Raw genomic sequence first — 144179 nt, 5'->3', positions numbered from 1 at the left:
TGTTGTCTCTGTGGAATGTTAAAGATAAAAGGCCATAAAATAAAGGCAAAACATGTGTAATAGTAGATGTCTCATATGCTTATTATGGTCTGCCTAATCGAAAGCATGGAGCCAAACAACATGGCTGACATTTCACATTCTCCCAACCAGTTGTGCAATTCAAATAAAAAAATAATGTTTGCGTTGTGTAACTTATCGTGTACATAATGTTTCTGCTACCGTCTCTTATGACCAAAAATAACTTCTGGACATCAGAAAAGCTATTTGCTCACCGCGGACTGGAGAAAACTTTTTCCTTTAACGAGTCCGACGAGAAGGATATCCTGCTTTCACTGGGACAGGCCCAGATCCACGCCTTTTGAGTGAAGAAAAGACGGTGGAAAATGGCATGCAGAGCGGGGATCCTTCTGAGAAGCCGGTGGCGAGCCGGTGGCGAGCGAGTAAACTCCCAATGCCTTCCATTCTCCTTGCTAAACGTGCAATCATTGGAAAATAAAATTGATGACCTATTAAGATGATCCCACCAACTGGATATCAAAAACTAACATCTTATGTTTCACCGAGATGTGGCTGAACAAAGAAACAGACAATATAGAGCTGGGGGGATTTTCCATGATCCGGCAGAACAGAACATCTACCTCTGGTCATACGAGGGGTGGGGGTGTGTGTCTTTTTGTCAATAACAGCTGGTGCGCGATGTCCAATATTAAAGAAGTCTCAGGGTATTGCTTGCCTGAGGTAGAGTACCTCATGATAAGCAGTCGACCACACTATCTACCAAGAGAGTTCTCATCTGTATTATTCGTAGCAGTCTATTTACCACCACAGAACGAAGCTGGCACTCAGACCACTCTCAACCAACTCTATAAGGCCAGAAGCAAAGAAGAAAATGCTCACCCAGAAGCGGCGCTCCTAGTGGCCAGGGACTTTAATGCAGGCAAACTAAAATCAGTTTCACCAGCATGTCACATGTGCAACCGGGGGGGGGGGGGAATCCTAGACCACCTTTACCCCACACACAGATGCATACAAAGCTCCCCCACCCTCCATTTGGCAAATCTGACAATAATTCTATACTCCTGATGCCTGCTTACAAGCAAAAACTAAAGCAGGAAGTACCAGTGGCACGTTCAATACGGAACTGATCAGATGACGAGGATACTACACTACAGGACTGTTTTGCAGCACAGACTGGAATATGTTCCGGGAATCATCCAATGGCATTGAGGAACACACCACCTCATTGATGAAGCCGATGACTAAGTGCATCGATGACGTCGTCCCCACAGTGACTGTACGTACATATCCCAAACAGAAGCCCTGGATTACAGGTAACATCCGCATCGAGCTAAAGACTAGAGATGCCGCTTTCAAGGAGCAGGAGACTAATTCGGACACTTTTAATAAATCCTGCTATGCCCTCCGACGAACGATCAAACAAGCAAAGCATCAATACAGGATTAAGATTGAACAGTACTACACCGGCTCTGACAGTCGTCGGATGTGGCAGGGCTTGAAAACTATTACGGACTACAAAGGGAAACCCAGACGCAAGCTGCTCAGTGACGCGTGCCTACCAGACGAGCTAAATGCCTTTTATGCTCACTTTGAGGCAAGCAACACTGAAGCATGAATGAGTGCACCGGCTGTTCTGGATGAACATTCAAAGCCGCTGGGCCAGACAGATTACCAGGACGTGTACTCAAAGCATGCACGGACCAACTGTCAAGTGTCTTCACTAACATTTTCAACCTCTTCCTGACCGAGTCCGTAATATCTACATGTGCCCAAGGAAGCGAAGGTAACCTGCCTAAATGATTACCACCCCATGGCACTCACGTCGGTAGCCATGAAGTGCTTTGAAAGGCTGGTCACGGCTCACATCAACAGCATCCCGGACACCCTAGACCCTAGACCAATTTGCATACCGCCCCAACAAATGACAACCTCAATCTTACTGCTACCGCACTGCAAGCGGTACTCGTCAACAGCTTCTACCACCAAGCCATAAGACTGCTGAACAATTCATGAAAATCACTACCGGACAATTTACATTGACCCTCCCCCCTCATGTACACTTCTGCTACTCGCTGTATGTGTGTTACCTATGCATAGTCACTTCGCCCCCACCTACATGTACAGATTACCTCAACTAGCCTGTACCCCTGCACACTGCCTCGGTACTGGTACCCCCTGTATATAACCTCGTTATTCTTATTGTGTTACTTTTTATAACAATGGCTAACTGAATTGATCCTGCTTTGTTCTAGAACACTCTTCTTTTACATAACAATGGCTAACTGAATTGATCCTGCTTTGTTCTAGAACCCTCTTCTTTACATAACAATGGCTAACTGAATTGTTCTAAAACCATCTACTTTTACATAACAATCTGAATTGATCCTGCTTTGTTCTAGAACCCTCTTCTTTTACATAACAAGTTTCATGCTTTGTTCTAGAACCCTAACATGAATTGATCCTGCTTTGTTCTAGAACACTCTTCTTTTACATAACAATGGCTAACTGAATTGATCCTGCTTTGTTCTAGAACCCTCTTCTTTTACATAACAATGGCTAACTGAATTGATCCTGCTTTGTTCTAGAACCCTCTTCTTTTACATAACAATGGCTAACTGAATTGATCCTGCTTTGTTCTATAACCATCTGCTTTTACATAACAATGGCTAACTGAATTGATCCTGCTTTGTTCTAGAACCCTCTTCTTTTACATAACAATGGCTAACTGAATTGATCCTGCTTTGTTCTAGAACCCTCTTCTTTTACATAACAATGGCTAACTGAATTGATCCTGCTTTGTTCTAGAACCCTCCTCTTTTACATAACAATGGCTAACTGAATTGATCCTGCTTTGTTCTAGAACCCTCCTCTTTTACATAACAATGGCTAACTGAATTGATCCTGCTTTGTTCTAGAACCCTCTTCTTTTACATAACAATGGCTAACTGAATTGTAACGTCTCACAAAGTAACCGCCTTGAATGACAGCGTTGGTTCTGCTCGTCACCAGTCCACTAGTGTCCTGATGGAAAGACAATCCCGCCATAGCTGACGATAACATAAAACACTGATGACACCCTGGTCTAGAAGGAAAAGCCCCATAGGAGGAGTACTACAGTAGTGCTTGTGTTATGGCTAAAGTAGTTCCTGCCTAGACGACCATGTTCATCCGTTCAAACAGAGATATTTTGTAACATCCTGGCTAGCAGTTACCTCTATCCCGGTGTCCACCTGACTGACTGGCCGTATGTCTGTCTGTCACACAACATGACCCAAAGGAAGAATGGTATCTTGAACTGTACAACTTACAGACAGAGCCTGGACAGACAGAGCCTGGACAGACAGAGCCTGGACAGACAGAGCCTGGACAGACAGAGCCTGGACAGACAGAGCCTGGACAGACAGAGCCTGGACAGACAGAGCCTGGACAGACAGAGCCTGGACAGACAGAGCCTGGACAGACAGAGCCTGGACAGACAGAGCCTGGACAGACAGAGCGTGGACAGACAGAGCCTGGACAGACAGAGCCTGGACAGACAGAGCCTGGACAGACAGAGCCTGGACAGACAGAGCCTGGACAGACAGAGCCTGGACAGACAGAGCCTGGACAGACAGAGCCTGGACAGACAGAGCCTGGACAGACAGAGCCTGGACAGACAGAGCCTGGACAGACAGAGCCTGGACAGACAGAGCCTGGACAGACAGAGCCTGGACAGACAGAGCCTGGACAGACAGAGCCTGGACAGACCATTTTTAATATGTATTTATTTGTATTTTATCCATTACTTTACCAGGTACGTTGACTGAGAACACATTCATTTACAGCAACGACCTGGGGAATAGTTACAGGGGAGAGGAGGGGGATGAATGTGCCAATTGTAAGTTGGGGATGATTAGGTGGTCATGATGGTATGAGGGCCAGGTTGGGAACATAGCCAGGACACCAGGGTTAACACCCCTACTCTTATGATAAGTGCCATGGGATCGTTTAGTGACCAACGAGTCAGGACACCAGGGTTAACACCCCTACTCTTACGATAAGTACCATGGGATCGTTTAGTGACCAACGAGTCAGGACACCAGGGTTAACACCCCTACTCTTACGATAAGTGCCATGGGATCGTTTAGTGACCAACGAGTCAGGACACCAGGGTTAACACCCCTACTCTTACGATAAGTGCCATGGGATCGTTTAGTGACCAACGAGTCAGGACACCAGGGTTAACACCCCTACTCTTACGATAAGTGCCATGGGATCGTTTAGTGACCAACGAGTCAGGACACCAGGGTTAACACCCCTACTCTTATGATAAGTGCCATGGGATCGTTTAGTGACCAACGAGTCAGGACACCAGGGTTAACACCCCTACTCTTACGATAAGTGCCATGGGATCGTTTAGTGACCAACGAGTCAGGACACCAGGGTTAACACCCCTACTCTTACGATAAGTGCCATGGGATCGTTTAGTGACCAACGAGTCAGGACACCAGGGTTAACACCCCTACTCTTACGATAAGTGCCATGGGATCGTTTAGTGACCAATCGTTTAGTGACCAAGTCAGGACACCAGGGTTAACACCCCTACTCTTACGATAAGTGCCATGGGATCGTTTAGTGACCAACGAGTCAGGACACCAGGGTTAACACCCCTACTCTTACGATAAGTGCCATGGGATCGTTTAGTGACCAACGAGTCAGGACACCAGGGTTAACACCCCTACTCTTACGATAAGTGCCATGGGATCGTTTAGTGACCAACGAGTCAGGACACCAGGGTTAACACCCCTACTCTTACGATAAGTGCCATGGGATCGTTTAGTGACCAACGAGTCAGGACACCAGGGTTAACACCCCTACTCTTACGATAAGTGCCATGGGATCGTTTAGTGACCAACGAGTCAGGACACCAGGGTTAACACCCCTACTCTTACGATAAGTGCCATGGGATCGTTTAGTGACCAACGAGTCAGGACACCAGGGTTAACACCCCTACTCTTACGATAAGTGCCATGGGATCGTTTAGTGACCAACGAGTCAGGACACCAGGGTTAACACCCTACTCTTATGATAAGTGCCATAGGATCGTTTAGTGACCAACGAGTCAGGACACCAGGGTTAACACCCCTACTCTTATGATAAGTGCCATGGGATCGTTTAGTGACCAACGAGTCAGGACACCAGGGTTAACACCCCTACTCTTATGATAAGTGCCATGGGATCGTTTAGTGACCAACGAGTCAGGACACCAGGGTTAACACCCCTACTCTTATGATAAGTGCCATGGGATCGTTTAGTGACCAACGAGTCAGGACACCAGGGTTAACACCCCTACTCTTATGATAAGTGCCATGGGATCGTTTAGTGACCAACGAGTCAGGACACCAGGGTTAACACCCCTACTCTTACGATAAGTGCCATGGGATCGTTTAGTGACCAACGAGTCAGGACACCAGGGTTAACACCCCTACTCTTACGATAAGTGCCATGGGATCGTTTAGTGACCAACGAGTCAGGACACCAGGGTTAACACCCCTACTCTTATGATAAGTGCCATGGGATCGTTTAGTGACCAACGAGTCAGGACACCAGGGTTAACACCCCTACTCTTACGATAAGTACCATGGGATCGTTTAGTGACCAACGAGTCAGGACACCAGGGTTAACACCCCTACTCTTACGATAAGTGCCATGGGATCGTTTAGTGACCAACGAGTCAGGACACCCGTTTAACATCCAATCCGAAAGACATTTGCAACTTTCTCATTTCCAGACTAAACTATATTTTTTTATTTACTATACATGAAGGCTTTAAACAAGTAGACTGTTCGAACCACCCAGTTTATAATCCAGGATAAACATTAACAATTTAGAGTAAATAAATAATATTTCATTTCCAATCCATTCCAAAAATTAAATAAATATTTATCTTAATCCAATACTAGTTAGAAATGGAACCTACACATGCTGTATTATCAACAGTTGTGCTGCTCTAGTTATCGGACATAATAACTAGGATGTAAAATGATTGAAAATAGGCAAACTTCCTTACCAGACTCAGTCTTCTTCTTGGAGGACGTCTTCTTCTTGGAAAGGTCATGTGCCTTGGTCTCCGGAGCCTTGGCTGCAGTCCTCTGGGAGCCCACCGGGGGCACTGCCATCACAGGGACCTCCTTGGTGACAGCCTCCAGGACTGGGGCAGGCTTGGAGGGGGCCATGGGGGCTGGGGCTGCAGGGGTGGGCTTGGAGGGGGCCATGGGGGCTGCTGCGGCAGGGGCGGGCTTGGAGGGGGCCATGGGGGCTGCTGCGGCAGGGGCGGGCTTGGAGGGGGCCATGGGGGCTGCTGCGGCAGGGGCGGGCTTGGAGGGGGCCATGGGGGCTGGGGCAGGAGCAGCCAGGGCTGGCTCAACCTTAGCCATCATCTTTTTCTCTTTCTTCTTCTTCTTTGGAGCAGGGGAGGCCTCTACAGCAGGGGGAGCTGGAGCAGGGGTTGGTTCAGGAGCAGGGGTAGAGGTAGGTTCAGGGGCATGTTTGGGAGCAGGGGTTGGTTCAGGAGCAGGGGTAGGGGTATGCTTAGGGGCAGGTTTGGGGGCAGAAACTGGTTCTGGAGCTAGTTCAGGCTCGGCCACTGTGATATCCTCGAGGTCTAATTCTGGAAGCTTCCCATTGGGTTCCTTCTTACCCCGGTTCTTCTTCTCAGACGCCTTAATGATAATAAGAATAGATTTCATTTAGAACATGTTTTATACAAATCACAATGTGTGTGTACTCAAACACAGATGTTCATACCATCATACAGTTTCTGTAGCATACTGGGGTACAAGGTATTACCGAAAGTGCACACAAGAGGCGCTACTTCTTAAAAAAATTAATTAAAAAGTAGATCTTCACACAACAGGGGGTTGAATGTCTCTGCTGTAACCAAGAAGATTGATCTTGACATCTAGCCACCTTAGCTAGGCAATGTTAGCAAAACAAATACACAGCTGGAGTCCTGAGCTGAAGATCATTAATTTGACACATCATTAACTTTTAGTTTTATAAGCAGTGGTGTAGCATGAACCCCAGCAGCCACAAGGAGGTGCTATTGACACAATTGAGCAGTTGGACTTCAGATCGGTGATCAACAGTAATGAGTCATTTACATTGGAGCTGCCGAACTTGCTTCTTTCCACATTACCATGGTTGGACCTCTTTTGGAAATATGGACTGGAAGTATTCTCAGTAACATAAAAATTGGCTCTGCAATATTTTCAAAAAACAACATATTTTCATTGCTTGCAGAGACACAGTCAATTAATCTTTCCTTTGGCACTTCCTGGGTGTTAGAGCAGGCACTCCTCTCTGCATGTCTAACAGACAGATCAGTGTGGATGACGGATCACAGACCTCAGAGTAACATTTAGGCTCCTCTTCCAGGGGTAGAGGTTCATTTGATCTCATCTTACCTTCTCCTTCTTCTTGTCCTTCTTGGTCAGCTGTCCCAGCGGCGCCATGATCTGCCATCACGCTGTTGGCCAACTCCATTGTGTCCTCCTCCCAGAGCGCTAAGAAACATAACAGTTCCATTTAGACAACATCACGTTCTCAACAACATGGCGGTGTCCAGTTGGTAGGTGATGCTTACAACATCCGCAGGGTTCCATTCACACAGGCTGGGACCAGGTCCTAATCCAGGAAATGATCATGCATGTCTTGAGTTACTTTGGATAAAGCGTAGGCTAAAATGGCTACCTTGTGCCATTAAACCCCTACAACATCCAGAACGCCGCAGCCCTTCTGGTGTTCAACCTTCCCAAGTTCTCTCACGATACCGCTCCTGAGATCTCCACTGGAAGCCATCCAAAGACCATGATGCCTAGCGTCTGAGGGTCTGATCCATGATGACCACTATGACAGGTTAGCTCCAGGCCTGTTGGATGGATGGAGGAGAAAAACAATTGTATTTAACCTTTATTTAACCAGTGGCCTTGTGGTTGGTGGTCAAACCCTGAGATTGGAAGGACAGGGAGTCAATCTCCACCTTCCGGAGACACCTGAAAACCCCACTCTTCAAGAAATACCTAAAACAGAAATACCTTATGTAATTAATATTCAGACCCTTTGTTCGAGACTCAACAAATTGAGCTCAGGTGGCTGCATCCACTGTGTTGTCATGGCAGGGACTGGGAGACGAGTCAGGATGGAGGGAAAGATGAACAGAGCAAAGTATAGAGAGATCCTTAAATGTAAACCTGTCCAAATGCTCAGGATCTCAGACTGGGGTGAAGGTGAACCTTCCAGCAGGACAAGGAGGTGCTACAGCCAAGACAATGCAGGAGTGGCTTCAGATCGGTCTCTCAATGTCCTTGAGTGGCCCATTTACAGAGCCGGACGAACCTCGAGCGAACATCTCTGGATTTGAGACCTGAAAATAGCTGTGCAGCGACGTTCCCCATTAAACCTGACAAAGCTTGAGAAGATCTGTAGAGAAGAATGTTATAAATAAAAACAGACGTCTGCAATATTTTGGGAGTAAAAACAAGACTCATTTTGAATCACTAAAGGTGCTTAAACAGTCTAGTGGGAGTTTGAATACCAACAAATCAGCCAGGCTAGACATCTGGTACAGGTACAACCCCAAACACACAGATACTGGGGAACCATCACAGACCTATCAGTAACAACTTGCCCTAGAGGTTCATTTGATCTCATCTTACCAAGATCTCCTTCACTGCCTTCATTGTCAGCATCCCAGCGGGCCATCGGTCACCCTGCCACTCAAACTGTTACAGACCAACTTCTATCATACCCTGTCTCCTTCCAAGGAGACAACATAACAGTTAAACATTTAGACCATTATCACCCCAACAACGTGGCTCAGCTGTGCAATCTGAATGATGCTGGTCAATGGTGTTCCACCTCAGCACACTCAAGGTACTAAATGATATCATAATAAGCCATCGATAAAAGACAGTACTGTGCACATACATTATTACATTAAGGCTTTCGAACAGTCAATCACCTTCATGGAGAACTGGAGAACAGAACGGATACCGGATGACTGAGATGCCTGAAGCCTCCAATTACCATGAGACAGAGTTCAGTGGTCAATAGAGGGCATGCTGACCACTATGACAGGTTAGCTGTCCTGTGGGATGCCACAGGGGAAAAACATAATTGTATTTCTCTGTTATTTAATGATGTTGCTCTTGCTGGGGCGATTCCCTGTCCACCTCTGAGATTGGAACCATTCTATATACTTATACCAAAGACACTCAAAATAAAACCTGCAAATCTAGCTTCAATGCCATAAAACAGAAATACCTTATGTAATTGGCCTCCAACTTTGTTACGAGTAAAACCAAATGCAGCTTTTCAGGTGGAGCATCGCGCTGCACCCGCATGCCCGACTAGCATCACCACCCTGGATGGTTCCAAAGATGAATATGTGGACATCTATAAGTACCTAGGTGTCTGGCTAGACTGCAAACCTCCTTCCAGAGCGCATCAAAGGATCTCAGATCAAAAATCAAATGAAGGTTCACCTTCCAACAGGAAGCCTCCTTCAAGCACGCTGCCAAGACTTACCAGTAAAACTGACTATCTCTGAATGTCCTCGAGTGGCCCATGTCATCTACAAAATAGCTTCCAACACTTACTCAGCAAACTGATGCAAGTCTATGAGAGTGATCGTTTTGTCAGAGAAGAATGTTATACCACCCACCACTGCGACAGGTATGCTCTAGTCGGCTGGCCCTCAATACCCAGACTCAGGGCAGACCCACTGGCCAAAGGTCATTAAACAAAGTCCATGAGGTAAAGGTCTGAATATCTCAGTTCACTGGTCAGCCATGGCTAGACACCCATCCGTAGCACGCGCTCCAGCAGGTGTACGAGTCTGAAAATCATCTGATCAATCCCTCCAAAGCCAACACCTGCATTTTCGACCAAGATCTCAGCCAGTCACTGCTGCCTCACTGCCTGCATTGCAAACGCTGGTCTGGAGACTTTTATCTCCCTCACCAAACTGTCACAGACCAGCTATCCGATCCTACCCTGCCTTTCCAAGTCTGTACAAAGTCTATAGGTAAACAGATTACCTTTTTCACCTATTTTCATTCCCACTGTTTTTATACTTTTTTATTTATTTACTTTTCTGCTCTTTTGCACACCAATATCTCTACCTGTATGGGTGCACCATCTGACCATTTATCACTCAGGTCCTAAATGAGATCTTAACCGCCATGCGATTTGACACAGTACTGTGCAGCATTTTTTCTACTGTGTTATTGCCAAGCTAATTGTTTACTCCATGTGTAATCTGTGTTGTCTGTTCACATTGCTTTATCTTGGCCAGGTCAGACTGCAAATGAGAACTTGGTTTCTCAAACGACTGCCTTGCCTGGTTCACCAACTACTTCTCTGATAGAGTTCAGTGTGTCAAATCGGAGGGCCTGTTGTCCGGACCTCTGACAGTCTCTGGGGGTGCCACAGGGTTCAATTCTCAGGCCGACTCTTCTCTGTATACATCAATGATCCTACTGATCCTCGACTTCGGCGATGGCATTTCCAAAATAACCAACCCTTTACTCAGCAAATTGGATGCAGGCTATCACAGTGCCAACCATTTTGTCACCTTACCACCCGCCCTGGTTTCATATTCATCGCCAAACCCACTGGCAACAGGTCATCTATAAGACCCTGCTAGGTAAAGCCCCGCCTGATCTCAGCTCACTAGTCACCATAGCAGCACACGCTCCAGCAGGTATATTTCACTGGTCATCACCAAAGCCAATTCCTCTTTTGCCCTCATTTCCTTCCAGTTCTCTGCTGCCAATGACAGGAGCTGTCAGAGCAGCTCACTGCACCTGTACATAGCCCATCTGTAAATAGCGCATCCAACTACCTCATCCCCCATACCGTTACTTTTCCCCCTACTCTGCACCCCAGTATCTTGACTTGCACATTCATCTTCTGCACATCTATCACTCCAGTGTTTAATTGCTAAATTGTAATTATTTCACCATTATGGCCTATTTATTGCCTTACCTCCCTTATCTTACCTAATTTGCACTCACTGTATATACACATTACTATGTCTATTCCATGTGTAACTCTGTGTTGTTGTTTGTGTCGCACTGCTTTGCTTTATCTTGGCCAGGTCGCAGTTGTAAATGAGAACTTGTTCTCAACTGGCCTACCTGGATAAATAAAGATTAAATTATTATTATTATTTTTTTTTATGTGATCCATTCTTTACATTTTTTTTTATACATTTGCTAAAATGTCTAAAAACCTGTTTTTGCTTTGTCATTATGGGGTATTGTGTAGATTGATTAAATTTGTTTTTTACCCATCATCAATTTTAGAATAAGTCTGTAACGCAACAAATTGTGGAAAAAGTCATTGGGTCTGAATACTTTCCGAATTTAATAAGAGAGCAGCAGTTGTAGCATGAATGTATGTGTGTGTGGATGTCTCTGTGGGTGAGAGCTAAGGTGCAGAGAATCAGAGCAGGTGGTCAGTCCAGTTCAGGCGTGATAGCTTGTGAGGGGGGGGCTATTGTCAAGCCACAGTCTGTGGTCTGCCCATCAGGAAGTCCAGTGTCAGAGAGTGTTGTCCAGATGTCCAGACCTAGGGCTCTGAGCTTGGTGTCTAGCATGGAGGGAACAATAGTGTTGAATGCTGACCTGTAGTCAATGAACAGCATTCTCACATAGGTGTTCCTTGTGTGAATAGCGATTGAAATGGCATATTCAGTGGATCTGTTAGAGCGGTAGGCAACTTGAATTGGGTCCAGTGTGCCTAGGATACTGGCCTTGATGTGGGCCATGACCAACCTTTTGAGGCACTTCATGATGACGGAGCTGAGCGCGATGAGGTGATTGTCAATCCCCACCTTAAAGCAGGTAGGGGCTACAGCTTAAGACAGGGACAGGTTGAAGATATTCAATAAAACGCCCGCCAGTTGGTCAGCAAACACTGAGGACACGGCCAGGGATGCCATCTTGGCTGGCAGCTTTGTGAGTATTCACTAAAGAGTATTCCTAATGTCAACCTCGAAGAGCAAAAGCACCTGGTCGTCCAGAACAACGAGAGTCCTCCTGGATGGCTTGGTATAGTTTGCCCCCAAAGCGAGCATAGCATGTGTTCAGCTCATCTGGGAGGGAGGCGTCGGTGGGCACTGCACAGCTAGATTTGCCTTTGTAGTCTGTAGTCTTTCCTACAAGTCTGAGTAGTCAAACATCAATTCAAGTTGAGTCTGGTCTTTTTTGCATCCTTAATGGGTTTGCGGAGTTTGTACCTGCTTGCCTTGTGTGCGTCACGCACCACCAAGTCATCAGGGTTCATAGTTGTACCGATATCGCCATTGCTGCTCGTAGGCGGGGAGTATGACCAGAGGGATGTGATCTGATTGGCTGAAGTGGGAGAAGGCGTTGTATGTGTCACAGATGTTTGTGATTCCGGGTGAGAATCCTCTCATCATGAATCAGTCTTCATTGTCACGGGTGACTTTAACAAAGCCCATCTAAAACAAATTTTCCCAAAATATCACCAATGTGTATCCTGCCCCACAAGAGAATCCAGCGTGCTGTATCCTGCCCTACCTCTTGTGGGGCAGGATACAGATAGGTGATATTTTGGGAACATTTGTTTTAGATGGGCTTGGTTAAAGTCAACCGTGACAAAAAAAAAAAAAGTCTGATTCCGGGTGAGAGGATTCTTGCTGTCTAAATTGGTGTTTGCTTATGGCGGTATGTACACAGCTGTGATAACACGCATGAATTCCCTCTGCATATAGTGGGGTGGGATTCCCTCTGCATATACTGGGGTGGGTATTTTAGCATTTTAAAAAAATTGCCAGGTCGGGTGAACAGGATCTTGCAATGTTTTCATCTTCGGTACACAAGGAATTGTTAAATGTTGGAAACATTAACAACTCATACCAGAAACCGACGTTGGATCCACTTGGAATATGGAGAAGTCATCTGATTGAATAGCAGAGTCTAAATGTTATGTCCCAGTATCTGGGATTCCCTACATGCGGAGGGCTACACGTCAATGACAAGTTATTAGAGACAGCAAAATGATGAATAAACTAAACCCAGCTTGGCAAATTAAATGGATGTAGTATGCTTGAACGTTCTTTATCAACCAAGCGTAACATAGCGTTACTGCTCAATGTTTTTATAGGCTTAAGTTACGGCTTGGTGGAATTAACCAGTTGACAAACTACACAAGGGGAAGAGTGAGTCAAGTTAAGAGCCTCTCCATTTGGATAGGAAGCAAGGTTACAGACAAAGCAAACAGTGTGGGCCTCTAACTTGCACGTCATCCTTCAAAAACAGGCATGTATAAAGGAAAGGCAACAAAGCTGGTTGGTGCCACCTATATCTGAAGAAAAGTTTTCATGCAGACAGTGCTTGACTTTGAGCAGGCGCTCACCAGAGCGGATTACCAGCGTCATAAAAATGTTCTACTGCTTGAGCTTCTGTTCCTTTTATAAAATATACTGTGTGTTCAAAAGTATTGTGGAGCTCCTGCACCTAAATATAAACAGTACCGGAACCTATTTCAGTCCAGGTCAAGCACTGCATGCAGAAAAAAATGCAAACCTCACGCTTTGATCACACCGATTAGAGAATATTACGCAAAATATTACGCAGCATCATCTGGATGTGTGTGCAACAAAAGTTCAACATTCACCTTCTGCTGCCATTTCTGTCAAGCCGTATACGAATATGGTTTAACGCATAAATTCAAATCCAACGTACGCACGACACAGAACGCACTGCAACACAATGCTGTGAGGTACACACAGCATTTCATTGGACATTAATGTACTTCTGGTGTACCAAAATGCAATGACTGTCGGTGTGAACAAAGCGTCAGTCGTTACGGAAAACAAATACATAACTCCACATTCCTTTCCATCCTTCCTACTCTCTCTGCCATTAGGATACTCCATCGGAAACGCTTCCATTCCCTTACAGTCCATTGAATATCGCCTATGCAAATAACCATATTCACTAACAAGTGCTTGGCATAATGTCAACAGGCCAACGCTCCGCCCAGGTCTGTCTGGACATTCCAACGGGTTTCTGTCCCTCCCTGGACCGAGCACCGACTGAGGGGGGGCTGGTTACCCCCCACCCTCTGACTCCCAGCTCTAAAGAAAACCATGACGCGGCATTATATCGTGAGAAATACTTTTCATATATTATGCATTCAGCAAGTATTTTAAATAGTCGTCATGAAACGCTTGTGACCTAATTTCTCAATCTTTTGACATGGCGTGTGAAATGGAAAAGAAGAAGTGTCATCATTGTGGAAATCGCAAATAAAGTTTGCTATTAAAAAAGAAAAGAAACTAAGTTAACGTTAACTAGTTAACTAACGTTACATCACATCTCAGGAGTTGATAATTAACCTTAACTAGGGTTGTTACAACACGCTAGCTGGCTTGCTAGTTAGTCTCATAACTAGTTAAATTAGTTTAGCTACTACAGTATTGTTACAAAAAAATGCTAAACTGTCTGCTGCGGTCTAATAACAAATCACAAGTCAGTTAACTAACTAGGTTTTAAAAAAGCTAACTTTACAGTCATCATTAGTCAGATAAATTACCAAGTAATTCTGGCTTTCCAGAGGTCTTCAGAATTCCTACCTTTTTTATATATATATCTGCTGATGTAACTACACCACTTTTGGAGGCGGTTGAAGAAGTTCGGGTTTTTGTTGTGGAATTTCCTTCAATCTGGCGATAAATATGCTGCTATTTCCGCAAATTTTCTTTCTCAGTCTGGGATTCCTATTTATTTCAATTTGAGTCGTGGCACTTTGAGCTGGCGAGACGCCGGACAACGGGCCAGTTTTATGCGCTGGGCTCATGTCCCACATAGGTATTCCACAAGATTCCTAATTGGCTAGAATGTACTCAATCATGTAACCAAAAATGTCACCGGTATTTTGTTGTGGAATGTGCTTCTGGGAGTTGTAGTTTAAATACCAGTTAAATTGGGATGGTTTATGCTGTCAAAACTCGTTCTTAAAACTACAACAGATGTGGCGGGTGGACCTACCGGCGAGAATGTAGGAATCGTCGTCACTGATTATATTCACCGCCCCTTTGTGGACGCAACTTAAATCGAAAATGTCAAGGTTGCTGTGCACGTCTGTTTCCAGATCTCCGGAGGTGTAGAATTGCTCTGCGAAAAAATAATATGATGGAGAAATCCAAGTCAGACATTGAATTATATGGAGAATATGAATATAAAAGTCAGTTATTGAAATATATGGAGAATAGGAATATAAAACAGTCCTATGTCTCCTTGAGTAGCCTATGTCTGATCAGAGAAAGTCATTTTGAAGTGGTGAATAGAATTTAAAAAACGTTAATTTCCCATGAGGGACTGGGGTGTGTTGCCAAAGATAACCCCCATCCCTGATTGCAGCAGTGGTGTAAATTATTTAAGTAAAAACCCTTGCAAGTACTACTTAAGTAGTTATTTTGGGTATCTGGTACTTCAATATTTATATTTTAGACAACTTTGACTTTTACTTCAAATCAAATGTTATTGGTCGCATACACATGGTTAGCAGATGTTAATGTGAGTGTAGCAAAATGCTTGTGCTTCTAGTTCCGACCATTGCAGTAATATCTAACCAGTAATCTAACAATTCTCCAACAACTACCAAATACACACAAATCTAAAGGGGTGAATGATAATATGTACATATAAATATATGGATGAGCGATGGTCGAGCAGGATAGGCAAGGTGCAATAGATGGTATAAAATACATACAGTTGAAGTCGGAAGTTTACATACACTTAGGTTGGAGTCATTGAAACTCGTTTTTCAACCACTCCACAAATTTCTTATTAACAAGCTTTAGTTTTGGCAAGTCGGTTAGGACATCTACTTTGTGCATGACACAAGTCATTTTTCCAACAATTGTTTACAGACAGATTATTTCACTTATAATTTACTGTATAACAATTCTAGTGGGTCAGAAGCTTACATACACTAAGTTGACTGTGCCTTTAAACAGCTTGGAAAATTCCAGAAAAGGATGTCATGGCTTTAGAAGCTTCTGATAGGCTAATTGACATGATTTGTGTCAATTGGAGGTCGACCTGTGGATGTATTTCAAGGCCTACCTCCAAACTCAGTGCCTCTTTGTTTGACATCATGGGAAAATCCAAATAAATCATCCAAGACCTCAGGATTTTTTTTTGTAGACCTCCACAAGTCTGGTTCATCCTTGGGAGCAATTTCCAAATGCCTGAATGTACCACGTTCGTCTGTACAAACAATAGTACGCAAGTATAAACAAAAATGGGACCACGCAGCCATCATACCGCTCAGGAAGGAGACACGTTCTGTCTCCTAGAGATGAACGTACTTTGGTGAGAAAAGTGCAAATCAATCCCAGAACAACAGCAAAGGACCTTGTGAAGATGCTGGAGGAAACTGGTACAAAAGTATCTATATCCACAGTAAAACAAGTCCTATATCGACATAAACTGAAAGGCCGCTCAGCAAGGAAGAAGCCACTGCTCCAAAATCGCCATAAAAAAGCCAGACTACGGTCTGCAACTGCACATGGGGACAAAGATCACACTTTTTGGAGAAATGTCCTCTGGTCTGATGAAACAAAAATAGAACTGTTTGGCCATAATAACCATCATTATGTTTGGAGGAAATAGGGGAGGATTGCAAGCCGGAGAATACCATCCCAACCGTGAAGCACAGGGGTGGCAGCATCATGTTTGCTGCGGGAGGGACTGGTGCACTTCACATAATAGATGGCATAATGAAAAGGAAAATTACATGGATATATTGAAGCAACATCTCAAGACATCAGTCAGGAAGTTAAGGCTTGGTCGCAAATGGGTCTTCAAACGGACAATGACCCCAAGCATACTTCCAAAGTTGTGGCAAAATGGCTTAAGTACAACAAAGTCAAGGTATTGGAGTGGCTATCACAAAGCCCTGACCTCAATCCAGTAGAACATTTGTGGGCAAAACTGAAAAAGCCTGTGTGAGCAAGGAGGCCTACAAAACTGACACTGTTACACCAGCCCTGTCAGGAGGAATGGGCCAAAATTCACCCAACTTATTGTGGGAAGCTACCCAAAACGTTTGACCCAAGGATAAACAATTTAAAGGCAATGCTACCAAATACTAAATGAGTGTATGTAAACTTCTGACCCACTGGAAATGTGATGAAAGAAATAAAAGCTGAAATAAATCATCTCTCTACTATTATTCTGACATTTCACATTCTTAAAATAAAGCAAATCTAACTGACCTAAAATTGAATTTTTACTACGATTAAATGTCAGAAATGGTGAAAAACTGAGATTAAATGTAATTGGCTAAAGTGTATATAAACTTCCAACTTCAACTGAATCTTATCTCAGCTCACTGGTCACGATAACAACAACAAAGTGGTGATCCTAACTGATACAGGGAATTTTTACTAGGATTAAATGTCAGGAATTGTGAAAAACTGAGTTTAAATGTAATTGGCTAAGGGCGTATGTAAACTTCCGACTTCAACTGTTTTCATGAGTAATGTAAGATATGTAAATATTATTAAAGTGGCATTGTTTAAAGTGTCAACTGATCCATTTATTAAAGTGGCCAGTTATTAAGTCAGTGTGTTGGCAACAGCCTCTCTGAGTTAGTGATTGCTGTTTAGCTGTCTGATGGCTTTAAGATAGAAGCTGTTTTTCAGTCTCTCAATCCCAGCTATGATACACCTGTATTGACCTCGCCTTCTGGATGGTAGTGGTGTGAATAGGCACTGGCTCGGGTGGATGTTGTCCTTGATGATCTTTTCGTCCTTCCTGTGACATCGGGTGCTGTAGGTGTCATGGAGGGCAGGTAGTTTGCACCCGGTGATGCGTTGTGCAGACCGCACCATCCTCTGGAGAGCCTTGTGGTTGAGGGCAGTGCAAGTGCCATACCAGGCAGTGATACAGCCCGACAGCATGCTCTCTATTGTGCATCTGTAAAAGTTTGTCAGGGTTTTGGGTGACAAGCCAAATTTCTTCAGCCTCCTGAGGTTGAAGAGGCACTGTTGCGCCTTCTTCACCACACTGTCTGTGTTGGTGGACCATTTCAGTTTGTCTGTGATGTGTATGCCGAGGAACTTAAAACTTTCCACCTTCTCCACTGCTGTCCCTTCGATGTGGATAGGGGGGTGCTCCCTCTGCTGTTTCCTGAAGTCCACAATCGTCTCCTTTGCTTTGTTGACATTGAGTGAGAGGTTATTTTCCTGACACCACACTCCTATTGCCCTCACCTCCTCCCTGCAGGCTGTCTCGTTGTTGTTGGTAGTCCCTTCCCACTACTGTTGTGTCGTCTGCAAACTTGAGGATTGAGTTGGAGACGTGCACAGCCACACAGTTGTGGGTGAACAGGGAGTACGGGAGGGGGCTGAGCACGCACCCTTGTGGGGCCCCAGTGTTGAGGGTCAGCAAAGTGGAGATGTTGTTCCTTCGCCACCTGGGGTCGGTCCGTCAGAAAGTCCAGGACCCAATTGCACAGGGCGGGGTTGAGACCCAGGGTCTCCAGCTTGATGATGAGCTTGGAGGGTACTATGGTGTTGAATGCTGAGCTTTAGTCAATGACAGCATTCTTACATAGGTATTCCTCTTGTCCAGATTGGATAGGGAAGTGTGCAGTGTGATGGCAATTGCATCCTCTGTGGACCTGTTGGGGCGGTATGCAAACTGAGGTGGGTCTTGGGTGGCCGATAAGGTGGAGGTGATGACCCTTAGACAGTCTCTCATAGCACTTCATGATGACATAAGTGAGAGCTACGGGGTGGTAGTAATTTAGTTCAGTTATCTTTGCCTTCTTGTACACAGGAACAATGGTGGCCATCTTGAAGCATTTACATGACATTTACATTTAAGTCATTTAGCAGACGCTCTTATCCAGAGCGACTTACAAATTGGTGCATTCACCTTATGACATCCAGTGGAACAGCCACTTTACAATAGTGCATCTAAATCTTTTAAGGGGGGGTGAGAAGGATTACTTTATCCTATCCTAGGTATTCCTTAAAGAGGTGGGGTTTCAGGTGAAGCATGTGGGGACAGCAGACTGGGATAGGGAGCGATTGAATGTCTGTAAATACACCAGCCTGCTGATCTGCGCATGCTCTGAGGACGCGGCTAGGGATGCCGTCTGGGCCAGCAGCCTTGCAAGGGTTAACACGCTTAATTGTTTTACTCACGTCAGCCACAGAGAGGGTGGGGCGCAGGCGTTGTTAGTGGGTCGCGACAATGGCACAGTATTATCCTCAAAGCGGGCAAAGAAGGTGTTTAGTTTGTCTGGAAGCGTGACGTCGGTGTCTGTGACGTGGCTGGTTTTCCTTTTGTAGTCCGATTTCCTATCGACCCTGCTACATACGTCCCGTGTCTGAGCCGTTGAATTGCGACTCCACTTTGTCACTGTACCGGCATTTCGCTAGTTTGCCTTGCGGAGGGAATAACTACACTGTTCATATTAAACTATATTCCTAGACTTCTTTCCATGGTTAAATGCGGTTCGCTCTTTCAGTTTTGCGTGAATGCCGCCATCCATCCCAGGTTTCTGGTTAGATTTTAATACTACATTCCACTACATTAATACTACATTCCTAAAGAAAATAATTTACTTTTTACTCCATACATTTTCACACACCCAAAAGTACTGGTTACATTTTGAATGTTTAGCAGACAATAAAATGGTACAATTCACACTCTTATCAAGAGAACATCCCTGGTCGTCCCTACTGCCTCTGATCTGGAGGACTCCTAAACATAAATGCTTCGTTTGTAAATTACGTCTGAATGTTAGAGTGTGCCCCGGCTATCCATAATATAAAACATTTTTTTAAATCATGCCGTCTGATTTGCCTAATATAAGGAATGTGAAATTATTTATATTATTACTTTTACTTTGAATACTTAAGTATATTTTAGCAATTACATTTACTTTTGATACTTAAGTATATTTAAAACGTAATACTTTTAGACTTTCACTAAAGTTGTATTTTACTGGGTGACTTTCACTTTTACTTGAGTTGTTTTTTAATAATAAGGTATCTTTACTTGTACTCAAGTATGACAATTGTGGACTTTTTCCACCACTGGTTTCCAGGCAACCATCTGAATAAGAACTGAATACCTTGACAACTTGTCTTTCATCTGTCATGCTGAGGTAGAGAAACTAGAGCTGTCTGGCAAAAAAGAAGTAAAAAAAAAAGAGATTTGGAGCAGCAGAGCATTGATGCCACTGCAGATCAGTCAACCAGACTTGGGCTACACAAGAAGGGACCAATCAATCAATCAAATGTATTTAATAAAAGCGTTGTCACAAAGTGCTTTATGGATACCCAGCTTAAAATCCAAAAGAGCAAGCAACGCAGAGGCAAAAGCACATGCTACTTTGTCAACAGGGGTACGGGGCATGCTAGCACGACCAATGAAATCAGGTCAGCAGTCCGGGACATGCAAGCACGACCAATGAAATCAGGTCAGGGTCTGGGACATGCTGGCGCGAGCGGTGAAATCAGGACACCAATCAGAGGGGACGGTCCCGGGGACCAGGCTGAGGGGCGGGAGCCTGACGAGCCGGTTGAGGCATGGAAGCCTGACAATCCAACCAAGTCTTGTGAACCTGTCAAGCTAGCTGAGGCATGGGAGCCTGACGAGCTAGCTGAGGCATCCTCGGGTAGACTTGGCCACAGATACTTGACAAGCCGGCTGAGGCATGGAAGCCCAACGAGCCGGCTGAGGCATCCTTGGGTAGACTTGGCCACAGATACTTGACAAGCCGGCTGAGGCATGGAAGCCCAATGAGCCGGCTGAGGCATGGAAGCCCAATGAGCCGGCTGAGGCATCCTCGGGTAGACTTGGCCACAGATACTTGACAAGCCGGCTGAGGCATGGAAGCCCAATGAGCCGGCTGAGGCATGGAAGCCCAATGAGCCGGCTGAGGCATCCTCGGGTAGACTTGGCCACAGATACTTGACAAGCCGGCTGAGGCATGGAAGCCCAACGAGCCGGCTGAGGCATGGAAGCCCAACGAGCCGGCTGAGGCATGGAAGCTGAGGCCAACGAGCCGGCTGAGGCATGGAAGCCCAACGAGCCGGCTGAGGCATGGAAGCCCAACGAGCCGGCTGAGGCATGGAAGCCCAATGAGCCGGCTGAGGCATGGAAGCCCAATGAGCCGGCTGAGGCATGGAAGCCCAACGAGCCGGCTGAGGCATCCCCGGTAGCGAAACCCAGACGTCACCTACAAAACAAAAAAACAACTGCATGATGCTCCCCTTTGGTGAGGCGTTATTCTGTAACATGTACGCTGGGATTTGGGAAGCAAGTTCAGGGAGTTCAAATGTAATAATAAATAGAACAAGGACCACGAAACGCGCACAGACATGAAACTCATGAACAGAGTCAATGACACCTAGGGAAGGAACCAAAGGGAGTGACAGTTATAGGGAAGGTAATCAGGAAGGTGATGGAGTCCAGGTGAGTCTCATGAGGCGGTTGTGCGCGTAACGATGGTGACCAGAGAAAGACAGAAACAGAAACAGCGTCAGCACACGGCTACACAGTGACAAACAACAATCAATGCAGAAGCCGAGAACAGAGCTGGGGAACTGACTAATATAGGGAGGTAATAAACAGGTGATTGAGTCCAGGTGAGTCCAATAATATGCTGATGCCCGTGACGGGGGAAGGCAGGTGTGCATAATGATGATGGCAGGAGTGTGCAATGCTGGGAGCCTGGTGCCCTCAAGCACCAGAGGGGATGAGCGGGACGCCCTCAAGCGCCAGGGGAAGAGTGGGAGCTGGGAGCCTGGTGCCCTCAAGCGCCAGGGGAAGAGTGGGAGCTGGGAGCCTGGTGCCCTCAAGCGCCAGGAGGAAGAGTGGGAGCTGGGAGCCTGGTGCCCTCAAGAGCCAGGAGGAAGAGTGAGAGCAGGGCGTCTGCTGCCCTCGAGCACCAGTGGGGAAGAGTGGGAGCCTGGCGCCCTCGAGTGCCAGGGGGAAGAGTGGGAGCATGGCGCCCTCGAGTGCCAGGGGGAAGAGTGGGAGCAGGGCGCCCTCGAGCTCCAGGGGGATGAGCAGGAGCAGGGAGCCTGGTGCCCTCAAGCGCCGGGGGAGAACGGGAGCAGGCGTGACACTTTCTTGGGGACCTGAATATTGACTGGTTTTCATCAAGCTGCCCTCTCAATGGGAAGCTTCTCACTCTAACCACTGCCTGTAATCGGGTTCAGGTTATTAATCAACCTACCAGGGTTAATTACAAACACTACAGGAACAAGATCATCCACATGTATTGATCACATGTTTACTAATACTGTAGAACTTTGTTCTAAAGCTGTATCTGTACCCATTGGATGCAGTGATCACAATATAGAGGCTATATACAGGAAAGCCAAAGTTCCAACAGCTGGGCCTAAAATAGTATAAGAGATCATGCAAAAGATTCTGCTGTGTCTCTTATGTGGATGATGTTAAAAATATTTGTTAGCCTGATGTGATTCATAAGGATCATCCAGACACTGCGCTTGATGAATTTAGACACTTCCATTTATTGATAAACATGCACCGGTTAAGAAACTGACTGTTGGAACTGTTAACCCATTTAAATCACACATTTTTCCCAGACATGACAATATCCAAATCCTTTGTCATTAAATAGTACCCACAAAACACCAGTCTTAACGTCAACAGTGAAAAGGCGACTCCGGGATGCTGGCCTTCTCGGCTGAGTTCCTCTGTCCAGTGTCTGTGTTCTTTTACCCATCTTAAAATGTTATTTTTATTGGCCAGTCTGAGACATGCCTTTCTCTTTGCAACTCTGCCTAGAAGGCCAGCATCCCGGAGTCGCCTCTTCACTGTTGACGTTGAGACAGGTACAATTTAATGAAGCTGCCAGTTGAGGACTTGTGAGGCGTCTGTTTCTCAAACTAGACACTCTAATGTACTTATCCTCTTGCTCAGTTGTGTACCGGGGCCTCCCACTCCTCTTTCTATTCTGGTTAGAGACAGTTTCTGTGAAGGGAGTAGTACACAGCGTTGTACGAGATATTCAGTTTCTTGGCAAATTCTCGCATGGAATAGCCATAATTTCTCAGAACAAGAATAGCCTGACGAGTTTCAGAAGAAAGTTTGTTTTGTGGAGGGGGTCCTGAAATGTGATAATGTACCTGGGCTGCTCTGGTCCCTGGTCATTAGGGATTAGTATGTTGTGGAGGGGTCCTGAAATGTGATAATGTACCTGGGCTGCTCTGGTCCCTGGTCATTAGGGATTAGTATGTTGTGGAGGGGGTCCTGAAATGTGATAATGTACCTGGGCTGCTCTGGTCCCTGGTCATTAGGGATTAGTATGTTGTGGAGGGGTCCTGAAATGTGATAATGTACCTGGGCTGCTCTGGCCCCTGGTCATTAGGGATTAGTCTGTTGTGGAGGGGGTCCTGAAATGTGATAATGTACCTGGTCTGCTCTGGTCCCTGGTCATTAGGGATTAGTCTGTTGTGGAGGGGGTCCTGAAATGTGATAATGTACCTGGGCTGCTCTGGTCCCTGGTCATTAGGGATTAGTCTGTTGTGGAGGGGTCCTGAAATGTGATAATGTACCTGGGCTGCTCTGGCCCCTGGTCATTAGGGATTAGTATGTTGTGGAGGGGTCCTGAAATGTGATAATGTACCTGGGCTGCTCTGGTCCCTGGTCATTAGGGATTAGTCTGTTGTGGAGGGGTCCTGAAATGTGATAATGTACCTGGTCTGCTCTGGTCCCTGGTCATTAGGGATTAGTCTGTTGTGGAGGGGGTCCTGAAATGTGATAATGTACCTGGTCTGCTCTGGTCCCTGGTCATTAGGGATTAGTCTGTTGTGGAGGGGTCCTGAAATGTGATAATGTACCTGGTCTGCTCTGGTCCCTGGTCATTAGGGATTAGTATGTTGTGGAGGGGGTCCTGAAATGTGATAATGTACCTGGGCTGCTCTGGCCCCTGGTCATTAGGGATTAGTCTGTTGTGGAGGGGTCCTGAAATGTGATAATGTACCTGGGCTGCTCTGGTCCCTGGTCATTAGGGATTAGTCTGTTGTGGAGGGGTCCTGAAATGTGATAATGTACCTGGTCTGCTCTGGTCCCTGGTCATTAGGGATTAGTCTGTTGTGGAGGGGGTCCTGAAATGTGATAATGTACCTGGGCTGCTCTGGTCCCTGGTCATTAGGGATTAGTCTGTTGTGGAGGGGTCCTGAAATGTGATAATGTACCTGGGCTGCTCTGGCCCCTGGTCATTAGGGATTAGTATGTTGTGGAGGGGGTCCTGAAATGTGATAATGTACCTGGGCTGCTCTGGTCCCTGGTCATTAGGGATTAGTATGTTGTGGAGGGGTCCTGAAATGTGATAATGTACCTGGGCTGCTCTGGTCCCTGGTCATTAGGGATTAGTCTGTTGTGGAGGGGGTCCTGAAATGTGATAATGTACCTGGTCTGCTCTGGTCCCTGGTCATTAGGGATTAGTCTGTGAGGGGTCCTGAAATGTGATAATGTACCTGGTCTGCTCTGGCCCCTGGTCATTAGGGATTAGTCTGTTGTGGAGGGGTCCTGAAATGTGATAATGTACCTGGGCTGCTCTGGCCCCTGGTCATTAGGGATTAGTCTGTTGTGGAGGGGTCCTGAAATGTGATAATGTACCTGGGCTGCTCTGGTCCCTGGTCATTAGGGATTAGTCTGTTGTGGAGGGGTCCTGAAATGTGATAATGTACCTGGTCTGCTCTGGTCCCTGGTCATTAGGGATTAGTCTGTTGTGGAGGGGGTCCTGAAATGTGATAATGTACCTGGGCTGCTCTGGTCCCTGGTCATTAGGGATTAGTCTGTTGTGGAGGGGTCCTGAAATGTGATAATGTACCTGGGCTGCTCTGGCCCCTGGTCATTAGGGATTAGTATGTTGTGGAGGGGGTCCTGAAATGTGATAATGTACCTGGGCTGCTCTGGTCCCTGGTCATTAGGGATTAGTATGTTGTGGAGGGGTCCTGAAATGTGATAATGTACCTGGTCTGCTCTAGTCCCTGGTCATTAGGGACTAGTCTGTTGTGGAGGGGGTCCTGAAATGTGATAATGTACCTGGTCTGCTCTGGTCCCTGGTCATTAGGGATTAGTCTGTTGTGGAGGGGGTCCTGAAATGTGATAATGTACCTGGTCTGCTCTGGCCCCTGGTCATTAGGGATTAGTCTGTTGTGGAGGGGGTCCTGAAATGTGATAATGTACCTGGTCTGCTCTGGTCCCTGGTCATTAGGGATTAGTCTGTTGTGGAGGGGTCCTGAAATGTGATAATGTACCTGGTCTGCTCTGGTCCCTGGTCATTAGGGATTAGTCTGTTGTGGAGGGGGTCCTGAAATGTGATAATGTACCTGGGCTGCTCTGGTCCCTGGTCATTAGGGATTAGTCTGTTGTGGAGGGGGTCCTGAAATGTGATAATGTACCTGGTCTGCTCTGGTCCCTGGTCATTAGGGATTAGTCTGTTGTGGAGGGGGTCCTGAAATGTGATAATGTACCTGGGCTGCTCTGGTCCCTGGTCATTAGGGATTAGTCTGTTGTGGAGGGGGTCCTGAAATGTGATAATGTACCTGGGCTGCTCTGGCCCCTGGTCATTAGGGATTAGTATGTTGTGGAGGGGGTCCTGAAATGTGATAATGTACCTGGGCTGCTCTGGTCCCTGGTCATTAGGGATTAGTCTGTTGTGGAGGGGGTCCTGAAATGTGATAATGTACCTGGGCTGCTCTGGTCCCTGGTCATTAGGGATTAGTCTGTTGTGGAGGGGGTCCTGAAATGTGATAATGTACCTGGTCTGCTCTGGTCCCTGGTCATTAGGGATTAGTCTGTTGTGGAGGGGGTCCTGAAATGTGATAATGTACCTGGTCTGCTCTGGCCCCTGGTCATTAGGGATTAGTCTGTTGTGGAGGGGGTCCTGAAATGTGATAATGTACCTGGTCTGCTCTGGTCCCTGGTCATTAGGGATTAGTCTGTTGTGGAGGGGGTCCTGAAATGTGATAATGTACCTGGTCTGCTCTGGTCCCTGGTCATTAGGGATTAGTCTGTTGTGGAGGGGGTCCTGAAATGTGATAATGTGTGCAGTGGCTGTATGGGCCTAGATTTACATGACTAACAGCCTCACACATTGTTATGTTGCCACCATGTCGTCCCGGGACGTTGATGATGTCACGGTGTCCATCGATCAGGGGCGGCACGGTGTCCATCGATCAGGGGCGGCACGGTGTCCATCGATCAGGGGCGGCACGGTGTCCATCGATCAGGGGCGGCACGGTGTCCATCGATCAGGGGCGGCACGGTGTCCATCGATCAGGGGCGGCACGGTGTCCATCGATCAGGGGCGGCACGGTGTCCATCGATCAGGGACGGCACGGTGTCCATCGATCAGGGGCGGCACGGTGTCCATCGATCAGGGGCGGCACCGTGTCCATCGATCAGGGGCGGCACGGTGTCCATCGATCAGGGCGGCACGGTGTCCATCGATCAGGGCGGCACGGTGTCCATCGATCAGGGGCGGCACGGTGTCCATCGATCAGGGGCGGCACGGTGTCTATCGATCAGGGGCGGCACGGTGTCCATCGATCAGGGGCGGCACGGTGTCCATCGATCAGGGGCGGCACGGTGTCCATCGATCAGGGGCGGCACGGTGTCCATCGATCAGGGGCGGCACGGTGTCCATCGATCAGGGGCGGCACGGTGTCCATCGATCAGGGGCGGCACGGTGTCCATCGATCAGGGGCGGCACGGTGTCCATCGATCAGGGGCGGCACGGTGTCCATCGATCAGGGGCGGCACCGTGTCCATCGATCAGGGGCGGCACCGTGTCCATCGATCAGGGGCGGCACCGTGTCCATCGATCAGGGGTCAGGATATTTCTGCCGCGGCCCCTTGATTTTGCAAGGTTGAAACCTGCCTCGTCCACATTTATTAGGTCAGGATGCACTGCATCTGCTTCGAGCTCCATGACTCTCTGAAAGAGACAAGACAAAACAACGTAGCGCAGTAGGAAAAGACAGGGATCAGTCACTACGATGTAGCACCATATACCTCCAGATCCAGTACCAATGATAGGATAGTACAGCTTACCTGCACATGTTCATATCTCAGTTGTTTTACGACGGTCTTGAGTTTCTCTGGAAAAGGACTCTGTAAAGCTGCTTCATCCTAATTCTATTGCGTTTCAGTAGACGAGACAGTGCAGAGAGACTCACTCTGTTTCAGTAGATGAGACAGTGCAGAGAGACTCACTCTGTTTGACGTTTAGGAATATGGTGTTATCTGCCATTATGTGGTTCTGCACTTCTCTGATGCAGTTATTTGAAATGACCATATTTAAAATGTGGGTCTCCTGCTCTGGGGTGAAGAGTTGACCTCTTCCAGCCGTTTCCAGCTACAATAGTAATTTATACATTAACAATGTCTGCACTGTATTTCTGATCCATTTGATGTTATTTTAATGGACAAAAAAATGTGATTTTCTTTCAAAAACAAAAAGGACATTCCTAAGTGACCCAAAACCTTTGAACGGTAATGTATGTATATCTATCTATCTATCTATCTATCTATCTATCTATCTATCTATCTATCTATCTATCTATCTATGTATGTATGTATGTATGTATGTATGTATGTATGTATGTATGTATGTATGTATGTATGTATATATCATAGAGGTAGTGTATGTATGTATATATCATAGAGGTAGTGTATGTATGTATGTATATATATCATAGAGGTAGTGTATGTATATATATATCATAGAGGTAGTGTATGTATATATATATCATAGAGGTAGTGTATGTATGTATGTATGTATACATATATCATAGAGGTAGTGTATGTATGTATATATCATAGAGGTAGTGTATGTATGTATATATATATCATAGAGGTAGTGTATGTATGTATGTATCATAGAGGTAGTGTATGTATGTATATATCATAGAGGTAGTGTATGTATGTATATATCATAGAGGTAGTGTATGTATGTATATATATCATAGAGGTAGTGTATGTATATATATCATAGAGGTAGTGTATGTATATATGTATCATAGAGGTAGTGTATGTATGTATATATATCATAGAGGTAGTGTATGTATGTATATATATCATAGAGGTAGTGTATGTATGTATATATATCATAGAGGTAGTGTATGTATGTATATATATCATAGAGGTAGTGTATGTATGTATGTATGTATGTATGTATGTATGTATGTATGTATGTATCAGTATGTATGTATGTATATATATCATAGAGGTAGTGTATGTATATATATATATAGAGGTATATGTATATATATATATATATATATATATATATATATATATAGAGGTAGTGTATGTATATATATATATATCATAGAGGTAGTGTATGTATGTATATATATCATAGAGGTAGTGTATGTATATATATATATATCATAGAGGTAGTGTATGTATGTATATATATCATAGAGGTAGTGTATGTATGTATATATATATATATATCATAGAGGTAGTGTATGTATGTATGTATGTATGTATGTATGTATGTATGTATGTATGTATGTATGTATGTATGTATATATCATAGAGGTAGTGTATGTATGTATGTATGTATGTATGTATGTATGTATGTATGTATGTATGTATGTATGTATGTATGTATGTATGTATATATCATAGAGGTAGTGTATGTATGTATATATATGATAGAGGGTATGTATGTATGTATGTATGTATGTATGTATGTATGTATGTATGTATGTATGTATGTATGTATGTATGTATGTATGTATGTATATATATAGAGGTAGTGTATGTATGTATGTATGTATGTATGTATGTATGTATATATATCATAGAGGTAGTGTATGTATGTATGTATGTATGTATGTATGTATATGTATGTATGTATGTATGTATGTATGTATGTATGTATGTATGTATGTATGTATGTATGTATGTATGTATGTATGTATGTATGTATGTATGTATGTATATCATATGTATGTATGTATGTATGTATGTATGTATGTATGTATGTATGTATGTATGTATGTATGTATGTATGTATGTATGTATGTATGTATGTATGTATGTATGTATGTATGTATGTATAGAGGTAGTGTATGTATGTATGTATGTATGTATGTATGTATGTATGTATGTATGTATGTATGTATGTGTATATATATATATATATCATAGAGGTAGTGTATGTATGTATGTATGTATGTATGTATGTATGTATGTATGTATGTATGTATGTATGTATGTATCATAGAGGTAGTCTTTCCTTCCTAGAGTCTGTTGTACTGCTTCTCTTCACCCTTTATTAACTTTTCTATTTTTCTTCTGTTGGCCCTCTTATCTCATTTTCTGCTGTCCACGGTATATCTTGAAGCACTCAATGTGCAGTGGCGCTTTGCATTTCTCACTGGCATAGGTAGTACGTTTGTCACCATGACGACTTCTCTGGAGCCGGTGCATCGTGCTGATTGGCCAGTGAGAAGCCTTGTCATATCTTGCCTGATCTTCAACAGTAGCAGCCGGCAGAGATCTCCTTTCGTGGCTCAGTGGTTTCTTGCCAAACTTTTGCATAAGAGACTGTGCCGCTATCAGTGAGAAGGTGAGCAGGTCGATGGTCCCTCCCGTAACATCTCTGTAAAACAAATGGCTGTTTACGAGTCCACTGTTGAGAGACCATGGAAAGATGGGCCACCACCACTTCTTAGACCTGATGGAGATATGGTATCTTGAAACCTGTAGGTCGTGAAGGTCAACACCACCACCACCTCTTATACCTGATGGAGATATGGTATCTTGAAACCTGTAGGTCGTGAAGGTCAACACCACCACCACTTCTTAGACCTGATGGAGATATGGTATCTTGAAACCTGTAGGTCGTGAAGGTCAACACCACCACCACCTCTTATACCTGATGGAGATATGGTATCTTGAAACCTGTAGGTCGTGAAGGTCAACACCAGCCATGTGCTCATTGTTTCGGTTGATGCATTTTGGTTGTGGGACTTTGTCAAAGGCACGTCGCTCCTTGTTCATCTCTAGCCAGCGGTCTCAATGTAATTCTCCTCCATGTTTGTTTCCACTGTGACAATGTTATTGTCTTTCCAATGGACAAGCAACTTCTCTCCTTGGGTCAGAACCTCAGAGGTTCCCCGAGGTAACTTCACAAAGTCCTTCTGTGGCTTGAATGGAACATCAAAACAGATGATATTGCCTCGTCGTTCCAGACTTCCCATATACTCTGTTTCTGTCATTACATCGACTGAGTGCAAGCTAAGTGAAGAGGTTGTCATGAAGGTACTTGCAACCTTGAGGCACCTAAGATTGTTCCGCAAGACCGAGAACGACACTGGGTCCCTGACCCAACCCAGTCCCAGGGAGGAGAGTGTGGGATCCACCATATAGCTTCATGTGATACATGTGGCCACTGGGTGAGACAAGGCTTCATGTGATACATGTGGCCACTGGGTGAGACAAGGCTTCATGTGATACATGTGGCCACTGGGTGAGACAAGGCTCCATGTGATACATGTGGCCACTGGGTGAGGCAAGGCTCCATGTGATACATGTGACCACTGGGTAAGACAAGGCTTCATGTGATACATGTGGCCACTGAATACAAGGCTTCATGAGATACATGTGACCACTGAATACAAGGCTTCATGAGATACATGTGACCACTGAATACAAGGCTTCATGTGACCACTGGGTGAGACAAGGCTTCATGTGATACATGTGGCCACTGGGTGAGACAAGGCTTCATGTGACCACTGGGTGAGACAAGGCTTCATGTGACCACTGGGTGAGACAAGGCTTCATGTGATACATGTGACCACTGAATACAAGGCTGATACATGTGACCACATACAAGGCTTCATGAGATACATGTGACCACTGAATACAAGGCTTCATGTGACCACTGGGTGAGACAAGGCTTCATGAGATACATGTGACCACTGAATACAAGGCTCCAGGCTTCATGTGACCACTGGGTGATACATGTGACCACTGAATACAAGGCTCCATGTGATACATGTGACCACTGAATACAAGGCTTCATGTGATACATGTGACCACTGAATACAAGGCTCCATGTGATACATGTGACCACTGAATACAAGGCTCCATGTGATACATGTGACCACTGAATACAAGGCTCCATGTGATACATGTGACCACTGAATACAAGGCTCCATGTGATACATGTGACCACTGAATACAAGGCTCCATGTGATACATGTGACCACTGAATACAAGGCTCCATGTGATACATGTGACCACTGAATACAAAGGCTGACCCATGTGATACATGTGACCACTGAATACAAGGCTTCATGAGATACATGTGACCACTGAATACAAGGCTTCATGAGATACATGTGACCACTGAATACAAGGCTTCATGTGGCCACTGGGTGAGACAAGGCTTCATGTGATACATGTGACCACTGAATACAAGGCTTCATGTGATACATGTGACCACTGAATACAAAGCTTCATGAGATACATGTGACCACTGAATACAAGGCTTCATGAGATACATGTGACCACTGAATACAAGGCTTCATGAGATACATGTGACCACTGAATACAAGGCTTCATGTGATACATGTGACCACTGAATACAAGGCTTCATGTGACCACTGGGTGAGGCAAGGCTTCATGTGATACATGTGACCACTGGGTGAGACAAGGCTTCATGTGATACATGTGACCACTGGGTGAGGCAAGGCTTCATGTGGCCACTGGGTGAGGCAAGGCTTCATGTGACCACTGGGTGAGACAAGGCTCCATAGCTTGTAACCAAACCGGATTGGTTTACCTCTTATGAATTGCTTACATCCATGTCGGCCATAGTGTCAGATCATGCTCTCATCCACTGACAGCCATTCCTGAAATGGCGTGACTGATTGAGCTGGGAGAAGATGGGCTTAACCTTAAAAAAATAAATAAATGGGTCGTCAGTGATCTTTGTGTTGTCAACCACAGGAACTGAGGTCGTTATTTTATCAAAGCGATTTCTCCACATTTGCATCCTAAATGCTTTCATTGTGTACATCACTGTCAAGTGCCCAGTACACGTGTCGTCTTGGAACAGAGCTGTACCCAGATGGGATAAGGATCCCATAGAATGTAAGGAGCTCATCCATACTCAGACACAGTTGCTTGTTCATTTGTTCTGGGTGGAGTAGAGACATTTCAAATGTGATCTCTGTTAGGGTGGGTACATTTAGTAGGAAAACATCCATTGGGTTGGGGGCATTAGAAAAATTAAAACAAATTTGGCTTTATAACTGAAAAGTAGAATAATTTACAGTCACTATTGTGACTGATGGGATTAAGTAAATTAACATTCCATGGATTGATGAGGAATGGAAAAACGTATGGTTTAAGGAGATAGCTAAAGAAGTGGCTAACACAATGCCTTGCAAAAGTATTCATCCCTCTTGGCGTTTTTCCTATTTTGTTGCATTACAACCTGTAATTTAAATATATTTTTTTATTTGGATTTCATGTAGTGGACAAACACAAAATAGCCCAAATTGGTGAAGCAAAATAAAAAAAAATCTAACTTGTTTCAAAAAATTCTAAACATTAAAAACTGAAAAGTGGTAAGTGCATATGTATTCACCCCCTTCGCTATTAAACCCCTAAATAATATCTGGTGCTACCAATTACCTTCAGAAGTCACACAATTTGTTAAATAAAGTCCACCTGTGTGCAATCTAAGTGTCACATGATCTGTCACATGATCTCAGTATATATACACACCTGTTCTGAAAGGCCCAAAAATGCCAAGGGGACTGAATACTTTCACAAGCCACTGTATCTGATGCACTACTGTAGCCTTGACATCTTCAAGTTCAACCCAGCAACATTCAGGAGATCCTGAAACACTTCATTCTTCTCCTGGGCCTGTACTGATGAAGCATCCCGAAGCCGACATTAGTGTCTGACCCTGGCCGTAAGCCATTCTCAGAGGGTGTCTCAGGGAGAGTTGGGATATGCAAAAAACACATTTCCAATTCACACATATGTATAATACACACTTGTACATGTGTGAAACAGGACAAATATAAGCACCTACCTAAATATTGTTTTATTTTTTTTATCTGTTCTACTCTGCTCTGTTCTACTTTACTCTGCTCTACTTTACTCTGCTCTCCAGCTCTGTTTCCTCATTTTTGGCAACACCCTGTGACTCATATCCAGCTCCGAAAAGTTCAACATTGGATGCATCCCAAATGGCACCCACCTGCCTATAAGGTTCACTACTTATGACCGGGGCCCATACGGTTCTGGTCAAAAGTAGTGTACTATATAGGGAATAAGGTGCCATTTGTGATGCAGTCATTGTTATTAGTTCAGTAATTATGTACCCTTAACTCCCCCCTGCTATTTATGCAAAGCCTGCTGTTGGATAACTTTTTCAAATGCTACTAATATATCAGAAACAGAACTATAAACATTCAGTGGTCAGTTTATTAGGTACACCCATTGAATACCGGGTCGGACCCCTTCCCACCCAGAACAGCTTGAATTCTTCAGGGCATGGATTCTACAAGGTGTGGCGTTTAAAGGTTGTTCAATTGGTATCAAGGGACCTAACGTGTGCCAGAAAAACATTCCTCACACCATTACACCACCACCCACCAGTCAGTCTGTACCGTTAACATCAGGCAGGATGGAGCCATGGACTAATGCTGCTTACGCCCAATCATGACTCTGCCATCAGTATGACGCAACAGGAACCGGGATTCGTCGGAACCAGGCGATGCTTGCACACAATTCTTGCCATTCTCCTTCAGCTTCTTTCATCAACGAGCTGTTTTGGCCCACAGGACTGAAACCTTAGACACTGTCGTATGTGAAAAGCCCATGAGGGCTGCCGTTTCTGAAATACTAGATCCGATGATCATACCACGCTCCTCAGTCACTTAGGTCACTCGTTTTGCCCATTATAACATTTAATCCAACAGTAACTGAATGTCTCTATGCCTGTTTTATATATAGCAAGTCATGTGACTCACTGTCTGTAGGAGCCATCCATTTTTGTGAATGTGGTGGTGTACCTAATAAACTGGCCAGCGAGTGTACTCACATGAAATCCACATGATGAAATTCATATGAAGTACAGTATTTATGCCCCAGACAACATATAGAGACTTTATGTGGACCAACAGAATAATGATTTCTATCCGACATGTTTCTCAACAGCATTTATGTTTTCTTGAGTGTAATTCAACTTTTGATAATTTTGTCATATGAGCAAACAGTATTATCAATGACGCAAGACATTGCCTTGGCAGGGCACTACAGGGCAGGGCAAACTAACCTGACTATCTGTAGTCATGAAATACTGGCACAAACACACAGCACAAGTAAATCATAGCTTCATCTGCTGCGACCTTATTATCCTAGATAAATAAATAAAATACTACAGCCTGTGTGTCTTTATAGTGTGGTATGGTCTGTACAGTTACTCTGTCACTTTTTTTTCTCATTTTCTTCCATACAACACATTCGCACAAAATGGCACTGTGTCGTGAATAGTGAATTCCGACGCAACTATTGACAGACATTCTCTCTGATTAAGCAAATATTGTGGACGGGTTTTTAAAAAAAACTATTTTTGTAGACGTTTTTTTGTTTTGTTTTTGGCCTCTGCTAACGACGTGGATGTCGAGGCGTATTCAGGTTGCTGGATTACAAAATGACTGGTGTCTAAAAACGACAGTTTTCTTTTTGTTTACCGCTCGTCGTGACCAAGTCCTTTCAGTCGTTGGTTTCACAAGGCTTCTGCTCCAGGTGTATCTATTCAAGCGAGACACTTCACATTTTGTTTCACAAGTCAATTCAGGAAGATTCCTGAACATGGAATCGAATGGCTTCCCAGACTATTTGCATTGCCCCCCCCCCCCCCCCCCTCCTACACTGCTGCTACTCTCTGTTATTATCTATGCATATTCACTTTAATAACTCTACCAACATATACATAATTAACTCAATTACCTCGCCACCGGAGCACCCGCACATTGACTCTGTACCGGTACCCCCTGTATATAGCCTCCACATTGACTCTGTACCAGTACCCCTGTATATAGCCTCCACATTGACTCTGTACCGGTACCCCCTGTATATAGCCTCCACATTGACTCTGTACCGATACCCCTGTATATAGCCTCCACATTGACTCTGTACCGGTACCCCCTGTATATAGCCTCCACATTGACTCTGTACCAGTACCCCTGTATATAGCCTCCACACTGACTCTGTACCAGTACCCCTGTATATAGCCTCCACACTGACTCTGTACCGGTACCCCCTGTATATAGCCTCCACATTGACTCTGTACCGGTACCCCCTGTATATAGCCTCCACATTGACTCTGTACCAGTACCCCCTGTATATAGCCTCCACATTGACTCTGTACCAGTACCCCCTGTATATAGCCTCCACATTGACTCTGTACCAGTATCCCTGTATATAGCCTCCACATTGACTCTGTACCAGTACCCCTGTATATAGCCTCCACATTGACTCTGTACCAGTACCCCTGTATATAGCCTCCACATTGACTCTGTACCAGTACCCCCTGTATATAGCCTCCACATTGACTCTGTACCAGTACCCCCTGTATATAGCCTCCACATTGACTCTGTACCAGTACCCCCTGTATATAGCCTCCACATTGACTCTGTACCGATACCCCCTGTATATAGCCTCCACATTGACTCTGTACCGGTACCCCCTGTATATAGCCTCCACATTGACTCTGTACCGGTACCCCTGTATATAGCCTCCACATTGACTCTGTACCGGTACCCCTGTATATAGCCTCCACATTGACTCTGTACCAGTACCCCTGTATATAGCCTCCACATTGACTCTGTACCAGTACCCCTGTATATAGCCTCCACGTTGACTCTGTACCGTAACACCCTGTATATGGCCTCCACATTGACTCTGTACCGGTACCCCCTGTATATAGCCTCCACATTGACTCTGTACCAGTACCCCTGTATATAGCCTCCACATTGACTCTGTACCGATACCCCTGTATATAGCCTCCACATTGACTCTGTACCGGTACCCCCTGTATATAGCCTCCACATTGACTCTGTACCGGTACCCCTGTATATAGCCTCCACATTGACTCTGTACCGTAATACCCTGTATATAGCCTCCACATTGACTCTGTACCGGTACCCCTGTATATAGCCTCCACATTGACTCTGTACCAGTACCCCTGTATATAGCCTCCACATTGACTCTGTACCGGTACCCCTGTATATAGCCTCCACATTGACTCTGTACCGGTACCCCTGTATATAGCCTCCACATTGACTCTGTACCAGTACCCCTGTATATAGCCTCCACATTGACTCTGTACCGGTACCCCTGTATATAGCCTCCACATTGACTCTGTACCGGTACCCCTGTATATAGCCTCCACATTGACTCTGTACCGGTACCCCTGTATATAGCCTCCACATTGACTCTGTACCGGTACCCCTGTATATAGCCTCCACATTGACTCTGTACCAGTACCCCTGTATATAGCCTCCACATTGACTCTGTACCGGTACCCCTGTATATAGCCTCCACATTGACTCTGTACCGATACCCCTGTATATAGCCTCCACATTGACTCTGTACCGATACCCCCTGTATATAGCCTCCACATTGACTCTGTACCGGTACCCCCTGTATATAGCCTCCACATTGACTCTGTACCGGTACCCCTGTATATAGCCTCCACATTGACTCTGTACCAGTACCCCTGTATATAGCCTCCACATTGACTCTGTACCAGTACCCCCTGTATATAGCCTCCACATTGACTCTGTACCAGTACCCCTGTATATAGCCTCCACATTGACTCTGTACCAGTACCCCTGTATATAGCCTCCACATTGACTCTGTACCGGTACACCCTGTATATAGCCTCCACATTGACTCTGTACCGATACCCCTGTATATAGCCTCCACATTGACTCTGTACCGATACCCCTGTATATAGCCTCCACATTGACTCTGTACCGGTACCCCCTGTATATAGCCTCCACATTGACTCTGTACCGGTATCCCCTGTATATAGCCTCCACATTGACTCTGTACCGATACCCCTGTATATAGCCTCCACATTGACTCTGTACCAGTACCCCTGTATATAGCCTCCACATTGACTCTGTACCAGTACCCCTGTATATAGCCTCCACATTGACTCTGTACCAGTACCCCTGTATATAGCCTCCACATTGACTCTGGGGCATGCCGAGAAGACAGGAGACACACAGCTGATCCTAGCATCCTGCTCCCTGTTTCAGATTGCAACGTACCCTCTAATGCTCAGGTCAACAGATGGTGAGAAGAGAGGCATACAGATTGGAGAGAGAGAGAGACACACAGCTGATCCTAGCATCCTGCTCCCTGTTTCAGATTGCAACGTACCCTCTAATGCTCAGGTCAACAGATGGTGAGAAGAGAGGCATACAGATTGGAGAGAGACACACCTAGCATCCTGCTCCCTGTTTCAGATTGCAACGTACCCTCTAATGCTCAGGTCAACAGATGGTGAGAAGAGAGGCATACAGATTGGAGAGAGAGAGAGACACACAGCTGATCCTAGCATCCTGCTCCCTGTTTCAGATTGCAACGTACCCTCTAATGCTCAGGTCAACAGATGGTGAGAAGAGAGGCATACAGATTGGAGAGAGAGACACACAGCTGATCCTAGCATCCTGCTCCCTGTTTCAGATTGCAACGTACCCTCTAATGCTCAGGTCAACAGATGGGAGAGAGAGACACAAAGCTGCATACAGGGATCAGCAACCAGATGCTGAGAGGAGAGAACATTCCAGAGTCTTCACCAACGCCAGCCCCAGACTCTGCCAGCCCCGGACACACACACATGGATATAAAAACACACACTATGCAGCACACTACTGTCGACCAGGGCCCATGATGCACTGCCATGAGGTTCTCTTGACCAAAACTCTTTCACATCCTGCCCAGGCCTGGACTGACAGTCATTACTCTCCTGGACTTCCTGAACTGACTTTACTTCCTGTGGCATAGCCCTGCAGACTACACAAGAGTCTGGATGTGTGTGTGTGTGTGTCATAAATGTATGCAGCCTATCAGGAGCATTGATGGTCATGGTCTGCCATCTGGTACTGATAGATATAGAGCCACGGCAATGCCGAGGAGGAGCTTGGTGCTCTAAAGGCTTCAAATCAAAATTTGTGACATGCGCCGAATACAACAGGTCCAGCCAGACCTTACAGTGAAATGCTTAGTTACAAGCCCTTAACCAACAATGGAGTCCAAGAAAGGGTTTGTGTGTGTGTGATCATAGATCAGCCAGCTCTGATATCCACGTTAATGGTCGAATTCCATCCAGGTAGTACTGCAGGTTGCTCTTTGGGTCTGTGCTCTGGTAAAACAGACTGCCACTAGAGCTATTTTCAAGTGACACGCTCCAAACACATTGTTCAATTTGCTGTGGCTGGCTGTGTCACATGGGCTGGCAGATGACTGGGTCACAGTCATTCGGAGTCAAAACGGAAGAAAGCGGACTGAAACACGGAAGAAAGCAGACTGAAAACAGGGCAGTACTAGCTACCTCAACTTCTCCAATAAGAAACCCTTTTTTTTGGTTTTTCCGTTGCAAAGTGTTTTGCTTTGGGGAGCACTAATGAATACAACCCTGACTTGAACACACTTCTGATGTGTTCTGTTCTCATTGGTTCTTCTTCAGTGGAGGTTGTGTGTGAAACACACACTAGAGTTGCAAAAGGTTCCAACATTCAACCACAGGACCGACTGTCAGAGTCACTGTGACTGTTAGTCATTAGTAGTTAACTGTCACTGTTGCAGAGGTTCCTTCGAACTATCAACCACAGCTAGCTTTAGGAAACAGGAACTAAAATGGCAACTCCGACCCTAATGGCAACTCCGACCCTGTGAGTCAGTAGCAGCAGGCTACATACAGTCAGGCGTGATCAGGCCAACCCAACTCAAGAGTCATGACTCAAACAGTATAGGGAAAGCTGGAAGTGGCTGACGTGAGAGCTGGCTGTGTGCGTGTCAGCAGTCACCTCACCCCAAAAAGCCAGGGAGGGTCAGTCTTACTTAAAATACATTTAAATTACCAGCAAACAACATGTTTAACATGTTCCGTGAAATGAGAGATAAAGAGGTAACAATGTACTATTATTAAAATGATTTATTAGGGGGTTAGAATAGGTGCTGACATATCTCTTATGACATCAGAGTACAACAAAGAGTCTATGACAGCCTTGGCTACAAACTCTTATGTTCCCTCCATGGCATTGACTTTGGACGAGGTCATAGGACAGGACAGAATACGTCTTTATCAAATATGTAAAAAAAAATATATATATATATTATTTTAAAAACTGTTTCTAATTTACTCAAACACACTTTAATATGATCATGGCAACATAGTTATCAGAACACTTTACCTCGGTGCTGATAGAGGTTTGACTGTCACAAATTGAACCATACTCCCTAATGTTCCTGGTCAAAAGTAGTGCACTGTATAGGGGAATAGGTTGCCATTTGGAACGCATCCATAGTCAGCACTTTCTGCAGTGTGATAGTGAGTGTTATTTGCCAGTCAGTCTGGTGTGGGAAATTACTGTTTGCTCTCCACACGTTAGTATAAATGTTTGCTTAGGAAGTCTCTGCAAATCTCGGAGGATACCCTCACAGTGTAGCTGACACACACACACACACACACACACACACACACACACACACACACACACACACACAAATATTTACTGGGGTAAAATGCTGATAGACCAGAAAAATACCAGTTTAAAGTTCATAATACAAGGGATAGTGTATACATGTACAGTTCTGTAGATGTTATACGTAGATAGTAGATAGCATCAGATCTATAGATCGTATCAGGTCTGTATAATATCAGATCTATATAACATCCGTTCTGTAGAAAGTAGATAGCATCAGTAAGGCATTACAAAAGCTTTTACCAAACCATATTTTTATTCAACCCTGACAAGCAGACGTGTGTAAAGAGCTTTAGCCAGTGTATTTCAGAGGCTCAGAGCAGGGCTGTAGGCCCATTGGTTTGTTTAGTGGCGGTTGCTAAGCAGTGCTCACCAAGCAGGATATGTACAGTCACAGTATGCGCGCTTTGGTGGTGACAAGTCCCTGAGGCACACTGGCATTTCCTTTTAATTAACCCAACTACAGTATACTACACCAGACTGAACCCTACAGTATACTACACCAGACTGAACCCTACAGTATACTACACCCGACTGAACCCTACAGTATACTACACCAGACTGAACCCTACAGTATACTACACCAGACTGAACCCTACAGTATACTACACCAGACTGAACCCTACAGTATACTACACCAGACTGAACCCTACAGTATACTACACCAGACTGAACCCTACAGTATACTACACCAGACTGAACCCTACAGTAGACTGAACCCTACAGTATACTACACCAGACTGAACCCTACAGTATACTACACCAGACTGAACCCTACAGTATACTACACCAGACTGAACCCTACAGTATACTACACCAGACTGAACCCTACAGTATACTACACCAGACTGAACCCTACAGTATACTACACCAGACTGAACCCTACAGTATACTACACCAGAATGAACCCTACAGTATACTACACCCGACTGAACCCTACAGTATACTACACCAGAATGAACCCTACAGTATACTACACCCGACTGAACCCTACAGTATACTACACCAGACTGAACCCTACAGTATACTACACCAGACTGAACCCTACAGTATACTACACCAGACTGAACCCTACAGTATACTACACCAGACTGAACCCTACAGTATACTACACCAGACTGAACCCTACAGTATACTACACCAGACTGAACCCTACAGTATACTACACCAGACTGAACCCTACAGTATACTACACCAGACTGAACCCTACAGTATACTACACCAGACTGAACCCTACAGTATACTACACCAGACTGAACCCTACAGTATACTACACCAGACCGAACCCTACAGTATACTACACCAGACCGAACCCTACAGTATACTGCACCAGACTGAACCCTACAGTATACTGCACCAGACTGAACCCTACAGTATACTGCACCAGACTGAACCCTACAGTATACTGCACCAGACTGAACCCTACAGTATACTGCACCAGACTGAACCCTACAGTATACTACACCAGACTGAACCCTACAGTATACTACACCAGACTGAACCCTACAGTATACTACACCAGACTGAACCCTACAGTATACTACACCAGACTGAACCCTACAGTATACTACACCAGACTGAACCCTACAGTATACTACACCAGAATGAACCCTACAGTATACTACACCCGACTGAACCCTACAGTATACTACACCAGAATGAACCCTACAGTATACTACACCAGAATGAACCCTACAGTATACTACATCAGAATGAACCCTACAGTATACTACACCAGACTGAACCCTACAGTATACTACACCAGACTGAACCCTACAGTATACTATACCAGACTGAACCCTACAGTATACTACACCAGACTGAACCCTACAGTATACTACACCAGACTGAACCCTACAGTATACTACACCAGACTGAACCCTACAGTATACTACACCAGACTGAACCCTACACCAGAATGAATACTACACCAGAATGAACCCTACAGTATACTACACCAGAATGAACCCTACAGTATACTACACCAGACTGAACCCTACAGTATACTGAACCCTACAGTATACTACACCAGACTGAACCCTACAGTATACTACACCAGACTGAACCCTACAGTATACTATACCAGACTGAACCCTACAGTATACTACACCAGACTGAACCCTACAGTATACTATACCAGACTGAACCCTACAGTATACTACACCAGACTGAACCCTACAGTATACTATACCAGACTGAACCCTACAGTATACTACACCAGAGACTGAACTGAACCCTACAGTATACTACACCAGACTGAACCCTACAGTATACTACACCAGACTGAACCCTACAGTATACTATACCAGACTGAACCCTACAGTATACTACACCAGACTGAACCCTACAGTATACTACACCAGACTGAACCCTACAGTATACTATACCAGACTGAACCCTACAGTATACTACACCAGACTGAACCCTACAGTATACTACACCAGACTGAACCCTACAGTATACTACACCAGACTGAACCCTACAGTATACTACACCAGACTGAACCCTACACCAGACTGAACCCTACACCAGAATGAATACTACACCAGAATGAACCCTACAGTATACTACACCAGAATGAACCCTACAGTATACTACACCAGACTGAACCCTACAGTATACTGAACCCTACAGTATACTACACCAGACTGAACCCTACAGTATACTACACCAGACTGAACCCTACAGTATACTACACCAGACTGAACCCTACAGTATACTACACCAGAATGAACCCTACAGTATACTACACCAGACTGAACCCTACAGTATACTGAACCCTACAGTATACTACACCAGACTGAACCCTACAGTATACTACACCAGACTGAACCCTACAGTATACTACACCAGACTGAACCCTACAGTATACTACACCAGACTGAACCCTACAGTATACTACACCAGACTGAACCCTACAGTATACTGCACCAGACTGAACCCTACAGTATACTACACCCGACTGAACCCTACAGTATACTGCACCAGACTGAACCCTACAGTATACTGCACCAGACTGAACCCTACAGTATACTACACCAGACTGAACCCTACAGTACACTACACCAGAATGAACCCTACAGTATACTACACCAGACTGAACCCTACAGTATACTACACCAGACTGAACCCTACAGTATACTACACCAGACTGAACCCTACAGTATACTACACCAGACTGAACCCTACAGTATACTACACCAGACTGAACCCTACAGTATACTGCACCAGACTGAACCCTACAGTATACTGAACCCTACAGTATACTACAAACCCTAAAGTACACTACACCAGACTGAACCCTACAGTATACTACACCCGACTGAACCCTACAGTATACTACACCCGACTGAACCCTACAGTATACTACACCCGACTGAACCCTACAGTATACTACACCCGACTGAATACTACACCAGACTGAACCCTACAGTATACTCCACCCGACTGAATACTACACCAGACTGAACCCTACAGTATACTACACCAGATTGAACTCTAACATACCAGACCGCTCGCGTGCGCCATTGTGCGTATGTTGATTTTGTCCACCCAGACCAGACGCAATCAGGACACGCAGGTTGAAATATCAAAATTAACTCTGAACCAACTACACTGCTCAAAAAAATAAAGGGAACACTTAAACAACACAATGTAACTCCAAGTCAATCACACTTCTGTGAAATCAAACTGTCCACTTAGGAAGCAACACTGATTGACAATAAATTTCACATGCTGTTGTGCAAATGGAATATACAACAGGTGGAAATTATAGGCAATTAGCAAGACACCCCCAATAAAGGAGTGGTTCTGCAGGTGGGGACCACAGACCACTTCTCAGTTCCTATGCCTCCTGGCTCATGTTTTGGTCACTTTTGAATGATGGAGGTGCTTTCACTCTAGTGGTAGCATGAGACGGAGTCTACAACCCACACAAGTGGCTCAGGTAGTGCAGCTCATCCAGGATGGCACATCAATGCGAGATGTGGCAAGAAGGTTTGCTGTGTCTGTCAGCGTAGTGTCCAGAGCAGGGAGGCGCTACCAGGAGACAGGCCAGTACATCAGGAGACGTGGAGGAGGCCGTAGGAGGGCAACAACCCAACAGCAGGACCGCTACCTCCGCCTTTGTGCAAGGAGCACTGCCAGAGCCCTGCAAAATGACCTCCAGCAGGCCACAAATATGCATGTGTCTGCTCAAACGGTCAGAAACAGACTCCATGAGGGTGGTATGAGGGCACGACGTCCACAGGTGGGGGTTGTGCTTACAGCCCAACACCGTGCAAGAATCTGGCATTTGCCAGAGAACACCAAGATTGGCAAATTCGCTTTATGCTTCAGTCCAGGTCTGGGAGGTGATCCCTCAGGAGACCATCCACCACCTTATCAGGAGCATGCCCAGGCGTTGTAGGGAGGTCATACAGGCACACTACTGAGCCTCATTTTGACTTGTTTTAAGCATATTACATCAAAGTTGGATCAGCGTGTTGTGTGGTTTTCCACTTTAATTTTGAGTGTGACTCCAAATTCAGACCTCCATGCGTTGATAAATTTCATTTCCGTTGATAATTTTTGCGTTATTTTGTTGTCAGCACATTCAACTATGTAAAGAAAAAAAGTATTTAATAAGAATATCTTTCATTCATTCAGATCTCGGATGTGTTATTTTAGTGTTCCCTTTATTTTTTGGAGCAGTGTACACTCATTTGGGGACAGGTCGAAAACATTAAACATTCATGGAAATTTAGCCGGCTTGCTGTTGCTAGCTTATTTGTCCTGGGGTATAAACATTGGGTTGTTATTTTACCTGAAATGCACAAGGTCCTCTACTCAGAAAATGTATCCACAGATAAAATTGTAAATCTAGTTTGTTTCTAGTAATTTCTCCTCCTTCAGGCTTCTTCTTCTGTGGACTTTATATGGCGGTTGGCAACCAACTTTAAGGTGCATTACCACCACCAACTGGACTGGAGTGTGAACCTCAGTTCATCTTTCAATCACCCACGTGGGTATATGCTCCTAAAAATCAATGAGATGGGAGAGATGGCAATTGCAGCTCGTCAAGCGTCACAAATAGAATCAAGTTCTATTTTAGCGCCTGGCTACGCAGACGCTCGCGAGCAGTGTTGGTGCAATGATTGAATAACATGTATGTGTACATTTTTTGTAAAACGCTCTGGTCGCTAAATTAATTTACACGTGGTCAGCATGTAACTCTACAGTGAATAAAATACTACACCGGACTGGGGGGCATTTTTGTTATCAAGTTATTTTTCTCGGCTCATACAGGAGTAATAAAAAGGCCTAAGTGCACTAGTCTGTGGATTTATTTACAAAATATATATTTAAAATTGTGATTTATCAGGGAGTGATGCAGCACTCTCAGCAGCCCTACTTCCTGCCGTTTCTAAGACAGGCAAGTTACTCTTACAGTCCAAGGCAGCCATTCCTCTGCTACAGTACATTCACATGACACTCCTAAATATCTTATCCAAATCAGCACTGCCGAATGTAATTTTTACTGTGAACATGACAACTCTGAACAGGCACAGTAGTCCTAAATAATTCTTTAGGTCCAAAAGCAAGAGTGGTAACGCTCCGAGAGAAAGTACAGTACATGTATTTACGTAGGAGTATTGTGGTAATTATGGGGTCTATTCATGCAACGGTCACATTCTGCAAAAAAAAAAAAAAAAGATTGTTGATTTGCTTTTTCCTAATGTTGTGCATGAATAGAACCTATAAATCCACACACACTATTGTGGGATGAGAGAAGGCAAAGCATTAAGTTAAAGAACACTCCATTCCAGATGTTATAGTAGTTAAAAGTTTTTGGCGAGGTCGACCACAGGTCTTTCAAGATTGATGTCGAAATTGGACGTTGGCAAATGCCTTCGAAACCAGCCACTAGGTGGCAACAGTGAGCACTATTAGCATCAAGTAGGCTTGGGTTTCTGGGTAATCTCCTGACTTTGGATCAGAAGGTTGCATGCTCTATCCCAGTAAAAAGACAAACACTAAATAAAAGTAATTCACACAGTTGGAATTCATTAGAACTACTTTCAATGATCAATCCTATGACTCTTGATCAGAAGGTTTAAATCCTGTGGAAACTTTTTTTAAACCCTAACCTAAACCTTTCAAATTTAGGCACTCATTCCAAATGGTTCTTTAACTTAGAAATTTGACGTTTGGAGAAATGGAACGATACAGTGCAGCAGGCACAACAAGCAATTCTCTAAATCAAATGTATTTATAAAGACCTGTTTTTCATCAGCTGATAATATCAAAGTGCTGTACAGAGACCCAGCATAAAACCACCAAACAGCAAGTAATGCAGATGTATAAGCACGGTGGCTAGGAAAAACTCCCTAGAAAGGCCAAAACCTAGGAAGAAACCTAGAGAGGAACCAGGCTATGAGGGGTGGCCAGTCCTCTTCTGGCTGTGCCGGGTGGAGACAACAGTACATGGCCAAGATGTTCAAACATTCATAGATGACCAGCATGGTCAAATAATAATAATCACAGTGGTTGTAGAGGGTGCAACACGTCAGCATCACAGGAGTAAATGTCAGTTGGCTTTTCAAAGCCGATCATTCAGTTAGAGACAGCAGGTGCGGTAGAGTCGAAAAACAGCAGGTCTGGGACAGGTAGCACGTCCGGCGAACAGGTCAGGATTCCATAGCCACAGGCAGAACAGTTAAAACTGCAGCAGCGACACGACCAGGTGGACTGCCGACAGCAAGTAGTCATTAGGCCAGGTAGTCCTGAAGCTCAGGTCCTCCGAGAGGAGAGAGAATTAGAGGGAGCATACTTAAAATTCACCATATAAGACAGGAGAAATACTCCAGATATAACAGACTGACCCTCGCCCCCCGACAAACTATTGCAGCATAAATACTGGAGGCTGAGACAGGAGGGGACAGGAGACACTGTGGCCCCATCCGACGATACTCCTGGACAGGGCCAACCAAGCAGGATAACTCCACCCACCTTGCCAAAGCACAGCCCCCACACCACAATAACATCTGCAAAACACTTGTGAGACCAATACAATTAGATTTTTTTTTAAATAAACACTTTGAAATTTGACATTAGGAGAATGTGTTAATTGAGACAGCGAGCTTGTTGGGTCAACTCTCCCACATCCTCTTCAGTACGCAGACTGCACCACCTGCTGGTGTGAGGGTACCATGGTCCTGGTAACAGTTGACGATCGTTTCAATAGTATCATCAGAATGATATCACACAGGGTTAATTAATAAGAGACTAACACATTAAGGATTTTGGAAAGTAGGACTTATTTAATGTAATTATTGCAAAGGTTCACACAGTTGGAATGATTTAGAAATCCATTGAATTATGAACAACACTTTATAAAGACAGCCCTCTCTGGGCATGGAAATGATTGTTACGTATTTACCACCATAGATAGAATGTACAAAACAAAATCACTTCATTTACAAAACAATTCAAAGAATTCAATCCTTTTGGTTTCAATATGAACCCTTTTCTCTTACAGGTTAATATGTTTAGGCCTGGTCCCAGATCTGCGGTCTCCCCACAGCCTGGTCCCAGATCTGCGGTCTCCCCACAGCCTGGTCCCAGATCTGCGGTCTCCCCACAGCCTGGTCCCAGATCTGCGGTCTCCCCACAGCCTGGTCCCAGATCTGCGGTCTCCCCACAGCCTGGTCCCAGATCTGCGGTCTCCCCACAGCCTGGTCCCTGATTTGTTTACCAACTCCATTGCCAAGTTGAAGATGGCATGACAAATCCATAAGGAGTAGGCAAGACCGCAGGCTTACAGGCCCCCGGCACCGCAGGCTTACAGGCCCCCGGCACCGCAGGCTTACAGGCCCCCGGCACCGCAGGCTTACAGGCCCCCGGCACCGCAGGCTTACAGGCCCGGCACCGCAGGCTTACAGGCCCGGCACCGCAGGCTTACAGGCCCCCGGCACCGCAGGCTTACAGGCCCCCGGCACCGCAGGCTTACAGGCCCCCGGCACCGCAGGCTTACAGGCCCCGGCACCGCAGGCTTACAGGCCCCCGGCACCGCAGGCTTACAGGCCCCCGGCACCGCAGGCTTACAGGCCCGGCACCGCAGGCTTACAGGCCCGGCACCGCAGGCTTACAGGCCCCCGGCACCGCAGGCTTACAGGCCCCCGGCACCGCAGGCTTACAGGCCCGGCACCGCAGGCTAGTTTAACATTATAAAAAAGGTTCCGTCAATAACATAAAGCAATAGGAGAAATAAGAACCCTAAAATGCTATTCTTCAAACCAATCCTGCACCAGCAGTACTAAGCAAGATGATTGGATGGGAGGATAGGCTAGTGTTGCTCAGTACATCTTCCTAAGAGAAAGTGCACAGGAAGCCACACTAGTAAACACAGCAGGATATCAATGAAGTGCACAGGAAGCCACACTAGTAAACACAGCAGGATATCAATGAAGTGCACAGGAAGCCACACTAGTAAACACAGCAGGATATCAATGAAGTGCACAGGAAGCCACACTAGTAAACACAGCAGGATATCAATGAAGTGCACAGGAAGCCACACTAGTAAACACAGCAGGATATCAATGAAGTGCACAGGAAGCCACACTAGTAAACACAGCAGGATATCAATGAAGTGCACAGGAAGCCACACTGGTAAACACAGCAGGATATCAATGAAGTGCACAGGAAGCCACACTGGTAAACACAGCAGGATATCAGGAACATTCTACTTATCTAGGTAGTGCACATTCATCCTCTCCACACAAATAAAAGCATTGGATCATTGGTGTAAGCATGGGAGTATCCCCCAATTTTCTTACACTAGTCAGTCCCTTTAAAAATCCATGAAGGGAAGTGAACAAGTGCACACTTAGCGAAGCATGTGAAAGAATTGGGACATAGACAACAGCTACAAGCTGACGCTGAAGTACACACACACCTCCGAATAAGTGCTGGGACCAGAGTTACTCTCCAATAGCCAATATGGCCATGTAAGTCTATTGCTTCAAATGTTAACTAGAACCAACTGCATACAGTCCTCTACTATGGGTGGACTTCACTGACAGTGTCAAAGGTCTCAGCCTGGTCCACTGAATATTGAGTCACTAGTCACTCACGAGTCTAGACCGGGCCGACGGATCACTTCAGTATCACGTAGCACTGGTATCATGGCATGGATCACTTCAGTATCACGTAGCACTGGTATCATGGCATGGATCACTTCAGTATCACTGGTATCATGGCATGGATCACTTCAGTATCACGTAGCACTGGTATCATGGCATGGATCACTTCAGTATCACGTAGCACTGGTATCATGGCATGGATCACTTCAGTATCACGTAGCACTGGTATCATGGCATGGATCACTTCAGTATCACTGGTATCATGGCATGGATCACTTCAGTATCACGTAGCACTGGTATCATGGCATGGATCACTTCAGTATCACTGGTATCATGGCATGGATCACTTCAGTATCACGTAGCACTGATATCATGGCATGGATCACTTCAGTATCACGTAGCACTGGTATCATGGCATGGATCACTTCAGTATCACGTAGCACTGGTATCATGGCATGGATCACTTCAGTATCACGTAGCACTGATATCATGGCATGGATCACTTCAGTATCACGTAGCACTGGTATCATGGCATGGATCACTTCAGTATCACGTAGCACTGGTATCATGGCATGGATCACGTAGCACTGGTATCATGGCATGGATCACTTCAGTATCACGTAGCACTGGTATCATGGCATGGATCACTTCAGTATCACGTAGCACTGGTATCATGGCATGGATCACTTCAGTATCACTGGTATCATGGCATGGATCACTTCAGTATCACGTAGCACTGGTATCATGGCATGGATCACTTCAGTATCACTGGTATCATGGCATGGATCACTTCAGTATCACGTAGCACTGGTATCATGGCATGGATCACTTCAGTATCACGTAGCACTGGTATCATGGCATGGATCACGTAGCACTGGTATCATGGCATGGATCACTTCAGTATCACGTAGCACTGATATCATGGCATGGATCACTTCAGTATCACGTAGCACTGGTATCATGGCATGGATCACTTCAGTATCACGTAGCACTGGTATCATGGCATGGATCACTTCAGTATCACGTAGCACTGGTATCATGGCATGGATCACGTAGCACTGGTATCATGGCATGGATCACTTCAGTATCACGTAGCACTGATATCATGGCATGGATCACTTCAGTATCACGTAGCACTGATATCATGGCATGGATCACTTCAGTATCACGTAGCACTGGTATCATGGCATGGATCACGTAGCACTGGTATCATGGCATGGATCACTTCAGTATCACGTAGCACTGGTATCATGGCATGGATCACGTAGCACTGATATCATGGCATGGATCACTTCAGTATCACGTAGCACTGGTATCATGGCATGGATCACGTAGCACTGGTATCATGGCATGGATCACGTAGCACTGGTATCATGGCATGGATCACTTCAGTATCACGTAGCACTGGTATCATGGCATGGATCACTTCAGTATCACTGGTATCATGGCATGGATCACTTCAGTATCACGTAGCACTGGTATCATGGCATGGATCACTTCAGTATCACTGGTATCATGGCATGGATCACTTCAGTATCACGTAGCACTGGTATCATGGCATGGATCACTTCAGTATCACGTAGCACTGGTATCATGGCATGGATCACTTCAGTATCACGTAGCACTGATATCATGGCATGGATCACTTCAGTATCACGTAGCACTGGTATCATGGCATGGATCACTTCAGTATCACGTAGCACTGGTATCATGGCATGGATCACTTCAGTATCACGTAGCACTGGTATCATGGCATGGATCACTTCAGTATCACGTAGCACTGGTATCATGGCATGGATCACGTAGCACTGGTATCATGGCATGGATCACGTAGCACTGGTATCATGGCATGGATCACTTCAGTATCACGTAGCACTGGTATCATGGCATGGATCACTTCAGTATCACTGGTATCATGGCATGGATCACTTCAGTATCACGTAGCACTGGTATCATGGCATGGATCACTTCAGTATCACTGGTATCATGGCATGGATCACTTCAGTATCACGTAGCACTGGTATCATGGCATGGATCACTTCAGTATCACTGGTATCATGGCATGGATCACTTCAGTATCACGTAGCACTGGTATCATGGCATGGATCACTTCAGTATCACTGGTATCATGGCATGGATCACTTCAGTATCACGTAGCACTGGTATCATGGCATGGATCACTTCAGTATCACTGGTATCATGGCATGGATCACTTCAGTATCACGTAGCACTGATATCATGGCATGGATCACTTCAGTATCACGTAGCACTGGTATCATGGCATGGATCACTTCAGTATCACGTAGCACTGGTATCATGGCAGTGGTACCACCACTGTTGGACAAACTACCACACACACACACACACACACACACACACACACAACTTCATAAATCATGAAAAAGAAGCATGTCTCTTCACTTGGCAGTTTTGAGCGAGTTCAACCCAGCCTGATGTCAAAAGTATGGTAATGGAAAAAGAGAGTATTGGGCCAAGTCCCAATTCTCCACCCTTCTCCCAAAGTGAGCAGTTCCAGACTCCACCGTCAAACCATTTAACAAAATGGTGGAAACTCCCTTCAGCCAATGCTTTCATCACCCGAATGCTTTTAAATCCATGACGGGACTGTGCAAATGCAGACATTGGCACAAGGGTGGACAATCGGGACACAGTTACAATAACCTTTATGTAGGCACTTTCCATCCACTTTATATACCCTTTGTAAGCAGTTGCTCCCATCTGGGTCCTATTCACTAAGGTACCAAAACTGAAAAAAAAAGGACCATCTGAACTTGTCCAATAAGAAAGGATTGTTTAAGTTTTCCCATTGTAAAACATTTTTGCTACAGCGTGGCCTAAAAAGATCCTGTAAACTGTTCCATTACAAACCAGAGAGGCAGCAGCTGAGCTCAGCAGTCACTCTTCAGACTGGTGTTAGAGAATGGTTTAAAGTGGCGTTGCAATGAGAAAACCAAACTATTCCATTATAGCTAGCTAATGCATGCATCATTAAAAAACACCAGATTACTGTGACTCCACTCACGCCAAAGTTTCACTGTTATGCTAGGACCAAATTCAACCTCAATTCTGTCTTTCTTTATATGTACAAGTGAGGGGCGTAACAGGGTTAGTAGGCACGTGCCTTGAAAAGCAACCAAAACTATTAGAAACATGATCATAATCCGGAAAAAAAGTCCATTGTTACAAAATAGAGAATCCAATACAAGAACAAGTGTAATCCATCCACAATACAAATCATTCAGATAACCCACGATTCAGATGACCCACGATTCAGATGACCCACCATTCAGATGACCCACCATTCAGATGACCCACCATTCAGATGACCCACCATTCAGATGACCCACCATTCAGATGACCCACCAGTCAGATAACCCACCAGTCAGATAACCCACCAGTCAGATGACCCACCAGTCAGATAACCCACCAGTCAGATAACCCACCAGTCAGATGACCCACCAGTCAGATAACCCACCAGTCAGATAACCCACCAGTCAGATGACCCACCAGTCAGATAACCCACCAGTCAGATAACCCACCAGTCAGATAACCCACCAGTCAGATGACCCACCAGTCAGATGACCCACCAGTCAGATAACCCACCAGTCAGATAACCCACCAGTCAGATAACCCACCAGTCAGATGACCCACCAGTCAGATGACCCACCAGTCAGATGACCCACCAGTCAGATGACCCACCAGTCAGATGACCCACCAGATGACCCAGATCAGATGACCCACCAGTCAGATAACCCACCAGTCAGATGACCCACCAGTCAGATAACCCACCAGTCAGATAACCCACCAGTCAGATAACCCACCAGTCAGATGACCCACCAGTCAGATGACCCACCAGTCAGATAACCCACCAGTCAGATGACCCACCATTCAGATAACCCACCAGTCAGATAACCCACCAGTCAGATAACCCACCAGTCACCCACCATATGACCCACCAGTCAGATGACCCACCAGTCAGATAACCCACCAGTCAGATGACCCACCAGTCAGATAACCCACCAGTCAGATAACCCACCAGTCAGATAACCCACCAGTCAGATAACCCACCAGTCAGATAACCCACCAGTCAGATAACCCACCAGTCAGATGACCCACCAGTCAGATGACCCACCAGTCAGATGACCCACCAGTCAGATGACCCACCAGTCAGATGACCCACCAGTCAGATAACCCACCAGTCAGATGACCCACCAGTCAGATGACCCACCAGTCAGATAACCCACCAGTCAGATAACCCACCAGTCAGATAACCCACCAGTCAGATGACCCACCAGTCAGATGACCCACCAGTCAGATGACCCACCAGTCAGATGACCCACCAGTCAGATGACCCACCAGTCAGATAACCCACCAGTCAGATAACCCACCAGTCAGATAACCCACCAGTCAGATGACCCACCAGTCAGATGACCCACCAGTCAGATGACCCACCAGTCAGATGACCCACCAGTCAGATGACCCACCAGTCAGATGACCCACCAGTCAGATGACCCAGTCAGATGACCCACCAGTCAGATAACCCACCAGTCAGATAACCCACCAGTCAGATGACCCACCAGATGTCGATTCAGATGACCCACGATTCAGATGACCCACGATTCAGATGACCCACCAGTCAGATAACCCACCAGTCAGATGACCCACCAGTCAGATAACCCACCAGTCAGATGACCCACCAGTCAGATAACCCACCAGTCAGATGACCCACCAGTCAGATGACCCACCAGTCAGATAACCCACCAGTCAGATGACCCACCAGTCAGATAACCCACCAGTCAGATAACCCACCAGTCAGATAACCCACCAGTCAGATAACCCACCAGTCAGATAACCCACCAGTCAGATAACCCACCAGTCAGATAACCCACCAGTCAGATAACCCACCAGTCAGATAACCCACCAGTCAGATAACCCACCAGTCAGATAACCCACCAGTCAGATAACCCACCAGTCAGATGACCCACCAGTCAGATAACCCACCAGTCAGATAACCCACCAGTCAGATAACCCACCAGTCAGATAACCCACCAGTCAGATAACCCACCAGTCAGATAACCCACCAGTCAGATGACCCACCAGTCAGATAACCCACCAGTCAGATAACCCACCAGTCAGATAACCCACCAGTCAGATGACCCACCAGTCAGATAACCCACCAGTCAGATAACCCACCAGTCAGATAACCCACCAGTCAGATGACCCACCAGTCAGATAACCCACCAGTCAGATAACCCACCAGTCAGATAACCCACCAGTCAGATAACCCACCAGTCAGATAACCCACCAGTCAGATAACCCACCAGTCAGATGACCCACCAGTCAGATAACCCACCAGTCAGATAACCCACCAGTCAGATAACCCACCAGTCAGATGACCCACCAGTCAGATAACCCACCAGTCAGATAACCCACCAGTCAGATAACCCACCAGTCAGATAACCCACCAGTCAGATAACCCACCAGTCAGATAACCCACCAGTCAGATGACCCACCAGTCAGATAACCCACCAGTCAGATAACCCACCAGTCAGATAACCCACCAGTCAGATGACCCACCAGTCAGATAACCCACCAGTCAGATAACCCACCAGTCAGATAACCCACCAGTCAGATAACCCACCAGTCAGATAACCCACCAGTCAGATAACCCACGATTCAGATGACCCACGATTCAGATGACCCACCATTCAGATGACCCACCATTCAGATGACCCACCATTCAGATGACCCACCATTCAGATGACCCACCATTCAGATGACCCACGATTGAAAAACAGATGGGAGGAGAAAGGTCAGAAGATGGGACAGGATGCTGGATTCTCCCCGTTGTGGAATGCTGTCATCACTAAAGGGGGAGTGTTCCATGGGACACGGAGGGGGTAGAAGGAGACCCCGAGGGGCAGGTAGACAGGATGCTAGATTCTCCCTGTTCTGGAATGCTGTCATCACTAAAGGGGGAGTGTTCCATGGGACACGGAGGGGGTAGAAGGAGACCCCGAGGGGCAGGTAGACAGGATGCTAGATTCTCCCTGTTCTGGAATGCTGTCATCACTAAAGGGGGAGTGTTCCATGGGACACGGAGGGGTAGAAGGAGACACGGAGGGGCAGGTGGACAGGATGCTGGATTCTCCCCGTTCTGGAATGCTGTCATCACTAAAGGGGGAGTGTTCCATGGGACACGGAGGGGGTAGAAGGATACACGGAGGGGCTGGTGGACAGAGACTAAACATCCAGGCAGAAAACAGTCATAACAGACACATGCAGGTTTCTGAAGTGGCATTATTGGGATGGAGGAAGGGAGTATCCAGGATCGGGTTCAAGGCACGAAACGCCCCGCAAATGAGTGAAACGGGGAGGAACTATCTTGTCCAATTAAAAAAAAGAAGCTTATTTTTGTTTTCCCGTTGCAAAGGGAATGTGTGACCTAATTGAACACGACCCAAGTTCCCCTGGAGGAAGAGGGTATAGGGCATTGGGTATCCAGGTTCCCCCAGGAGTAGAGGGGTGTCAAACTCATTCCACCGAGGGCCCAGTGGCTGCGGGTTTTTGTTTTTTCCTTTCAATTAAGACCTAGACATCCAGGTGAGGAGAGTTCTTTACTAATTAGTGACCTTAATTCATCAATCAAGTACAAGGGTGGAGCGAAAATCCATTGTGGAATGAGTTTGACACATGTGGGGTGGAGAGGAGTGGTATCCAGGTTCCCTTCTCAAAGCCTGCTGGTCAGTATCCTGGTCCCAGATCCACTTTGTGATTTTTCCTACTCCAGTCACGGTTTTGCACAACGATTCCGTAAGGAGTAGGCAAGAGAGCAGAAACAGACTGGCGCCAAACCCAGCTGGTCAGTGGTCTGGGAGGGTTGGTAAGAGACCAGTGGCTCAGCTGCTCTTGAAAAGCTCAATGCAGTCCTGCAGCAGAGACATGTTGTTCTGTTGTAAGGAGAGAGAACAGAGACATCAGTATCATATCCATAACAACAGGCATTTCACAAGGATTACGGCACAATAGAAGAATCAACAACAAGTGGGACACAATCATGAAGTGGAACGACATTTATTGGATATTTCAAACTTTTTTAACAAATCAAAAACTGAAAAATTGGGCGTGCAAAATTATTCAGGCCCCTTAAGTTAATACTTTGTAGCGCCACCTTTTGCTGCGATTACAGCTGTAAGTCGCTATCAGTTTTGCACATCGAGAGACTGAAATTTTTTCCCATTCCTCCTTGCAAAACAGCTGGAGCTCAGTGAGGTTGGATGGAGAGCATTTGTGAACAGCAGTTTTCATTTCTTTCCATAGATTCTCAGGCAGTCCCCCCGACACCTCTATGATTCAGAGGGTTAAATGAGGAAGACATTTCGAATTGAATGCATTCAGTTGTGCAACTCACTAGGTATCCCGTTTCCCAACAACAATGTCGTGTTGTGCTTGGGCCTGGTCTAGCAGGTAAAGCCACCTGTAGCGTGCACATTCAAATAGTTGAAGTCGGAAGTTTACATACCCCTTAGCCAAATACATTTAAACTCAGTTTCACAATTTCTGACATTTAATCCTAGAAAAAAAAAAATCTCTGTTTTAGGTCAGTTAGGATCTCCACTTTATTTTAAGAATGTAAAATGTTAGAATAATAGTAGAGAGAATGATTTATTTAAGCTTTAATTTATTTCATCACATTCCCAATGCATCCACATCCACTCAATTAGTATTTAGTAGCATTGCCTTTAAATTGTTTAACTTGGGTCAAACATTTCTGGTAGCCTTCCACAAGCTTCACACAATAAGTTGGGTGAATTTTGGCCCATTCCTCCTGACAGAGCTGGTTTTACTGAGTCAGGTTTGTAGGCCTCCTTGCACACACATGCTTTTTCAGTTCTGTCCACAAATGTTCTATAGGATTGAGCTTTGTGATGGCCACTCCAATAACTTGACTTTGTTGTCCTTAAGCCATGTTGCCACAACTTTGGAAGTATGCTGGTGGTCATTGTCCATTTGGAAGACCCATTTGCGACCAAGCTTTACCTTCCTGACTGATGTCTTGAGATGTTGCCTCAATATATCCACGTACTTTTCCTCCCTCGTGATGCCATCTATTGTGAAGTGCACCAGTCCCTCCTGCAGCAAAGCACCCCCACAACATGGTGCTGCCACCCCCGTGCTTCACGATTGGGATGGTGTTCTTCGGCTTGCAAGCCTCCCCTTTTTCCTCCAAACATAACGATGGTCATTATGGCCAAACAGTTCTATTTTTGTTTCATCAGACCAGAGAACATTTCTCCAAAAAGTATGATCTTTATCCCCATGTGCAGTTGCAAACTGTAGTCTGGCTTTTTTTATGGCAGATATGGAACAGTGGCTTCTTCCTTGCTGAGTGGCCTTTCAGGTTATGTCGATATAGGACTCGTTTTACTGTGGATATAGATACTTTTGTACCCGTTTCCTCCGGCATCTTCACAAGGCCCTTTGCTGTTGTTCTGGGATTGATTTGCACTTTTCGCACCAAAGTGCGTTCATCTCTAGGAGACAGAACGCATCTCCTTCATGAATGGTATGACGGCTACGTGGTCCCATGGTGTTTATACTTGCGTAATATTGTTGGTACAGATGAATGTGGTACCTTCAGGCGTAGGGAAATTGCTCCCAAGTATGAACCAGACTTGTGGAGATCTACAACATTTTTTTTATGAGGTCTTGACTGAGTTCCTTTGATTTTCCCATGATGTCAAGCAAAGAGGCACTGAGTTTGAAGGTAGGCCTTGAAATACATCCACAGGTACACCTTCAATTGACTCAAATCAGAAGCTTCTAAAGCCATGACATTTTCTGGAATTTTCCAAGCTGTTTAAAGACACAGTCAACTTAGCGCATGTAAACTTCTGACCCACTGGAATTGTGATACAGTGAATTATAAGTGAAATAATCTGTCTGTAAACAATTGTAGGACTCCAACCCAAGTGTATGTAAACTTACGACTTCAACTGTATATACACATGTACACACACATGTACACACACACGTACACACACACACACACACACACACACACACGATAATGTGCGATTGAGTCGCTCTCTCCCCAATACATATAAAATACAGAAAGAAAAAAGGACAATGAGTCTCCAGTCGAACCCACCTTAGCATGCTTAATCTCCAGCTCAGCCATCTCTATTAGATTCTTCCGGAAAGCCACCACTCTCCTGCCCTTAAAACTGGTCAGCTCTGCGAAGAGAAGACCATGCTGTTAACTCACTGTACTGTATTACGTTACAACGTGTTTGCCCCAAACATACAGCCACACTGTGTAAAAAGGCATCTGAATACATTAGGTTCAGTTTGCTCCTAGCAGAACTCCACTGGGTGAAAAGCGAAATGTCTGTGTTCACATTCTCCCTAAAAGGGACCTTTCATTTAAAATAAAATAAACTAGATGAAATAAAAAGGAACAGTTTCCACTGGGAAGCATAGGACATGCTTCACACACACACCTCTTTTTCCCGACTCAGAAAGCTTGTTAAACCTCTGCAGACACTGTTGTTGTTGCTCCTCTGCAGCAGCAACAGCTTTACTCTTCAGCCGGGCCTTATCCAGAGCCTTGTTACTGTTCTCATAGTCTGCCTGGGTCCTGGCCCGTCTGTACAACAGGTCCTGACACACACACACACACACATTAATAGGGTAGGGTGGTATCCAGATGTTCATACCGTTTCTGTGCCATACCGGGGTTGATGGTATTACCGAATGTGCACACAACGGGGATTTATTTCAGTACAATTATTTTTTTATTATTATTTTTGGGACGCAAAAAAAGAAAAGAAAACATTACGCAACAGAGATGTTGATCCCGGAGGGGGTTGAATGTCTCTGCTGTGACAAAGAAGATTGATCTTGACATCGAGCCACTTCGCTAGCAAGTTTACAAACCAAATACATAGCTGGAGTCCTGAGCTGAAGATCATTAATTTGACACATCTTAGGATTTCTATACTTAACTTATAAGCAGAAACATCAGTGATCTAGTGGTTTTCTATATGTGGTGACAATAAGCTTGTTATTTTCTTGTCCGTGAAATAAGTAATGTAAGTAACACGCACGCCTATCGCGTTTCCAGGTAATGTAAGTAACACACACGCCTATCACGTTTCCAGGTAATGTAAGTAACACACACGCCTATCACGTTTCCAGGTAATGTAAGTAACACGCACGCCTATCACGTTTCCAGGTAATGTAAGTAACACGCACGCCTATCGCGTTTCCAGGTAATGTAAGTAACACACACGCCTATCACGTTTCAAGGTAATGTAAGTAACAGGCACGCCTATCGCGTTTCCAGGTAATGTAAGTAACACGCACGCCTATCACGTTTCCAGGTAATGTAAGTAACACGCACGCCTATCGCGTTTCCAGGTAATGTAAGTAACACGCACGCCTATCACGTTTCCAGGTAATGTAAGTAACACGCACGCCTATCGCGTTTCCAGGTAATGTAAGTAACACGCACGCCTATCACGTTTCCAGGTAATGTAAGTAACACGCACGCCTATCGCGTTTCCAGGTAATGTAAGTAACACGCACGCCTATCGCGTTTCCAGGTAATGTAAGTAACACGCACGCCTATCGCGTTTCCAGGTAATGTAAGTAACACGCACGCCTATCGTGTTTCCAGGTGCATTTAGAATAAAACTATCCAATAGAATGAAATAAACTCCAGCACTCTGGTGGTCTTGGATGTTCCACCAACAGTTGGATGGATCTCATACCAACAATTCAACGGTCAATAGAAGCTCATCGGGGGTTTTGGAGAGAGAAACAGACTGGCAGACTAGAGATGGCTCACCTTGGCTGCCTGGATGTCCCTCATGTAGTAGCGTAGTAGCTCTGTGAGCTTCAGCTCCTGGTCCGACGCCACTCTACCCTCCACTTTCTACAGGCAGGACCAGACGGACAGACAGAAAACAGATTTCTATTTATATCTCTCTCCACCTGGTCACACCAGAAGAAAGTGGAGGGTAGAGTGATGTCAAAAATAAAAATCTGTGTTCTGACATCACAGGCCCAGCTCTGGAACCAACAGGACCCTGAACAGCTTCTAACCCCCGTTATAAGACTGCCAGTTAGATAGTTAGTCCGGGTAGCTATTGGTTATCTACACTGACCCTCTTTTTAACACATCAAATACACTGCTACTACTGTCTATTATCTATCCTGCGTGTCTAGTCACTTTACACCTGGCTATATGTACATTTAACATCAATGACCTCGTACCCCTGCAAATGGACTCTGTACTGGCACCCTGTGGATATTGCCAAGTTATCATTACGCATTGTGTATTTATTCCTCATCTTTCCATTATTTCTCTCTGCATTGTTGTGAAGGGCCTGTAATTAAGCATTGCCCTGTTAGTCTACACCTGTTGTTAAGAAGCCTGTGACAGGTAGTTTGATTTGAGATGGGACACTACCACCATGGTCAGACACATACAAAATAACACCTTAGCCTTTCGTGAACTAACACTCACACTTGACTTCTCATTACTAGCCAATGGCTACTTTGAGGAAAAATGTACTTCCTATGACTGAGAAATGTGGTTGTCCCACCTAGATATCTGAAGATGAATACACTAACTTGAAGTCACTCTGGATAAGAGCATCTGCTAGATGACTAATCACTTTACATGTTACAAAATATATATATATATATATATATATATATATATATAAATAAAACAAAGTGAAATACACACAACTCAAAAGCAAAACACAAGTGTTTGTAAATGTATTGCTGACTTCACAAAATGAATTTTGATGAAAATGGACAATAGTTGAGGAGGAGTGCAAAAGATCAGCACTGTGGTTCTTACCCGGAGTCTCTCAAACAGGTCAGATAACTTCTCAAAGTGCCTGAAGGGAACACACACAAACCTATAAATAGTTGAGCAAACTTGATTTTTAATTTATTTTCTCCTTCTCTACTGGGATAGAGATAAAAAATAAATAAAAACACATTCATTTTGTAACCGGTTGTTGGCTTGAGGTAACGACGTCCCCATGCTGTAATATATTTATATAGTTTACTCACTTTTTAAGTGCTGTGTTGTCATCGACAGAGAGACTGCTCAAAGTAGAAGAGATGTGTATGTAATCATCAGCAACATCTGAAACAAAGAGAGAAAACAAGATAATCAACACCCAGTATGGATAACATAGTGGAAGAAGTTGCACCACATATCCTGTTGGTCATCTATGAATGTTAGAACTTCTTAAAACTATCATGTACTCTTAAATCTCTACCCGGTACAGCCAGAAGAGGACAGGCCACCCCTCTGAGCCTGGTTCCTCTCTACCCGGTACAGCCAGAAGAGAACAGGCCACCCCTCTGAGCCTGGTTCCTCTCTACCCGGTACAGCCAGAAGAGGACAGGCCACCCCTCTGAGCCTGGTTCCGCTCTACCCGGTACAGCCAGAAGAGAACAGGCCACCCCTCTGAGCCTGGTTCCTCTCTACCCGGTACAGCCAGAAGAGAACAGGCCACCCCTCTGAGCCTGGTTCCTCTCTACCCGGTACAGCCAGAAGAGAACAGGGCACCCCTCTGAGCCTGGTTCCTCTCTACCCGGTACAGCCAGAAGAGAACAGGGCACCCCTCTGAGCCTGGTTCCTCTCTACCCGGTACAGCCAGAAGAGAACAGGGCACCCCTCAGCCTTGTTCTTTGGGGTTTTAGACTGTATCTTTAAAAGCACTTTGTGACAACTGCTGATGTAATAAAATTATGTTTATAAAAATAAATGGGGGCGGGGGGGTGTTCTTATCAATAACAAGAAAGCAAAGAGATATTTCCTATTCATATTTCACAACAGATGTTTGTTGGTGTTGTTATCATAGTCCTACTTTTGTGGGAGCGGGTCATCTTCTCCGCCCTGGCAGTGGAGTCTTTGATCTTGGACGAATAATCAAGCAGGAAGGTCTTTTCCTGCTCAAAGAAATCATCTACTTCCTGCAAGAAAAATGATTTAAAAAGCAAGGGTTGGAACTGGTTCAGGGAACAGACAAACAGAACCCCGGAAAGAAAGTGATCAATACTGTTCTAGAACAGAACCGTTATTTTAAAAGCATGTAGTTCCACATAAGAAATGTTAACAAAGAGCCTATGCAAAGCCCTCACTGTCACTCAGAAACGTATTCCAGCATCTGCCTGCAATCTGAAAATCCTGTTTAGACTTCCTTTGTTTTGGTTGGAACCGGTTCACAACTTTAATTTGCTGGTCGAAAAAAAATAAAAAATAAAAAAAGAGAAAAAAAGTGGTTCTGTTCAGATCAAAATGTTCCAACCAGCATCAACCTTCTGCCTAAGATACAGCCACACATACAACGTCATATCTTCATTGTGGATATGAAGGGCCCTGCTCGGCTGTGTCTCGTTCTTTGAGTCTGCTGCTGTAATGCATTGTATGGTTTTCCTCTATCTAGTTTTTAAATGCATAGCCGACCTCACAAAATGGATTTCCACGTAAATCCACAGTAAAAGCATTGGGCTTGTTTGACATTGAAGCCAATAGTGCAGGCGACTGCTACAATTCACCTTACGTTGAAAAATAACTACTCATTACTATCTGTAGATCGGTCAGTCAGCATTTACCCACAACGCATCATGGATTTGATGCGCTCGAAACAGAGCTATTGTATGATATGAGGAGGCCGCACCCACCTTTATCCCTGAGATGATGACCTCATCAGCACTCTTCACCATGTTCTTAAAGAAACTCCCAAACGTCTCCTTGGCATTTTTCCTCCGTACGCTCAGCTACACGGACCAATCACAGGAAGGGAAAGGACTTACTCGGAGACATGACTGAGCTAATGACACCACAGTACAAGTTCGCAACGTAACATTGATTACGTGAACCGCAAAGTTCCTCTTGTGGAGCCTTTTTTTTGTTCCAAATAGGAATGAAGAGGATTCAGCAATAAGTGTCACACAAACAAAACCATCTCAGCTGACACCTAGTTGACTAACAGCTCCCCTGACAGAGAGAATGCACCTCTCCCTACTCCCCCATCGCTCTCCATCTCCCCCTCCTACAGTACCGTCTCCCCCTCCTACAGTACCGTCTCCCCCTCCTACAGTACCGTCTCCCCCTCCTACAGTACCGTCTCCCCCTCCTACAGTACAGTCTCTCCCTCCTACAGTACAGTCTCTCCCTCCTACAGTACCGTCTCTCCCTCCTACAGTACCGTCTCTCCCTCCTACAGTACCGTCTCTCCCTCCTACAGTACCGTCTCTCCCTCCTACAGTACCGTCTCTCCCTCCTACAGTACCGTCTCTCCCTCCTACAGTACCGTCTCCCCTCCTACAGTACCGTCTCCCCCTCCTACAGTACCGTCTCCCCCTCCTACAGTACCGTCTCTCCCTCCTACAGTACCGTCTCTCCCTCCTACAGTACCGTCTCTCCCTCCTACAGTACTGACCAGAGAGTAGTGTTCAGTCGGCACAACATGGAAGAAAATGACTCAAAAACAGAGTTACTATCTGAACTGTCAAATACCAGAACATTCCTTTTCCATTGCAAAATGTTTTTGCTACGGTATGCTCTAATGAACGAGTACACAGTCTGTTTTCTTGGTTTCCTTCTCCAAGTGTCAAACTCACATCCTGGTCATACTCCAGGAATATCTGGAAGTTTCTGTCCTTGCTCAGGATGGGGTGAGAAGATAGACGCTGCAGAAATACTTCGTGGACTTGAACAGTCTTCTTGAAAACAGCCAGGTACTCACTGGGAGACAGTAGACAGACAATTACTAACTGACAGAGCTCACAGACTGATCACCAGAATATTTCCCACAGGAATCATTAAGCACAAGCTTCAAGAGAAACAAATGTATATATTTTTAAATGTGCCAATTAAGCTTTGGACACAATGACAAGGGTGGAAACTCACGCCTCCAACTCCTGCTTCATCTTGGTGTATTCCTCCTTGGTCATGGTGGCTTCTCCCTCGCCCAGTTTATGCATCTTCTCCCTGGGGCTCTCAAAGTCTGGCTTCGGGGGCGCTGGAGGGATCTGGACAGATAGAGAGGAGAGGCGAGTGGATGAATTTTCTGGTAAGATTTCTTACACCAGCTACCAGCAACCTCCTACCACCCACAGACATAATTCCTGTACGCAGAGCTGTAATAAAAAAACTAAGTTGATAGAGTCGATGCTATTAAAATCACGTGAGCAGACACTACAGAGTCCTCTGCACTTTCCCCTTCATCAAATAACATTTATCAGTGGAGGTTGCTGAGGGGAGGACGGCTCTATTATTATTATTAATATTATTATTAGGAACGGAGTGAATGGAATGGCATCAAACACATGGAAACCATAGAAACCATGTGTTCGATGTTATTGATACCATTCCACTTCAGCCATTACCACGAGCCCCTCCTCCCCAGTTAAGGTGCCACCAACCTCCTATGATTTACATGTAATGACAGACGGTGAACTTGTGACATGACAGTCAACTATAAATAAGTGGCCTGTGTTTCGTAGACCAGCGATTCTGGTGGGTCACGACCTGCTTTGAACAGGTCACGAGTGCCTGAGCAAAAAATATATATATTTTTTTATGGAAAATGAAAATAAATACAAAAACAAATATTAGATTTTTCATTAAAAATTATATAACTCAAAAAAAGAAACGTCCTCTCACGATCAACTGCGATTATTTTCAGAAAACTTAACATGTGTACCTGTCCCGCAGGTGTGATGATCAGATGTACCAATACTGTGCAGGTGTTGTTACACGTGGTCTGCCACTGTGAGGACGATCAGCTGTCCGTCCTGTCTTAGGCGCCTCACAGTATGGACATTGCAAATTATTGCCCTGGCCACATCTACAGTCCTCATGCCTCCTTGCAGCATGCCTAAGGCACGTCCACACAGATGAGCAGAGAGCCTGGGCATCTTTGGTTTGGTGTTTTTCATAGTCAGTAGAAAGGCCTCTTTAGTGCCCTAAGTTTTCATAATTGTGACCGTAACTGCCTTCTGTCTGTAAGCTGTTAGTGTCTTAACGACCATTCCACAGGTGCATGTTCATTAATTGTTTATGGTTCATTGAACAAGCATAGGAAACAGTGTTTAAACCCTTTACAATGAAGATCTGTGAAGTTATTTGGATTTTTACAAATTATCTAGCCTCTCCCGAGCAGCAATGAGACAAATCGAAAAAAGGCGGTGTAAAACACAAAAATAAATACTCTAGTCTGAACTTAAACCCAGTATAAATGGTGTAGAAATTATAATTAACTTAATATAGAGCTATTAGCAACACCATTTTGGTAGATTTTTGTGGTTTCAAACCAGTGAGTTAAACATTCTTCAGGGATATTGACAAGGAAAGGGGTGGGAATTTTGTTCCCTTGTCATATAGTTGCTACATTTAATATCTATATAGCATCAGTTTTCCTGATTGTATTTTGGCAACAAAAAAAAAACCAGTTGAGAACCACTGATATAGACTACTCCAGTCCCTCCCAATGAGCCCAGTGTAGTCTCAAACCAGTGTGTGTTTGGTGGATTTAACAGGGCACTCACGATGAGCCCAGCGTAGTCTTCAGTTTCAACCAGAGCGTCATGGAGCCAGATAAAGTCCTCATGTTGCCTAGGAACAGAGAAGTCTGGCTTCTGAAAGGAGCTCAGGGTGGTCTGGTGAGACAGACAGACAAGACAATTCAAGTCAATTAAACATTAACATTAAATATAACAATTAAATTCATTCAAGTAACAATTAAAGCATTAACAACAAAACAAAAAATACACACAGAACAAAAAATGTGAAAGCAGCATGTAAAGTGTTGGTCCCATGGTTCATGGGGCTCTCGAGTGGTGCTAAGGAACTGCATCTCAGCGCTAGAGGCGTCACTAGAGACCCTGGTTCGATTCCAGGCCCTATCACAACCGGTCATGATTGGAGTCCCATAGGGTGGGCGCACAATTGGCCCAGCGTCGTCATTGTCAATAAGAATTTGTTCTTTACTGACTTGTCTAGTTAAATTAAAATGTTCCATTCACACACACAAAAAAATATATATATATTTCACAAAAATTTTGCACACAAATTTGTTTACATCCCTGTAAGTGAGCATTTCTCCTTTGCCAAAATAATCCATCCACCTGACAGGTGTGGCATATCAAGAAGCTAATTTAACAATACACCGGTCCACCTTATTCTGGGGACAATAAAAGTACACTATCTTTTTTGCAGTTTTGTCACACGACACAATGCCACAAGCGTCTCAATTTGATGGACGTCATTTTAGAGAATTTAGCAGTAAGTCCAACTGGCCTCAACAGCAGACCACTTGTATGGCATGGTGTAGGCGAGCGGTTTGCTGATGTCAACGTTGTGAACAGAGTGCCCCATGGTGGGGTTGGGGTTATGGCATGGGCAGACATAACGTACGGATAACGAACACAATTGCATTTTATCAACGGCAATTTGAACACACAAAAATAACATTGACGAGATCCTGAGGTCCATCGTAAGACCCCCCACCCCCCTTTTTTTAAAAGATATCTGTGACCAACAAATGCACATCTGTATTCCCAGTCACGTGAAATCCATAGATTAGGACCTAATGAATTTATTTTCTCATATGAACTGTAACGCAGTAAAAATGTACGAAATTGTTGCATGTTGCGTTTATTTTTTTTGTTCAGTATACTTCAGATCAAATCAATCAGAGGGAGAAAGAGGGTTAAATAGTTTTTAATACATACCTTGGTGTGGACAGTGAACTTGACTTTGTCTCGTTCGCAGAGTGCATCAGGAATGTCGATGAGTAGAGAGGTGTCGTTGTTTAGGTCCACAGACACAGAGAGGGCCTAAGAGAGGGGAACAGAATCAAGGACAAGGTTTCACAACTACCAGTTGGCAGAATCATTCATCTGTAAAAATATGTTATACATGCTTGTATGTGAGATAGAAAGTCAACTGAATAGCTCTCATCTATACTGTTCCTAGGCTGCCATTGAAAATAAGAATTTGTTCTTAACTGACTTGCCTGGTTAAAAAAAGGTCAAATTAAACATTTAAAAATTCAAGATGAGGGAATTCACAGGAAGGGAATGCTGTCTGTTATGCTATGTGAGGCCTGGACAACAAGTGTCCTAGACACTACCTATGAGACATGGGAGTAGATTACAGCGGACCATGTCTCAGGGCTACCTAGTCCAAACTCCATAACACATTCTTGAAAACCTTACTGTTGACTACCCATGCACTATTGAATGTGACCTTAGACAGTACAGGACAGAGTGGAGAGGTGAATATGGGTTGGCCTAACAAACGAAAGCTCTTTTTCCGCTTTAGAGTGGATTACCAGTAACTCCGATTACTCTTCACTGAATTCAAAGTCCTGTGATATGTGACTCATACTTGGGATTGAATAACTCCAGCTGTTTTCCCAAAACAAGTCAGTCCGGGTTCCCAAGAGTCCGCTAGTGTACGTTTCTACTAGCCTGGTCCCAGATCTGTTGGTGCCATCTTACCACTCCCTATGGTTATTGTTGTCAAGGCTAAATATCTCCCATCTGAACGACTGTTTTTTGTTTGAGTGGGTGAAATCTAATTTGATGAGAAACATTGATAATAAACTTGATCCAGATGTTCTGATTCAGAGATACAGGCTAGTACCATGTGAATGATCCACAGCCTAGTCGTAGTTTCACCATACCACTGCCTGAACTCTGATACTCAGCTTTGCAAAGTCAACAGAAATCAAAGGACTGGAAATTTATTTCCTCTTTCAAGTCTCACAGGAAATGAAAAATAAGGGATTTTTTTTTTTTTACTAAACCACAGGCCTTTCCAATTCCAAGCAACTCCATATGTAAGCCATCTGAGTTCTCTCGTCATAGGCCAGGACAATATGCTTTGCACATAACATTGTGATGGATTGTGCACCAAAGAATTTGCAATGCAAAAAATAACCTGTTAGTGCCATGTTACAAGTCCCCCAAAGGCAATGGTTAGCTCATTGGTCTGTGCACCATACTGGAATAATCAAAAGCCATCTAGCCACATATCATTCCAAATATAGTGATTGGGAGGAAACTGCAGGAGCATAAATTGAACCTGCAAGACTGGTCTGACATTATTGAAGAAGCCAATGCATTGCCCTCTGTGCCATAAAAGCCCAGCTTTTTGTAGAGAGCCTACAATATCAAGCATTTTATGTCAAAACTGAAGCAGCCTAAATTGGTGACTATACAATAAATGCATAATATTGTGAAAATAACATTAAATGATGAAGTAGCTAGCTAACGTTAGCTAGCTAGACCAATACCAAAGAAAATGGAATGCTTTCTAGACCATCTCTGCTAATAATACTAACGTTTATGCAGTGGTGGGAAACCTACTCAATTCTCATACTTGAGTAAAAGTGAAGATCCCTTAAAAGAAAATGACTCAGGTAAAAGTCACCAGCAAAATACTACTTGAGAAACTCTAAAAGTATTTGGGTTTTAAATATATTTAAGTATCAGAAGTGAATTGAAGTGCTAAAATGTACTTAAGTAACAAAAGTTAAAAAATAATTTAAAATTCCTTATAGTAAGTAAACCAGACGGCACAATTTGTTTGTATTGACAGCCAGGGGCATGCTCCAAAACTCAGACATCATTTACAGACGAAACATGTGTGATCAGTGAGTCAACCAGAACAGAGGAAGTAGGGATGACCACATGTTCACTTGATAAGTGTGTGAATTGGAACATTTTCCCGTCAAAGTGTAATGAGTACTTTTGGGTGTCAGGGAAAGTAAAGTGTATGGAGTAAGAAGTACATTATTCTCTTTAGGAATGTAGTAAAGTAAACGTTTCCCAAAAATTTGAATAGTAAAGTACAGATCCCCCCCAAAAAAGGGGAGAAAAATAGACCCTAGCCTAATAAGTAGTACTTTAAAATATTTGTACTTAAAACATTACACCACTGAGTTTACCACACCATGGGTTGGCAGGTAGCCTAGTGGTTAGAGCGTTGGCCAAGTAACCGAAAGATGAGGTTACAAAAATTAAAATGTCTTCGTTCTGTCCCCGAACAAGGCAGGTTCTCCCGGGAGGCCGTCATTGTATAAATAAGAGTTTGTTCTTATTAATTAACTGATATGCCTAGTTAAATAAAGGTTCAATTTAAAAACAAAATGTACGTTATAGTTAAGTTAGATAGTGTTTCAGTGCATTAGCTAGTCCACTAAGTTATCAAAGATTGTACGAATAACGTTAACTAGCTAAATAACGTACCGTTATGACCGTTGTCATAAACTTCCTTAAATTGTCTTGTCTAACTACAGCTAGCTAGCTAACGTTTCGTTAACCAAATAGCTAACGATAACACGTTATTCACGTATATCACTCATAACTTACCTTTTCTTTGTCACTATCATCAATGGTAGATGTCATGATTGTTATATAAAAAATATATATATATATACAATAAAAACGTACAGATCGTGTGCCACAAATCTATATGAGCTAGCTTCTGAAAACACACCCCGCACCAACTGTCCCAAAACAGATACATCCCGCCCACTGATTCGCACTGATGTTTTTGATTGGACAACGTTTCTGAACGTCAATCAAAATAGTTCGTTGCTTTTTTTTGTTGTTGATTCAACGCACGTGGCATTTAAAACATACCGATACAACAATTAAACATAATAAATTATTACATATTTTAAAGAGGAACTGTATATGGCCACGGAATATGTGCACTTTTCAAACAAGCTTTTTTTTTTTTTTTTGGGGGGGGGGGTGTTTCCAGCTACAATATCAACGTTTACTTTGGTTCCATGTCAGGAAAACACGGACCAGTTTCAAAGACACTCCTTCAAATGATTTACTGGACTTGTAGTTTGTTATATCATGTCCCAACGCAGGATTTACGTGAGAAAAAAATACAAGCCCCGGCAACCTCTCGCTCTCCGGTAACAAAAATGGCGCGACGTTTGGGAGAGGTAACGACTTTCATCTAATTTAATTCTTTATTTTCTATCTTCATTAATTATTTAATGTAACCAAAGCATAACTTCGGCGTTGCTGTCTTGAGTCACTTTAAATACCTAGCTGCAAACGCAAAGATAGAGCACACAGTAAACGTTGTCGGATATATTTATTTAACGTTAGCTAGCTGGAATGCTTTTTCATCAGCTGTTGAGATGTGCCCAGCGTGTTGGGGAGTCATCTAGGGTTGTCAGTGGACTCTTTTCCCATTGTACCCGGACCTCCGTGAATACTTTCTCCACGTCCAATGTCTCTCCAGCTCGCAAGAAAAGCAGTCCATACAGTTCCGTGGACAGCGGACGCTACTCCTCACTCTTCAAGTCTGTTGTGTCCCACAGAGTCAGTGCTCAAACTCCCGACATCATAGAGGAGCAAGATGTTCAAATCTACGGACCTGTGATAAAATCCCCAACACCATCTAATCGAAACACAACACCTTCCAAAATGCCTAAAATCCTCCACCCGTTGCTCAACCAAGACCGGGTATTTGATTTTGGCGAAACTGAGCTTGGAGGGGCTCCAGCCAGAATTATCCTACGGAGGGGTCAGGACAGGGGCTCAGTGCCCAGTGTGACCCGTATCCTACAGGAGACTATGTCCCCAGAGCAACAGTTTTACCTGGAGAGATGGAGGAGGAAGATGATAGCTCAACTGGGAGAGGATGGCTTTAAGGAATACAGTCAGAGTAAGTAGGCAGAACCCTCTGATTCTAAAGTTTTATTTTTTAAGGCTGTAAAATATGAATGTTCTACAAATGAGGACATGATACACACCCTGTCATTCAAATGAACCAAATGTTTCTATGTTAGATCTCTTCAGGCAAGGGAAGCTTTTCCATACGGCCGTGGAGAGTGTTCTCCCGTTGACAACAAAGGAGGTACCGGGGGAAGATCCTGAGGAGGTACCAGAGATGCCATCGGAGGTAGAGGGATACATGGAAAGTGTACGCCATGTACTGGAGGACGTTAGGGGAGTGAGAGCCATCGAGAGCCGTGTACAACATGATAAACTAGGCTATCTGGGGATTGTGGACTGTGTGGCTCTCTACAGGTAAGGATGGTGATGATGGCCACGTTCCAGGCTGACTAGGTGTATAGGTATATAGGTGTTCAACATGTCAGCTAACCACATCACATGATGTAGTAATCTGATGTAATTCATTTTCTGCAATGTAGTCGACTCAAACTCTACCTTACCTGTCAGTTTATTTGGCCAACTCACACTTTTATTCATTCTCTCCACTTGTGTGATTTTATTTAATTTCATTTAACTAGGCAGTCAGTTAAGAACAAATTATTATTTACAATGACGGTCTAGACAAAAGGCCTACTGTGGAGATGGGGGCTGGCATTACAAAGAAATATATAGGACAAAACACATCACGACAAGGGAGACCACAACACTACATAAAGAGAGACCTAAGACAACAACACAGCATGGCAGCAACACCACATGACGACAACATGGCAGCAGCACAACATGGTAGCAGAACAAAACATGGTACAAACATTATTTGGCACAGACAACAGCAATATTGTAGAGCCAATAATACATCATGCGAAGCCGCCACAACTGTCATTAAGAGTGTCCATGATTGAGTCTTTGAATGAAGAGATTGAGATAAAACTGTCCAGTTTGAGTGTTTGTTGCAGCTCGTTCCAGTCGCTAGCTACAGCGAACTGAAAAGAGGAGCGACCCAGGGATGTGTGTGCTTTGGGGACCTTTAAATTAACAGAATGTGACTGGCAGAATAAGCATCAACCAGTGGGTGTATACAGAGATGACCAGTTTACAGAGGAGTATAGAGTGCAGTGATGTGTCCTATAAGGAGCATTGGTGGCAAATCTGATGGTGGAATGGTAAAGAACATCTAGCTGCTCGAGAGCACCCTTACCTGCCAATCTAGAAATTATGTCTCCGTAATCTAGTATGGGTAGCCAGATAAAGCCTAGTCCTGGACTATAAAACATGCATGCTCAATGGAGAATCTAAATTGGAAGGGCCCTGAACTAGTTTTAAATCTGTTTCTGTGAAACTAAAGCTCAGCCTTCCTTCCTCAGGGGTGTGCTGTGTGTGATCGATTGGAAGACATCGGAGAGGTCTAAACCTTTCCTCAGCAACACCTACGACAACCCTCTACAGGTGGCAGCCTACGTTGGGGCCTTAAACAACGACGTGAACTACAACTACCAGGTAGGTATGATTTGAGCGAGACCCCCAGTGATGTAGTGGTAAAAAAAATAAAAAAATAGGTGGGTAAATGTTGACCGCAGTTTGTGATGAGTTACAGTAACGCTCCCAGGAACTTAAAATGTATTTTTCAGCAGAAGATGGGTAATCACTCACGCAAAATACAAAAGCTGCGTAAACGGTATTTCCCCTTGTTTACCCTCCACTACACCACCGGAGACCACCATACTCTCTCAGCCTGTTCTAATTCGCTTCCTACCATTCCTCCTTGGCCCTAAACCTTCAATGCTTGCAGTTCTGGGTGCAGTGAAGGAATTTCCAGTTCTGGGTAGTTTTAAGCCAGTATTGTGAAGGAGCATTCAGTCCTTTAGGTTCTGGGTAGTTTTAAGCCAGTATTGTGAAGGAGCATTCAGTCCTTTAGGTTCTGGGTAGGTATAAGCAGTGTAGAGAAGGAGCATTCAGTCCTTTAGGTTCTGGGTAGGTATAAGCAGGTGTAGAGAAGGAGCATTCAGTCCTTTAGGTTCTGGGTAGGTATAAGCAGTGTAGAGAAGGAGCATTCAGTCCTTTAGGTTCTGGGTAGGTATAAGCAGGTGTAGAGAAGGAGCATTCAGTCCTTTAGGTTCTGGGTAGGTATAAGCAGTGTAGTGAAGGAGCATTCAGTCCTTTAGGTTCTGGGTAGGTATAAGCAGGTGTAGAGAAGGAGCATTCAGTCCTTTAGGTTCTGGGTAGGTATAAGCAGGTGTAGAGAAGGAGCATTCAGTCCTTTAGGTTCTGGGTAGGTATAAGCAGTGTAGAGAAGGAGCATTCAGTCCTTTAGGTTCTGGGTAGGTATAAGCAGTGTAGAGAAGGAGCATTCAGTCCTTTATGTTCTGGGTAGGTATAAGCAGTGTAGAGAAGGAGCATTCAGTCCTTTAGGTTCTGGGTAGTTTTAAGCCAGTATTGTGAAGGAGCATTCAGTCCTTTAGGTTCTGGGTAGTTTTAAGCCAGTATTGTGAAGGAGCATTCAGTCCTTTAGGTTCTGGGTAGTTTTAAGCCAGTATTGTGAAGGAGCATTCAGTCCTTTAGGTTCTGGGTAGTTTTAAGCCAGTATTGTGAAGGAGCATTCAGTCCTTTAGGTTCTGGGTAGGTATAAGCAGTGTAGAGAAGGAGCATTCAGTCCTTTAGGTTCTGGGTAGGTATAAGCAGTGTAGTGAAGGAGCATTCAGTCCTTTAGGTTCTGGGTAGGTATAAGCAGGTGTAGAGAAGGAGCATTCAGTCCTTTAGGTTCTGGGTAGGTATAAGCAGGTGTAGAGAAGGAGCATTCAGTCCTTTAGGTTCTGGGTAGGTATAAGCAGGTGTAGAGAAGGAGCATTCAGTCCTTTAGGTTCTGGGTAGGTATAAGCAGTGTAGAGAAGGAGCATTCAGTCCTTTAGGTTCTGGGTAGGTATAAGCAGGTGTAGAGAAGGAGCATTCAGTCCTTTATGTTCTGGGTAGGTATAAGCAGTGTAGAGAAGGAGCATTCAGTCCTTTAGGTTCTGGGTAGGTATAAGCAGGTGTAGAGAAGGAGCATTCAGTCCTTTAGGTTCTGGGTAGGTATAAGCAGGTGTAGAGAAGGAGCATTCAGTCCTTTAGGTTCTGGGTAGGTATAAGCAAGTGTAGAGAAGGAGCATTCAGTCCTTTAGGTTCTGGGTAGGTATAAGCAGGTGTAGAGAAGGAGCATTCAGTCCTTTATGTTCTGGGTAGGTATAATCAGTGTAGAGAAGGAGCATTCAGTCCTTTAGGTTCTGGGTAGGTATAAGCAGGTGTAGAGAAGGAGCATTCAGTCCTTTAGGTTCTGGGTAGGTATAAGCAGGTGTAGAGAAGGAGCATTCAGTCCTTTAGGTTCTGGGTAGGTATAAGCAGGTGTAGAGAAGGAGCATTCAGTCCTTTAGGTTCTGGGTAGGTATAAGCAGGTGTAGAGAAGGAGCATTCAGTCCTTTAGGTTCTGGGTAGGTATAAGCAGTGTAGAGAGGGAGCATTCAGTCCTTTATGTTCTGGGTAGGTATAAGCAGTGTAGAGAAGGAGCATTCAGTCCTTTATGTTCTGGGTAGGTATAAGCAGTGTAGAGAAGGAGCATTCAGTCCTTTAGGTTCTGGGTAGGTATAAGCAGGTGTAGAGAAGGAGCATTCAGTCCTTTATGTTCTGGGTAGGTATAAGCAGTGTAGAGAAGGAGCATTCAGTCCTTTAGGTTCTGGGTAGGTATAAGCAGGTGTAGAGAAAGAACTTCCAGTATGGCTGCCACCTTACAGATTTGCAAACGTCCAAGGGTTAGGGCCAAGGGGGGTGGGCAAGGGTTAGGGCCAAGGGGGAGGGGCAAGGGTTAGGGCCAAGGGGGAGGGGCAAGGGTTAGGGCCAAGGGGAGGGGCAAGGGTTAGGGCCAAGGGGAGGGGCAAGGGTTAGGGCAAGGGTTAGGGCCAAGGGAAGGGGCACGGGTTAGGGCCAAGGGGAGGGTTAGGGGAAAGGGGGAGGGCCAAGGGTTAGGGTCAAGGGGGAGGGGCAAGGGTTAGGGCCAAGGGGGAGGGGCACGGAGCAAATTGGGACTGACTGACTCTCTGTCTCCGACCATGAAACATGACCCATGAAACATGACCATATCTCTTTCCTACGTGCTAAACTATATGCTTGATTTCCTACATTGCTTACTCCCCCCCCTTGTCTCTGCAGGTTGAGAATGGACTGATCGTGGTGGCCTATAAAGATGGTTCCCCAGCCCATCCTCATCGACTGAGCTCAGAACAGGTGCTACAGTACTGGGAGAGATGGCTGGTACGACTGGAGGAGTACACCGAGAGGAGGTGAAGGAGTGGTGTCTTTGCTGTAGCAGATGGGACCTAGAAGTACTCTCACCCCCAGATACAGAAAGTACCTTTGCTTTTCTGACACTCGGTCACATTTTAAACTGGTGACTTGGTCAAAGGAGTGTCACAGTCTGCTCAGAAACAGACAATTGAGCATGTTTTACTCTTGACCTGTGACAGTCTTTTTGCGTCATTGCCCGGTTTTGAGCTTGACAAGTTTGAAAACAGTTCTTATTTTAGTCTAGTGCTGTGTTACCTCAAGGTTGTATTCAAGCTAGAAAATTCACCACTTACACTGTGTAAGAATGTTAAATTGTTGTACAGTACAACTTTTTGAGTTGTTTTGCTTTTCAAGTATAAAACATCACATCTGAGGAAATCGAACCACTAGGTGGTAGCATCGGCCTGTGAAAAGTTCAGCAATCAACTAACAAAGGTGAACGAGAGATGGTTTCTATTTTTAGTTTTATACAATAAAACGATTAAAAGAACAACCACCCTCCATTTCAGTTATTGAATTAACATTTACCAATCAGATCTCTAAACACAGCACTGATAAAAATGTTATAGTTAAGAATACAATTAGAATATTTTCCTTTGTTGTGTTCTATTGTAAACCACACAGCTTACACTAACCAGGTAGGCAAGTTGAGAACAAGTTCTCATTTACCACCTGCGACCTGGCCACGATAAAGCAAAGCAGTGTGACACAGACAGAGTTAACACATGGAGTAAACAATAAACAAGCCAATAACACAAGTCAATGACACAGTAGAAAAAATAAAGTATATATACAGTGTGTGCAAAAGGCATGAGGAGGTAGGCAATAAATAGGCCATAGTAGCAAATAATTACAATTTAGCAGATTAACACTGGAGTGATAGATGAGCAGATGATGATGTGCAAGTAGAGATACTGGTGTGCAAAAGAGCAGAAACGTAAGTAAAAACAGTATGGGTAGATTGGATGGGCTATTGTTCGTGGAATTTCTAAATTCCTGTATGTTTTATAGCCAAAACCAAATTCGCACTCATTAATGATTTGTAAGTTCATTAATTATACATGAAGTAGATTGAGACCAGTCTTAAAAGCCAAGGTAACAGTGTTTAATTCGAGTGAGTACTAACCACATACACATTTCCACAGGTTATAAACTGGAAATTACATCATCAGTTTCCCACACTCTCTCCGATTCTCACAATAGCCCAGTGTTTTTAGGTCCGGAGATGTTTTCTACTCCCCTCATAAACCAGACATTCCAATCTGTCTAAAAGATATCTTCTCCTCCACAAATGGTACATCAAGGACCATTCTTATCTGTCAGGAAAGATACGTCATCCCTCTCTCTTAAACTTCCCGAGAGGTACAGACAATTAATTAGTTTTGCTTACATTTTCAGTAACAGCTTAACCAAGAGCCCATACATAATAGAATTAGAATAAATGGTTCTAATTGAAATGTATACATTATTAATCATTTCAACAACAATTTCCCCCAACAGCTATTTACAGATGGACTATGTACAGCTGCAGCGATTGGTTAGCTGGTCAGATAGCTGATGTCTAAAGTTGTTGAGGGAGATATGAGTCTCCAGCTTCAGCGATTTTTGCAATTCGTTCCAGTCACTTGCAGCAGAGAAATGGAAAGGCGGCCAAAGGAGGTGTTGGCTTTGGGGATGACCAGTGAGATATACCTGTTACCTAGCATAGACTTATAGATGACCTGGAGCCAGTGGGTCTGGCGACGAATATGTAGCGAGTGCCAGCCGACTAGAGCATACAGGTCGCAGTGGTGGGTGGTATAAGGTGATTTGGTAACAAAACGGATGGCACTGTGATAGACTGCATCCAGTTTGCTGAGGAGAGTGTTGGAGGCTATTTTGGTGCAGCTGTGGCCGGGTGAACGTGTGCTATGGGTGGGTGTTGTTATCGTGACCAGTGAACTGAGATAAGATTCAGTTGAAGTTGTAAGTTTATATACACTTTAGCCAATTACATTTCATCTCAGTTTTTCACCATGTCTGACATAATCCTCGTTAAAATTATATTTTAGGTCAGTTAGGATCACCACTTTATTTTAAGAATGTGAAAGAATAATAGTGGAGAGTGATTTATTTCAGCTTTTATTTCTTTAATCACATTTCCAGTGGGCCAGAAGTTTACATACACTCAATTAGTATTTGGTATCATTTGTAACTGACAGTTAGACTTACAGGTTATGTCGTTGTCTTTTGTTTGAATTGTTTATGTGTCTGCTGTGCGGGGGAAATGATAATACAAGCGGAACTACGTAGCTAATACTGTTGTAACGGGGATCCTTATTGTAGCAACACACCTTTGGAGGGAAGGCAATCCTGCGCTGCGTTAGCTAAGTTTTCATGTCATCGGGTGTAGTTCATAAAGGTTGAAGAATGTATGTTAGGATGAAGTGTGAATTCATGCCAGGAATAATAAGTGTGAAGTTTGATTTCCTCCCTTCTGTAATAAGCAGCCAATGAGGTATTTGTTCCTTTATTCATGTGTTAATCTGAACCTGTTATAACGCCGGTTAAACTGTTAATCACCACCTTCCGGAGACACCTGAAACCCCACCTCTTCAAGGAATACCTAGGATAGGGTAAGTAATCCTTCTCACCCCCCCCTAAAAAGATTTAGATGCACTATTGTAAAGTGGCTGTTCCACTGGATGTCATAAGGTGTATGCACCAATTTGTAAGTCGCTCTGGACAAGAGCGTCTGCTAAATGACTTAAATGTAAATGTTATGCATGTAAGCACTTCAGAGTTATACCAAGCTAATAAGTCACTCGTAAGATAAGGTTGTAAGAGTGTGCTTAACTGTATTTTTCATTTACTTTATAGTTCTCACGGAAGGTGATAATTCTGACTAAAACTATAGAATAAAGCCGTCAGTTAAAATAAAGGAACGGTTGTGCTCGTGGTTACTGAAGGGAGCTACATCATTGCCTTTAAATTGTTTATCCTTGGGTCAAATGTTTTGGGTGGCCTTACACAAGTTTCCCACAATAAGTTGGGTGAATTTTGGCCCATTCCTCCTGACAGGGCTGGTGTAACAGAATCAGGTTTGTAGGCCTCCATGCTCACACAGGCTTTTTCAGTTTTGCCCACAAATTGTCTATGGGATTGAGGTCAGGGCTTTGTGATGGCCACTTCCAATACCTTGACTTTTTTGTCCTTAAGCCATTTTGCCACAACTTTAGAACTATGCCTGGGGTCATTGTCCATTTGGAAGACCCATTTGCAACCAAGCTTTAACTTCCTGACTGATGTCTTGAGATGTTGCTTCAATATGTCCACATCATTTTCCCCTCCTCATGATGCCATCTAATTTGTGAATTGCACCAGTCCCTCCTGCAGCAAAGCACACCCACAACATGATGCTGCCACCCCTGTGCTCCACGGTTGGGATGGTGTTCTTCGGCTTGCAAGCCTCCCCTTTTTCCTCCAAACATAACAATGGTTATTATGGCCAAACAATTATATTTTTTGTTTCAGAGGACATTTCTCCAAAAAGTCTGATCTTTGTCCCCATGTGCAGCCGTAGTCTGGCTATTTTTATGGCAGTTTTGGAGCAGTGCCTCCTTCCTTGCTGGCCTTTCAGGTTACGTTGATATAGGACTTGTTTTACTGCGGATATAGACACAGGAGTCGCTGGTGGACCAGTCAGAGTCTGTGAGAGCCAGAAATCTTGCTTGTTTGTCGGTGACCAAATACATAATTTGGTGTTTATTAGTTTACTCCAAAAATATATGGGGGATTGGAAATGGACAATTACATTGATGGAACTAATATTATTTCCGCAATATTTAGCTGATCAAACCCTTAAAATATATAAATAAACCACATGTAGATGTTACAAACCATTTCTATATTTAGTTCAACTTTTGCATAGAGTTTACAATCTATTTTAATACTAAATTTAAGACAAAAGTTATTTTATTGGTGTGGGAATGAATAAAGTAAGATAATTATTAGTTATATTATTGTTTATATAGTCAGAGGTTGACCAGCATTAGTAATACATTGCACTAGTAATGTGGAAGACTAGACGAAGTCGTCTCTCCTCTGGGTCTTTACGGCTGGCAGTCATTCTTGGTCAACTGGATCGCTCCCAGCCAGGGGCGGCTCCACACCTCAAAGGTGCACTGGTTGGTCTGAGGAAACAGGAAGCAACAGGAGTTGGTATGATCACACACCCCTTCAGCAAGCATAACACCTGACAGAACGTTTGACGGACATTGCAGCCGACAGCCTGAGCTACAAATCACCTTGCATCATAAACTATTTATTATTTGTAGAGTAGTCAGGCAAAATGTACCCACAATGAATCATGATTATGCTCTCAAACACTGCTAACAGACATTCAATAGAAATGTCAACTGAAACTTCCCTTTGCAAACAACTCAATACTGAGCCAATAGTGAAATGGGTAACACGTTACAAGTAGGATTTCCTAACGGTTTATAAGTAGTTACCAATGTGTTCACTGTTTAAAAGGTTATAAACTTTTTAAAGCGGTACATGTAGGAAGCACTGAGCTGAAGTGCCAGTATTGCACACAAACAGATCTGGGACCAGGCTAGCCTAGTGGTCCTTACCACAGCTAGGTCCTGATGCACAGTGCAGTCCTTCTCCAAACCTCCCTTCCTGCACAGGGTCCTGGCCATCTGCACTGTGAAGATGTACTTCATCCCAGCTACCACCTGTAAGCAGAGGATGGTCAGCACGTCAGACCACGGACATAGAAATCACCCATCTTGAATGAGGAACCTGTTCTAGTGATTCTATTTCTATGGCTAGAACTGAACTACTAAAAACAGTACAGATGACCACATGGTTTAAAAAATGAGTCCACTGCATAATGGTCAAGTGAGCATTGTTCACTGAGCCAGAGGATACATGAGGCAATGTTCATCTTAATCACATTAGTCCTAGCGTGTTTACTCCTGACAATAGGCTCCCATTGTCTCCACTCATCACCAACTATGTAAGGGATCAACGAGGAGCCAATGAACGACGTGGAAGGCTCTTGTTCCACGACACTAAAGCGGAGTGGAACTGACCTTACACAGAGTTAAATTATTTTCCAGAGAATGGAAAGAACTCTGAGTTGAATATGCCTTTCATGTCAAAACTATAATTTACCACAAGTGTGTTCACCATCCAGCAAAGTCGCTAGCAAGTTGACTAGATGGCTTCAGTAGTTGCCGTTGTAACCCAACAAACAGACTTGCTTGTTTAGCTAACCATCACCCCTAGCTTGCTAGTATGAAAACCAAATTCAACAAGACCAATACTGTTTTAAATTTGACTTTTGCTTTCAAAAGTAGCTCAAATGTTATTTTTCCCCCCAACTACAGCCATTTAATTATATGCTTCAAACATACCCTGTGTTATAGGTAATTATACAAACGGGTGGGTCTAATACTGGATGCTGATAGGTTTAAACCGCATTCCAGATAGTGTTTTATTCCACAAATTAGCACCAGCGAGGTAGGATGTTGACATGCCCATTTAATCTGTTCCATCTGACTGCAAATCCACTTTCTCAAATCCACTTTCTCAAATCCACTTTCTCAAATCCACTTTCTCAAATCCACTTTCTCGTGCAAACCCAGCCAGGCAATTTATAAACTTGATCCACTGTAAAAAAAAAACAACAACTAGATATTGATCTCCCATTTCTTTTAGACTGGCATTTGATTTTCAACAGCGGATATTTGTATAAACATCGCTGTCTGTCTTTTGCATTGGGAAGAGAGTTTCTCGGCCAGTAAAAACCACGAAGCAGCTGTTGTCGTCACCCCTACCAGGGTTCGAACCAGGGACCTTGTGCACAGAACAACTGCCTCCCCACAAAGCATCGTTTACCTATCGCCCCACGAAAGCCGCCGCCATTGCAGAGCAAGGGAAACTACGTCAAGGTCTCAGAGCAATTGACGACACCAGTTCACTATTTCAGTTCACTAGAGTCACTATTTGCACGCACCTCGCTAACCATTTCACACCGGCATAGTTTAATGGATAAAGAAATACAGGTCAAATTAAATGCAGCTAGTTTTCTGCCCTTTCAGCTTCAATTTGAAGTGATTGTGTTAACTAGTTCCTCTGAACAACAGTGTCCTGACAAGAGAGCACATTACCTATGCCAGGTGAAATAGCACAGCTCTTTAACTCATTGTTAAGTGTATATCCAAATACAATGTCACTACAAAACTTAAACGCAAATACTTTGCTGTTATTCTGTCTTCATAGTTACGTGTTACGTGACTAATTTAGCCATAGTTGGCAAGCAAACAAGGGATAAGACTGTTGCCAACTAGTATTTCAATGGAACATTTTGAACGACTGACTGCTCGAGTCTCCGGTAACCGAAGCCATAAAACGAACGACCAGACCGCTTGGGCAGCAACCGTAGACTTTTCGGGACTACATCTCGTCAAATAATATGAATAATCAAAATAAAAGTTATGATACTATGTCAATCAATATTTGAATATGTTGGTAACCCGTTGTATAAAAGTGATAAACGCCCTCGAAGCCGGTGTTAAGGACACATTGGCACGGTTTACCGGTCCTCGACCTCCTCCCAGGCCTAACACCTGTGCCAATATATCTTCCAAACACTGGTTTCCCAGGCAAAATGCAAAAACCCTGTCGGATGTGATCGAGGCGTAAAGTTAGTTAGCTTGCTACTTCCAGACACAAATGAGAACATCTGACCATTCCACTTGCACTGTTTTCTGGAGCGTCGGTGACCAACTGTGCTGCAGGCAACAATTTAATGACGAATTTTGGCCGACGTTTATTGACACCGGTCATATTCGATAGATGAATTTATGAATGAACATCATTAGTTATTCTGCCTCTGGCACACAGACGAGATTGTCCTGAAATCAGAGTAGATAGCCAGAGTGGATTTAAGTATTGAACAGCGGGATGAAAAAATAAAAAAACTACGCAACACAACGAACGGCCAACATTGACGTCATTCAACTAAATGAAAGAATATTTAAAAAAGCGACTGACCTGTTTCTGAGCCTTGACAACCTTGGCCATCTGCCAAACATACAGGTCGTTTGTTCTCTTGTTGTATTCGGCCACAGCGAACTGCAGCGCGTCTCTAGTAGTTTGGTCCTTCATATCTGCGTCCATGACGCCCCCCGGTGTCCCAGCGGCGCTCGCCACGATGAATGCCACCGCGAGCAAAGGAACGACGATCTTCCAATCCATGAGCATTTTTCACGTCTGATATCAGTCTTTACTGCAACTCCGATCGTAACAAGTAACGTTACACCACAACGCATCCTAAACGTTTATATAAACGCGGTGACGTCACTCGTGCTTGTTTGAGAGGTGGGGCTGATTCGGACTCCACTAATAGCATCAACACAAAAGCGACCGCCTCTGCGCGAAATGGGACTCACGAAAGTTAAACATTCACTTTCGGCTGCAATTTCTGTCTAGCCATTTAACACATACAGTTTGGTGCAAAAGTTCGATAAAAGCCGACGTGTGCAGCACAGAACGAATTGCCTCTGCAACCCAATGCTGCAAGGCAAATCGCAGTTCTCCATTGGAAATTGACGGACTGTAATGGAAGTGCAGGGAACCGGTGCAGGGAACGAGCCCGAGGTCCGGTGCGCAATCGACTGTGCCGCAAAAGCATGCTCGAGCGACAGTGTCGATTTCCGCGCTTATAAACAATAACTGTTGGTGTTGTCGATGAGAATCCAAGAGATATATAGCTAACCAGAGTTGCAGAACGACTTACCCCGGTTATTTATATGGTTGTAGGCTAAGCTAAATCATTCATTATGGGAAAGTATTATGTAACGCAATGAGAACCTTCCTTCTGTGGCTCAGTTGGTAGAGCATGGCGCTTGTAACGCCAGGGTAGTGGGTTCAATTCCCGGGACCACCCATACGTAGAATGTATGCACACATGACTGTAAGTCGCTTTGGATAAAAGCGTCAGCTAAATGGCATATATTATTATATATTATTATTATAGAACCTGCACATCAGTGGATGTCAAAGATCTAAATCTCTGTAAGTCACACTGAACAAAATAGGCCTTAGGCTTTCTTTATTGGCTTTAGGGATGATTGGCTATTTATACGTTCCAGCATTAGGCCTACTGTTAGACGTTCTCGGTGTATTAAACAATGGTTTCTTACTTGACAGGAGGTGTCAAACTCATTCCACTGAGGGCCGAGTGACAGCCACTTTTATATTTCTTCTTTCGATTAAGACCTAGACAACCAGGTGAGGGTAGTTCCTTACTAATTAGTGATCTTAATTCATCAATCAAGAAAACAGGTAGAGCGAAAACCCACAGACACTGCCTTCCTTGGAATGAGTTTTACATGGGGATAGGTTAAGTTCGTGATTTGACTTATGTGCTTGTTATTTCGCCTATGGTGACTGGCCTCAAGTTATTGATGATAGAAACCTGAGAAATGAAATTTGAATTGTATTTTCTTATGATCGTGGTCATAATGTCAATAGTCTAGTGAAATGGTGCTTTCACGACAACTGGCAACTCGGGGGCAAAAACTCGGAGCTCGTTTTTCCTGAGTTCCCAGTTGACGTGAAAGCACTGAAGTCGGAGATTTCCGAGTTCAGCTGATTTTTGAACGCGACAAACGTTCAGACTTCGGTCAATGACGCACAGACAGGAGCGCACTTTGAAACTGCAGGACTCTTGAGTAACCATGCAGACAATTGACATTCTGAAGTGAGTACTTCTTTTATGTGGATAAATAGGGCGTATTTAATCAAACTATTGCTTAAGAGTATATTCATCGTCTATAGATGTGGCTAAGACTAAAGAGGTCAAGGGAACGCAGACAGTCAGGATAGAAGGACTGCGTGTTGGGGGCGTACGGTCAACAAACAAAATGGATATTCGTCAAATCGCGATCGATGTATTGTAACAGGCCCATAATTTGGTAACCATTGTTCGATTTGGATATATTTGGCTGTTTTCGCTGCATAACATTTAGAAATCGCCACTTTCAGGTTTAGAAGGAGTGACCGCAAAATGCTAACTCCCATTTGTATAAACTGGTAGCATATAGCTGGGATAGAGATATCTGGGTTTTGAGGCATGTTTTTAAAGGTGCACATGCAGAACTCGCTCCGCCATTTTCTGGTTGCAAAAATTCTAAAAGTTCGCTTGATGTCAGTTTTATTTGACTTACAAGCAAGTATGTTACGATGATAATCTACACAATTTAACCCGTTCTGAAATACATGTTCCATTACCACATATAGTAATATCAGCTGCTTGAACCTCGTGTACAAAACACAAAGTAAAAAAACAAACATTTGAAATGTCGAACATAGAACCTTCTTAGACTGGCTTTCAATGACAATGACAGATGTTGTTTTGCAGCTTTTACTGTAATGCAGTTGATTGGTGATGACGACATGAACATATATGAGGGTTGACATCCATACAAGCATGTTATTTAGATTTTTACCTCTGTGTGAAATACCACATTTTTTTCCTGGGGAGCAATGAGTGGGTTTGGGAGGTTGAACGAAATAGTTAAATTCCCATGTGCTAAAATAAAAAACGAGTTAAATGCGTTTCCATCACATTTTCATCTACTGCTAGTTTGGAAACGTTTTGCAATGGGGTGGCCTAGTAACCGTAAGGTTGCAAGTTCAAATCCCCGAGCTGACAAGGTACAAATCTGTTGTTCTGCCCCTGAACAGGCAGTTAACCCACTAGGCCGTCATTGAAAATAATAATTGGTTCTTAACTGACTTGCCTAGTAAAATAAACAAAAATAAATATAGCGAATCTCTGGTTTTGGCAACAGCTCGTAGATACGGTAGGCTGCCTACATGATGAGATTATTATGGACAAAAGAGAGAAATGTTTGTTTGTCAAACGGCAGACAAGCATTGATGATCATGTCACCAGAATAAGACTCTCGTTATATTTTGGAACCAGGCATTAAGTTTATCACCTTGCACATTCATCATAATTGATTGAATCGCCAGCCTAATAAACTGCATGCTTTCCCAACGAGTAGTAGTGGACGGACCAAACGACATGGCATTACTTGATTTCAAATTTGCTATGATTATGGTGGTTATGTTAATATTTGCACATAAAAGCATTTCCACCGACGTTTCTCGAATAATTAATTTTACAGACAAAAATATCGCACCTTGTCTAGCGTGTTTTGTCGACATTTAGAAAGTTTACCTACAAATGTTCTGTTTTCATCAGGCCTGTCGTTATGTTGTTTTAATATGTACTTTATGCGCATAGAATGGAAACCTGGTTCGTGACACTAACCTTTTTTTTTACATTCCCGGGTTGTTTGCGTGTTGTATTCTAGACAGGCCCTCTCCAGCCTGGATCCTACCCAGCAGCAGCAGCTCTTGGTGGCCGGGTCTGCGGTGGCCGTGGGCGGGCTGCTGACCTGTTATTACTGGGTGTATCAAGGCACGAAGACCAATCGCATTCCAATAGGGGATGGGTGGTGGGGGGCAGGAGAGAAGCCTCAGTCAGAGGATGAGACGGTTTTCCCCTTTCAGGTCCAGACTTCCGATGAAGAGATACAGGTAGGTATCAAGTTCATAGTTGCTGCAAGTCTTACTGTCCGTTTCTGGGCACTAACTGGTTCAATCCACTTTGTTTAAACTTAATTTGCCAACATATTGTGACATGGAATCTATATGTAAAATACATTTAGATTGGAAAGAAGTCAAATGTTGTTTGAGGGTGAAATTTCAACCACAGGGTTATGTCATCATGATAACCAAATTTCAACCACAGGATTATGACATCATGATAACCAAATTTCAACCACAGGATTATGACATCATGATAACCAAATTTCAACCACAGGATTATGACATCATGATAACCAAATTTCAACCACAGGATTATGACATCATGATAACCAAATTTCAACAGGCAATTGTATATAATATGTTTAATTTGTATATTTAAAACAATGTCAGATCATAATTTCTACCCACTGTTGTAAAAATAAACTGTAGGGAAAAAACAATAGGCTGGGCAGCACCTCCTGGTGGAGAAATGATGTATCTACAGCTACCCTTTGGTATCCCATCCAGGGTATTATCCAAGCACAGCCATTATATTTATCACAGACAATTACAAATGTGCTATCAGGAGAAGGATTGTTGTGAGATCTCCAGTTAAAAATGAAATAGATTCACTGAAACATGGCTCACTGGAGAGACGCTATCCGAAGCGGTGCAGCCAACGGGTTTCTCCACGCATCGCGCCGACAGAAACAAACACCTTTCTGGTAAGAAGAGGGGCGGGGGCGTATGCCTCATGACTAACGAGACATGGTGTGATGAAAGAAACATACAGGAACTCAAATCCTTCTGTTCACCTGATTTAGAATTCCTCACAATCAAATGTAGACCGCATTATCTACCAAGAGAATTCTCTTCGATTATAATCACAGCCGTATATATCCCCCAAGCAGACACATCGATGGCTCTGAACAAACTTTATTTAACTCTTTGCAAACTGGAAACCATTTATCCGGAGGCTGCATTCATTGTAGCTGGGGATTTTAACAAGGCTAATCTGAAAACAAGACTCCCTAAATTTTATCAGCATATCGATTGCGCAACCAGGGGTGGAAAAACCTTGGATCATTGTTACTCTAACTTCCGCGACGCATATAAGGCCCTGCCCCGCCCCCCTTTCGGAAAAGCTGACCACGACTCCATTTTGCTGATCCCTGCCTACAGACAGAAACTAAAACTAGAGGCTCCCACGCTGAGGTCTGTCCAACGCTGGTCCGACCAAGCTGACTCCACACTCCAAGACTGCTTCCATCACGTGGACTGGGATATGTTTCGTATTGCGTCAGATAACAACATTGACGAATACGCTGATTCGGTGTGCGAGTTCATTAGAACGTGCGTTGAAGATGTCGTTCCCATAGCAACGATTAAAACATTCCCTAACCAGAAACCGTGGATTGATGGCAGCATTCGCGTGAAACTGAAAGCGCGAACCACTGCTTTTAATCAGGGCAAGGTGTCTGGTAACATGACCGAATACAAACAGTGCAGCTATTCCCTCCGCAAGGCTATCAAACAAGCTAAGCGTCAGTACAGAGACAAAGTAGAATCTCAATTCAACGGCTCAGACACAAGAGGCATGTGGCAGGGTCTACAGTCAATCACGGACTACAGGAAGAAATCCAGCCCAGTCACGGACCAGGATGTCTTGCTCCCAGGCAGACTAAATAACTTTTTGCCCGCTTTGAGGACAATACAGTGCCACTGACACGGCCTGCAACGAAAACATGCGGTCTCTCCTTCACTGCAGCCGAGGTGAGTAAGACATTTAAACGTGTTAACCCTCGCAAGGCTGCAGGCCCAGACGGCATCCCCAGCCGCGCCCTCAGAGCATGCGCAGACCAGCTGGCCGGTGTGTTTACGGACATATTCAATCAATCCCTATACCTGTCTGCTGTTCCCACATGCTTCAAGAGGGCCACCATTGTTCCTGTTCCCAAGAAAGCTAAGGTAACTGAGCTAAACGACTACCGCCCGTAGCAGTCACTTCCGTCATCATGAAGTGCTTTGAGAGACTAGTCAAGGACCATATCACCTCCACCCTACCTGACACCCTAGACCCACTCCAATTTGCTTACCGCCCAAATAGGTCCAAAGACGATGCAATCTCAACCACACTGCACACTGCCCTAACCCATCTGGACAAGAGGAATACCTATGTGAGAATGCTGTTCATCGACTACAGCTCGGCATTCAACACCATAGTACTGTCCAAGCTCGTCAACAAGCTCGAGACCCTGGGTCTCGACCCCGCCCTGTGCAACTGGGTACTGGACTTCCTGACGGGCCGCCCCCAGGTGGTGAGGGTAGGTAACAACATCTCCTCCCCTCTGATCCTCAACACTGGGGCCCCACAAGGGTGCGTTCTGAGCCCTCTCCTGTACTCCCTGTTCACCCACGACTGCGTGGCCACTCACGCCTCCAACTCAATCATCAAGTTTGTGGACGACACACCTGTGATAGGCTTGATTACCAACAACGAAGAGACGGCCTACAGGGAGGAGGTGAGGGCCCTCGGAGTGTGGTGTCAGGAGAATAACCTCACACTCAACGTCAACAAAACTAAGGAGATGATTGTGGACTTCAGGAAACAGCAGAGGGAACACCCCCCTATCCACATCGATGGAACAGTAGTGGAAAGGGTAGCAAGTTTTAAGTTCCTCGGCATACACATCACAGACAAACTGAATTGGTCCACTCACACAGACAGCATCGTGAAGAAGGCGCAGCAGCGCCTCTTCAACCTCAGGAGGCTGAAGAAATTCAGCTTGTCACCAAAAGCACTCACAAACTTCTACAGATGCACAATCGAGAGCATCCTGGCAGGCTGTATCACCGCCTGGTACGGCAACTGCTCCGCCCTCAACCGTAAGGCTCTCCAGAGGGTAGTGAGGTCTGCACAACGCATCACCGGGGGCAAACTACCTGCCCTCCAGGACACCTACACCACCCGATGTTACAGGAAGGCCATAAAGATCATCAAGGACATCAACCACCCGAGCCACTGCCTGTTCACCCCGCTATCATCCAGAAGGCGAGGTCAGTACAGGTGCATCAAAGCTGAGACTGAAAAACAGCTTCTATCTCAAGGCCATCAGACTGTTAAACAGCCACCACTAACATTGAGTGGCCGCTGCCAACACACTGACACTGACTCAACTCCAGCCACTTTAATAATGGGAATTGATGGGAATGATGTAAATATATCACTAGCCACTTTAAACAATGCTACCTTATATAATTATATATATAAACATTATTCATCTCATATGCATACGTATATACTGTACTCTATATCATCGACTGCATCCTTATGTAATACATGTGTCACTAGCCACTTTAACTATGCCACTTTGTTTACATACTCATCTTATGTATATACTGTACTCGATACCATCTACTGTATCTTGCCTATGCTTCTCTGTACCATCACTCATTCATATATCCTTATGTACATATTCTATATCCTCTTACACTGTGTATAAGACAGTAGTTTAGGAATTGTTAGTTAGATTACTTGTTGGTTATTACTGCATTGTCGGAACTAGAAGCACAAGCATTTCACATCTGCTAACCATGTGTATGTGACAAATAAAATTGGATTTGATTTGTCACTATTAAAGTCATTCCAAAGGGAAGGTGTAACAGAGCAAATGAAATGGGACTTTATCTTAGTAAAATCAGTAAAATCATCAAAAATGAGTAAAATCATCAACAGCTATTGTTTAAATTCAACCCAGAATTGAATTAAACTTAGACAATAGAATTGGCCAAATGTTTCAAGCTCTGGTTGATGTAAAATGTAGTGATATTGAATTGTTTGGTTGTCAACGCAATGTATCTTCTGCTTGTATAGTTTGATCTGTGCCAATGACAGGAGGAATAGTGACCAGTAGCAGGATCAATAGATACTAATATATACATGTAAACAGGATCAATAGATACTAATAATGATAGTGTAGTGAAAACACATTGGAAATTCAATGAACTTTGATCTTTTTGAGTGGGGGTGTATAGGTTGTAATCTCATTGATCGTCTCAACTAAATATTATCCATGTTGAAATGACGTGGTGTGCCCAGGGAGTTATGGTTGAGGATCTTTTAATTTCATGTGATAATCAAGGGAACATGTAACTTTGTGACCACGACAGGCCTAACACAGGTCTTCCTCCTCCATCATCATCCTCCTCTACAGGACTTGTATGACCGTATTGACAGGACCCGGTACACTGAACCACTGGAGGACACGGGCTTCCAGTACGGCTTTAACTCTACCTACCTGAAGAAGGTGGTCTCCCACTGGAGGCATCAATTTAACTGGAAGAAGCAGATTGCAATACTCAACAAGTATCCTCAATTCAAAACCAATATTGAGGGTCAGTAGGCCTTGATGATCACATCATGATCTTTATAGTGGCAGTTTCTGTCTCTCACTCTGTTTGGCATTTGTCAGACGTAATCATAAAAGTCAGTTTAAATGTTGACATAAAGAATAAGGCATTTATAAAAGGCTTATAACAAGTTATCCCAATGTTTTACCCACTGCTCCCCGTCCTCTAACCCCCTGACTCCTCTTCCTTCAGGATTGGATGTACACTTCATCCATGTGCGTCCACCTCACCGTGAGGGCCAGAGGGTGTTGCCTCTAATGCTGGTGCATGGCTGGCCTGGCTCTGTCTATGAGTTCTATAGGATCCTGCCCTTACTCACTAACTCGCTGGACAGTCTGGCTTTCGAAGTCATCTGCCCCTCCATCCCAGGATATGGCTTCTCCGAGGCCCCTCATAAGCAAGGTGAGGACTCGCTTATGGGGCATAAGCATTCTTTAAAGCAGGGGTGTCTAACTCACTCTGCCGCAGGGGCCTCATTCGGTCTTCAACGGGGTCCAAACGGCTGTATATATATACTCACTGTCAATAACTGACAGCCTAGCTTTCATTTAGGTGAATATTAGCGAGCTGGACACAGTCAGGAAACTGTACAAATGTACAAAAATCTGAATGCAACATGCAAAGGGTTGGTCCCATGTTTCATGAGCTGAAATAAAATGACCCAGACATTTTCCATACGCACAAAAAGCTTATTTCTGAATGTTGTCCACAAATGAGTTTACATCCCTGTGGCATATCAACTTACTAATTAAACAGCATGATCATTACACAGGTGCACCTTGTTCTGAGGACAATAGAAAGCCACTCTAAAATGTACAGTATTGTCACACAACACAATGACACAGATGCCTCAAGTTGTGAGGGTGTGTGTAATTGGCATGTTGACTGCAGGATTGTCAACCAGGAATGGCCACCAGAGCTGTTGCCTTAAAATTGAATGTTAATTTCTCTACCATAAGCTGCCTCCAACATTGTTTTAGAGAATCTGGCAGTACATCCAACCTGCCTCACAACCACAGATCACTTGTAGCCAGCCCAGGACCTCCACAACCGGCTTTGTCACCTGCGGGATCGTATGAGACCAGACAGCTGAATAAACTGGGTTTACACAACCAAAGAATTTCCGCACAAACTGTCAGAAACGTCTCAGGAAGCTCATCTGCGTGCCCGTCGTCCTCCCCAGGGTCTTGACCTGACACAGTTTGGCGTCGTAACTGACTTCAGAGAGCAAATGCTCATCTTCTATGGCCACAGGCACGCTAAGTGACTTATTATGTATCTCTATCTGGTTCTATCAACTCCACACCACAGGACTACAGGGTAAGGTTACAGTAACCCCATCATGACAGGCTGGAGAAGTAGAGGTAATACAGGGTTAGGTTACAGTAACCCCATCATGACAGGCTGGAGGAGTTGTAGAACCTAGAATAGCAATAAATATCCCACTAATACGTTTTTTTATTTTTATTAATCAAGCAAGGAGATTCAAGGTTTGTTATTTTCTGATTGTGGTAATTAATCTTTTTGGCTTTTTAACCCAGCCCTATTTAGTAAAGTTACTATTAGTTCACTACACTAGGAATAGATGAGTTACTAAGGGCTATGGTCTTCTGTGGTGTCATACTAAAGTATCTGCTCGTCTTCTGTGGTGTCATACTAAAGTATCTGCTCGTCTTCTGTGGTGTCATACTAAAGTATCTGCTCTTCTTCTGTGGTGTCATACTAAAGTATCTGCTCGTCTTCTGTGGTGTCATACTAAAGTATCTGCTCGTCTTCTGTGGTGTCATACTAAAGTATCTGCTCTTCTTCTGTGGTGTCATACTAAAGTATCTGCTCTTCTTCTGTGGTGTCATACTAAAGTATCTGCTCTTCTTCTGTGGTGTCATACTAAAGTATCTGCTCGTCTTCTGTGGTGTCATACTAAAGTATCTGCTCATCTTCTGTGGTGTCATACTAAAGTATCTGCTCTTCTGTGGTGTCATACTAAAGTATCTGCTCTTCTTCTGTGGTGTCATACTAAAGTATCTGCTCTTCTTCTGTGGTGTCATACTAAAGTGCTCTTCTTCCCTCTTCCTGCAGGGTCATACTAAAGTATCTGCTCTTCTTCTGGCTGCATACTAAAGGTCTTCTTCTGTGGTGTCATACTGATGGAGTCTTCTGGGTGTCATCAGACTATTATCTGTGGGAGGAGACTGTCTTCTGGGTCTCACTCTCGTCTTCACTACTAACATGGCCCAGATGTGGTGCCAGAGTAAGAAGTATCTGCTCTTCTTCTTTTCTAGATAAGTGCACTTGCACATTCCCCTTCCTGGATTTTAAAGCATATAATTGATGTAACCATTCGCTGGAGTGAGTTGCCAGCAGTGTCTAATCCACGAGTGGGCAAAACATGTTGATATTTGTTGATCTGTTAGGTGGGAACAATATGGTGGAAGCACCTCCACTATAATGATTCTACCTATCCAGACCCTTCAGATACACAGCTCCACCACTATACTGATTCTACCTATCCAGACCCTTCAGATACACAGCACCTCCACTATACTGATTCTACCTATCCAGACCCTTCAGATACACAGCTCCTCCACTATACTGATTCTACCTATCCAGACCCTTCAGATACACAGCTCCACCACTATACTGATTCTACCTATCCAGACCCTTCAGATACACAGCACCTCCGCTATACTGATTCTACCTATCCAGACCCTTCAGATCTGCAAATATCTAAGGGTTAGCGTGGCGTATCTCAGTCTTGCTCTTGGGGACTCCAAGGTGTGCACATTTGGGTGTTTGCAGTACAGCACTACACAGCTGATTTACCTCAAGTTTGATTATTTTAATTAATAGCAAAAAAACACAACATGTACCCATTGTGGTCCCCAGGACTGAGTTTGGGAAACGCTAAGTCACGGTTACATTTAGTGTACGCAGAATAAAATGTCTTCAGAACAACACTGTAACCATCAAGCAGAAAGCTTTCTCTGTTGGATGATGTTAGAGGAATTCTAAATTCCTGTATGTTTTGTAGCCAAAACCAAATTCACACTCTTATCTATTTCACAATAAGTTGTAAATTTATCATTTTGCATGAAATAGATCGAGACCAGTCTTAAAAACAAGTTCAGCATTTATTCTTGATGAGTACTGACCCAAAAATACAAAGAACCTTACATTTTAAATAGAGAACATAAAATGACGTCATCAGTTTCTCACACTCTCTCCGATCCACACAATAGCGCAGTGTCTTCAGGTCTGGAGATTGTCTTCTACTCCCCTCATAAAACAAACATTCCAATCTGTCTAAAAGATATATGCCCTCCTTCTCCCTTTCCCGCAAGGTACAGACAATTAATTTGTTTTACCTACATTTTCGGTCCTAGTTTAACCAAAAATCCATACATTTCATACCATAACATAATAGTATTAAAATAAATGGTTCTACTTTAAATGTATACATAATTAATCATTTAAACTATAATTTCCTCCAACAGATGACCACACTCTATATATTCTCTTCCTGTGCTACTGTGTAGGTGTGTGAAGGGTCTCCACCTCAACATGTTAACTAGCAAACTGAGGGGGTTCGGTGTCCTGTTTTCAATCCTGATTGGCCGCTACCTGCCCTGGCTGGTTGGGTTCACCCGGGAGGATGTCAGGAGGTTGTTTGGTTCAGTAGGTTTCATGGAAAGGAACTTCTATGAGATCATCAGAGAGACTGGCTACCTGCACATCCAGGGCACCAAGCCAGACTCCGCTGGTGAGAATGTCATCACAACTTTTTTTTACCTGATATTTCACCTGGCGTTTTGATGATCCGCAACTCCCAGGCTTGTTGTTTGAGCATGAGACTGAATGGACTGCTTTGTTGGTCAGTTTTTACCATCGGTCTGTAGTACTCGTCACACCACCACACACACCTGGTGATATGCTTGATCCAGACTTGCTGCAGCTCTCTGTCCCCCTGATTGCTGAATCATTAACCCATATTTTTAACTTGATTTATATCTGGTACTGGCACCAAGGTTTGGAAGATGGCCCATGTATTCCAACCTTCGAAGGTGGTGACCATTGTCCCCTAAATCATTATTGGCCTATTTCTAAACTTTCTTGCCTAGCTAAAGTATTAGAATCCTTGATTTAAATCTCAGCTAAGATCTTTATTGTCTTTGAAATGTATTCTAAAATTAAATAAGTTGGTTTAGACCAGGTCATAGCACTAACTCTGCTGCATGCCTAGTTATAAATGTGGTTTACTTTATGGATGAAAAGCAACATTGTGCTGCTCTCTTCATTGACATGTCAAATGCTTTTGATACTGTTGATCACTCACTGCTAATTCAGAGGCTTTCCTCAATTGTCCTAGACTAGGCTGCATGTACCTGGTTTAAAAATTATTTGACAGCCCTCAATGTTCTACTACACCGGCATGTGGAAGGGCTTGCAAACTATTATGGACTACAAAGGGAAGCACAGCCGCGAGTTGCCCTGTGACACGAGCCTACCAGGCGAACTTAATGACTTCTTTGCACGCGTCGAGGCAAGCAACGCTGAAGCATGCATGAGAGCACTAGCTGTTCCGGATGACTGTGATCACGCTATCAGTAGCCGATGTGGGTAAGCCCTTTAAACAGGTCAACATATCAGGATGTGTACTCCGAGTATGCACTGACATTTTTAACCTGTCCCTGACCGAGTCTGTAATACCAACATGTTTCAAGCAGGCCACCATAGTCCCTGTGTCCAAGAACACCAAGGTAACCTGCCTTCATGATTACTGACCCGTAGCACTCAAGGTCTGTAGCCACGAAGTGCTTTGAAAGGCTGGTCATGGCTCACATCAACATTATCCCAGAAACCCTACACACAGATCCACAGATGATGCAGTCACTCCACACTGCACTTTCCTATCTGGACAAAAGGAACACCTACATGAGATTGCTATTCTTTGACTACAGCTCAGTGTTCAACACCATAGTGCCCTCAAAGCTCATCACCAAGCTAAGGACCCTGGGACTAAATACCTCCCTCTGCAACTGGATCCTAGACTTCCTGATGGGCTGCTCCCAGGTGGTAAGGATAAGCAACAATACATCTTCCACGTTGATCCTCAAGACAGGGGCCCCTCAAGGGTGCATGCTCAGTCCCCTCCTGTACTTCCTGTTCACCCATGACTGCATGGTCAAGCACAACTCCAACACCATCAAGTTTGCTAACTACACAACAGCGGTAGGCCTGATCATTGACAACGATGAGACTGCCTATAGGGAGGTCAGAGACCTGGAAGTTTGGTGCCAGGACAACAACCTCTCCCTCAATGAGGTTCAGGCAAAGGAGATGGTTGTGGACTACAGGAAAAGGAGGGCTGAGCACACCTGCATTCTCATCGACGGTGTTGTAGTGGAGCAGGTTGAGAGCTTCAATCTGCTTGAAACGTGTAGGTATTAGATTCTGTCAGGGAGCGGTTGAAAATGTCAGGTTCGACACTTGCCAGTTGGTCAGCGCATGCTCGGAGTACACGTCCTGGTAATCCGTGTGGCCCTGTGGCCTTGTGAATGTTGGCCTGTTTTTTTAAAGGTGTACTCACATCGGCTACGGAGAGCATGATCACACAGTCGTCTGGAACAGCTGGTGCTCTCATGCAGCTTTTGTTCCACAAATAAGGTCCATCTTCAAAATGGTCTCACATTTTATGTTTTGGTGCCTCTAGGGCAATTCAGAAAGCTGATGATCGTGTTTTTCTTTATTTTTGTATTTATATTTTGTATTTGATGTATTTCAGGGCTGTAAAAGAGACCATGGTTTCAGTATGACTCCCTGGTAAAATAAATAAATGCAAAGACACACAGATCTCTGATAGTTCAGCTGTAGTCGTCGTACTAATCATATTGTGAAATGTCTCCCTCTGCAGGTTGTGGAGTGAATGACTCTCCAGTAGGCCTGGCTGCTTACATACTGGAGAAGTTCTCCACCTGGACTGACTTCAACAACAGGGACTTGGAAGATGGGGGGCTGGAGAGGTACAAGCTACAGTTCAGCCTGTTTACTTTGGGTTGTGAGTGTAGAAATATATATATATACTTCTCGAAAAAATAAAGGGAACACTTAAACAACACAATGTAACTCCAAGTCAATCACACTTCTGTGAAAGCAAACACATCAATGCGAGCTGTGGCAAGAAGGTTTGCTGTGTCTGTCAGCGTAGTGTCCAGAGCAGGGAGGCGCTACCAGGAGACAGGCCAGTACATCAGGAGACGTGGAGGAGGCCGTAGGAGGGCAACAACCCAACAGCAGGACCGCTACCTCCGTCTTTGTGCAAGGAGGAGCACTGCCAGAGCCCTTCACAATAACCCCCAGCAGGCCACAAATGTGTGTGCATGTGTCTGCTCAAACAGTCGGAAACAGACTCCATGAGGGTGGTATGAGGGCCCAACGTCCACAGGTGGGGGTTGTGCTACAGCCCAACACCGTGCAGGACGTTTGGCATTTGCCAGAGAACACCAAGATTGGCAAATTCTCCACTGGCGCCCTATGCTCTTCACAGATGAAAGCAGGTACACACTCAGCACATGTGACAGACGTGACAGAGTCTGGAGATGCCGTGGAGAACGTTCTGCTGCCTGAAACATCCTCCAGCATGACCGGTTTGGCGGTGGGTCAGTCATTGTGTGGGGTGGCATTTCTTTGGGGGGGCCGCACAGCCCTCCATGTACTCGCCAGAGGTAGCCTGACTGCCATTAGGTACCGAGATGAGATCCTCAGACCCCTTGTGAGACCATATGCTGGTGCGGTTGGCCCTGGGTTCCTCCGAATGCAAGACAATGCTAGACCTCATGTGGCTGGAGTGTGTCAGCAGTTCCTGCAAGAGGAAGGCATTGATGCTATGGACTTGCCCGCCCGTTCCCCAGACCTGAATCCAATTGAGCACTGGGACATCATGTCTCGCTCCATCCACCAACGCAACCAACGTTGCACCACAGACTGTCCAGGAGTTGGAGGATGCTTTAGTCCAGGTCTGGGAGGAGATCCCTCAGGAGACCATCCGCCACCTCATCAGGAGCATGCCCAGGCGTTGTAGGTAGGTCATACAGGCACGTGGAGGCCACACACACTACTGAGCCTCATTTTGACTTGATTTAAGGACATTATATCCACTTTTCCACTTTAATTTTGAGTGTGACTCCAAATCCAGACCTTCATGGGTTGATACATTTGATTTCCATGGATAATTTGTGTGATTTTGTTGTCAGCACATTCAAATATGTAAAGAAATAAGTATTGAATAAGAATATTTCATTCAGATCTAGGATGTGTTATTTTAGTGTTCCCTTTATTTTTTTGAGCAGTGTACTTTTTAGGGGGTAAATATATTGCTGTCCCATCAATTACTCTTCATCAAAGGGTCAGATCTGCCAAAACTGTAGGGGAAACATTCAATACAACTTTATTTGTCCCAGCAAAACAATGAACCTATTCTATTTGCATGCACATGTTGCCTTGATAGCATCCAGTCACAGTCCTATTCACATGACAACAAACAGGAAAAACTAACTGAAACAGGGACTTCCTGGGTTGTATTTATTAGTGCCCACTGTAGCAAAACATGTTGCAACTGGAAAAGTGTTTCTTATTGGAGAATGAATAAAACCCAGGGCTGTTGATTGGTTCATTGAGAAAGCCTGGTTCCTGTGTTTTAGGAAGTTCACCCTGGACGACCTGCTGACCAACATCATGATCTACTGGACCACCGGCTCCATCGTGTCCTCCATGAGGTTCTACAAGGAGAACTTAAAGACCAACATTGACAACAGACTGGATAATCAGTGAGTTTGTATGTGTGGTGGCAGTTCTCCAGTATGACACAGGCTGTTCCTACAGGGCCTGTCCATTTAATATGACACGGGCTGTTCCTACAGGGCCTGTCCATTTAATATGACACGGGCTGTTCCTACAGGGTCTGTCCAGTTTAATATGACACGGGCTGTTCCTTCAGGGTCTGTCCATTTAATATGACCTGGGCTGTTCCTACAGGGTCTGTCCATTTATTATGACCTGGGCTGTTCCTACAGGGCCTGTCCATTTAATATGACACGGGCTGTTCCTACAGGGTCTGTCCATTTAATATGACACGGGCTGTTCCTTCAGGGTCTGTCCATTTATTATGACACGGGCTGTTCCTACAGGGTCTGTCCCATTTAATATGACACGGGCTGTTCCAGAGGGTCTGTCCATTTAATGACACAGGAATGTCCTACAAGGGTCATCTAAATCTTAAAGGGGGGTGAGAAGAAATACTTATCCTATCCTAGGGCTGGGGTTTCAGGTGTCTCCGGAAGGTGGTGATTGTCCGCTGTAATATGACGTCGTGAGGGAGTTTGTTCCACCAGGGTCTGTCCAGTTTTGACTGGCTGAGCGGGAACTGTACTTCCTCAGTGGTAGGGAGGCAGCAGGCCAGAGGTGGATCCAGTGCCCTTGTTTGGGTGTAGGGCCTGATCAGAGCCTGGAGGTACTGAGGTGCTGTTCCTCACAGCTCCAGGGTCTGGTCCATTTACTGGAAGCCAGTATGACGGGGTGACGTGGGAACTTGGGAAGGTTCCAGACAGGGTCTGTCCATTTAGGGGTTTATGACAGGCAGGGAGGCTGTTCCTACAGGGTGCTAGTCCAGACGGGAGATGACAACGGGCTGTTCCTGTGTGAGGCAGGGTCTGTCCGGATGTTTAGAGCATGAACCTACGGGACCTTGATGTTAGTTGAGGCAGGGTGTTCCAGGATCACGCCAGGTTTTAGCGCTCTGACACAATGGAGTTGTCAACCGTGATGGCGAGATCATAGAACGGGCAGTCCTTCCCCGGGAGGAAGAGCAGCTCCGTCTTGCCGAGGTTCAGCAGGTGGTGATCCGTCATCCACACTGATATGTCTGCCAGACATGCAGGGCTGTTCGCCACCTGGTCATCAGAAGGGGGAAAGGGGTCTGTCCATTTAAATGATAGGGAGACCATGTGAGGTTATGACAGAGGTGACTTGGTGTCCAGTGTAATATGAGGGCCTAGAACAGAGCCCTGGGGGACACCAGTGGTCTGTCCATTTACGCCACCTGGTATGACACCTGTCAGGCTAGGATGCTTCAGCGGGTCTGTCCATTTTAACTCGGAGAGGGTGACAGGAGGATCTGATGGTTCACAGTATCGAAGGGCCTAGGTCTAGAAGGATGAGAGCAGAGGAGATGAGTTAGCTTTAGCAGTGCGGAGCGCCTCCGTGATACAGGGCCTGAGAAGAGCAGTCTCAGTTGAATGACTAGTTGAAACCTGACTGATTTGGTCAAGAAGGTCATTTAATAGAGATAGCGGGAGAGCTGGCCAAGGAGGGCACGTTCAAGAGTTTTAGAAAAGAAGAAGGGATACTGGTCTAGTTGTTGACATCGGAGGGATTGAGTCCATTTTTCAGAAGGGGTGACCTGGGCTCTCTTGTTCCCAGCGGTCAGGGATGAGTTGATGTCCATGGTCTGGAGAAGATGAGGAGGGGATAGGGTCAAGCGGGCAGGTTACAGGGCCTGTCCATTTAGATTTCATCTGAGAGGGGAGAAAGGGCAGAGCACAGGGTAGGGCAGTGTGAGCAGGGCCTGTCCATTTGAATAGCAACGAGGATCGGATGTTCGACCTTCTTTTCAAAATGGTTGACGAAGTCATCTGCAGAGAGGGAGGAGGTCCAGTTTAATATGAGAATGGGCTGTTCCTAGGGTTAGAGGCAGATGTCCATTTAGAGTGGTAGAAAATGGCTTTGACAGAGACAGAGGAGGAAAATGTGGGCTGAAAGGATGCCAGGTCCGCAGGGGCGAGTTTTCCTCCATTTAATATGAGCCCTGTTCTGTGAGTCTGTTCGAGCCACGGGGCGGGGAGGGCCTGTCCAGTAGGGGACATATGAGTCACGGATGCAGAAAGGGAGGAGAGGAGGGTTGAGGAGGCAGAATCAGGAGATAGGTTCCAGTTTAATAGGATGACACGGGGGGGGCGAAGGTTCCGATACCACAGGGTCTGTCCAGTTTAATATGACAGAGGGAAAAGGATACGAGGTAGTTCGGAGACTTGGAGGGTCTGTCCATTTGGAAGAACAGCATGACAGATGGGCTGTTCCTACAGGGGGGGGGTCTGAGGTCCAAGAAGGAGGCAGAGAGGAATGATGACGTGGGGAGGTTAAAGGCCCAGCACTGTGAGAGGTGTTCCTCAGGAAAGGGCTTGTCCATTTATTGATGACTCTGGGGGAACCTGGAGGGCGATAAATGATAAGGATTTAAGCTTGAAAGGGCTGGTAACTGTGACAGCATGGAATTCCGATAGTCAGATGGGTGAGGGGAGAAAAGAGAGAATGACCACTTGGGAGAGATGATCCCGGTGCCACCACCCCCTGACCAGAAGGGGTGTGCGAGAACATTTAATGACGAACGGGCAGTAGGAGTAGCAGTGTCGTCTGTGGTGATCCATGTTTCCGTCAGTGCCAAGAAGTCGAGGACTGGAGGGAGGCATAGGCTGAGATGAACTCTGCCTTGTTGGCCGCAGATGACACGGGCTGTTCCTACAGGGCCTGTCCATTTAATATGACACGGGCTGTTCCTACAGGGTCTGTCCATTTAATATGACCTGGGCTGTTCCTACAGGGTCTGTCCAGTTTAATATGACCTGGGCTGTTCCTACAGGGTCTGTCCATTTAATATGACACGGGCTGTTCCTACAGGGCCTGTCCATTTTTAATATGACACGGGCTGTTCCTACAGGGTATGTCCATTTAATATGACACGGGCTGTTCCTTCAGGGTCTGTCCATTTAATATGACACGTGCTGTTCCTAAAAAACAATGAGACACTATTTAATAATATATGCCAATGGACGTATAGTACATGTTGTAGTTTTATGATCCTTGTGGGACTTGAACACATGATCATTCTTGCTTTGTGTTTTGATAACAGGCTCCCAATAATGAGATGTTCTAGGTGGTTGTTTTCTACCTGCTTTAGTTGAATGCACTGATTGTGAGACACTCTGCTAAGACTGTCTGTTATGACTAAAATGTAAATGTGGTGTTTGTTAACCTGTCTCTCGTGTCCTCAGCATGGGGGTGTATGTGCCTACAGGTCTGGCGGCGTTCCCCAACGAGCTAATGCACGTGCCCCAGGTGTGGGCTAGAGCCAAGTTCAGGAACATCTACTCCTACTCTTACATGCCCCGAGGAGGCCACTTCGCTGCCTTCGAGGAGCCACAGCTCCTGGCTGACGACCTGCTGCAGTTTGTGAAGAAGGTGGAGAAGTTGTAGAGTTGATGGATACAAGAGGTCGACTCTCCCCTCCTGCCAAGTGCCTGGAAGAAAAACCAGCAGGACTGCAGAACGTGATGACACTACAGCTTGGAATTGTAGCTTTGTATTAAAACATTTCAATGTTAATCTAAGATTAAAAATCAGAAGCACTGTCTGATTATCAGGTAAATACTTGGGTCAATCATTGATGTTAACACTGCAATATGATCATGCTAAGTGATTGTGTAATATTAAGGCTATACAGTCAAAATAATGGACCAATACTGCAATAAAAAAATGAAATTACAAATGTCTTCCAGATTGCACAACAACTGTGTGAAATCACAGATGTCTGTTCTTGTCTTGTTGCAATAATGCTCTACTGCTACAGCATACTGTACTGCTATAGCATACTATACTACTGCTGTAATCATATCTATTGTGGTGACCTTGTAAGGCAGGGATGTCAAACTCATTCTACAGAGGGCCAAGTGTCTGGGTTTTCCTTTCAAATAAGACAACAGGGTGAGAGGAGTTCCTTACTATTTTGTGACCTTTATTCATTAATCAAGTACAAGGGAGTAGCGACAACACCTGTAGACACTCGGCCCTCCGTGGAACGAGTTTGACACTTCCTGTTTAGTGTCTGATATTTGTGGGGCTGGTTCCCCGGAGTGACCTGGACACAGCTTGAGTTTAGTCCTGGACTAAAAATATATTTCAATGGTAGTGTTCCATTGAGCATGGTTTTTAGTCTCGGTCAAGATTAAGCCTAATCTATGTCCCGGAAACCATGATGAATTTTCTGTGGACCCCAGGAAGACCAGCAGTCACCAAGCTTATGAGGATCCAAATAAACAAATTAAATTAACATCCACAAGTCAATAACTCACAAGATGTTGAACACAAGATTAAACCTTTGTATGCTGCAAAATGTGAATAATTCAAATGAACCTTGTAATTTAGTGATCCAGTTTAGACTGACATACAGTACTGTATATTTCAGAAAGATGGTGTCAGAAACATTTTAATAGAAAACCAAGACGAGACATTATACAGTTTCAACCAGACGACAAGTCGGTATACAGGTCAAAGGAACTTAGGAGGCTCTATACAGTCACAACACCAACACTGCTTTCATTACAGCACATTCCCAAGATACACCAGACACCATACCCATTTCAGTCATAATGTAGAGGTGATGCCAGTCCTTCATATGAACCTCTATAGAAACATAGTCCCTGGACTGGGATCAGGGTTACAGAGAGAGAGTCGTCCCTGATCAGCACTCCAGTTTCGCCTTTTAGATCAGTATGAGCAGGTTTATATAGACAGGGGGACCTGATCCTCGATTTAAAATGATAATTTAAACTACGAGTACTACTAATCCCCCATATTAGGAAACTGAATTCAAACTCCACACCACTCTCTAGTACAGGCACCAAAACATAAAACAGTTCCACAAATAAGGTGAAAGAAAAATAAAAGCTGCAGGAGAGCTCCAGCTGTTCCAGACAACTGTCAACATTATTTGACGAATATCCAAGTTGTTTGTTGAACGTGCGCCGCCAACCCGCAGTCCTTCTATCCCGAATGGCTGCGTTCCCTAGACCTCTTTAGTCTTAATCACATCTATAGTAAGTCGCTCTGGATAAGAGCGTCTGCTAAATGACTTAAATGTAATGTAAATGTATAGACGATGAATATACTCTTACGCAATGCTTTGATTAAATACGCCCTAGTTATCCACATAAAAGAAGTACTCACTTCAGAACTTCAATTGTCTGCATGGTTACTCAAGAGTCCTGCAGTTCCAAAGTGCGCTCCTGTCTGTGCATCATTGAACGAAGTCTGGACGTTTGCCGCATTCAAATCAGCAGAACCTGGAAATCTCCGACTACTTTGCTTTCACGTCAACTGGGAACTCGGGGAAAATGAGCTCCGGCTGGGAAAATATTTTTGAACGGTGATCCAACTTGGAAGTCGGGACACTGCGCACCTTTCTAGAGTTCAGACTTTCCGACCTGAGAATCCGATCACTGACGTCTTCATTTGACCTCTTTTCCCCTCCCGAGTTGCCAGTTGTCGTGGAATCACCATTTCACTCGACTATTGACATTATAACCACGATGATAAGAAAGTACAATTCTTAATTCTAATTTCATTTCTCAGGTTTGTATCATCAATAAGTTGAGGCCAGTCACCATGGGCTAAATAGCAAGCACAGAAGTCAAATCACGAATAAAGCCTAGCCCCATGTAAAACTCATTCCAAGGTGGGCAGTGTCTGTGGGTTTTCTACCCTCGTTCTTGATTGATGAATTAAGGTCACTAACTAGTAAGGAACTACCCTTTCCTGGTATCTAGGTCTTAATTGAAAGACAAACCAAAAGCCCGCTGACACTCTGCCCTCAGTGGAATGAGTTTGACAGTCCTTGCCAGGCCTAGCTTGTAAGTAACCACTGTCTAATGTCAAAGACACTGGTAACTTCTAACTGTGGTCTAACGGTAGGCTTAATGCTAGAATGTATTAATAGCCAATCTGCCCTAAAGACAAAGCATAGTCCCATTTAGTTTAGCGACACTTATATAAAAGAGAAATTGTATTTTAAGAAATCCATTGCTGTGCAGGCTCTCATTTAATAATATATTTCCATTGTGAGTTATATAGGGGCGGTAGCCTAGTGGTTAGAGCGTTGGACTAACGCAACCGGAAGGTTGCGAGTTCAAACCCCCGAGCTGACAAGGTACAAATCTGTCGTTCTGCCCCTGAACAGGCAGTTAACCCACTGTTCCTAGGCCGTCATTGAAAATAAGAATATGTTCTTAACTGACTTGCCTGGTTAAATAAAGGTAAAATTAAGGTAAAATTAGATTCTAAATATAGCTGTAACAGTATAACTTAGACCTCGCGCGAACCAGCACACATCAACAACAGTCACCAAGCATCGTTAATCACTACTTCAAGGTCTCAGAGCAAGTGACGTCACCGATAACTACGCTAGCCGTTACACAAGCAAATAAAACGGGGCGTGCCACTCTAAACTGTATGCATTAAATGGTTTGATAGAAATGGTAACTTTTGTAGCACACATATCCAGACGATGCTTCGTCCCAATTAGCGCGGTTTTCTCACTGTCGGTGTGATGGAGGCGTTAGGTTTTTAATTGAAGTGATTAGTGGAATCAAGCCCCACCCCTCAACAATCAGAAGTGACCTCAACACGTTCATATAAAAGTCGTCGGAGGCGAGGATTTGTTGTGGTGTAACGTTACTTGATACGATCGGAGTTACAATTAAAGATCGATATCAGACGGGAAAAATGCTCATGAATTGGAAGATCGTCGTTCCTTTGCTCGCGGTGGCATTCATCGTGACGAGCGCCGCTGGGACACCGGGGGGCGTCGTGGACGCAGATATGAAGGACCAAACTACCAGAGACGCGCTGCAGTTCGCTGTGGCCGAATACAACAAGAGAACAAACGACCTGTATGTTTGGCAGATGGCCAAGGTTGTCAAGGTTCAGAAACAGGTCAGTCCCTTTTTATCAGTTGAACGAAGACAAAATGTTGGTCGTTCGTTGTGTAGCGTAGTTTCCTCGGTTGAAAAATCTTATTATAGACCAGTGAATTTATTAACGCACTCCGAATGCGGCAGAAAGGTGTTGATAAAAAGATATTAGAAGGGTGAGCCGGTTAAGGATCGATTCAGACAAGGTGGTAAAATGTGTACGACAAGCGACAGTTTATTCAGAGTGAGAATATCTGGTACACGTAAATACGGCTCTCCCATTCGCTCGCACAGAACAGCAGGAAAAGAGAAAGAGTGAACCGTTACAATACAATTTATACAAAACAGAAAGTAGGTTGATCCTGGGAGATCGGATCTTTGGATTGGTTCAGCTGGGGTGTAGTCTGTAGTCTTCCGCCATTGGCTCAGCTGGGCCGTCCGTCACTCTAGAATCCCGCCGTCACACAATGTTCAGCTAAAGGGGGAAATTTGGTGTGTGCGCTGGTTTGGCAGTGTGTAATGTGGGAGCTATCCTGTAGGGGACCCCACAGGCTTTACTGTGAGTTGTAGCCATGTATTTAGCAGTAGGCTGATCACTTGCATAAGAAAATAGCAATTCTTTACAAAGGTAAATGTTTTAGTTAATGTACGACACTTGTCTAATAGGACCGGGGTCAGTAAACGTCGGCCAAAAAACAAGGGAACTTGATTTGTCTGACGCTAAATCTGTCCGGCACAGGGCCATGGATCTGGCCCATAGGGACTGTGGGGTGCTTCCGACCCAAACTGGATGTTAAGTTCCCCACGCGGGTGAAGAGACACGTTATCGTGCTCTGTCTCGTGTCTCTAGGTCTGGGCCCTCTCTGGGAGGAGGGCAGACGGACTGGCAGGGTTGTGTGGTTTCAGGACCCCCATGGCTATCAAAGGCTTCAGCAAGTGACAATGAAAATATTCCCAACCACAGCCATAGTATGAGATGACAGGAGGCCATGATCATAACGTTTCTCAGAGTAGGAGTGCTGATCTAGGAGAAAGCTGGGATGAACTGAAAGTCATTGACAGCCACCTTACTGATCAAATCCTGCCTATTTGCTTGTAAATATCCTTTGCTATTTATTTTAAAATGTGAATGTACTGGTTGTCAGTCTAAACTGAATCACTAAATTACATAGTTCATTTGAATTATACACATTTTGCAGCATACAAAGGTTTAATCTTGTGTTCAACATCTTGTGAGTTATTGACTTGTGGATGTTAATTTAATTTGTTTATTTGGATCCTCATAAGCTGACCGCTTGGTGACTGCTGGTCTTCCTGGGGTCCACAGAACAGTCATCATGGTTTCCGGGACATAGATTAGGCTTAATCTTGACCGAGACTAAAAACCATGCTCAATGGAACACTACCATTGAAATATATTTTTAGTCCAGGACTAAACTCAAGCTGTGTCCAGGTCACTCCTGGGAACCAGCCCCACAAATATCAGACACTAAACAGGAAGTGTCAAACTTGTTCCACGGAGGGCTGAGTGTCTACAGGTGTTGTCGCTACTCCCTTGTGAACTTAAGCTGTGTCCAGGTCACTCCTGTGAACCAGCCCCACAAATATTAGACTGATCAGGAAGACATTACAGCACCTGTCAAACTCCTCCCTTGATTAATGAAGGTCACTAATTAGTAAGGAACTCCTCTCACCTGGTTGTCTTGGTCTTAATTGAAAGGAAAAACCCACAGACACTTGGCCCTCTGTGGACTGAGTTTGACATCCCTGCCTTACAGGGTCGTCACAATAGACATGATTACAGCAGTAGTATAGTATGCTATATCAGGACAGCAGTAGTATACTATAGCAGTATTTCATTATTGCAACAAGAAAATAACAGACATCTGTGATTGAGGCTGCTTTCAGTTTTTTTTTTTTGCAATCTGTAAGACATTTGTTATCTGAATTTCAAGACATCTGTAGTGAAGTGCTGATCATTTCATTATTACAGTATAGGTCCATTATGTTGACTGTATAGTCTTAATATTATGCCAACTCAATCACTGAGCATGCTCATATTGCAGTGTTAACATCAATGATTGACCCAGTATTTACCTGATAATCAGACAGTGCTTCTGATTATTAATCTTCGATTAACATTTAAATGTTTTTAGTACAAAGCTACAATTCCAAGCTGTAGTGTCATCACGTTCTGCAGTCCTGCTGGTTTTTCTTCCAGTCACTTGGCAGGAGGGGAGAGTCGACCTCTTGTATCCATCAACTCTACAACTTCTCCACCTTCTTCACAAACTGCAGCAGGTCGTCAGCCAGGAGCTGTGGCTCCTCGAAGGCAGCGAAGTGGCCTCCTCGGGGCATGTAAGAGTAGGAGTAGATGTTCCTGAACCTGTCTCTGGCCCAAGACTGGGGCACGTGCCTTACCTCGTTGGGGAACGCCGCCAGACCTGTAGGCACATACACCCCCATGCTGAGGACACGAGAGACAGGTTAACAAACACCACATTTACATTTTAGTCATAACAGACAGTTTTAGCAGAGTGTCTCACAATCAGTGCATTCAACTAAAGCAGGTAGAAAACAACCACCTAGAACATCTCATTATTGGGAGCCTGTTATCAAAACACAAAGCAAGAATGATCATGTGTTCAAGTCCCACAAGGATCATAAAACTACAACATGTACTATACGTCCATTGGCATATTATTAAATAGTGTCTCAATGTTTTTTTAGGAACAGCCCGTGTCATATTAAATGGACAGGCCCTGTAGGAACAGCCCGTGTCATATTAAATGGACAGGCCCTGTAGGAACAGCCCGTGTCATATTAAATGGACAGACCCTGTAGGAACAGCCCGTGTCATATTAAATGGACAGACCCTGTAGGAACAGCCCGTGTCATATTAAATGGACAGACCCTGTAGGAACAGCCCGTGTCATATTAAACTGGACAGACCCTGTAGGAACAGCCCAGGTCATATTAAATGGACAGACCCTGTAGGAACAGCCTGTCATATTAAACTGGACATACCCTGTAGGAACAGCCCGTGTCATATTAAATGGACAGCCCCATGTCATATTAAACTGGACAGACCCTGTAGGAACAGCCCGTGTCATTAAATGGACAGGCCCTGTAGGAACAGCCCGTGTCATATTAAACTGGACAGACCCTGTAGGAACAGCCCGTGTCATATTAAACTGGACAGACCCTGTAGGAACAGCCCGTGTCATATTAAATGGACATAGGAACAGCCCGTGTCATATTAAATGGACAGGCCCTGTAGGAACAGCCCGTGTCATATTAAATGGACAGGCCCTGTAGGAACAGCCCGTGTCATATTAAACTGGACAGACCCTGTAAGAAAACAGCCCAGGTCATATTAAATGGACAGACCCTGTAGGAACAGCCTGTCATATTAAACTGGACATACCCTGTAGGAACAGCCCGTGTCATATTAAATGGACAGACCATGTCATATTAAACTGGACAGACCCTGTAGGAACAGCCCGTGTCATTAAATGGACAGGCCCTGTAGGAACAGCCCGTGTCATATTAAACTGGACAGACCCTGTAGGAACAGCCCGTGTCATATTAAACTGGACAGACCCTGATTAGGAACAGCCCGTGTCATATTAAATGGACAGGCCCTGAAACCAGGAACAGCCCGTGTCATATTAAATGGACAGGCCCTGTAGGAACAGCCCGTGTGGAGGCACCAAACATAAATGTAAGACCATATTAAACTGGACAGACCCTGTAGGAACAGCCCGTGTCATATTAAATGGACAGGCCCTGTAGGAACAGCCCAGGTCATATTAAATGGACAGGCCCTGTAGGAACAGCCTGTGTCATACTGGAGAACTCTGCCACCACACATACAAACTCACTGATTATCCAGTCTGTTGTCAATGTTGGTCTTTAAGTTCTCCTTGTAGAACCTCATGGAGGACACGATGGAGCCGGTGGTCCAGTAGATCATGATGTTGGTCAGCAGGTCGTCCAGGGTGAACTTCCTAAAACACAGGAACCAGGCTCTCTCAATGAACCAATCAACAGCCCTGGGTTTTATTCATTCTCCAATAAGAAACACTTTTCCAGTTGCAACATGTTTTGCTACAGTGGGCACTAATAAATACAACCCAGGAAGTCCCTGTTTCAGTTAGTTTTTCCCATTTGCTGTCATGTGAATAGGACTGTGACTGGATGCTATCAAGGCAACATGTGCATCCAAATAGAATAGGTTCATTGTTTTGCTGGGACAAATAAAGTTGTATTGAATGTTTCCCCTACAGTTTTGGCAGATCTGACCCTTTGATGAAGAGTAATTGATGGGACAGCAATATATTTACCCCCTAAAAAGTACATATTTCTACACTCACAACCCAAAGTAAACAGGCTGAACTGTAGCTTGTACCTCTCCAGCCCCCCATCTTCCAAGTCCCTGTTGTTGAAGTCAGTCCAGGTGGAGAACTTCTCCAGTATGTAAGCAGCCAGGCCTACTGGGGAGTCATTCACTCCACAACCTGCAGGGGGAGACATTTCACAATATGATTAGTACGACTACTACAGCTAAACGATCAGAGGTCTGTGTCCTTACATTAATTTATTTTACCAGGGAGTCATACTGAAACCATGGTCTCTTTTACAGCCTTGAAATACAATACAAAACACACAAAATACAAACCCCAAACAGAAAGAAAAACAATCATAAAAAAAAGACATTCATCAGTATTACGGTCATCAATCAGCTTTCTGAATTGCCCTGGAGGCACCGAAACATAAATGTAAGACCATTTTGAAGATAGTTCTTAGACCTTGATAGATCTTGTGTGGAACACAGTTCCATGAGAGCAACAGCTGTTCCAGACGGCTGTGTGACCATGCCCTCCGTAGCCGATGCGAGTACACCTTTAAAAACAGGTCAACATTCACAAGGCCACAGGGCCACACGGATTAGCAGGACGTTTACGCTGCGCTGACCAACTGGCAAGTGTCTAACCTGACATTTTCAACCTCTCCCTGACAGAATCTGTAATACCTACACGTTTCAAGCAGATTACCAAAGTCCCTGTGCCCAAGAATGGCCAAGGTAACCTGCCTAAATGACTACTGACCCGTAGCACTCAAGGTCTGTAGCCATGAAGTGCTTTGAAATATGGGTTAATGATTCAGCAATCAGGGGGACAGAGAGCTGCAGCAAGTCTGGATCAAGCATATCACCAGGTGTGTGTGGTGGTGTGACGAGTACTACAGACCGATGGTAAAAACTGACCCAACAAAGCAGTCCATTCAGTCTCATGCTCAAACAACAAGCCTGGGAGTTGCGGATCATCAAAACGCCAGGTGAAATATCAGGTAAAAAAAAAGTTGTGATGACATTCTCACCAGCGGAGTCTGGTTTGGTGCCCTGGATGTGCAGGTAGCCAGTCTCTCTGATGATCTCATAGAAGTTCCTTTCCATGAAACCTACTGAACCAAACAACCTCCTGACATCCTCCCGGGTGAACCCAACCAGCCAGGGCAGGTAGCGGCCAATCAGGATTGAAAACAGGACACCGAACCCCCTCATTTTGTTAGTTAACATGTTGAGGTGGAGACCCTTCACACACCTACACAGTAACACAGGAAGAGAAGATATAACATGTGGTCATCCAACAGAGAAATCTTTCTGCTTGATGGTTACAGTGTTGATGTTCAGACATTTTATTCTGCGTACACTAAATGTCCCCGTGACCTAGCGTTTCCCAAACTCAGTCCTGGGGACCACAATGGGTACACGTTGTGTACTTCTTTGCTCTAGCACTACACAGTTAATTCAAATACTCAATCTCAATGAGTTAAATCAGCTGTGTAGTGTTGTACAGCAAACACCCAAATGTGCACACCTTGGAGTCCCCAGGAGCGAGTTCGGGATACACCACCCTAACCCTTAGATATTTGCAGATGTGAAGGGTCTGGATAGGTAGAATCAGTATAGTGGTGGAATCTGAAGGGTCTATAGTCAGTATAGTGGTGGAGCTGTGTAATCTGAAGGGTCTGGATAGGTAGAATCAGTATAGTGGAGGTGCTGTGTATCTGAAGGGTCTGGATAGGTAGAATCAGTATAGTGGTGGAGCTGTGTAATCTGAAGGGTCTGGATAGGTAGAATCAGTATAGTGGTGGAGCTGTGTAATCTGAAGGGTCTGGATAGGTAGAATCAGTATAGTGGTGGAGCTGTGTAATCTGAAGGGTCTGGATAGGTAGAATCAGTATAGTGGTGGAGCTGTGTATCTGAAGGGTCTGGATAGGTAGAATCAGTATAGTGGTGGAGCTGTGTAATCTGAAGGGTCTGGATAGGTAGAATCAGTATAGTGGTGGTGCTGTGTATCTGAAGGGTCTGGATAGGTAGAATCAGTATAGTGGTGGAGCTGTGTATCTGAAGGGTCTGGATAGGTAGAATCAGTATAGTGGTGGAGCTGTGTAATCTGAAGGGTCTGGATAGGTAGAATCAGTATAGTGGTGGAGCTGTGTAATCTGAAGGGTCTGGATAGGTAGAATCAGTATAGTGGTGGAGCTGTGTATCTGAAGGGTCTGGATAGGCAGAATCAGTATAGTGGTGGAGCTGTGTATCTGAAGGGTCTGGATAGGTAGAATCAGTATAGTGGTGGTGCTGTGTATCTGAAGGGTCTGGATAGGTAGAATCACTATAGTGGTGGAGCTGTGTATCTGAAGGGTCTGGATAGGTAGAATCAGTATAGTGGTGGAGCTGTGTATCTGAAGGGTCTGGATAGGTAGAATCACTATAGTGGTGGAGCTGTGTACCTGAAGGGTCTGGATAGGTAGAATCAGTATAGTGGTGGAGCTGTGTATCTGAAGGGTCTGGATAGGTAGAATCAGTATAGTGGAGGTGCTGTGTATCTGAAGGGTCTGGATAGGTAGAATCAGTATAGTGGAGGTGCTGTGTATCTGAAGGGTCTGGATAGGTAGAATCAGTATAGTGGTGGAGCTGTGTATCTGAAGGGTCTGGATAGGTAGAATCAGTATAGTGGTGGAGCTGTGTATCTGAAGGGTCTGGATAGGTAGAATCAGTATAGTGGAGGTGCTGTGTATCTGAAGGGTCTGGATAGGTAGAATCAGTATAGTGGAGGTGCTGTGTATCTGAAGGGTCTGGATAGGTAGAATCAGTATAGTGGAGGTGCTGTGTATCTGAAGGGTCTGGATAGGTAGAATCAGTATAGTGGTGGAGCTGTGTATCTGAAGGAGGTGCTTCCACCATATTGTTCCCACCTAACAGATGGTTACAATGGCCAATGGTTACATCAATTATATGCCTTAAAATTCATGAAGGGGAATGTGAAAATGCACTTATCTAGAAAAGAGGAGAATTGTTCTTACTCTGGCTTCATCTGGGCCATGTTAGTAGTGATGATTGCGCCCCAGTCTCCTCCCTGCAGATAATAGTCTGAGAAACCCAGACGCTCCATCAGCTTGTGGAAGACCCTCGCTGCAGCCAGAGAGTTAAACCCTGCAGGGAGGGACACCACAGAAGACGAGCAGATACTTTAGTATGACACCACAGAAGACCATAGCCCTTAGTAACTCATCTATTCCTAGTGTAGTGAACTAATAGTAACTTTACTAAATAGGGCTGGGTTAAAAAGCCAAAAAGATGAATTACCACAATCAGAAAATAACAAAAACAAAACCTTGAATCTCCTTGCTTGATTAATAAAAAAAAGAAACAGTATTAGTGGGATATTTATTGCTATTCTAGGTTCTAAAACTCCTCCAGCCTGTCATGATGGGGTTACTGTAACCTAACCCTGTATTACTGTGGTGTGGAGTTGATAGAACCAGATAGAGTTACATAATAAGTCACTTAGCGTGCCAGTGGCCATCGAAGATGAGCATTTGCTCTCTGAAGTCAGTTACGACGCCAAACTGTGTCAGGTCAAGACCCTGGGGAGGACGACGGGCACGCAGATGAGCTTCCTGAGACGTTTCTGACCGTTTGTGCAGAAATTCTTCGGTTGTGTAAACCCAGTTCATTCAGCTGTCTGGGTGGCTGGTCTCATACGATCCCGCAGGTGACAAAGCCCGTTGTGGAGGTCCTGGGCTGGCTACAAGTGGTCTGTGGTTGTGAGGCAGGTTGGATGTACTGCCAGATTCTCTAAAACAATGTTGGAGGCAGCTTATGGTAGAGAAATTAACATTCAATTTTAAGGCAACAGCTCTGGTGGCCATTCCTGGTTGACAATCCTGCAGTCAACATGCCAATTACACACACCCTCAACTTGAGGCATCTGTGTCATTGTGTTGTGTGACAATACTGTACATTTTAGAGTGGCTTTCTATTGTCCTCAGAACAAGGTGCACCTGTGTAATGATCATGCTGTTTAATTAGTAAGTTGATATGCCACAGGGATGTAAACTCATTTGTGGACAACATTCAGAAATAAGCTTTTTGTGTGTATGGAAAATGTCTGGGTAATTTTATTACAGCTCATGAAACATGGGACCAACCCTTTGCATGTTGCATTCAGATTTTTGTTCAGTGTACATTTGTACAGTTTCCTGACTGTGTCCAGCTCGCTAATATTCACCTAAATGAAAGCTAGGCTGTCAGTTATTGACGGTGAGTATGTGTATATACACACACATACATATATATATATATAACACATTTTCAGTGCAGCCGTTTGGACCTCGTTGAAGACCGAATGAGGCCCCTGCGGCAGAGTGAGTTAGACACCCCTGCTTTAAAGAATGCTTATGCCCCATAAGCGAGTCCTCACCTTGCTTATGAGGGGCCTCGGAGAAGCCATATCCTGGGATGGAGGGGCAGATGACTTCGAAAGCCAGACTGTCCAGCGAGTTAGTGAGTAAGGGCAGGATCCTATAGAACTCATAGACAGAGCCAGGCCAGCCATGCACCAGCATTAGAGGCAACACCCTCTGGCCCTCACGATGAGGTGGACGCACATGGATGAAGTGTACATCCAATCCTGAAGGAAGAGGAGTCAGGGGGTTAGAGGACGGGGAGCAGTGGGTAAAACATTGGGGTAACTTGTTATAAGCATCTATGAGCCTTTTATAAATGCCTTATTCTTTATGTCAACATTTAAACTGACTTTAATGATAACGTCTGACAAATGCCAAACAGAGTGAGAGACAGAAACTGCCACTATAAAGATCATGATGTGATCATCAAGGTCTACTGACCCTCGATATTGGTTTTGAATTGAGGATACTTGTTGAGTATTGCAATCTGCTTCTTCCAGTTAAATTGATGCCTCCAGTGGGAGACCACCTTCTTCAGGTAAGTAGAGTTAAAGCCGTACTGGAAGCCCGTGTCCTCCAGTGGTTCAGTGTACCGAGTCCTGTCAATACGGTCATACAAGTCCTGTAGAGGAGGATGATGATGGAGGAGGAAGACCTGTGTTAGGCCTGTTGTGGTCAAAGTTACATGTTCCCTTGATTATCACATGAAATTAAAAGATCCTCAACCATAACTCCCTGGGCACACCACGTCATTTCAACATGGATAATATTTAGTTGAGACGATCAATGAGATTACAACCTATACAACCCCACTCAAAAAGATCAAAGTTCATTGAATTTCCTATGCGTTTTCACTACACTATCATTATTAGTATCTATTGATCCTGTTTACATGTATATATTAGTATCTATTGATCCTGCTACTGGTCACTAATTCCTCCTGTTTACATGTATATATTAGTATCTATTGATCCTGCTACTGGTCACTATTCCTCCTGTTTACATGTATATATTGATCCTGTTTATATGTATATATTAGTATCTATTGATCCTGCTACTGGTCACTAATTCCTCCTGTTTACATGTATATATTGATCCTGTTTATATGTATATATTAGTATCTATTGATCCTGCTACTGGTCACTAATTCCTCCTGTTTACATGTATATATTGATCCTGTTTATATGTATATATTAGTATCTATTGATCCTGCTACTGGTCACTAATTCCTCCTGTTTACATGTATATATTGATCCTGTTTATATGTATATATTAGTATCTATTGATCCTGCTACTGGTCACTAATTCCTCCTGTTTACATGTATATATTGATCCTGTTTATATGTATATATTAGTATCTATTGATCCTGCTACTGGTCACTAATTCCTCCTGTTTACATGTATATATTGATCCTGTTTACATGTATATATTAGTATCTATTGATCCTGCTACTGGTCACTAATTCCTCCTGTTTACATGTATATATTAGTATCTATTGATCCTGCTACTGGTCACTAATTCCTCCTGTTTACATGTATATATTGATCCTGTTTATATGTATATATTAGTATCTATTGATCCTGCTACTGGTCACTAATTCCTCCTGTTTACATGTATATATTGATCCTGTTTATATGTATATATTAGTATCTATTGATCCTGCTACTGGTCACTAATTCCTCCTGTTTACATGTATATATTGATCCTGTTTATATGTATATATTAGTATCTATTGATCCTGCTACTGGTCACTAATTCCTCCTGTTTACATGTATATATTGATCCTGTTTATATGTATATATTAGTATCTATTGATCCTGCTACTGGTCACTAATTCCTCCTGTTTACATGTATATATTGATCCTGTTTATATGTATATATTAGTATCTATTGATCCTGCTACTGGTCACTAATTCCTCCTGTTTACATGTATATATTGATCCTGTTTATATGTATATATTAGTATCTATTGATCCTGCTACTGGTCACTAATTCCTCCTGTTTACATGTATATATTGATCCTGTTTATATGTATATATTAGTATCTATTGATCCTGCTACTGGTCACTAATTCCTCCTGTTTACATGTATATATTGATCCTGTTTATATGTATATATTAGTATCTATTGATCCTGCTACTGGTCACTAATTCCTCCTGTTTACATGTATATATTGATCCTGTTTATATGTATATATTAGTATCTATTGATCCTGCTACTGGTCACTAATTCCTCCTGTTTACATGTATATATTGATCCTGTTTATATGTATATATTAGTATCTATTGATCCTGCTACTGGTCACTAATTCCTCCTGTTTACATGTATATATTGATCCTGTTTATATGTATATATTAGTATCTATTGATCCTGTTTACATGTATATATTAGTATCTATTGATCCTGTTTACATGTATATATTAGTATCTATTGATCCTGCTACTGGTCACTATTCCTCCTGTTTACATGTATATATTAGTATCTATTGATCCTGCTACTGGTCACTATTCCTCCTGTTTACATGTATATATTAGTATCTATTGATCCTGCTACTGGTCACTATTCCTCCTGTTTACATGTATATATTGATCCTGTTTATATGTATATATTAGTATCTATTGATCCTGCTACTGGTCACTATTCCTCCTGTCATTGGCACAGATCAAACTATACAAGCAGAAGATACATTGCGTTGACAACCAAACAATTCAATATCACTAAATTTTACATCAACCAGAGGTTGAAACATTTGGCCAATTCTATTGTCTAAGTTTAATTCAATTCTGGGTTGAATTTAAACAATAGCTGTTGATGATTTTACTAATGCAGGGCTAAATAGTCTCATCGATGCTGTATGAGAGATAAAGTCCCATTTCATTTGCTCTGTTACACCTTCCCTTTGGAATGACTTTAATAGTGACAGTGAATCTATTTCATTTTTAACTGGAGATCTCACAACAATCCTTCTCCTGATAGCACATTTGTAATAGTCTGTGATAAATATAATGGCTGTGCTTGGATAATACCCTGGATGGGATACCAAAGGGTAGCTGTAGATACATCATTTCTCCACCAGGAGGTGCTGCCCAGCCTATTGGTTTTTCCCCGACAGTTTTTATTTTTACAACAGTGGATAGAAATTATGATCTGACATTGTTTTAAATATACAAATTAAACATATTATATACAATTGCCTGTTGAAATTTGGTTATCATGATGACATAATCCTGTGGTTGAAATTTGGTTGTCATGTCATAATCCTGTGGTTGAAATTTCACCCTCGAACAACATTTGACTTCTTTCCAATCTAAATGTATTTTACATATAGATTCCATGTCACAATATGTTGGCAAATTAAGTTTAAACAAAGTGGATTGAACCAGTTAGTGCCCAGAAACGGACAGTAAGACTTGCAGCAACTATGAACTTGATACGTACCTGTATCTCTTCATCGGAAGTCTGGACCTGAAAGGGGAAAACCTTCTCATCCTCTGACTGAGGCTTCTCTCCTGCCCCCCACCACCCATCCCCTATTGGAATGCACTTGGTCTTCGTGCCTTGATACACCCAGTAATAACAGGTCAGCAGCCCGCCCACGGCCACCGCAGACCCGGCCACCAATAGCTGCTGCTGCTGGGTAGGATCCAGGCTGGAGAGGGCCTGTCTGGAATACAACACACAAACAACCCGGAAATGTAAAAAAAAGGTTAGTGTCACGAACCAGGTTTCCATTCTATGCGCATAAAGTACATATTAAAACAACATAACGACAGGCCTGATGAAAACAGAACATTTGTAGGTAAACTTTCTAAATGTCGACAAAACACGCTAGACAAGGTGCGATATTTTTGTCTGTAAAATTAATTATTCGAGAAACGTCGGTGGAAATGCTTTTATGCGCAAATATTGACATAATAACCACCATAATCATAGCAAATTTGAAATCAAGTAATGCCATGTCGTTTGGTCCGTCCACTACTACTCGTTGGGAAAGCATGCAGTTTATTAGGCTGGCGATTCAATCAATTATGATGAATGTGCAAGGTGATAAACTTGATGCCTGGTTCCAAAATATAACGAGGGTCTTATTCTGGTGACATGATCATCAATGCTTGTCTGCCGTTTGACAAACAAACATTTCTCTCTTTTGTCCATAATAATCTCATCATGTAGGCAGCCTACCGTATCTACGAGCTGTTGCCAAAACCAGAGATTCGCTATATTTATTTTTGTTTATTTTACTAGGCAAGTCAGTTAAGAACCAATTATTATTTTCAATGACGGCCTAGTGGGTTACCTGCCTGTTCAGGGGCAGAACAACAGATTTTTACCTTGTCAGCTCGGGGATTTGAACTTGCAACCTTACGGTTACTAGGCCACCCCATTGCAAAACGTTTCCAAACTAGCAGTAGATGAAAATGCGATGGAAACGCATTTAACTAGTTTTTTATTTTAGCACATGGGAATTTAACTCTTTCGTTTAACCTCCCAAACCCACTCATTGCCCCCCAGGAAATAAAATGTGGTATTTCACACAGAGGTAAAAAAGGGACGATTTCTTAATGTTATGCAGCGAAAACAGCCAAATATATCCAAATCGAACAATGGTTACCAAATTATGGGCCTGTTACAATACATCGATCGCGATTTGACGAATATCCATTTTGTTTGTTGACCGTACGCCCCCAACACGCAGTCCTTCTATCCTGACTGTCTGCGTTCCCTTGACCTCTTTAGTCTTAGCCACATCTATAGACGATGAATATACTCTTAAGCAATAGTTTGATTAAATACGCCCTATTTATCCACATAAAAGAAGTACTCACTTCAGAACGTCAATTGTCTGCATGGTTACTCGAGTCATGCAGTTTCAAAGTGCGCTCCTGTCTGTGCGTCATTGACCGAAGTCTGAACGTTTGTCGGGTTCAAAAATCAGCTGAACTCGGAAATCGTTTTTGCCCCCGAGTTGCCAGTTGTCGTGAAAGCACCATTTCACTAGACTATTGACATTATGACCACGATCAAAAGAAAATACAATTCAAATTTCATTTCTCAGGTTTCTATCATCAATAACTTGAGGCCAGTCACCATAGGCGAAATAACCAGCACAGAAGTCAAATCACGAATTTAACCTATCCCCATGTAAAACTCATTCCAAGGAAGGCAGAGTGTCTGTGGGTTTTCGCTCTACCTGTTTTCTTGAATGATGAATTAAGGTCACTAATTAGTAAGGAACTACCCTCACCTGGTTGTCTAGGTCTTAATCGAAAGAAGAAATATAAAAGTGGCTGTCACTCGGCCCTCAGTGGAATGAGTTTGACACCTCCTGTCAAGTAAGAAACCACTGTTTAATACACCGAGAACGTCTAACAGTAGGCCTAATGCTGGAACGTATAAATAGCCAGTCATCCCTAAAGCCAATAAAGCCTAAGGCCTATTTAGTTCAGTGTGATTTAGATTTTTTTTTTTTACATCCATTGCTGAATTATGTAGCTTAGCCTACAGCCATGCAAATAACCTGGGTAAGCCGCTCTGCAAAACGGGCAACTCTAGTTTGCTTCGTGATATCTCTCGGGGCCTCCTCCTCTTTTAGGCATCGAAGAGACCAACAGTTATTATTGTGACGACCCTGGGTTTATACGCGCGGGAAATCGACATTGTCGCTTGAGCATGCTTTGGAGGCACAGTCAATAGCGCACCGGACCTCGAGGTCGAAGGTTCGAGACCTGCTCTCTGCTGTTTCATCACAGTACAGTCATTTCCAATGGAGAGCTGTGATTTGCCTTGCAGCATTTGGGTTGAGGAGGCAATTCGTTATGTGGTGCACACGTTGGCTTTTGCACCAAACTGTATGTGTTTAATGGCTTGACAGAAATAGTAGCTAAAGGTGAATATTTAATAACTGTTGTTGCGTACAGCTCACTGTCGGTGTGATGGAGGCGGTCGCTTTTGTGTTGATGTTATTAGTGGAGTCAGAATCAGCCCCACCTCTCAACAATCAGAAGTGACCTCAACACGTTCATATAAAAGTCGTCGGAGGCGAGGAGTTGTTGTGGTGTAACGTTACTTGATACGATCGGAGTTACAACAAAGATCGATATTAGACGTGAAAAATGCTCATGGATTGGAAGATCGTCGTTCCTTTGCTCGCGGTGGCATTCATCGTGGCGAGCGCCGATGTGATCTCGGGGGGCGTCATGGACGCAGATATGAAGGACCAAACTACCAGAGACGCGCTGCAGTTCGCAGTGGCCGAATACAACAAGAGAACAAACGACCTGTATGTTTGGCAGATGGCCAAGGTTGTCAAGGCTCAGAAACAGGTCAGTCGCTTTTTTTATAGATTCTTTCATTTAGTTGAATGACGTCGATGTTAAATCCACTCTGGCTATCTACTCTGATTTCAGGACAATCTCGTCTGTGTGCCAGAGGCAGAATAACTAATGATGTTCATTCATAAATTCATCTATCGAATATGACCGGTGTCAATAAACGTCGGCCAAAATTCGTCATTAAATTGTTGCCTGCAGCACAGTTGGTCACCGACGCTCCAGAAAACAGTGCAAGTGGAATGGTCAGATGTTCTCATTTGTGTCTGGAAGTAGCAAGCTAACTAACTTTACGCCTCGATCACATCCGACAGGGTTTTTGCATTTTGCCTGGGAAACCAGTGTTTGGAAGATATATTGGCACAGGTGTTAGGCCTGGGAGGAGGTCGAGGACCGGTAAACCGTGCCAATATGTCCTAAACACCGGCTTCGAGGGCGTTTATCACTTTTATACAACGGGTTACCAACATATTCAAATAACGATTGACATAGTATCATAACTTTTATTTTGATTATTCATATTATTTCACGAGATTTAGTCCCGAAAAGTCTACGGTTGCTGCCCCGGTCTGGTCGTTCAAAATGTTCCATTGAAATACTAGTTGGCAACAGTCTTATCCCTTGCTTGCTTGCCAACTATGGCTAAATTAGTCACGTAACTATGAAGACAGAATAACAGCAAAGTATTTGCGTTTAAGTTTTGTAGTGACATTGTATTTGGATATACACTTAACAATGAGCTAAAGAGCTGTGCTATTTCACCTGGCATAGGTAATGTGCTCTCTTGTCAGGACACTGTTGTTCAGAGGAACTAGTTAACACAATCACTTCAAATTGAAGCTGAAAGGGCAGAAAACTAGCTGCATTTAATTTGACCTGTATTTCTTTATCCATTAAAAACTATGCCGGTGTGAAATGGTTAGCGAGGTGCGCCCTAATAGTGACTCTACCGGTGTCGTGAATTGCTCTGAGACCTTGAAGTAGTTTCCTTCGCGGCCCTTGCAGAGCGATAGGTAACGATGCATTGTGGGGAGGCAGTTGTTGTGTGCACAGGGTCTCTGGTTCGAACCCAGGTAGGGGTGACGATGAAAGCAACACCAGCTGCTTCGTGATTTCGACTGGCCGAGAAACTCTCTTCCCGATGCGACAGACAGCAATGTTTAGACAAACCTCCGCTGTTGAAAATCAAATGCCGGTCTAAAAGAAATTGGAGATCAAATGTCTAGATATTTTTTTTATTTTTTATTTTTTATACAGTGGATGAAGTTTATAAATTGCCTGGCTGGGTTTACTAGAAAGTGGATTGGAGAAAGTGGATTTGCACAGTCAGGTCAACATCCTACCTTTAGCTGGTGCTAATTTGTGGAATAAAACAATGTCTGGAATGCGGTTTAAACCTATCAGCATCCAGTATTAGACCCACCCGTTTGTATAATTACTTATAACGCAGGGAATGTTTGAACCATAGAATTAAATGGCTGTAGTTGGGGGAATAACGTTTGCGTGACTTTTGAAAGCAAAAGTAAAATGTTGCTAAGACTGATGGTTAGCTAAACAAGCAAGTCTGTTTGTTGGGTTACAATGGCAACTACTGTAGCCATCTAGTCAACTTGCTAGCGACTTTGCTGGATGGTGAACACACTTGTGGTAAATTATAGTTTTGACATAAAAGGAATATTCAACTCAGAGTTCTATCCATTCTCTGGAAAATAATTTAACTCTGTGTAAGGTCAGTTCCACTCCGCTTTAGTGTCGTGGAACAAGAGCCTTCCACGTCGTTCATTGTTTTCCATAGAACACATGGCTCCTCGTTGATCCCTTACATAGTTGGTGATGAGTGGAGACAATGGGAGCCTATTGTCAGGAGTAAACACGCTAGGACTAATGTGATTAAGATGAACATTGCCTTATGTATCCCCTGGCTCAGTGAACAATGCTCACTTGACCATTATGCAGTGGACTCATTTTTTAAACCATGTGGTCATCTGCACTGTTTTTAGTAGTTCAGTTCTAGCCATAGAAATAGAATCACTAGAACAGGTTCCTCATTCAAGATGGGTGATTTCTATGTCCGTGGTCTGACGTGCTGACCATCCTCTGCTTACAGGTGGTAGCTGGGATGAATTACATCTTCACAGTGCAGATGGCCAGGACCCTGTGCAGGAAGGGAGGTTTGGAGAAGGACTGCGCTGTGCACCACGACCCAGCTGCGGTAAGGACCACTAGGCTAGCCTGGTCCCAGATCTGTTTGTGTTAACACTGGTACTTCAGCTCAGTGCTTCCTTCATGTACAGCTTAAGAATGGTTCATTTTTAGTTTATAACCTTTTAAACAGTGAACACATTGGTAACTACTTATAAACCGTTAGGAAATCCTACTTGTAACGTGTAACCCATTTCACTATTGGCTCAGTATTGAGTTGTTTGCAAAGGGAAGTTTCAGTTGACATTTCTATACTCTCGGTTGGCAGTGTTTGAGAGCATAATCATGATTCATTGTGGGTACATTTTGCCTGACGACTCTACAAATAATAAATAGTTTATGATGCAAGGTGATTTGTAGCTCAGGCTGTCGGCTGCAATGTCCGTCAAACGTTCTGTCAGGTGTTATGCTTTCTGAAAGGGTGTGTGATCATACCAACTCCTGTTGCTTCCTGTTTCCTCAGACCAACCAGTGCACCTTTGAGGTGTGGAGCCGCCCCTGGCTGGGAGCGATCCAGTTGACCAAGAATGACTGCCAGCCGTAAAGACCCAGAGGAGAGAGGACTTCGTCTAGTCTTCCACATTACTAGTGCAATGTATTACTAATGCTGGTCAACCTCTATAAACAATAATATAACTAATAATTATCTTACTTTATTCATTCCCACACCAATAAAATAACTTTTGTCTTAAATTTCGTATTAAAATAGTTTGTAAACTCTATGCAAAAGTTGAACTAAATAAAGAAATGGTTTGGTACATCGACATGTGGTTATTTGCATATCTTCTTGATGACCAAATCTTAGATGGACACCTTTTGTGACAATAGCACAAGGTTCAGAAATATAACTGTCAGTCACACCCAATGATTCACAGGACATGAAGGACAATGTACATTTTATAAAGGCTCATGCATTCAACACAAGGCATAATGACAAAGCAGAAATGGTTTTAGACACTGTTGCATGTGTGTTAAAAATTGAAATTGATATCACACTTGCATAGCTATTCAGTTTTCAGACCCTTTACTCAGTATTTCTAAGCACCTTTTGGCAGCCACTACAGCCTTGAGTCGTGTATGACTCGACAAGTGTGGCAACTCAGTATTAACGTGGCTTTTCTCCCATTCTCTGCAGATCCCCCTCAAGCTCTGTCAATTTGACTCTGGGATGCTGGCCTTCTACGTAGAGTTTGTGTTCTTTTGCCCATCTTAATATTTTATTGGCCAGTCTGAGATATGGCTTTATAATAATAATATATGCCATTTAGCAGACGCTTTTATCCAAAGCGACTTACAATCATGTGTGCATACATTCTACGTATGGGTGGTCCCGGGGATCGAACCCACTACCCTGGCGTTACAAGCGCCATGCTCTACCAACTGAGCTACAGAAGGACCGGCTTTCTTTACAACTCTGCCTAGAAGGCCAACATCCCGGAGTCTCCTCTTCACTGTTGACGTTGAGACTGGTGTTTTGCTGGTACTACTTAATGAAGCTGCCAGTTGAGGACTTGTGAGATGTCTTTCTCAAACTAGAACCTAACATACTTGTCCTCATGCTCAGTTGTGCGCCGGGGCCTCCCACTCTATTCTGGTTAGAGCCAGTTTGCACTGTTCTGTGAAGGGAATAGTCCACGGCATTGTATGTGATCTTCAGTTTCTTGCCAATTTCTCGCCTTTGTTTCACAGAACAAGAAGACTGACGAATTTCAGAAGAAAGTTATTAGTTTCTGGCCATTTTGAGCCTGTAATCGAACCCACAAATGCTAATGCTCCAGACACCTAACTAGTCTAAATTCCAGTTTTATTGCTGCTTTAATCAGGACAACAGTTTTCAGCTGTGCTAATATAATTGCAAAATGGTTGTCTTATGATCAATTAGCCTTTTAAAATGATAAACTTTGATTAGCTAACACAATGTGCCATTTGAACAGGAGTGATGGTTGCTGATAATGGGCCTCCATACGCCTATGTAGATATTACATAAATATGCTGTTTCATTTACAACATTAACAATGTCTACACTGTATTTCTGATCAATTTGATGTTATTTTAATGGACAAAAAATTAGATTTTCTTTCAAAAACAAGGACATTTCTAAGTGACCCCAAACTTTTGACCGGTAGTGTACTTTAGCTGGTCTGGTGGGCTCGTGTCACTGGGCAGATCTCGGCTGTGCTTCACTTTGTAGTCTAATGGTTTGTAAGCCCTGCCACAGCCGACGAGCTTCAGAGCCGGTGTAGTACGATTTGATCTTAGTCCAGTATTGATGCTTTGCCTGTTTGATAGTTCGTAGAAGGGCATACCGGGATTTCTTTAAAGCTTCTGGTTTAGTGTCCCGCTCCTTGAAAGCGGTAGTTCTAGCCTTTAGCTCAGTGCGAATGTTGCCTGAAATCCATGGCTTCTGGTTGGGGTATGTACGTACGTTCACTGTGTGGACGACATCATCAATGTACTTATTGATAAAGCCAATCACTGATGTGCTGTACTCCTCAATGCCATTGGAGGAATCCCGGGAACATATTCCAGTCTTTTCCAGCAAATCAGTCCTGTAGTTTAGCATCTGCTTCATCTAACCACATTTTTGTATTGATCTCGTCACTGGTGCTTCCAGCTTTAATTTTAGCTTGGAAGTAGGAATCGGGAGGATAGAATTATGGTCAGATTTGCCAAATGGAGGAAGATGAATAGCTTTGTATGCGTCTCTGTGTGGAGTAAAGGCGGTCCCGAGTTTTTAAAGTGTTTTTTAAAATAGTTTTTTTCCTCCTCTGGTTGCACATTTTAACATGCTGATACGGATTTAAGTTTCCCTGCATTGAAGTCCCGGGCTACTAGGAGCGTCGCCTCTGGATGAGCGTTTTCTTGTTTGCTTATGGCGGAATACAGCTCATTCAATGCTGTCTTGGTGCCAGCCTCTGTCTGTGGTGGTATGTAAACAGCTACGAGAAATACAGAAACTCTAGGTAGGTAGTGTGGTCTACAGCGTATCATGAGAAACTACCTCAGGCGAGCAATAGCGTGAGACTTCCAAAAATACATTGTCCGCCGCCCCATGTCTTACCAGACACCTCTATTCTATCCTGGCCGTACAGGGTATAACACAACTCAGTGAAGCATAAGATATTATAGTACGAGCTGAAGTCTGTGTTGTATCAATTATAGTGTAGGTCAATTTGCTGTCCAATGTATTCTGTAAAACTTGTATCTTGCAGCCATTTTGGTTGGAAGCGCCATTTAGGTTGGTCACCGAGTAAATTAGAATATATAAGAGATGCTGGAGCATGGTCAGAGATAATGCTATCACAAAAGCAATCTTCAATTTTAGAGCGTAATGCTGCTGAGATATAAACACATTTTAGATACGAGAATAGGTCTGGTAAATGCTAGATTAACAGGAGTATTCCACATGATCTAATTTCACTTCTTTCCAAATCTCTAAGTTTAAATCCTTCATAAAATGCTGTATGGTTTTCCTAGATTGGGTGTGGGAGTAGTTTGAACCTGAGGTATTATCGTTATCAGGATCTAAAGTGAAATGAAAGTCCCCTGCAACAATATAATTACCTGGAAGTGTGGAAAGGTTAAAAAACAAATCATTAAAGTATTTAGAGTCATCTTTGTTGGGACTATACACATGAATTAAATGTAACTGCTCGGACAGCAAGGTACCCCAGATAATAATATATCTTCTGGTGGGATCACAAATTGTTTGCAATATCTGACATGGAATGGACTTATGCATAAGAATAATAACTCCCCTTGAATGAAAACGACATGAGGCTGCCACCTCTTGTAGCCAGAAAATAGATGTGATTCTCACAAAAATATGATCTTCGCCTGCAGTTGTTTTGATCTATTTATTTACCTGTTTTATTTTGGCGATTTTATTTAATCCCTTACAGTTCCAGGATGTTTTTTATTTTTACATTTTTTATTTATTTTACCCCTTTTTTGTGGTATCCAATTGCTACTATCTTGTCTCATCGCTACAACTCCCGTACGGGCTCGGGAGAGACGAAGGTTGAAAGTCATGCGTCCTCCGATACACAACCCAACCAAGCCGCACTGCTTCTTAACACAGCGCACATCCAACCCGGAATCCAGCCGCACCAATGTGTTGGAGGAAACACCGTGCACCTGGTTCGCGCACACTGCGCCCGGCCCGCCACAGGAGTCACTGGTGCGCGATGAGACAAGTATATCCCTACCGGCCAAACCCTCCCTAACCCGGCTGACACTAGGCCAAATGTTCGTCGCCCCACGGGCGCGAACAGTGCCCGTGGGGCAACAGTGCCTGGGCGCGAACCCAGGGTCTCTGGTGGCACAGCTGGCGCTGCAGTACAATACCCTTAACCACTGCACCACCCGGGAGGCCTGTAAATTTAACCTTAACACTATGAGTCATCGAATTTACCAGGGTCACTTGAACTAAAACATTGCCCCATAAGAGCATATTGGATCAGCCTAATATACCAAGGACAATTGAACTAAAACATTGCCCCATGAGAGCATATTGGATCAGCCTAATATACCAGGGACAATTGAACTAAAACATTGCCCCATGAGAGCACATTGGATCGGCCTAATATACCAGCAGACCTCTGTTACCACCATAAACAAAAACACAAAGGGCGCTTTAAAGCACGTCAACGTACAAAAACACATTCCTAACAATCAACCACGAAGGTGTGAGTCACCCTCTTACCCCGAAGTCTCTAACAGACCTCCCCCTCTCAGTGACACTCCTTGGTAACTCAGACAATGTTTACAGCACTATTAGAGGGGCATACCACACTGTCCCCTTGGGAATTCAGACAATGTTTACAGCACTATTAAAGGGGCATACCACACTGTCCCCTTGAGTCCAACTTCCGGGTTGGAGCGAGCGGTCGCATTCGCACTTCGGTCCGCAGGTAGTATTACTTTTCATTACTTTTCATTACATTTCATTATAGTACAATGGTTTGATTTGTCTAATCTTAGCAATTTCTTCTTAGCTAGCTACATAGCCGTCTTTGTTTCAAAGATAATTGCGTAATTATCGTATTTCATCGTCCTAACGTAGTCTACTGCAGCTAGCCACATAGCTAACGTCCACCGTATAGCAGCACCGTAGAAACTATTACACTCAACTGAACGACTTGATTAGTGTAGTGTTAGCTAGCTACATAGTTGTCTTTGCTGTCTTCGTATCCAAGATAATTGTGTAGTTTAGAGTGTGTAGTCTTAGAGTGATTATCTTAATTTACCGAGGTTAGCTAGCCAGCTATTTGTCGTCCTTAACGTAGGAGACACTGCTAGCTAGCTAACAGCTAACAGCTAACAGCTAGCCAACAACAACCCGGTCGCAGTCCGCTTCGCTCCACAGGTAGTATCACATTTTCATTTCATTTCATTACAGCACAACGGTTTGATTTGCTTGATCGTAGCTAGCTACATAGCTAGCTACATAGCCGTCCTTGTATCAAAGATAATTGTGTAGTCTAGAGCGATTTTCTAGGTTAGCTAGCCAGCTATTGTCGTTCTTTTAACGCAACGTAACGTAATCAACACTGCTAGCTAGCCAGCTAGCCCCGAATAGTAGCACTGTAGAAACTATTACACTCAACGGAACGACTTGATTAGTGTAGTGTCAACAACGCAGCCACTGCCAGCTAGCCTACTTCAGCAGTACTGTATCATTTTAATCATTTTAGTCAATAAGATTCTTGCTACGTAAGCTTAACTTTCTGAACATTCGAGACGTGTAGTCCACTTGTCATTCCAATCTCCTTGCATTAGCGTAGCCTCTTCTGTAGCCTGTCAACTATGTGTCTGTCTATCCCTGTTCTCTCCTCTCTGCACAGACCATACAAACGCTCCACACCGCGTGGCCGCGGACACCCTAATCTGGTGGTCCCAGCGCGCACGACCCACGTGGAGTTCCAGGTCTCCGGTAGCCTCTGGAACTGCCGATCTACGGCCAACAAGGCAGAGTTCATCTCAGCCTATGCCTCCCTCCAGTCCCTCGACTTCTTGGCACTGACGGAAACATGGATCACCACAGATAACACTGCTACTCCTACTGCTCTCTCCTCGTCCGCCCACGTGTTCTCGCACACCCCGAGAGCTTCTGGTCAGCGGGGTGGTGGCACCGGGATCCTCATCTCTCCCAAGTGGTCATTCTCTCTTTCTTCCCTTACCCATCTGTCTATCGCCTCCTTTGAATTCCATGCTGTCACAGTTACCAGCCCTTTCAAGCTTAACATCCTTATCATTTATCGACCTCCAGGTTCCCTCGGAGAGTTCATCAATGAGCTTGATGCCTTGATAAGCTCCTTTCCTGAGGACGGCTCACCTCTCACAGTTCTGGGCGACTTTAACCTCCCCACGTCTACCTTTGACTCATTCCTCTCTGCCTCCTTCTTTCCACTCCTCTCCTCTTTTGACCTCACCCTCTCACCTTCCCCCCCTACTCACAAGGCAGGCAATACGCTCGACCTCATCTTTACTAGATGCTGTTCTTCCACTAACCCCATTGCAACTCCCCTCCAAGTCTCCGACCACTAGCTTGTATCCTTTTCCCTCTTGCTCTCATCCAACACTTCCCACACTGCCCCTACTCGGATGGTATCGCGCCGTCCCAACCTTCGCTCTCTCTCCCCCGCTACTCTCTCCTCTTCCATCCTATCATCTCTTCCCTCTGCTCAAACCTTCTCCAACCTATCTCCTGATTCTGCCTCCTCAACCCTCCTCTCCTCCCTTTCTGCATCCTTTGACTCTCTATGTCCCCTATCCTCCAGGCCGGCTCGGTCCTCCCCTCCCGCTCCGTGGCTCGACGACTCATTGCGAGCTCACAGAACAGGGCTCCGGGCAGCCGAGCGGAAATGGAGGAAAACTCGCCTCCCTGCGGACCTGGCATCCTTTCACTCCCTCCTCTCTACATTTTCCTCCTCCGTCTCTGCTGCTAAAGCCACTTTCTACCACTCTAAATTCCAAGCATCTGCCTCTAACCCTAGGAAGCTCTTTGCCACCTTCTCCTCCCTCCTGAATCTCCCCCCCCCTCCTTCCTCTCTGCAGATGACTTCGTCAACCATTTTGAAAAGAAGGTCGACGACATCCGATCCTCGTTTCCTAAGTCAAACGACACCGCTGGTTCTGCTCACACTGCCCTACCCTGTGCTCTGACCTCTTTCTCCCCTCTCTCTCCAGATGAAATCTCGCGTCTTGTGACGGCCGGCCGCCCAACAACCTGTCCGCTTGACCCTATCCCCTCCTCTCTTCTCCAGACCATTTCCGGAGACCTTCTCCCTTACCTCACCTCGCTCATCAACTCATCCCTGACCGCTGGCTACGTCCCTTCCGTCCTCAAGAGAGCGAGAGTTGCACCCCTTCTGAAAAAACCTACACTCGATCCCTCCGATGTCAACAACTACAGACCAGTATCCCTTCTTTCTTTTCTCTCCAAAACTCTTGAACGTGCCGTCCTTGGCCAGCTCTACCGCTATCTCTCTCAGAATGACCTTCTTGATCCAAATCAGTCAGGTTTCAAGACTAGTCATTCAACTGAGACTGCTCTTCTCTGCATCACGGAGGCGCTCCGCACTGCTAAAGCTAACTCTCTCTCCTCTGCTCTCATCCTTCTAGACCTATCGGCTGCCTTCGATACTGTGAATCATCAGATCCTCCTCTCCACCCTCTCCGAGTTGGGCATCTCCGGCGCGGCCCACGCTTGGATTGCGTCCTACCTGACAGGTCGCTCCTACCAGGTGGCGTGGCGAGAATCTGTTTCCTCACCACGCGCTCTCACCACTGGTGTCCCCCAGGGCTCTGTTCTAGGCCCTCTCCTATTCTCGCTATACACCAAGTCACTTGGCTCTGTCATAACCTCACATGGTCTCTCCTATCATTGCTATGCAGACGACACACAATTAATCTTCTCCTTTCCCCCTTCTGATGACCAGGTGGCGAATCGCATCTCTGCATGTCTGGCAGACATATCAGTGTGGATGACGGATCACCACCTCAAGCTGAACCTCGGCAAGACGGAGCTGCTCTTCCTCCCGGGAAGGACTGCCCGTTCCATGATCTCGCCATCACGGTTGACAACTCCATTGTGTCCTCCTCCCAGAGCGCTAAGAACCTTGGCGTGATCCTGGACAACACCCTGTCGTTCTCAACTAACATCAAGGCGGTGGCCCGTTCCTGTAGGTTCATGCTCTACAACATCCGCAGAGTACGACCCTGCCTCACACAGGAAGCGGCGCAGGTCCTAATCCAGGCACTTGTCATCTCTCGTCTGGATTACTGCAACTCGCTGTTGGCTGGGCTCCCTGCCTGTGCCATTAAACCCCTACAACTCATCCAGAACGCCGCAGCCCGTCTGGTGTTCAACCTTCCCAAGTTCTCTCACGTCACCCCGCTCCTCCGCTCTCTCCACTGGCTTCCAGTTGAAGCTCGCATCCGCTACAAGACCATGGTGCTTGCCTACGGAGCTGTGAGGGGAACGGCACCTCAGTACCTCCAGGCTCTGATCAGGCCCTACACCCAAACAAGGGCACTGCGTTCATCCACCTCTGGCCTGCTCGCCTCCCTACCACTGAGGAAGTACAGTTCCCGCTCAGCCCAGTCAAAACTGTTCGCTGCTCTGGCCCCCAATGGTGGAACAAACTCCCTCACGACGCCAGGACAGCGGAGTCAATCACCACCTTCCGGAGACACCTGAAACCCCACCTCTTTAAGGAATACCTAGGATAGGATAAGTAATCCTTCTCACCCCCCCCCCCTAAAAGATTTAGATGCACTATTGTAAAGTGGCTGTTCCACTGGATGTCATAAGGTGAATGCACCAATTTGTAAGTCGCTCTGGATAAGAGCGTCTGCTAAATGACTTAAATGTAAATGTAATGTAAATGGAACTCAGACAATGTTTACAGCACTATTAAAGGGGCATACCACACTGTCCCCTTGGGAACTCAGACAATGTTTACAGCACTATTAAAGGGGAATACCACACTGTCCCCTTGGGAACTCAGACAATGTTTACAGCACTATTAAAGGGGCATACCACACTGTCCCCTTGGGAACTCAGACAATGTTTACAGCACCATTAAAGGGGAATACCACACTGTCCCCTTGGGAACTCAGACAATGTTTACAGCACTATTAAAGGGGCATACCACACTGTCCCCTTGGGAACTCAGACAATGTTTACAGCACTATTAAAGGGGCATACCACACTGTCCCCTTGGGAACTCAGACAATGTTTACAGCACCATTAAAGGGGAATACCACACTGTCCCCTTGGGAACTCAGACAATGTTTACAGCACTATTAAAGGGGCATACCACACTGTCCCCTTGGGAACTCAGACCATGTTTACAGCACTATTAAAGGGGCATACCACACTGTCCCCTTGGGAACTCAGACAATGTTTACAGCACTATTAAAGGGGAATACCACACTGTCCCCTTGGGAACTCAGACAATGTTTACAGCACTATTAAAGGGGCATACCACACTGTCCCCTTGGGAACTCAGACAATGTTTACAGCACTATTAAAGGGGCATACAACAATGACCATGTAATGCTACACATCATCCCTGCATTCAGACAGAAACTAAAAACCGCCAAGCCGGTCAAACACACGGTGTGGATATGGACCGACAAGGTCATTGGGGTGTTAAAGGACTGCCTAGACACCACGGATTGGAACCTATTCAAGGACAACAATGCCAACATACACGACTACACAGACAGTATCACATCCTACATCAATGGATGTGAGGAGAACTGCAGGAGAACGGCTGGAGCAACAGTTCTCCAGCAACAACTATCTGGAAAGGACTGAAAAACAATAGAAACCTAAACTGCCCCCGATGGCAGACGACAAATCACTGCAGAATCATTGAAAGCAGTTTTACTGTAGATTTCACTCGTGTTGTCTATCAGGAGCAGTACCATATTACCAAGTAACATTCTAAGTACCTTTTTTTAAAACTTTGTCAGCTCGGGGATTCGATCCAGCAACCTTCTGTTGACTGGCCCAATGCTCTAACCACTAGCAGCAAGGCAAAACTTGTCATGTTGACCTCTCTAGACAAGGACACTTCCTTTAATATGGGCTCATATCAAACCCTGTAGGATAAGCTTTAGTTTATTCGCACCCAGCACAAACTAGGTCTGAAATGCACCCTATTCACTATATAGTACAGTACTTTGACCAGGGCCCATGGAGCTCTGGTAAAACGTAGTGCACTGTGCAGGAAATAGGATGCCATTTCAGACGCGGCCAATTAAATGACTGCACTGCCTAAATGAAATGCATTGACAATTTAGTTACTCTTTTCCCCCGATGAGGAAATAATGTGCTCCAGTCAATTGCATTTTCTTCAGTCACCATTATTTTCAAGATCTCTTCATCCATACAGAAGAGAGATATATATTTTTTCATTAATTCTGTCCCGTTTGTTCTATTAACGAAGAGTAAATGTATTCATAAAGGGCTCTTTATTGAAGTGAAACGATTACAAAATGTGACATGTGCCGAACTTGTGGACCTTATGTGACACCATGAAGCTTACCTTTGTATCTGGTCTGCAAAAAAATAACCTTAAAATCAGACCAGCTGTCGACAACTATTTCCAACGTGCTTTTGGTTTCCTTCTGTTGATACTATGCAGGAATCCAGATATCTACAGCACAGTGTAAACAAAGTATGATTCATAAGGTTGTATAGTTAGGCACTGGAAAGTTAGCCCACTTCTACCCCTCATAGACCGCTTACACGGAACCCAAACCGGCTGCGCGCGCGTGCGCCATCGTGCGCCATCGTGCGCCATCGTGCGTACATTAAAAAAATTCCCCTACACCGATCACGACACGCAGGTTAAAATATCAAAACAAACTCTGAACCAATGACATTAATTTGGAGACAGGTTGAAAAGCATTAAACATGTATGGCAATTTAGCTAGTTAGCTTGCACTTGCTAGCTAATTTGTCCTATTTTGTTATTTTACCTGAACTGCACAAGGTCCTCTACGCCGCCAATTATTCCACACATAAAACAGCCAACCAAATCGTTTCTAGTCATCTCTCCTCTTTCCAGGCATTTTCATATTTTAATTTATATGGTAATGGCATCTAAACTTTCATTGTATTACCACGACAACCGCCAAAAGAGTTTGTCTTTTAATCACCCACGTGGGTATAACCAATGAGGAGATGGCACGTGGGTACCTGCTTCTATAAACCAATGAGGAGATGGGAGAGGCTGGACTTCTGCGTCAGAAATAGAACTGACTTCTATTTTAGCCCATGGCAACGCAGACACTCGTTGGCGCGCTCGAGCAGTGTGGGAGCAATAATTGAATAACATGGATTTCTAAATGTATTTTGTGTCGCACACGCACGCGACGTGACCGGTCTGGTCAGCATGTTCATCCGAGTTCAGAATCTTCATTTGTGAGCAAAACAACGGTGAACATAATTAGCACACGCGCACACAGGCTGAATTGAGACACAGCAGGATTAGGCCTATTGCAAGATGGAGTAGGTTAATATAGTCATACAAAGTAACCAAATCACTCAATTTGTTATGCTATTGACTGTCCCCAAATGGCAAGCTTATTCACAGTGGTTAATGTTGGGGCGGCAGCGTAGCCTAGTGGTTAGAGCGTTGGACTAGTAACCGGAAGGCTTGCGAGTTCAAACCCCCGAGCTGACAAGTTACAAATCTGTTGTTCTGCCCCTGAACAGGCAGTTAACCCACTGTTCCCAGGCCGTCATTGAAAATAAGAATGTGTTCTTAACTGACTTGCCTGGTTAAATAAAGGTAAAAAAAAAAAATGTTACATTTTGAGTAAATGTCTGACCTTTGATTGGATGTGTTACATTGGATGTGCGTTTGTTTTAGCTCGTCTGCATCACCGGAACATTCCATTGAATCTAAAGCCAAACTCCCTTCACTCAGAACACCTGGCGAAGTAAATCCATTTTAAGCCAGTTTCCCACTTATTTTCTGTGCAGACAACAACAGCACTTAGTCCATCTGACTGCAAACTGCACAGGCTATGTGTTGACTGCATAAAAATATTCTACGGTCTGTGATAGCAAAGGTGGCATAGACCTGGTCATAGAAAGACAACCTTTGCATTTACATGGATGGGTGCAACAGGTGTTGGTTGGTACGCTAATACCACAAATGTACATGTAGGCTACACCATTATGACCTTTTCTCCTCTGGTAGCCTGGTTCAAAGATGGAGAATCCACTGAGACAGAGGTTTGAGATGGTCAGCAGTTTAAATTGACCTCATGTTCAAGTCTCAGAATCTAACAAAAAAAAAATGGTTGTGTGCTGTAATATTTTGTGCTTACATTTCCATTTGTCCATTTTAGTCATGTAGCATTTAGCTTTTATTAAGAGCGACTTACAGTTAGTGCATTCATACACTGTTTGCGAACGCCTCTGTGGGTTCTGTGGTCAGTTTGACTCATTGGGCGTGTGAATAAAGGGCTCTTTATTGAAGTGATATGACAAACTTGATATGACAAAATCTAAACGATTACATTGCAGACTAACCCATTTCTCAACCTTGGACATAATAGTCCTGTGTCTGGCTAACAGGAATGTATTATGTATTTAGATTGGGATTTAACATGACAATTATATCTAGCCGCAAGGTTTGGAAGGCAGCCCTTGTCCTCCCCCTTTACAAAGGTTGGTAAACCATGTGACCGAGATAACTATCGCCCTATATTAAAACGTTCTTACCTAGAACAAATATTACAATGCTTGTTCATTCTCAGCTAAGATATTTTTGATCTATTAATTGTATTCTAAATGTACATAAGTCAGGTTTTTAGATCAGGTCATAGCACTCTCTGCTGCATGACTAGTTATGAATGTGGTTAACTGTGTGGAAAAAAGTCAACATTGTGCCGCCCTCTTCATTGACCTGTCAAAGGCCTTCGATACTGATGATCACTCACTGCTAATTCAGAGGCTTTCCTCAATTGGCCTAGACTAGGCTGCATGTACCTGGTTTAAAAATTACTTGACAGATAGAACTCAATGTATGATGGTGTTAAATCAGGTTTCCTGGATACTATGAAAGGTGTCCCGCAGGGGTTGATTCTGGGTCCAGTTATTTGTACATGAACAAAATTGGTTTGTCTGTAAAAAATGTTTTACCTGCAGCTGTATGTGGACGATAATGTTGTGTATTCTACTGCCCCCACTGTTGACAGCCTCTATCTAAACTACAGTCTGCTTTCATTGTTTTACATAAAATATTTTTTGACCTGAAATTAGTATTGAATGCAGGTAAAACAAAGTATATGTTGTTATCTAGAGCCCACAAACCTGATTTGATGTATTAAGCATATGTACTTTGGATGGTGCCCACATTGGTCGTGTCCATGCTTACAAACATTTGGACATTTGGATAGAAGATAAGCTGTCTTTGGAAAAGCATATGGATGAGAATAAAAACGGGCTTCTTCTGTAGAAACAGGTCACGCCTCTCACTAAATGGTAGAATGGAGATCATTCAGACAACGTTCCTTCCTGTCCTCCCGAGTGGCTCTCGAGTGATGCAGTGGTCTAAGGCACTGCATCTCAGTGCTAGAGGCGTCACTACAGACTCTGGCTCGATTCCAGGCCGTATCACAACCACCGTGTTTCGTAGTCTCATAGGGCGGTGCACAATTGGCACAGCGTCATCCGGTTTGGCCAGGGTAAGCTGTCATTGTAAATAAGAATGTGTTTTTAACAAGCTTGCCTAGTTAAATAAAAGGTTAAAAAAAAGTTATAGACTATGGCAACACCATCTACAGTTGAAGTCAGAAGTTTACATACACCTGAGCCAAGTAAATTTAAACTCATTTTTTACAATTCCTGATATTTAAACCGAGTAAAAATCAGTCAGTTAGGATCACCACTTTATTTTAAGAATGTGAAATGTGTTATATAAATATTCATATACATAGCTCATATATTATACAGCGCTAAGCTAATCCGCCTGACTCAAGTCATCTTATGTACCCCTGCTAAAACCGGAACTAGCTCACACAGCCAGCAATAAAACTACCCCCTAACACTATCCCCTCAGCTTTGTTGTCTTATGACCTCAGGAAACAAAGACATTCCATCGCATGAACACATACACCCAGCCATAGTAAACTGCCCCTCTACCTCACGAACCCCTGACACAAACATCTCCTAGAATAAACACTCTTCACCCCTTCTACTGGTCGGGTGCACAGAACAGAAGACTGCTGTGCACCAATGGGGGCTTCTATAGGGCGTGTCCGCCTCCAACCCTACGGGACCATTGTCACGACAAGACTATACCTACTTTATTCTATGTATAAAAATGAATGTAACCTTTGTATAAGTTCTCTTTTTCACCTGACTCCTTACCGAGTTATATGAACTAGATCTGTGCACGTAAAACTGCAGGACAAGATATCTTTGGCCAATAAACTGCCTTTTTGATACACCTGATTCCACTCTGTCCAGCGTCGTTGATTTGCATTCCCTCTCCAGTATGAAACACTAACAAATGTCAGAATAATAGTAGAGAGAATGATTGAACCCTGGCTATGGGCTGTCTGGCTGTCTGGATCCAGCACACAGCAGGACGGGTAGTTCTGGATCATGTTCATCCAGTGCTCCGTGTTCCCGACGTTCCAGGTTTTGTTGACTTGATCACTGTGAGATTCATCCAGAGAGGATGTCTTTGATTCAATTTCACTGTGGAATCACCCTTAGTCTAACCAGCTGGCTAAACCTTGTAATAATCATGGGTGAATTACCAATGCATGCAGGGCACGTGCCCAGGTGTCCTGAACTCCGGGGTGTTCCCATTGATTTAGTTAGTCACTTACTCAGATATCATATGAACATGGCAAAATGTGTAGAATTGCAGGAAATGTGCTTTAAAACTGTAGAAAAATAACTCCACTACAAAATGGAGAAACCAAGAATAGAAAATGTAGCACCCTGTGTTTGTGGCTAAGCCCATTGCACCTGGAAGGTGGGATGAATCCTGGAGTGTCATCATGTGACACACAGCCACTTTCATTCCCTGGCACCTTTCTCTCAGAATCCATCACCATATCCTCATGACTGGTGCCTGGAATAGGAGAGGGTTGTACTGTTGGCAGACTACAGCTTTCACGTCATGTTTCAGAGTGTTTAGAGTAAACTGTTCCTTGCAAAACCTGCTATGATGTGGGACTGATGAAAGCACCCCAGATCCCAGCGGTCTAGAGACCACCAGACACCTGGGTCTGTATCTATCATCCCAGATCCCAGCTGTCTAGAGACCACCAGACACCTGGGTCTGTATCTATCCCCCCAGATCCCAGCGGTCTAGAGACCACCAGACACCAGGGTCTGTATCTATCACCCCAGATCCCAGCGGTCTAGAGACCACCAGACACCAGGGTCTGTATCTATCATCCCAGATCCCAGCGGTCTAGAGACCACCAGACATCAGGGTCTGTATCTATCACCCCAGATCCCAGCGGTCTAGAGACCACCAGACACCTGGGTCTGTATCTATCACCCCAGATCCCAGCGGTCTAGAGACCACCAGACACCTGGGTCTGTATCTATCATCCCAGATCCCAGCTGTCTAGCGACCACCAGACACCTGGGTCTGTATCTATCATCCCAGATCCCAGCTGTCTAGCGACCACCAGACACCAGGGTCTGTATCTATCACCCCAGATCCCAGCTGTCTAGATTACCACCAGACACTGTAGTTGAAAATCGGTTCAAATATGACGCAATCAAGAACTTTGTGAAAATAGGCTTTTAATAAAAGAAGTATCGCAAGCCGGAGTGGTCCGCGGAACACACCCTTTTTTCAGCGCACTCGCTCTCATTTTATACACATACATCATCAGTCCATCCCCCATGCAAATGCCGTTACATCCCAATCTGTGCATCCTGCTTGTTCAGCCCAATAACGCCCATATCTGCTTTCCGTCAGTTTATAATGATGACAAGACCCTTGCTTTGACCTAAAGATAATATACGTCCCTCTATCCTATGGCCTATGCTTTGACCCTGTAATTAACTCCATGTGTTCCTTTGTATGTGTGTCATCTAGGGTCAGCAGACTATGTGTCTCCTCTGTTTTTAGCGTGCTCAGCTATACTAAAAATACTATACATTCCTCTATTTTCTAGGCTTGCTTTGTCCCTGCATTTAGCTTAATGCATTCTTTATCTCGGATCAGCAGACTATGTGTCTCCCGTGTCATTCCTTCAGCATCTCCATGTCCGAAGAATATGTGAACTATGTCTATAATCCATCAGTTGGTCATTTGGCTGACCCCCTCCTTTGTATATCCCTCTGACCTTTGTATGTCCAGCTATCCTAGGCACATATGTGTCTCCATTGTTAGTGTTTCCAGCTGTCCCATACTCTCACGGCCTTACTCTGGCTTCCTGTCCTATACAATAGACAATGCATTTTACCAGAATGGCAAATGCACTCTATAAGTGTATCTCTCTCTTTGTGTTACAATATTTATGTTTCTCCCATATATGTACATAATTTCTCCCATAACACCAGGGTCTGTATCTATCCCCCCAGATCCCAGCGGTCTAGAGACCACCAGACACCAGGGTCTGTATGTATAAAGCCCCTTGGAATAGGAGTGCTGATCTAGGATCAGGTTCTACCTGTTCATAATAATCTGATTATCAGGCACAACCTTGATGCATACAGCCAAGTCTTACATTACTTGTAAAATAGGTATTTTTCTTACCTCAATGGGACTTCATGGATAAAGCAATAAGTTAAATAAATTGAAAATAATTGGGAGCTCACTATCCCACTGTACGGCAGCAGGGCAAGACTGAGTTTAGGGGTAGTGCTCGTCCAGGCTGTCGGTGAGTATTCCTCCAGTATGTTAGTCCACTCTATGTTAGTCCACTCTATGTTAGTCCACTCTATGTTAGTCCACTCTATGTTAGCATACACATCTGTTCTAAGAGTGTAAAGGAACGCACACTATCGACCTGGACCATAGCATGCATTTTAATATACATCTGTCTTGTTCTGGTTTCATGCCGTTGCCTGCTCACATTATAGTTTGTAGACATTAAAATCTGGCGATCCACAATTTAAAAAATAATTGGGTCAGTCTTAACTCTACTTATCTGGAAAAATGTAGCCATAAACCTCGACAGACTAAAAAGAACCCTTAGACACTGCAGATCAAATTGGAGAAAATATACAAACGTGACAGTTAGCTAGATGCCTCCTTTAGAAAACAAAGCATGAAATCTGTCCTCATTTGTTACTCAAATACAAAATACTCAAATATAATACTCAATAACTTATCTAGCATTTGTATATGTTGTGATTTTTACTAATTATATTTAAATTATATTTTACTACTAATCTAATCCCAAAAATATAATCTGTGTATTATCAAATTGTTAGAGGAAATTATAGTTGAAATGATTAATTATGTATACGTTATTGATTAAAACCATTTATTCTGACACTATTATGTTATGATATGAAATGTATGGGCTCTTGGTTAAGCTGTTACTGAAAATGTAAGGAAAACGAATTAATTGTCTGTACCTTGCAGGTTTAATTAAGGGGGAGAGATGCTATAGCTTTTCAGACAGATAAGAAATGTTTGGGTTGTGTTCCATTAGTGGAGAAAAGTATATATTTTATACAGTTTGGAATGTAGTTTTATGAGGGGAGTAGAAGAAGAGTTCCAGACCTAAAAACAATGGGCTCTTATGAGAATCGGAGAGAGTGTGAGAAACTGATGTCATTTTCAGTTTATAACCTGTGGAAATGTGTGTATGCGTTTAGTACTCTCTTGAAATAAACGCTGTTACCTTTGGCTTTTAAGACTGGTCTCAATCTACTTCATGCATAATTAATGAACTTACAACTCATTAATGAATTAGAACAAGTGTGAATCTGGTTTTGGCTATAAAACACATAGGAATTTAGAATTCCTCTATCACAAATAAAATAAACATGTATTTAAAGAGCATTTTAAGTCTCAATACACTTACCCCATACATTATAATTGAATGTATGTCTCTCTCAAATGTCAATATGCCTTGTATACTGTTGTTCAGGTTAGTTATCATTGTTTTAGTTTACAATGGAGCCCCTAGTTCCACTCTTCATACCTCTGATACCTCCTTTGTCCCACCTCCCACACATGCAGTGACCTCACCCATTACAACCAGCATGTCCAGAGATACAACCTCTCTCATCATCACCCAGTGCATGGGCTTACCTACGCTGTACCCGCACCCCACCATACCCCTGTCTGCGCATTATGCCCTGAATATATTCTACCACGCCCAGAAATCTGCTCCTTTTATTCTTTGTCCCCAATGCTCAAGGAGACCAGTTTTGATAGCCTTTAGCCACACCCTCATACTACTCCTCCTCTGTTCCGTGGGTGATGTGGAGGTAAACCCAGGCCCTGCATGTCCCCAAGCACCCTCATTCGTTGACTTCTGTGATCGAAAAAGCCAGAAGATGTCAGTACAGGTGTATCAAAGCAGGGACCGAGAGACTGAAAAACAGCTTCTATCTCAAGGCCATCAGACTGTTAAACAGCCACCAATAACATTGAGTGGCTGCTGCCAACATACTGACTCAACTCTAGCCACTTTAAACTTGTTTACATACCCTACATTACTCATCTCATATGTATATACGGTACTCAATACATTTACATTACATTTAAGTCATTTAGCAGACGCTCTCATCCAGAGCAACTTACAAATTGGTACATTCACCTTATGACATCCAGTGGAACAGTCACTTTACAATAGTGCATCTAAATCTTAAAGGGGGGTGAGAAGGATTACTTATCCTATCCTAGGTATTCCTTAAAGAGGTGGGGTTTCAGGTGTCTCCGGAAGGTGGTGATTGACTCCGCTGTCCTGGCGTCGTGAGGGAGTTTGTTCCACCATTGGGGGCCAGAGCAGCGAACAGTTTTGACTGGGCTGAGCGGGAACTGTACTTCCTCAGTGGTAGGGAGGCGAGCAGGCCAGAGGTGGATGAACGCAGTGCCCTTGTTTGGGTGTAGGGCCTGATCAGAGCCTGGAGGTACTGAGGTGCCGTTCCCCTCACAGCTCCGTAGGCAAGCACCATGGTCTTGTAGCGGATGCGAGCTTCAACTGGAAGCCAGTGGAGAGAGCGGAGGAGCGGGGTGACGTGGGAGAACATCTACTGCATCTGCCTACGCCATTATGTACCATCACTCATTCATATATCTTTATCCCTTTGTATAAGGTAGCAGTTTTGGAATTGTTAGGTTAGATTCCTCGTTGGTTATTACTGCATTGTCGGAACTAGAAGCACAAGCATTTCGCTACACTCGCATTAACATCTGCTAACCATGTGTATGTGACAATTACATTTGATCTCAAGCTTATTTACATTTAAGTTTTGTTCGGTCCTACTTTTCTTGAGTGCCAGGCTGTGCACCATGTTACCAAAAAAAAAAAAGCCTTATTCTAATGGTACTAGTCAAATTTCTGTAGCCTTGTATGAAGCCAAGACACTAACAAATGTAAGATCATTTGTTATTTGCCTAGCAGAAGGCATCTCTGCAGTAGACTGATATATCACAAGCCAATTACCACCACTAACCAGTACTCAGTCCATTTTACTGTTGCTCTTTAAATGTTTTTAAACTGCGTTGTTGGTTAGGGGCTTGTAAACATTTCACCTGTTGTTTTTGGCACATTAGTTGTCAAGTCACATCTATGGCCTGCATACAAACACTACCTAATAGTAATACTCAGCGATAACACCCAAAGGGGGTTGTGGTATATTGACTAACAAAGCAGAGGTGCCTTATTGCTATTAGTAACTAGCTACCAATGCAATTAGACCAGTAAAATAAGTTACAGCTGAACACACCAGGGCTGTCAACCAATCCCATTCAGGGCACCAACCACCCAGTTTATAATACTGCATAAATAGCCAATACCTTTTTAGTAGTCCCTTCTGACCTATTTAGAAGTTGTGATAGACAACCTCTGAATGTGTGAGCCTTTTTAACATAGGTCTATCCTGTGAATCATTGGGCAGGTGACTGAACGTTATATTTCTCAACATTTAACTATTTTTCACAAACTGGGTCCATCTAAGATTTGTTCATCTTGCAAAAAAAATGAAACATGTAAATGTAACAAGACAGATTTTATTTGGTTCAACTGTTGCATAGCGCTTACAAACCATTAACACAGTTCTTATTTTAACGGCTATATTGGTGTGGGAATGCAACACGTAGGAAAAAGAGTGTGATTCTCTGAATAGATCATAGATGAGGTAGATCTGCTTTGGTAAGACTAACACCACTGGTAATAAATACTAATTGAGTAGACAAGACAATTGAAGGCACTCCTCCTGTGAGTCTTCACTCCTCCTGTGAGTCTTCACTCCTCCTGTGAGTCTTCACTCCTCCTGTGAGTCTTCACTCCTCCTGTGAGTCTTCACTCCTCCTGTGAGTCTTCACTCCTCCTGTGAGTCTTCACTCCTCCTGTGAGTCTTCACTCCTCCTGTGAGTCTTCACTCCTCCTGTGAGTCTTCACTCCTCCTGTGAGTCTTCACTCCTCCTGTGAGTCTTCACTCCTCCTGTGAGTCTTCACTCCTCCTGTGAGTCTTCACTCCTCCTGTGAGTCTTCACTCCTCCTGTGAGTCTTCACTCCTCCTGTGAGTCTTCACTCCTCCTGTGAGTCTTCACTCCTCCTGTGAGTCTTCACTCCTCCTGTGAGTCTTCACTCCTCCTGTGAGTCTTCACTCCTCCTGTGAGTCTTCACTCCTCCTGTGAGTCTTCACTCCTCGCAGGCTTGCTTGATCAACTGCAACCCTCCCAGCCAGGGGCGGCTCCACACCTCAAAGGTGCACTGGTTGGTCTGAGGAAACAGGAAGCAACAGGAGTTGGTATGATCACACACCCCTTTCAGAAAGCATAACACCTGACAGAACGTTTGTTGGACATTGCAGCCGACAGCCTGAGCTACAAATCACCTTGCATCATAAACTATTTATTATTTGTAGAGTCGTCAGGCAAAATGTACCCACAATGAATCATGATTATGCTCTCAAACACTGCTAACAGACATTCAATAGAAATGTCAACTGAAACTTCCCTTTGCAAACAACTCAATACTGAGCCAATAGTGAAATGGGTAACACGTTAGAAGTAGGATTTCCTAACGGTTTATAAGTAGTTACCAATGTGTTCACTGTTTAAAAGGTTATAAACTAAAAATTAACCATTCTTAAACTGTACATGTAGGAAGCACTGAGCTGAAGTGCCAGTATTGCACACAAACAGATCTGGGTCCAGGCTAGCCTTGTGGTCCTTACCACAGCTGGGTCCTGGTGCACAGCGCAGTCCTTCTCCAAACCTCCCTTCCTGCACAGGGTCCTGGCCATCTGCACTGTGAAGATGTACTTCATCCCAGCTACCACCTGTAAGCAGAAGATGGTCAGCACGTCAGACCACGGACATAGAAATCACCCATCTTACTTGTATGAGGGACCCGTTGTAGTGATTCATTTATGAATACAGAAGAACAAAGCTCAACGACTAAGTCGCATCTCTTGCAACCGAACCAGCAGCACAAACGACCAGCCGGCTTAGGGAGCAACCTCATGTTTGTGACGTTACTACGTCTCGTTGAAGTATGAAATATTTTACCAAAAACATGTCAATCAATAATTGACTGTTGGTAACCTGTATAGAAAGTGGCAATGCCCTCGAAGCCAGTGTTGAGGATATATTGGCATGGTTGCCGGCCCCCGGTGCCAATATATCCTCCAAACACCGGATTCCCAGGCATTAGCACTTGATGCACACGGTAGAAATACCCTTCAAGCCAATTCAACGACACCATCTTGTATTCCTAAATTAACTTTACGTCATAAATGCAGTGTGGTCAGATTAAAAGACATGGACAGAGGGTGTTGCTGTGAGCAGGGTTGATCCAAGCATTCAGACATTACAATTGCCG

The 144179-nt window shown here is 44.2% G+C and overlaps 7 protein-coding genes, 2 long non-coding RNA genes and 1 pseudogene across 40 annotated transcripts in view; 4 read left to right on the top strand and 6 right to left on the bottom strand.

Moving 5' to 3' along the window:
- The window catches only part of LOC118378039 (ribosome-binding protein 1-like), a 50536-nt gene extending 43025 nt beyond the window's left edge, over positions 1-7511 (bottom strand). Inside the window, exons 1-2 of the mRNA XM_052477627.1 lie at positions 7464-7511; positions 6068-6719 (exon numbers count right to left, since the gene is read on the bottom strand). Coding sequence (XP_052333587.1) covers positions 6068-6719; positions 7464-7511 — 700 coding nt within the window. The remainder of the gene's footprint in view (positions 1-6067; positions 6720-7463) is intronic.
- Positions 7512-23264: 15753 nt separating this feature from the next.
- On the bottom strand, positions 23265-26429 carry LOC127911487 (uncharacterized). 12 transcript variants are annotated; one of them, XR_008078716.1, is made up of 6 exons: positions 26006-26429; positions 25358-25645; positions 25143-25214; positions 24785-24856; positions 24147-24218; positions 23456-23576 (listed from the first exon to the last, which is right to left on the bottom strand). It is a non-coding gene; the product is annotated as an uncharacterized LOC127911487 (long non-coding RNA). The 12 variants fall into 12 exon arrangements; XR_008078719.1 differs by lacking the exon at positions 24147-24218; XR_008078717.1 differs by lacking the exon at positions 25143-25214.
- Positions 26430-47144: 20715 nt separating this feature from the next.
- Positions 47145-69569, bottom strand: LOC118357679 (sorting nexin-5-like). 3 transcript variants are annotated; one of them, XM_052477623.1, is made up of 14 exons: positions 69427-69569; positions 66781-66885; positions 65596-65706; positions 63956-64077; positions 63667-63790; positions 62725-62820; positions 61908-62013; positions 61102-61177; positions 60884-60923; positions 59861-59947; positions 58512-58671; positions 58160-58245; positions 54714-55958; positions 47145-51333 (listed from the first exon to the last, which is right to left on the bottom strand). In XM_052477623.1, exons 1-13 carry the CDS (start codon positions 69460-69462, stop codon positions 55908-55910), a joined length of 1200 nt encoding a protein of 399 aa, XP_052333583.1. In that variant the 5' UTR covers positions 69463-69569; the 3' UTR covers positions 47145-51333; positions 54714-55907. The 3 variants fall into 3 exon arrangements, with proteins under 3 accessions (XP_052333583.1, XP_052333584.1, XP_052333585.1); XM_052477624.1 differs by having other exon boundaries at positions 54730-55958; XM_052477625.1 differs by having other exon boundaries at positions 54746-55958.
- Positions 69570-69912: 343 nt separating this feature from the next.
- mgme1 (mitochondrial genome maintenance exonuclease 1) lies at positions 69913-75562 on the top strand. Its single transcript, XM_035800886.2, has 4 exons — positions 69913-70747; positions 70872-71112; positions 72123-72255; positions 74935-75562. Exons 1-4 carry the CDS (start codon positions 70195-70197, stop codon positions 75067-75069), a joined length of 1062 nt encoding a protein of 353 aa, XP_035656779.1. The 5' UTR covers positions 69913-70194; the 3' UTR covers positions 75070-75562.
- On the top strand, positions 72658-74524 carry LOC127911346 (uncharacterized). 16 transcript variants are annotated; one of them, XR_008077895.1, is made up of 6 exons: positions 72662-72882; positions 72932-73031; positions 73081-73167; positions 73466-73874; positions 74024-74223; positions 74273-74524. It is a non-coding gene; the product is annotated as an uncharacterized LOC127911346 (long non-coding RNA). The 16 variants fall into 16 exon arrangements; XR_008077896.1 differs by having other exon boundaries at positions 72680-72783; positions 72833-72882; positions 72932-73167; XR_008077891.1 differs by having other exon boundaries at positions 72658-72783; positions 72932-73167.
- Positions 75563-76152: 590 nt separating the features above from the next.
- LOC118402702 (cystatin-like) lies at positions 76153-82403 on the bottom strand. The gene is made up of 3 exons (XM_035800884.2): positions 82117-82403; positions 79686-79790; positions 76153-79241 (listed from the first exon to the last, which is right to left on the bottom strand). The coding sequence occupies exons 1-3, from the start codon at positions 82324-82326 to the stop codon at positions 79161-79163; spliced, it is 396 nt and encodes a 131-aa protein (XP_035656777.1). The 5' UTR covers positions 82327-82403; the 3' UTR covers positions 76153-79160.
- A 1036-nt stretch (positions 82404-83439) lies between these two features.
- Positions 83440-101675, top strand: LOC118357678 (epoxide hydrolase 1-like). 2 transcript variants are annotated; one of them, XM_052477620.1, is made up of 6 exons: positions 83444-83827; positions 85449-85674; positions 89880-90060; positions 95987-96095; positions 97773-97898; positions 101178-101675. In XM_052477620.1, the coding sequence occupies exons 1-6, from the start codon at positions 83805-83807 to the stop codon at positions 101377-101379; spliced, it is 867 nt and encodes a 288-aa protein (XP_052333580.1). In that variant the 5' UTR covers positions 83444-83804; the 3' UTR covers positions 101380-101675. The 2 variants fall into 2 exon arrangements, with proteins under 2 accessions (XP_052333579.1, XP_052333580.1); XM_052477619.1 differs by lacking the exons at positions 95987-96095; positions 97773-97898; positions 101178-101675 and adding an exon at positions 90268-90623 and having other exon boundaries at positions 83440-83827.
- A 2946-nt stretch (positions 101676-104621) lies between these two features.
- Positions 104622-122923, top strand: LOC118402700 (cystatin-like). Of its 2 annotated transcripts, none has more exons than XM_052477621.1 (3): positions 104622-104892; positions 122065-122169; positions 122623-122923. In XM_052477621.1, exons 1-3 carry the CDS (start codon positions 104683-104685, stop codon positions 122701-122703), a joined length of 396 nt encoding a protein of 131 aa, XP_052333581.1. In that variant the 5' UTR covers positions 104622-104682; the 3' UTR covers positions 122704-122923. The 2 variants fall into 2 exon arrangements, with proteins under 2 accessions (XP_052333581.1, XP_035656774.1); XM_035800881.2 differs by lacking the exon at positions 104622-104892 and adding an exon at positions 119645-119951.
- ephx5 (epoxide hydrolase 5) lies at positions 105081-118820 on the bottom strand. Of its 2 annotated transcripts, XM_052477618.1 has the most exons (9): positions 118455-118820; positions 117067-117292; positions 114069-114249; positions 113642-113851; positions 112242-112371; positions 110253-110476; positions 109282-109390; positions 108755-108880; positions 105081-107337 (listed from the first exon to the last, which is right to left on the bottom strand). In XM_052477618.1, exons 1-9 carry the CDS (start codon positions 118490-118492, stop codon positions 107136-107138), a joined length of 1446 nt encoding a protein of 481 aa, XP_052333578.1. In that variant the 5' UTR covers positions 118493-118820; the 3' UTR covers positions 105081-107135. The 2 variants fall into 2 exon arrangements, with proteins under 2 accessions (XP_052333578.1, XP_052333577.1); XM_052477617.1 differs by lacking the exon at positions 118455-118820 and having other exon boundaries at positions 117067-117375.
- A 19417-nt stretch (positions 122924-142340) lies between the features above and the next one.
- Positions 142341-144179, bottom strand: part of LOC118402701 (cystatin-like) — a 3063-nt pseudogene continuing 1224 nt past the window's right edge.

The sequence above is a fragment of the Oncorhynchus keta genome, chromosome 24 (assembly GCF_023373465.1).
Source record: "Oncorhynchus keta strain PuntledgeMale-10-30-2019 chromosome 24, Oket_V2, whole genome shotgun sequence".
Taxonomy (NCBI): Eukaryota; Metazoa; Chordata; class Actinopteri; order Salmoniformes; family Salmonidae; genus Oncorhynchus; species Oncorhynchus keta.
This window is presented reverse-complemented; position numbering and strand designations above follow the sequence as displayed.

What these genes read in the sequence shown, in the direction of transcription:
- ephx5 (XM_052477617.1), bottom strand. Translation starts at nt 117,360, where the DNA reads ATGGAAACCTGGTTCGTGACACTAACCTTTTTTTTACATTTCCGGGTT. An exon ending in ATTCAAAACCAATATCGAGG is followed by an intron (nt 113,852 to 114,068) that starts GTCAGTAGACCT and finishes CTCTTCCTTCAG; the next exon opens with GATTGGATGTACACTTCATC. An exon ending in ATGGCCCAGATGAAGCCAGA is followed by an intron (nt 110,477 to 112,241) that starts GTAAGAACAATT and finishes GTTACTGTGTAG; the next exon opens with GTGTGTGAAGGGTCTCCACC.
- LOC118357678 (XM_052477620.1), top strand. Translation starts at nt 83,805, where the DNA reads ATGCAGACAATTGACATTCTGAA. An exon ending in ATTCAAAACCAATATTGAGG is followed by an intron (nt 90,061 to 95,986) that starts GTCAGTAGGCCT and finishes CTCCCTCTGCAG; the next exon opens with GTTGTGGAGTGAATGACTCT. An exon ending in GACAACAGACTGGATAATCA is followed by an intron (nt 97,899 to 101,177) that starts GTGAGTTTGTAT and finishes TCGTGTCCTCAG; the next exon opens with CATGGGGGTGTATGTGCCTA.
- LOC118402700 (XM_052477621.1), top strand. Translation starts at nt 104,683, where the DNA reads ATGCTCATGAATTGGAAGATCGTCGTTCCTTTGCTCGCGGTGGCATTC. An exon ending in TTGTCAAGGTTCAGAAACAG is followed by an intron (nt 104,893 to 122,064) that starts GTCAGTCCCTTT and finishes CTCTGCTTACAG; the next exon opens with GTGGTAGCTGGGATGAATTA. An exon ending in TGCACCACGACCCAGCTGCG is followed by an intron (nt 122,170 to 122,622) that starts GTAAGGACCACT and finishes CTGTTTCCTCAG; the next exon opens with ACCAACCAGTGCACCTTTGA.
- mgme1 (XM_035800886.2), top strand. Translation starts at nt 70,195, where the DNA reads ATGCTTTTTCATCAGCTGTTGAGATGTGCCCAGCGTGTTGGGGAGTCA. An exon ending in CTTTAAGGAATACAGTCAGA is followed by an intron (nt 70,748 to 70,871) that starts GTAAGTAGGCAG and finishes TTTCTATGTTAG; the next exon opens with ATCTCTTCAGGCAAGGGAAG. An exon ending in GACTGTGTGGCTCTCTACAG is followed by an intron (nt 71,113 to 72,122) that starts GTAAGGATGGTG and finishes TTCCTTCCTCAG; the next exon opens with GGGTGTGCTGTGTGTGATCG.
- LOC118357679 (XM_052477623.1), bottom strand. Translation starts at nt 69,462, where the DNA reads ATGACATCTACCATTGATGATAGTGACAAAGAAAAG. An exon ending in ATGAAGCAGGAGTTGGAGGC is followed by an intron (nt 63,791 to 63,955) that starts GTGAGTTTCCAC and finishes ACTGTCTCCCAG; the next exon opens with TGAGTACCTGGCTGTTTTCA. An exon ending in TGGAGATTAAGCATGCTAAG is followed by an intron (nt 55,959 to 58,159) that starts GTGGGTTCGACT and finishes TCCTTACAACAG; the next exon opens with AACAACATGTCTCTGCTGCA.
- LOC118402702 (XM_035800884.2), bottom strand. Translation starts at nt 82,326, where the DNA reads ATGCTCATGGATTGGAAGATCGTCGTTCCTTTGCTCGCGGTGGCATTC. An exon ending in TTGTCAAGGCTCAGAAACAG is followed by an intron (nt 79,791 to 82,116) that starts GTCAGTCGCTTT and finishes CTCTGCTTACAG; the next exon opens with GTGGTAGCTGGGATGAAGTA. An exon ending in TGCATCAGGACCTAGCTGTG is followed by an intron (nt 79,242 to 79,685) that starts GTAAGGACCACT and finishes CTGTTTCCTCAG; the next exon opens with ACCAACCAGTGCACCTTTGA.